This window comes from Erithacus rubecula (assembly GCF_903797595.1).
Source record: "Erithacus rubecula genome assembly, chromosome: 13".
NCBI classification, from domain to species: domain Eukaryota; kingdom Metazoa; phylum Chordata; class Aves; order Passeriformes; family Muscicapidae; genus Erithacus; species Erithacus rubecula.
Genome location: NC_136665.1, coordinates 13,809,502 through 13,949,582, shown reverse-complemented (window position 1 = coordinate 13,949,582; position 140,081 = coordinate 13,809,502). Strand labels below are relative to the sequence as shown.

General features: G+C 44.1%; 2 protein-coding genes and 2 long non-coding RNA genes across 9 annotated transcripts; all 4 read right to left on the bottom strand.

Moving 5' to 3' along the window:
- Positions 1-8,746: 8,746 nt before the first annotated feature.
- On the bottom strand, positions 8,747-11,882 carry LOC306807272. The gene is made up of 3 exons (XR_013775683.1): positions 11,807-11,882; positions 9,985-10,109; positions 8,747-8,990 (listed from the first exon to the last, which is right to left on the bottom strand). It is a non-coding gene; the product is annotated as an uncharacterized lncRNA (long non-coding RNA).
- Positions 11,883-16,566: 4,684 nt separating this feature from the next.
- Positions 16,567-20,063, bottom strand: SNTN (sentan, cilia apical structure protein). Its single transcript, XM_079317391.1, has 4 exons — positions 19,918-20,063; positions 19,285-19,319; positions 18,408-18,547; positions 16,567-17,066 (listed from the first exon to the last, which is right to left on the bottom strand). Exons 1-4 carry the CDS (start codon positions 20,025-20,027, stop codon positions 16,908-16,910), a joined length of 444 nt encoding a protein of 147 aa, XP_079173517.1. The 5' UTR covers positions 20,028-20,063; the 3' UTR covers positions 16,567-16,907.
- Positions 20,064-25,354: 5,291 nt separating this feature from the next.
- SYNPR (synaptoporin) lies at positions 25,355-126,042 on the bottom strand. 6 transcript variants are annotated; one of them, XM_079316661.1, is made up of 7 exons: positions 125,923-126,024; positions 125,751-125,816; positions 110,064-110,136; positions 54,399-54,523; positions 37,398-37,596; positions 28,127-28,318; positions 25,355-27,118 (listed from the first exon to the last, which is right to left on the bottom strand). In XM_079316661.1, the coding sequence occupies exons 3-7, from the start codon at positions 110,064-110,066 to the stop codon at positions 26,852-26,854; spliced, it is 786 nt and encodes a 261-aa protein (XP_079172787.1). In that variant the 5' UTR covers positions 110,067-110,136; positions 125,751-125,816; positions 125,923-126,024; the 3' UTR covers positions 25,355-26,851. The 6 variants fall into 6 exon arrangements, with proteins under 6 accessions (XP_079172787.1, XP_079172786.1, XP_079172784.1 ...); XM_079316660.1 differs by lacking the exon at positions 110,064-110,136 and adding an exon at positions 69,633-69,849 and having other exon boundaries at positions 125,923-125,942; XM_079316658.1 differs by lacking the exon at positions 110,064-110,136 and having other exon boundaries at positions 125,923-126,042.
- Positions 72,539-84,245, bottom strand: LOC306807271. Its single transcript, XR_013775682.1, has 3 exons — positions 84,088-84,245; positions 77,640-77,710; positions 72,539-76,666 (listed from the first exon to the last, which is right to left on the bottom strand). It is a non-coding gene; the product is annotated as an uncharacterized lncRNA (long non-coding RNA).
- Positions 126,043-140,081: the final 14,039 nt, after the last annotated feature.

The following is a 140,081-nucleotide window of genomic DNA, read 5'->3' as shown; positions in this document are numbered from 1 at the left end:
GGCAAAAGGGGATATTTCCTTGGGAGAAGGTTCCTGCAATACTAATTCTTCACAGATTTATTCCAAGGTGTCTCAAAAAGCACCACAGCATCTCTGGGCTCTCCTTATTGCTGGGGAGGTACAAACAAGGGGTAGGGAAAGAAGAAATTTGCTCATTCCCCTTCCCATCAGTATTTTCTGTTGGAGTGAAGGATGCCACTGGGAGCCAGCCTGACCCCATGCCCATCTCCCACTGCAGGGGTAAGATTGGGGCACAAACAATAAAATACTTGTGGTGTCTGTGCACTTGTGCAACATCCTGTGACACCAAGGTACACGAGTCCATCACTCCAGGGTGGGGCAATGTTCCTCTGGATCCAATCCTGAAGAGCCAGAGGAGTCCCAAGAGGACACTTCTCAACATCTAGGGCTGTGTACCTTGTTATTATTTTGTGACCCAGCCTGAACTTCATCCTCCCATGACTTGAGAAAGTCCCTGCAAATGCTTTTGTGGTTTTGTGTCTGGCAACCTGCACTTCCCCAAAACCAGCAACTCCCCCTCTGCTTCTCAGATGTCAGCAATTAAACCCAGAGAGCACTTGCAGCAGCAGTTTCAGCCTGCTGTGCTGGGTGCAGACACCTCCTGCTCCCAGAGCCATCCTTCCTCCATGCAACAAGTGCTGGTGTGAGCGTGCACAGGGCTGGAGGGGGTGGACACAGGCAGGGAGGAGGGAGTTTGTGCAGCTTGACAAGGAATGCCATTAGGGAAAAATAATCGTTTTTGCCTCCAAGAAAACCATGATTCAGCCACTACCTTATGGGGGGGAGGAGTCACACTGAATTTAATTTAAGTATTTTAAGTTGTCACACCAGAAATGTCTTGTCAAGGGAAGAGGAAGAGGGAATGGATCAATTTATCCCAATGAATGCTGGTCCCATGGCTCTGTTCAAGGAGTGTTTGTCATTGCACAGTGCTCTGTCATTGCTAGGGGCTCCTGCCAGAGGAGCAAGGGACAGAGGGACAGTTCCCAGGGCTCAGGGGACCTGCAGAGCTGCCATCCCCCCATCTGAATGGGCCACTGACACACCCAGCTGGGATCAGTGTGGGCTGCTCCCTGGATGATCCAATTAACCACTATTTGCAGACAAAGGATTAATGGAACAGAAGAAACAGGTTTATTGACTGAGAGTTACACCCCTGCCTGTGCTTCTCTGTGGCAGGGAGCTGCAGGGCAGGCAGTGTGACACAAACATTGAAACACCTTCTCCTCCAAAGCACCTTCTCCAAGTCCAGCCTGTTCAGAAACACCTCTGGGGTTTGTGGCAGTTTGGGGAAATCTTGTTGCAAGCCTTTGATCCATAGCCCTAAAAAAATAACTGAGGGCATCCCATGCTCCAGAATTCAGCTTAAAGCCAGTCAAATGCTCCTCCCTGCAACAGCACAGCAAACCTCAGCGTGGCACAGAAAGCCAGGCCTGCAAACAGCTCAGTCTGAATTTATCACCAGCAAGGGGATATAGAAAACAGCTCAGAGAAACAGCTTTCAACCAGGTGTGGAGGCTGGGAGCAGCCAGTTCTCCCTAAGCTGTGCTCTGGGAGAGCTGGGACCTTGCCTTTGTATGGCTGGGAAGTGAGGACAGCCCTGATAACAGCCAGGCAAGAGAGTGATAAAATAATTGGGTTCTTTAGCTGCTTGCATCCTTTTTAAAAAAGGGCTGTAATTTCTCTGCACAATTATGAGAATGAATGCCTTGGCTTCTGTTGTCTAGAAGCAGCAAGAAAAATGAAGCTTAAGGAAGAAGTCTTTTCAAAAGCAAGGCTTTCTTTTAACATTTGCAAGTTATCAGCATTGCCAGGATCCTGGTACTGGGTGAGCCATCCTGCAGGAGATGGATGGGCAATTGCTGAACAAAGGCTCCTGCAGTTTGGCTGAGTTAGTGGAAAGTTGAAAAAAAAAAATAAAATTCAGTCAATACTGAGAGCACCCCTGAAAGTCACAGGTGAGCACCATCCCTCATCCCAAAGGCAGATAACCTTTATGTTCCTCTTTGATATTCAGTCTCTAGCCTTTAGAATTGCTGCTCTTCCAATCCTCCTTGTGTAAATCATCACACTTCCCCTTTTTATGATATTCTAATTAAGAAAACTGTGATAACAGTAACTAATTATGTCCATAACACATTTTGAAGTGCTCTCTCCGCCTGTCAACACTCAGAATGGGAGTCTAAACTTTGGCAAGGGTCCCAGAGCCAAAAAAGGGTCTCGAGCAAGATGCCACTAACCTCCTGTCATTAATCTCAGATAAAGAAGCTCCTATGAACAACCAGCAATTCATTTGCCATCAGACTCTGGGATCCTTGTTCAGCTTTTCTGCTACAGCTCAGTTACATTCTTCTAATCACTCACTCTGAAGCATGCAGTCATGGTCATTTTACTATCTGATTTTTCTGAATAAATGATAGCTGTGTGGAAGGACTGTGAATTAGGATGGACTGCAGAGCAGTATTTTATCTTTAGGGAGATTCTGAGCTGTGCCAACCCTTTAAAAAAAACAACCAAACTACTAATAGAGCAGGGGAATTGAAGAGCTTCCCCAAATACACACAAACCTGTCATGTTTTGTCCCCTCAATGCTTTAGTTCAAAATCTGTCTCCCAGCTCACAGAGCTGCTCAGTGCAGGCACCAGAGGAAGCACAGCCTGAGGAGCCCCTCTTGCTGTGGCCAGAAAGGAGAGATTCCCAGAGCCCCAGGAGAAGTTAAGGATTTTCAAGGTTGAGGGAATACAATTTCATTTTAGGATCATGCAACAGCAAAATTCTTGAGCCATTTAACAGGTTGAGAAAAAAAAAAAAAAACGACACACCTCTAAATTTCAGAAGTTCCAGCAATTAGCAGAGACTCTGACACCTGCTTTGCTGGGACTTTGCCCCCATCACTGACCATCCTTCTCTATCTGCAATTCCTCTGTGTCTTCCTCCACCAGCAACATGCTGGAGCTGTGACTTCAGCCTCTCCCCAACCAGTCCAAACTGGGACATCTGCCCCCGCTCCCCAGTGCCCCCCTTGCCCACCACAAAGCACTGCTGGCAGCTGGAGCCCTGCAGGCATCTCTGCCTCCCCTCTGTGCTCACAGTGATGGCAAACAGACTGCTGGGTGTCAAACAGGGGCTTCAAGTTCCCCTATAGCATCTCTGCCTAAAGATGTTTATACCATTCCTCCCCTTGGTTAAATTCCTGAGAAAATAATTTAACACACTGGATTTCATATGGCTAGAAGAGATGTAAACTGTTTGAATGCCACAGCCCTGGGCTGTACCTGCAACATCAAAGGAAACACACTTTGACAGATAAAGGGTGAAATCTGCAGGTGTCTGGCTGTCTAGATGGTGGGGAGTGCCTCTGTAGGGAGTTTTAATATTTTGGCCATGTCAGACCTGTGAATTACAGCTTTTTGCAGTGAGTAAATTGATTATGTAGATTCATGTGGTCTATAGGATCCATGATGTGCACAGAAGGTGACATAAATACATCTTACAGTGCCAACAGCTTGTTTTATTTCAATGCCTGGCAGGTTACAATTGACATTGAAGAGAACAGTGCTGAGCAGGCACTTTGTGAGCCCTCCTGTAAAAGGCAATTGCATCTGACAGTGGGGCTGGTGGGACAGACCTCCAGAGCTCCCATAATCTGTTATGTTGGGGACTGGAGCAGTTCTGCACTGTGAATTCAGAGAGCAGCTGGTAGTGTACTACTCTCCTGTGCTCACTGCAGTTAGGGATGAGTTATTGGTCATTTCTTTTGGATAAACTTGTCTGTGCAAGTCACAGTCTCTGCTCACAGCAGATTCCTGCCTCCTATTTAGACAGCAAAATGTATTAAAAGGTCTAGGACTGGATAATGAGCTTATCAACCATGCTAATTTCATTTATGTTATCAGGGTTAAAACCCACACAGCTATTGCCAAGCCCATGGGTGCAATTCAGTGCCTGAGAAACAGCAAGTGTGAACTCAGAACAGCCCCTGGGTTGATGAGGGCAGCCCAGCCAGGGGCTGCAGGAGCTCCCCACATCTTCCACAACACATTGCAGAACAGCCCCCTGCACCTCTGTGACATACAAGGCACCAGAAAGAGCTGCAGCTCAGACTCCAAAACAGCCTGGCTGGCCATGCTTGGATGGGGCCAATCCAGACATCTCAATCATCCCCTTACACTGAATTCTGTTCTGTGTCTGCACTCTGAAATCTCTGCCCATGGGCTGCAGCATTTGTGTGTAAAGTGGAGACAGCACTGGCATGGAGGCTGACCAGCATAGGCTTGCAAAGCAACAGTCATCATATATTAGTCATTGCAAAAATCACAGAATCATTCAGGTAGGAAAAAATCCTGAGATCAAGTCCAGCCACTAGCTCAGCACTGCCAAGCCCACCACCAAACCATGTCCCTGAGTGCCATGTCTACATGTCCTTTAAATTCCTTCAGGGATGCTGACCCCACCACTTCCTTGGGGAGCCTGCCCCCACACTCCACCCCTTTTGGTGAAGATCCATTTCCCAATATCCAACCTAAACCTCCCCCAGTATAACCTGAGGCTGTTTCTTCTTGACCAGTCACTTTTCACCTGAGAGAAGATGCTGACTCCCATCAGGCTACAACCTCCTTTCAGGGAGTTTTGGAGAGCAATAATGTTTCCCCTGAGCCTCCTTTTCTCCAGGCTGAACAAGGATTAGTTATTTCCTGTTGATGCTGCTTTGCACACACAGTCATCTGTCATGGGAGGTTTTTTATTTCTCTTATTCTGTTCCATGGCAAAGCAAAAATAAAAATGTTGTCAAACCAGAACAGCAGCCCCATGTGAGTACAGCAGGTTACACTCTGCTCAAGGATTTTATAGCAGCAGTGGTGGTTTCCCCTGGGAAGATGGAAGATTTGGGGGTTAAACCATGGCTGGGCTCACAGGAATGGTTTGGCACATGCTGCAAAGGCTGATTTGTTTCTACACAACACACCCAGAGGGGTTTCACATTCCAATCCCAGCAACAAGAACAGGAAAGACTCTGTGGAATCTCTGTCAGGGTAATTTTGCACTAGAATGCAAGTATCTCTGAAAATAGTGTTGATGGGGGGGCTAGCGGCCTGACTGGGAAAAGTGAAGGAATAATTAAAAGAAAAAAAATAATATAGGCTTCAAAAGAAATTTACTTAGTGATTAAAAGATGCTAAAGAAAAAAAAAATTGTTTTCTTCTACTAAAAAACCAAATAACCAACAAAAAAGTGCTTCAGAACTTTTTCATTTCACAGACAGAAATTATTGTAATACTTCTAGTGTTCTCTGCTTCTTCTGAGGAACTAGAATTTTGTAGAATGAGACAACTCTCACTTAATAGAAAAGCAAAATGTTTGGGGATAATTAATTTCTGGGAGTTTTAACCATACAATGGGACGCAACACAGCATCTGCTCCTTTGGCAAACTACTCCCTCACATTTGTTTTGGTATATCAACAGCTTTATTCATTATTAAGGATTATTCACATGCCAAGGAGAGATTGGCATTTCTGAGAGATGATCACAAAATTTCCCTGAGTTTTAGCACATGCCTCCTTATTCAGTTTACACCAGAAATATGGCATCCACCATCCTCTTGTCCTTAAAAATATTTCTCTCATTCATCAGCGCATGGTTTAGATCAAAACCAGAAGGCAGCAACAATTCCAGTCAATGATCTGTGAGCAGTCCCTTGTCTGAAGCACACACATCCAGAAGTGATAAGTTGTTGATCACTTGGACTAAAAAAAAAAAAAAAAAACAAACCCAAAACAACCAAACAGCCCTGAAAACGCTTTTGAATTAACTGCTAATTGAGAAATAGATGTAATTTGCAGCTCATCACCTGCCTGTGTCAGCTCCTCACCGGTTGCTGCTCCCACCTTGCTGGTGGGTGGCTTTTCTGCCCAGGCTGGTGCTGCTGTGGTGCTCCTGCCCTGGGCCAGGGTGTGCACAGGCTGCAGGGGTTTCCCCAGCTTTGTGCACAGAGGGTCACAGAACAGGCAGAAAGATTATCAAACCATCGATAAAACCACACCTGTCCCTGCTCTGCAATGAACTGTCCTTGAAATACGGGTGTTTCCTGGCACAGGTGCCCTTGGGCTTTTCTGTCACATCCAGAGGAAGTCCAGCTCCTCTGTCACAAGCCTCTGCCTGCTGGCAGGGACAGAGAGGCTTTGCCCAACCACCATCCCCATGCTGGCCAAAAGACAAAACAGCAGCACTTTCCATAGGAAAACTTGGCCAAAACCACAGAGCAGAAGATGTAACCCTTCCCTAGATGATAAACAGCTGAGCTCCATGAAAGACAGAACTGATTCAGAAAAGGCAATGAGAGACCCTGCACGAGCAAAGCACAGGGCTGACCCCTTCCACACAAGGTCCCAGAAGGTGGTAACTGCCTTAATCCTCTCCCAAGAATCCTTTTTAAGCCACAGTTTCACAGATCTTTTAAAACCATATACTTGAATATTTTCATGCATATAAAGGTCTGCTTCACTACCCTTGTAGGATAAACCAGTAACCAATAATCCCTACATGAAAAGTGTATCTGCTGGCTGCAGCATTCCCATTCCCATGGATGCTGTGCTATCTCAGACATCTATTGAGTGGCCACAGCTCCAAACTCAGCAAATTGAGCCAAGTTGCATCAGCTGTGCAATAATGTGCTCATCTGGCCAGTGCAGCAGCTCAGCAGCTGCTGTACAGCCAATTGAGATGTCTCTGCCTCTGGCAGAGGAAAAAAGAAACCCTACAAAGCCACTGTTTGTGAGTTACAGCTCAAGCCCACATTTATGTCAGGCTCCAAGTTAAATCACTGCAGGCAAGGGTAATCTTCTCCCCCTGCACATACATTGCCACATCCTCTCCCTCTACTTACAGGATGCTCTGTTTGCATCCCTCAGCCCCAGGATGTACCTTTTGCTAGGTGTCACCATTCAGCAAGCACAGCACACTCTCCCTTTCATTGGGTCAAGAACATTTATAAGTTTTCTCAGCCTAAAGTATCTTTCCATGGCTGTATAGGGAACCAAAGCCTTCTCCAGTTTGGATCACAGCCAGCTGTACCATGGTGGTTTGTTCATCAGACAGGCTTAAAGTCTGCATTCAACCCTGCAGGCAGGGCTGCCAAGAGCTGGGACCCAGGGCAGTGCAGGAAAGATGCACATGCTGTTAGGGCTCTAGGGGAAATCTCTGTGTTGATAACCACTTACTGCTTTGCCTACCAGCTGTTTGCATAAAGGAGCATTTACTCAGAGAAGGCTCCTTTTTTTGGAGCAGTGCTACAATATTTACACACATGCTTTATGTTATAAGCTGCTTTTGGCATTTTCTACAAGACATCTTAAATGAGTTGCTTGAAGATATAATAATGCAAAGCCAAGGTTATTCATATTTCTACCGGGAATCATTTACCCTTCAAAGGAAAATGTGTTACAAAGTCAAGAAAAAGTCATATATAGGGTGGGGGTAGAATCTGTTGTGCATGAGACACAGATTTCTGCAATGATTTGTCTGCAATGATTTAATTTAGTGAAATATGTTGTACTCAAGTGTTTAAATTAGAAACCTGCTCTGAGCTGAGGAACTTTGATTAGACAAAGAGAACACTAATCACTTGGAGCACTGCTTGCAAGGGGCAAGCAGCCACTCAGAATCCCTAATTTGTAACTTATTTACACCCTGCAGAGCCCACACACCTTAATGATTTTGATGTTCTGCTTCATGCCAAATGACTAAACACTCCTCATGTGAGCAGACTGTCACTCACAGCCAGGTCATTTATCTTTCAAAACAGCAGCAGAGCAATCCTGTCCCCTCTGCTTGGAGGTCTCTTGAGACAGGCATTTCAAGGCGATTCCATTTCAATATGCATCACTTGAGAACCTGCTGTGGACAAGTTCAACCAGGCAGAGAGTTGTAAAGGTGTTTTCCATATGCAAACTGTGATTGTTATTTTATGCTGTGAAAGAATTAAGACATCACCATGCACAGTGACCATGTGAGCTGCTTCTAGAAACACTGTGGGAACCCAACAACAGACCTCTACTTCTATCACAGAATGGTTTGGGTTGGAAAGGATATTGAAGATCATCTCATTCCAGCCCTCCTGCCATGGGCAGGGACACTTCCCACTGAATCCCATTGCTCCAAGCCCCATCCAACCTGGTCCTAAACACTTTCAGGAGTGGGGCATCCACATCTCTGTGCCAGCACCTCATCACAGGAAAGAACTTCTTCCTAATATCCAGCCCAAACCTACTCTCAGTTTAAAGCCATTCCTCCTTGTCCTATCACTACATACCCTTTAAGTAGGTTTTGTAAAATTGTACAAGCTATGTGTGGAAAGCGTGGGCCAATGAGCTGCCTACTCAAATACATCAGGAACAAGGCAGTGTCTCCCTTTGGACACTTTAACTTGGCCTCTTTCCATCACAGTAATGAGAGCATGGGGCTTCTGACTTTCTTCTCTCTCTCCCTGGGGTTGAATTGCAGATGTTAGAGCTGCAAGATTCTTTCCTCAGGCTCCAGCATCAGGCAATCAAAGCAGCAGGACCAGAGCCCTGGCAGCAGGGAGGATGCACTTGGGCAGCCAGTGCAGGAGAATCACAGCCTGCAGGGGCTCCACAGCTTGAAAATAAACCCTCTGGAAGGGAGGTTTGAGTGTCACCATCCAGTGAGAGCACCTCTGTCCAGGGCACTCCAGAGCACAGACCCAGCAACCTGCACTTCTTTCTCAAAGATAATTGCCCACAGTCTTATCTGGGAGGGAGAGGAGAAATGTAAAGCTACAAACACCTTCCTGTGAGGCTGTAGAGATACTGCTGTTATCTTTATGGCAGTTTTTAGTGGCATCAGCAGCACAGCTGAAATCAGTCGTGTCTGGGATCAGCAGACAGATCTTTGCCTGCTGTCTTTGCTGGTACATTAGCACTTCTCACATTAATTCATCAAATTAAGAGCCCTGCAGTAAAGCAAAGAAAACTTGTTGGGCAGAAAGAAAATCTTGTTAAATATTCCCCACAATTTTGTTTCGGATGCTTCAACCAACAGCATCCCAACCCTGTGGTACTGCAGTCACTCAACAGTCTCTGGGACAAAGTCTGTGTGTGGGGAGTCATAGACTAGTTTAGGATGGAAGAGACCTCTACCCTCATTGAATCCAACCTCTAACCCAGCACTGCCAGTTCACCATAAAACCATTTCCCTAAATGCCACATTCACATATTTTTTGAACACTGTTAGGAGTGGAAACTCCACCACTGCCCTGGGGAGCCTGTTCTAATTCCTGACCATCCTTCCAGTGAGAAAACATTTCCTAATATTCCCATCTAAACCTCCTCTGGAACAACTTCAGGCTGTTTCCTCCTGTCCTGTCACTTGTTACCTGGGAGAAGAGACTGAACCCCACTTGAGTACAGCCTCCTTTCAGGGAGCTGTAGAGAGCAAGAAGGTTCCCCCTGAGCTCCTTTTGTCCAGGCTGAGCCCCCCCAGCTTCTCATCATCAAACAGTGCTCCAGACCCATCCCCAACTCCATTCCCTTCTCTGGACACACTCCAGCCCCTTAATGTCCTTTTTGTGGGGAGGGGCCCAAAACTGAAGCCAGGATTTGAGGTGTGCTCTCCCCAGTGCAAGGACAAGGGGACAGTCACTGCCCTGGTCCCACATGGCCAGGTCACTGGGAAGGCTCCCCATGACCAATGATCCTTCAAACCAGGATCACAGGGCACCTTCAGGACACCTGTTCTTGTAAAGATGAACCTTTTGGATCTGTATTTCCAGACAGTCCCAACCTTCCTTACATCCCCAGGGAAGCATTAACTAATGAAATGCAAGATTTTGGAGCAGTGTCTCAGAGCTAACACCATGTGAGCACTTGGCTCCTGCCACATGCAGCTGGGGGAGGTGTGGGGTGTGTGTCTGGAGAAGGAGCTGATGACTTTTCCATGGTAATTACCTTCAATAAGACACAGTCAGAACACAGCAGTGTGTCACAGGCAAAATGGCAAAGCAGCAAGGCTCTGCTATCATCATGGCCCCCCTCCCTCTAAACTAATGGGCTAGATTACACTGGAGGAGCTTCTGAGAAAAAAAAAAAGGGAGCATATTTAAAAAAAAAAAAGGTGGTGTGTACCAGGAAAGCCTCAAACCCTCATGAAATATTTGACACCATCTGGGTTCTAACTAGCAGAAGAGAAGAGAATAAAGCATTAAGTTATGAATAAAAATGGTTTTGTACTCTTTATACCCCCACTGGCAGTAAAGCAGTACTCAGCTCACAGATAGTAAAAAAAAAAAAAAAAAAAAAAAAAAAAAAAAAAAGAGAAAAAAGAAAATAAATATATTTTTCAAGGATCTTCCACCACAGATGCCAGTCACAGCTGCCTGTGGTGGGTGACAACCCTGCTCTCATTACCATCAATACCAGAGACAAGAGAAACAGCAATTGTGAGAATAGGTTTAAGAGAGAGCCTGCTAAAGCTGAGCAGAGCAGTAGCTGCAAGCTGGGGAAAAGCTTTGTCAGAAAGAGCAGCACAGGGAGGGACGGGATGTCTCCCGGCAGAGGAAGGACTGTCACACCAGCAGAACGATTGCCTGCTCCCTTTAGCAGCATGTTAATGCCAAAGGGCTTTTAACAAAGCCTCTCTCCAAGGCACTTAAAGCTGCTAGGATGTCACAGGATGAGAAGGAGGATCTTTTAATGCATTAATAAATAGAGGGATTAAAAAAACCAAACCCCACAAGACTATGAATAAGCCCCGGTTTTTCAACAGAAAAGGAATGTATCCAGTGATTTGTACTGCAGTTATAAGTGGCCTAGAAAGCCATTTAGAAGCAAAACGAAGTTTTTAGGCGAGATAAATCAGGATAGAGAAAACTGGAAGAGATTTTGCATGTGTATATGCACATAGAGATACTTTATATGTAGCATATGTATGATAGTAGTTATATATTGTACATATCTATTATACCTTGTGTATAGATATGTCAAAATATGTTATGTATATTTTATATATATACACAGGTCTACATAAACTAATACCCCACCTCATTTTCTGCCATCTTTCCCTGGGCATCACAAAAAGGAGAACATCAGCAGAAGCATCTTAGCAACAAGTTAAACACATTCCTTGAGAGCAAAGCAATTGCCAAACCAACAGCCTGGGCTCCCAAACCCTCCTGTTCTCTCTCCCTGGGGCAGCCCCAGCACATGAGGCAGGCAGGGACAGCCACCACACTGCCAAAGAGACCCTGAGGACACCACTCACTCCTGAGTCACTGCAGAGATCTGAGAGGTTTCAGCAATCCTTGCACAACTGCTTCCATGCATTCCCTTATTAGCTGAGGTTCAGGCTCTCCCATTACATTAACAAACTGACTGCGAGCTCCAATCGATCTCAAGGCACCTCTTGGTCCCTGTTAGCTCCTGGCACTCAGCAGGATGCACACATCTCACCAGGAATCTTGTTAGGATGTAATTGTCAACAGCAAAATACTCCCAGGCTGCAGCACAGCACACTGACAGTGCAAGTGGCTTCCAGCTCAAGGGGACAGTCCTGCCTTTCCTTTCCTACTGCTGCTTACAAGAAAGAAAGAAAAAAAACCACAAAAATTAAAGAAACAAGACCTGCCTGGACCTTTCTAAGGCTGTTTTGTGTTCAAGAGAGCTGCACAACTGCACTAAGTCATGGACACCAACAATCCCATCTCCAATTAACAGCAGCAGTTATTCTCTGGTATATTAACACATCTCTAGTGCAAGGAGGTATTTCACATACCTGTAAGGCAGGACAAAACAGCTCTCCATCTGCTCAGCCTGGGAAGACCAGACCCTGACATCTCTCCCAAGAGCTCTGTAAAAAAAGGGTGTTTTCCTTTAATCAGAATTTTTGAGTTGATTTAAAATATGTAGCAGCTGAGAGCTTCCAGCTAAACGCCTGAGGAAGAGCTGCTAAATATTTCTCAGGGTTAGAAAAAAAGGGGAGAACCTGAGCCAAAATGTTGTCAGTGAAGGCTGTGGCTGTAACAGGTGGGATGAGGGGCAGCAGATGTGTCCAGAGTGTGGCTGCCACCCATGAAAGCTACAAGCCACTTTCCTTAGGAGTCCTTTGCCACATAAGGAAAATGGTCACTTTAGCAATTTCAAAAATCTCCAGTCTTTCTTATCCTTCTTTCAATTCCAAATCTCACTGTCCTGTTACATCCATGGTCTCTTTAGTCCCACAGAGGAGGTGAATCCCCCCAGACCCTGCAGCAGGAAGCACAAACCTGCCTCTGCTGCAATCCCAGGGCATCAGCACAGCCCAAACACCCCCAGCCCCACCTTGCACCCACACTCTGCCCAGGCTGTGGGGCAGCCTCTCCCTCCTTGGGGGGCAGCTCAGAGCACCACTGCTCCTCCAGCAGAGTCCAGCATTCTGGACACAACATAAGCCTGGGAGCTTCTGCATGAATTTAATTCCATGTTAGAAGAACTTTCCTTTTGACCTTTGTCATCCTCTAGCTGGGATAGAAGTCTGCAATTCTTCTGCAGTCTCAAGGGCTGGAATAGGTATGAGAGAAGAATTAAGGATTTCTCTTTGTTGTGCTTACCCACTCTTTCCTTCACATGTATTTGAGCTCTCCCAGCATTGCTGGCCTCAGGCTGCATTCAGCAGAAGCCTTTAGGTGCTCGTTAATTAATGCTTAATTTGTGTGGGCCTCTGCTTACAATTCTTATGCAAATCCTTATCAAATTGTGTTCTGTTTTCAGCTGAGCTGGATCCAAGCCCTAAAAAGCTAAAATAGGAAAGATAAATTGAGGAGTATATGTGCAGGTAATAAAGCCTTTATTGTCCTCAGAGGATTTGCAGTAACCTTGGGTCATGTGTACTACAAGTATCAATTTAGAGGAGAAATAAAGAGTGTCTTAATGATTGAGTCTTGCAGAATGTACAAGAGCTGTTGTTGGAAAGCAACTACCAATAAACACTTACTGATGTGTTGGTTATTAATGTAATGTTTTTATATAAATTCTTCCTTCCACTAGAAGGAAGATAGATCTTTACCAGAGGAGAAAAAATGAGCTTTTTCTGTATAATTGAATCATTGTGTATGTTGCCTGGTACTAGCACAGCATTTGATAAAGCCACATCTATTATGATCTGTTTTTAATTTGTGGTCTTTATTACAGTTTGTTGTAGCTACCTAATTAAAATTTGTCAGGGAAGTAATCAGCTTTATTTCTGTAGTGAGATCAGTTTAATAAGAAAACAATTTTGCAATTTGGTTTTATTAATTAATTAGGCAAAACCCTATATAACCCATGTAGTGTTGTATAAACCCAGGGATTCCATGACAGCAGTTACAGTGTCCCAGGAAAAAAGGGATATTTACCTGTGGATATTCTATCCCCAGTGTGGCTTTTGCCCCTGCCAGCTTCAGAGAAAAGAAGCTGTCATATAATGCTTAACCTGAACGTGTCTGCTAGTGCACATTTTCTTCAAACAAATCTCAAAAAAGCATTATGTGGATATGGAGGCAGAAGAACTGGATCAAGAAAAATTCACCAGCAAATGCAGGAAATGAGTCAGCATCTGTACATGGACTTCCTCCAGTTGTCCCAGGTGTCAAAGAAAGATGTCAAAGTGAACAAATCTCACACTCCTGGGAAAACAAATCTAAGAAAATAGTGGGAAGATTGTCTGGGCCACCAATGGAGGAGGAGGAAGAGTCTCAGGGTTGGGTTGGAGATTTTTCTGCATTCCAGTGCCCCAGATATGAAGTCTTACTGAAGGTACAGTAACAGCAAGCCAGTTGAAAAATGTACTTTTCTTCTCTGAAAGATTTATGAAAAATTGTACATATGGTGTGTGTGGCCCTGGGCTCCCAGAAGAAAATTCAGCATGCAAAGCCCTGACTCACCTCCTCAGTCAGTGCACTGGGATGGGAGAGTTCCCCTGCAATCTGTGAGAGCCTCTCAGAAATTACACTAAAGACAGATTTTAAAAACTTTCTGAATTCAGCAGGCCAAAAAGATAAGGCCAGATACAAAGTAAGAAGTCGTGGGGAGAAGCTGTAGGTTGTGGATACTGAGAGCTAGGGAAAAAGAAGTTTGAGTCTTTCTCCAGCTCCTCAAAGGAAACCAGAAGGGAAAGAATTAATAACAGAGATTAGCACCTGCAGTTGGCACAGGAGGATATGTGAGAGATGTGATGTTGGGGTGAAAGCATGTTTGCAAGGGGTGTTACCTTCCCTGGACCAATGAAATTAACTTTATCCTCAGTTCTACAATCTAGTCTATAAAAGTGTGATTGCTTTTTTAATAAATTGCTTTTCTTCCCCCTCTGAAGGAAGTCATGTGTTGCTATATTCTTTCACTGCTTCCTAACCGTGTTGTGACAGTAGGTGTGCTAATTAAATTACGAGAATTAACCTGCCTTCCTGAGCTGATATTTGGAAATGGAAGCTGAAGATCTGAGGCTGAAATTCTCCCTGTCCCTCATTTCTCCCCTGGCAGTCACCTGAATGCTGATGTAACTGCAGAGATGATTCAGACTTTTCAGATCACAACTGAAAGCTTAGATCCAAAGGCTATAGAAGCTCCCAAGGTTCACACCTGAGCACTCCCAGGGCACAAATCCCAGCACAGCCCCAGGCACACAGAGGACAGCTCTTGGCTGCCTGCTCTTCATGCCACTTGCACTTCTGAGGGCATCAGACACTGACATGATGCTCCCACTTGCTGAGGCAGAGGAACCTGCAGATTTTATCAACTCAGCTGCTGCTCAGCTCCCAGCACTTGCTGGGCTCTGCTCTGAGGAATCAAAGATCAACTCTCTTTGCTTCCAACAGGAGTAAGCTAGGAACTAAACAAAGCACAACAGCAGCCTTTTAAGCAAGCTTAGAGCCGGCTCTGAGGATCAGCCAGACATGCTGCCTGCACCAGATCAGCTTCAAAGCCAAGAGCTGAGAGTGCTCAGGGCAGCCACAAATAGTCCGAGTTAATCAAAGAGCATTTTCCACAGTCAAGGTGCAAACTTCTAGTAACTAAAAGGAGATGCTGGGGCTTTTCCAAGTATGTCCTTGTGCTTTTGAGCATCAGGTGGGGCTTTCAAGGGCTGAGGCAGATCAAGCCTTGCACATTCCATTCCCTTTGTTCAGAAACCATCACAGTGCCTTGGATTCTGTGTGAGCAGCCCACTGCAGGCTGGAATCCAGCTCCAGCTCTGCTGCATGTGTCACAAGGCACTTGGTTTTTCTGTGCCTCTGATTCCTTCCCTACCATTTGAATATCTTTGCTATTGAGTTGTTCAGAAATTGCTTCTTCGAATTTTCACTGTGCTTAGCACAAGGGGCTTTTGATCCAAGTCAGGGACTGGGGAATGTTGCTCACAAGACACCAAATTGGGATAAAAAGGGTTTGCACATGATAAGATGATAGAGTGAATTGATTTGATAAAAGGCTCTTAAGTCATTAATTCAAGTCATGAAAGATTTAGAAACATTTCAGCAATGGCAAAAATTCTGTTAGAGCCTTAGCAATTTCAAAGAACTTTTTCTTAATTGGCTTCACAATATTTTTTCCATTCAGCTTTTTTTTTATTATTATTATTATTATTATTTTTGTGACAGAGGACTATTAGGAAATTTATGCTTCCAGAATCACCAATGGCTCCCAAACAATCTTTTCAGGACTGTGCTGTGTTATCTTTGCCTGAGTAATGGGAAACCTGCCTAGATTCAGTTCATCTTTCTAACCCAGAAAATGAGCATCAGCTGATATTTTAGGTTTTCACAAATCTACCTGGCCAAAAAAAAGGAGACAGGAAAAGAGACTAACACCAGGGACACAGTACCAGTGTTAAACTGTGATACCAAGGTGGGCACCCATGGGAGCAGCCACCCCCAGAGCACTGGGATGTCCCTGAGCAGACAGACAGACACAAACACTGTGCTGGCTTTGTCACTTACTGCCACAGGCTGGGTGCTGCCTGTTCTTGCAACCCACCATCACAAGAGGCTTTGCTGATTTATTTGTAGTAGGACTAAATGAATATTTGACCTCCAGATGAGGCTGTGTCCTGGCTGAGGTCCAAACCCTGCACCTTACCTGCTGAGCTTCATTTCAAAATCCACCATGTCCATTTGCATTTCTTCTTTCAGCTCCATCCCACTGCAGAGACCTTCCTTTTCACATCAAAATCCATTACAAAACATTGTCTTAGCTCCTGAAAACACTAAGAGCCTTTTTATGTCAAAGAGTTAAATCTCACTCAGCTGGCATTAATTCCTTCTTTTAACACCAGAGAGTTTGATCCCTTCCTGTTAAAAATTAATGCACCAAAGCTGAATCATTATTATCTTCTCCTTTCCAGCTGAGGAAGAAGAAAAAATTTAAAAGGCTCCAAAATTTTTCTGGCTCGTTCATCTTGGTAGAATCTTATTAAATCCTTAGAGAGCTGTTCTGTTCCTGGGGTGTGACTGCTTTTTTGTCCCATAGGGATGCCACAGTGGGACAAATGTTGGCTCTGAGACAGGACTTTGTAGGTTGGAATAAAACCAAATATTAGGATGATGAGCATTTAATACTGAGGCTCTGGCCCTACCCAATATCCCTCAGTTCCAACACAAATAATTTATTGGCCACCCTTTTCCCCCACCATCCCTGGTCTGGACCACCTCTTTTCTAGTTTCACTCCCTCTCCCAAAGCACAAATGTAGTGGACACAGACCCCTGAGCACCAGCTCCATGGAGGGTTTCAAGAGAGGAGTAAGTTCAGCCAGGTTTGGACACAATTTTATTCCATTTACAAGGAGCCAGCACAGGGTATCCAGGCACACAGTGTGTAGCTCACTCACTCATATGGTGCCAGGCCATTTCTTCTTTAAAATCACAGATTATTTTGTGGTTTTCACATTCTTGATCTCTTGTAGCAGGTCAGACATTAGAGTGAGACTGACTAACAAGATCAAGAAATCTTCAAAATTAATTTTGTTCTCTGATTCCTCATCCAAGGAAGAAATTATTTCCTGGTATTTTGGTTTGTTTTCTTGGCCCTATGGAGGATTTTAAATAAAAAAAATGAAAGCATGAGATTCCTTTTTTATTGCATCATTAGAAAAAAGGCATATACATATGTAAATATTAATGTATTTTTTAATTTTCCCATTCAGGTTGTTATATCCACATTCATATTAGTTTTTCAAAAGGTATCCAAAGAAATTCAATCAGAAATATTGCAATCAGACAGGAGAACAACCAGTCCTCAAAGTTTCCATCAGAATCCAGAATATATCTTTTAAAAGACACCTAATCATGACTGAAAATCTGATGATGATGATTTAGCTGGTAACTGCTAGGAAAAAAGGGAGTCCTGTTTCTTGATAAAACTGGGAGGAGGAAACAATCAACTGACCAACCCTCTTAAATTTAATGTTTAAATATATACAAATACATATTGTAAAGGTCTCAGAAATGTTGATTTTTACAGGCATAACTTTAGTACTGCTATTCTTGGTCCTCTTGGGAATTCATATTGGAATAGATTATTAAAACTCTGTAGCATATCTATTATTTATATTTCTTTATGAAAAAAACCTTGCTAGAGTGCCAGAGTAGTTTTTTAGCTTAATTTCCAAACCATCTCAGGATCTCCAGCTTAATTGCTTCCAGTGATATTTTCAATTTTTTTTCAATAAGGTGCCTAGTTTCTAATTTGAATTTCCCCTCCCCAACCAGTCATGTCATTCTGTTATTTTTGGAAGTAAAGGTATTACCTCTCTTGTTTACTTATTTGAGCTCTTTTTTATTAGTTCTATATAGCTTTTCTTACCACTTGGTAATTTTTTTTTTTTTTTTTTTTTTTTTTAATTTAGGGATGGGAAAAAAGCCCTGTAGGAAGTTTACAGCCACAAGTGCTGCTGTGGTGGTTTTTTCACCATACCCAGCCAGGCGGGTGAGGGCTTTCTGCCCCTCTCCCCCAGGAGCCCACCAGTGACTGCAGTGAACACAGGGCTGGCTCTGGCAAACCACCAAACACCTCTTTAAATGCCAAGGGTTTCTTCTCTTCATAAATCCAGCCTCTTGTCATCATCCAAGAGTTTTAATTTGGTTGCTTGTTTGTTTTTTTTTTTTGGGTTTTTTTTTTCAGTTGCCCTGTTTACTTTTAAACAAATTCAAGCAGGCATCAGTTGTGGTTTATTGCTGTCCCCCTCCTTTGCCCTGTGTTAGACACAGGCTCAACATAAAGCAATTAAGTCACAGAATATGTTTGTATCAAGTCCCTAAGGTCTCAGTTGGGAGATGGACTGATGCTTGCCAAGCTGAGCTGCCATTCCTGCACCCAAAATTCTCAGCCAGAGCTGTCCCAGTGCCACCCACTCAGCAGACCCCCTCACCTGCATGAAATGCCCAAACTGGGACTGCAGTAAACTCTTGGTCTCAGCTTTGCTGAGCTTGCTCTCAGGGTCAGCATAGCTGTTGTACACCAAAGCTGCTGTAGCAAAAGCCTTTTCAAGGTCTGAGCCTTTTCTTAGAGCTAGAGGGAGAAAAAGTTTATCCAAAAAAAAGAAAAAAAAAAAGATTTTGAGATATAATTGAAATAAATTGTTAGAACCATCCTGGGTAGGTGGAAATCTGTGTAGTTTCATTAAAGTTAATGAGACTGAAACTGTTTATATCCACAGAGGATCTGGCCCAGATTTTATTTGGAGTGGGCCAGCAACATGCCTCATATCCCATGCAATCACACCCTGAAGGAAGCTTTCCTTTGGAGCTAGGGCTGTGACAGCATGGGCTTGAGACCCATCTGGTCTGCCCTGACCCTGGGCATGCAGTGAGGACCTGCCACACCATGGGACAGGCATGGTGACCATCTCCTGGGTGCATTTGGACTCCCAGAGACCTGCATCAGGGAAAACATGGCCCATGTGGAAGCCTGGCTGCACAGGAACATCCATGTCTGAGCATCAGTGCAGCATCCAGCATTATTCTTGGGATTTGGCTGGATTCATTTCCCCCACTCATGCATGACTCTGCATGCTCACAAGCCCCTGTTAGCAGAGGTTACACAGATGATTTATGTCGGGATTTTTTATGAAAAGGCAAGCACAAGAGATGTGACAACACAGGAGCACATGGCACAGGGACCCATGAGACCCTCCTGACTTGCATCAGCTGAGGATCTGCACAGCCCCTGCAAACCCTGTGACACTGCCAGAACCTTCTGTGTGCATGAAAAACCTGAACCCCTAGTGCAATGAAAGGTCCCCTTACCTTTTATTGATGCCAGCTGCTTGGCTATGGGTACTCTGGTGGTGAGAAAGCAGAGAGGTACAATTATCACTTGGTAAATTCTGTTGGGTATTTAATTTCTCCATGAATGAGCTTGCTCCTTTCTGTTTGATTTAATCACCCAGGAACTCAGGGCTCCCCAAGGGAGGGTGCCTTTCCTTCACTGTGGAAAGGAAAATGGACTCTACAAGCAGCACAAAATCATACAATTTCTAATCCCTCACCTAAGTGAATAGCCTGGAGTTTTACTACAGCTGATTATTAAATTTAAGTGAGGGACATTGCAACACACTTCGTGTAATTTCTTCATGACCATGAAAGATGTCCCAGAGGTTTCCCAGTTTTATATCCATTCCCAGGAAAGCAGAGAGGGGTCTGCCATCCCCTCCTCACCAATGCTCTCACTTTGGAGCAGGCACATAGCTTTTATTTCCAGCAGGACTCACATTTTGAGAAGCACCTCCCTGCTTTCAATCAAAACCCAAAACCTGCTTACCTTGTGCTGAATCGCTAGAAACTAATTACAGAGTGTGTGATAGAGACAAACACACCCAGATAATGAGTTCCAAGACAAATGGCAGATCACCCAGCTGCCATAACAAAGAGATGACTTACCCTTTGGGCATGCCTGCAGCAGCTGTGGGGCTTTTTTTGGTGGAAGCAGGAGCTGGCTGGCTGACTGAGTACTGCTTGGTGCTGGGAACACTTGCTCTGCAGCCACACATCTCCAGGACAGGGTGTTTGTGATCTCCCAGCAACTGGATAATGCAAGCAGGTGGATTGAGGCTCTGCCCCGTGGAAGCAGCCTGCTTGTAGCCATGCCCATCAATAATGTAAACACTGCCTGGGAACCCTGGAGCCAGTTAAATACTCCAGTCTACTGCTGGGCTGGCAAGTGGGGCTTGTATTTTACAGGGGAATTTGACAGAAACAAGCCAAACTCATAATGGAACCTGGATCCTCTTAGATCTGTGGGGATGTAACTGCATCAGGAATAAATTCAACACTGCAGCCATTCATCTATACAAATTATAATTTTAATAAGAAACTTTCCCAGTGTGGGATAATGTAACTTGCCCCGAGCTATAAAGTGAGTTATCCTACATCCAGAGTCAGAATCCAAGCATTTCCTAGTCCCTGATCCAGCATTTACCCTAGGTGAGCACACTCCTACTCCAATATTTATTCTATTTCCCTGTCACAGTGCACAGAGACCTGCTCTGCCTCCAAAGCCCTTCCAAAAGCAGCATCCAGCCTGGAGCCTGTGCTGTGGTTCCCAGCTGAACAGAGGGTGCCTGCTTCCAAAAGCAGCACGGAGCCATATGGCAGAGCAGTCACACATTAGCAGAACTGGAAGGGCTCCAGTGAACTTTGTTATTTATTGGCATGGATATGGCTATTAGAAAACACAGCTTGTCACACTGCCTATCTCCATGCACGGGCTCCTCTCTGTGGATCCTTTGCACAGAGGTGTCTAGACAGGATAACTTCAACTTAAAAGACTAAGCAGCCACTTTAATTCCAGGGTGGTCTGTTAATAGGTACTGACTTCAACTACCTGATCCAGGTCATCCTTCCTGGTGAAAGGAAACAATACTGATGTTAAAACTATCCATGATGAGACTTTATGTAACGGGACACACAAAGGAGACTGCAACAGATGGCCCAGAGAATTAAAATGTTTTCCTCATTTAGTAGAAGCTAAATTACTGAAGGCTAATGAATAAGGATGTTCACCACCTTACCGTTCCTGGATTTTAATTATCTTAAAAAGCATGGGAAAAGAGAACCTTTAATTTTCCATCTAAGAGTGTCATTACTCAAACAATTCAGAGCCTTTTTCTGAGAGGTTTAAGCTGTCTTAGATCTCTAGTGCATTCTTTAGGACTGGCTCATGAATAAAACAGAGCCTGTAATTGCAATGACGAAGCCAAAACACATATAATCAATGCTCATTATTCCATCAATTAACACACTAAAATTAAACAAGAATTCAGGCTTAGTAATCTGCCATCAGTTAAAAAAAAAAATGAAGTCTTGATATCATGTTGAAGTGATAATTCCCTTTCACATCTGTTGAACCATACAAGGAGACACAAAAAGCATTACATCCTGGTTAATATGTGGATGTTTGGTCTTAGAGTCCAAGGTAAAAAATGAGAGTGAGAAACGACTCAGTTGTCTGTTTATCAGTGGCAGGCAGTACTGTGAGTGGGCTGGCAAACCCAGCCCTCTGTGTTTTGGGATCTTTCCACCATAGATCAGATTTCAGCTCACAGTTGTTTTAATCCCACCGACTTTTGAGAGCCTGAACTCTAGAACAGGTGATTTGCTTTGCTGGGGGAGTAGCAAGTTCAAACAAACCTGGGTTCATTATCCCTCTAGAATACACTAATTAGCAGGAGTGTTTGTGCCTGACAGATAAAGGGTAGCATGAGGATAACCCTTCCTTTGCAGATGATCAGCTTTGAAGACAGTGAGATTTTGGCTGGGTGTGTTGCTCGAGTATTCTGGTCAGCAAGGTGTGTGTGGAGCCAGGCCATCTGCTCTGTAGCTATTTTGGTACCCACTATTTATGTTTGAAATATCCAGGTGCCTTTATTGGTCAATTTTTAGCGTGTTTCACACGTCAACAATCCTGTCTGCACAAAATACACAACCTGCCACTTCAAACTGTAAAATCTTTACAGGCAGTTCACTTAAAATAATTGCCACTGCAAAAAGTCACAGCCTCTGCTTCACTTTTGGAATTCTCCCAGAGTTTCCCCCTCTTTTTGTAAGGAAATGCTTTTTGCATTTCAGGAAGGCTGATGTTGTGGAAGGTATGTGTGTGTGACAGAGCCCTGACTCCTTAGAGATGACCCTGGGCAGGGCAGGATCCAGGGGAATACCTGAAACAGGAGATCCACTCAAACCTCTTGGCCTCTCAGGCTTCATTTCACCAGCAAACCCTTGGGGAGCTGCAGGAGAAGAGCTGCTCACTTCACCCAGGCAGGAAATAGCTTGAACTCTTCACCCAGAGAAGCTGTGGCTGTCCCATCCCTGGAAGTTCCATCCCAGGGGGGATGGAACCAGATGATCTTTAATCCTGAAGATACTATTGCCAAATACTATTCCCTCTGAGAAATGTTTTATTATGGGACATTTAGGCTTCAGAAAGGCAGCTATATTCTTAAAAACATAAAATCTCATTAATGGGGGGCACAACAAGAAAAGTATAAGAACAGACACTAAATACAACAAATAGGATGCCTCCCTGCTGAACTACCAAAATTCTGTATCAAAATGCTAAGGTCTTCATAATAAGGATAGATGGCATTGACAAATTATGGGATAATCAGCACCAGATATTAATAGTAAAATAAAAATGATTGCTGATGTTAGAGAATTCCAAAAGTAAAAACGCTTGGGTTTAGCAGAAGTAGGGAATAAAAAGAAACCCCAAAAAAGAATATTTAAGTTAGGAAGAGCATGAGCTAAGTAAACTATCCATTCACATACATAAAGAATTTTGACACAAATTTATCTTAAAACTAGTGGACAAATGACTAAATGCTTGTAACATGAAGTGGCATACTGTGAGAAGAGCTATTTCAGAAAAGGATTAAATAATAAGTGGCAGTTTTTACTCAGTAGTTCTTAATCTGTCTGTCATATTAGCTGTGAAACTGGTGATATTGTGAGGAGCAGACCACAGGGAGGTGCAATACATGTTGGTGCCACTGCCTCTTCCTCTTTCAGCACATCACAGTTTCAGCCAAGATTGATTCAAGGCTACATCCTGGATTCCTCTTTCAATTTCAGAACATATAAAGATTGGAAATAATTAACCTAATCAGGCCAGGAAATTGCAACATGAATTCATGCAACAAGAGCACAAACTTTCTCCAAGTCTTACCCATCACTGAGGCTCTGTTACGTGCAGCTCAATGGCCACACTGAAGGAGATTTGGGTCACCAGGAAAAATTTCACACCAACCCCATGTAGCCAGGGCAGAGCCCTGGGGGCTGTGTTTGCATCTGAACTCATCCTTGATGCATTGGGCAGGAAATGAAGCAGGCTGCAGAGCCAGTGGAACCCAGAATTACCCTCCCTGCCCTCTTCAGCACCTTCCCATGGAGGGCATTGATGCTCCAGCTCTTCAAAGTGCATTCCCTCCCCAGCAAAGAGCAAAGGGGAAAATCCAAAACCTGCAGGTGAAAGTGCCTTGGCCTCTGAGGCACCTGGAGAGAAAGTCCTGTGCTTTTTTCTCCCCACACACTCACCAGATGTACCAGCCTCTCCCCCATAGCTTCACACTTGATAATGCAAACATGCTGCTACCTTGGCTAGCTGAGAAATGGGCTATAAAGAGAAACACATGGGAAAACAGGAGGGACAGCACAGAAGATCAAGGAACATGTTTTTTTCTCTCCCAGGCTGACCTAGTTATTTAACTAACTGGCAGAGGTACTAATGATGAAGAAGGGAAGCAACGAGGCTGCCAGCAGCAGTTTCACAAAGGATGCTTGAGCTTACTTAGATATTTGTCTTAAATCCAGGTAACATCAAATACAGTCTTTTTCATCAGTTGCTCAGCCCTTGGCTATGCAGTCACCATCCCCAGCTGAAATAAATGTTCAATTTCTCCACAATTGCAAAAGGATGTGATAAGACTCAAATCCAGAGGAAGATGGAGGAAACATTCAAATACATTTTGTTACATAACACAGCCAAGTGCATCATCATTTTTGTTTTCACTTTTGCTGCTGCCATACCTTATTAATCTGAAAAGCTATGGATGAAGAGATTTTTCTTCCCTCCTAATTCAGAGTGAAGAAAACAGTTCCCAAAGGGTAACAACCAGTTCAATGCTCTGTACAGCACAAGGAGCTGAGGCACCTGTGAAGATCTGGCCAGCTGGGTAAAGCAAGGGCAAATCTTCCATGAAAACCTGTGCCTCTTACACTACTTTTTGTTAACTCTTCCACCAGTTCTGCCCTTCATGAGAAAGCCTTAGACCTGGAGTTACACAAATAGTGCCCAAAATATGACATAATTCTGTTCCCAGCCTTTTATTTGGAACTGCTCTTTATCCAGGGGTGTGAACTCCAGAAAGCTGCAGTCCTGTGCTCACATGGTTCCACAAGAATTTCATCTGGTTTGAAATGCTGGAATAAACAAAAGCAAAACTCATTTCCATCCTTCAGCATTGGATAGAAAAGTTTAGGAATAGGACCCTTGCTGATTTGAGTGGAAAAGCTCATGAAGAGAAAGCTAGTTGACACAAAAACTATTTCTAGTGGAGAATCTCAGATATGGGAGCCTAGTTTGGGATATTCCTCATGAACTAATAGAAAGGGAATTTAAAAGGACAACAATAATTAAAAAAAGAGCAAAAGCAGGACTATGTGGGAAAGGATATGAGAACCACACATCCCATCACACCCCTTGCCATGCACACAGATTTCACTTTCTCCTGACTTGCCAATGTTTAACTTTTTTCCAAACTTAAAAGAAGAAAACCAACCAACCAAAAAAACCCACTTCCCCAAACCAACAAATAAAACTCAAACAAATAAAACCCCCCAAACCTCAAAAAATCACCCAAACAAAAAAAACCCTAAACAAATTAACCAAGAGCCAAAGTAACATCTTTCATTAACCCAGAAAATTGTATTTTGCCTTCATTTGGAATAGGAGAACATTTAGATATTCCAGTTTGTTTTCTCTACAACTCACACATAGCTTTCCAGCAATACTCAGAACTGGGGTAGTTAGCATAGTACTGGGCTCATCCTACTGACAGTGGGAAGAGAGGTGAAGAGGCAGGCAGGTATTAAACTGCACACTTTTAATTATTTCAAAAAACTTGTGATACTAATCTTTAATGTCAGGTGTTTGCAGAAGTGTTGTACCCCACTGTACATTAAACCAATCCCCACGAAAGTGTTGGAAAACAGTAAGAACATGACCAATAAGGTCAGGCATAGGAATAGTTATTTTTCTTTAATAGTTATCTTCATTATTTGGCAGTGACATTTCAATATTAACATACTCTGAAAACATGCATTGTATGCAATAACTTTATTAGGGTCAAATAGATATCACAATATAGATTCATCCACTGAGTAGCCATAAATTGGTTACAACAATCATAGAAGAGACTAAGCTGTTTTAAGCTAAGATGCTTTCAACATTACAGCTCATACAATAAGATTATATATTGATACACTTTGATCTAGAAATGCAGATGATCAGTTTTGATTAGTACATTGTGCTTCAGGCTTTCCTTTGTGTCAATGCATCCCATATGCTGTAGTGAGGGAGGGCTGAATTTCCCAGGGAGGAATCCAAACAGGCTACAAGTCTGGCTCAGGCTCTTTTAGGATGAGTTCCTCTAAGCCTGCATTATTTGGTCAATCCAGTTACATTCTCCATTAGCACCAAGTAGTGCTCAGAGCAGCAACCTAACAGAGGGATATCTAACAATCTTGAAACAGCACGGACAGAAAGGTTTTCTTCTCATAAGAGGGCATAAAGGAATATTTATGCTTTGTAAGGTCACAATTCGTGCAGTTTTCATGTTGCTGTTATCAAGCAACAGGGAGTTTTCACATGATTTTGTATACTGATATCTGCACCTCTGTTATCTTAGTTAAATAAATACCTTTGTAAACATATAACACAGTTACTTGGTCCTTATTCTCCACAGCTCACGTTAAAAGATTCACAAAACATCCATAGAAATAGTGATTTATAGAAGGAATACTTAGCTGAGTTAAATGGAATAAACATTGGTCAGGTACCATATATACTACTGAATGCCATTTCAAGGAAAAACAGTTTAGTTACAAAGCATTCAGAACTTGGGTAAGCCATATATTCAACTCTGCAAAATATATAAAAGATGCATACTTCTTTTAAACAGACATTTAACAAAATGAAGTGGCAGAAGTCAAGAAGTTCCATTTACACAGTCCAGACATTTGGTATGAAACTGCTTATCCATGCACTAAATTACAGATGGATGACTCAGTTAACTGAAATAATAGTAAGATCTTCTGAAACAAAAAGGTATAACCAAAACAAATGCTCTGAAGAGTCACAGACAGGCAGTTTTGAAAATTTAGGTGCAATGTTACATGCATGTATATACAGAATAATCTGTAGAAATCATAGTAAAACACTTCCGTTTTTCACCAAAATGCAGAAGGAAATGCAATTATATGATGCATATTAAATACTACAGACTTGAGGCTACAAAAAGCTTCTACCATCTTAACACATACAAAACTACCATAAAGTTATCTCTACATTACATACTACAACAGCAACTCCAGCTCACCGGCGAGGAGCACATCCCCTGTGTCTGGCTAGCCAGGGAAAGAAAAGCCAACTCCAGCCCCCTGGCCACCTCCCATCTGCCAAAGGAGGTGGGCTTAGACCTTCACTGGACATTAAACACCGTGTTGTAGTATTAATTTATGTAGAACCCTTAGAAATCTGGCGCCACTGAAACTTGAGACCTGTTAAACTCTCTGCTCGTGAGGGATGCAGGAGCTTGTGCTAAATTTGATTAGCGAAGGAGGTCGGCCCGCTCTGCCCATAGCTCTGGGGCTGGCCATATTCACCCACCTGGCCATAGGAGCCTGGCTGGTTGTAGCCACCAGCTGGCCCATAGCTGTCTTGGTTGTAGCCACCCTGGTTGTAGCCACCAGGCTGCTTCTCCATGGTGTCTGCAGCGTGCCGCTGGCCCGAGGAGTGCCAGCCCGTCTCCTTAAACACAAACCAAATGTTGCCTGCCCACAGGATAAAGTTCAAGTAGCCAAAGACCTGGGGGGGAAGAAGAGGAGCTTGTCACCAGCATAAACTCACAGCTCAACCTAAAGTTACGGACCCTGCAGAAGGCAAAGCTGCTCCCAACCCCTCCTTCCCAAGGACAGGAGGAAATGGCCTCAAGCTGTGCAAGAGGAGGCTCAGATTGGTTATTAGAAAAAAATATCTTCACTGAAACTATTGTTAAGCACTGGAACAGGCTGCCCAGGGAAGTGGTGGGATCACCATCTGTGTGGTAATTGTAGATGTGACACTTGGGAACATGGTTTAGTGTTGGACTTGGCAGTGCTTGAACTGTTTAGTGGTTGGACTCTCTAATCTTAAAGATCTTTTCCAACCTAAATGATTCTATGATTCTCCCAAAACCCACTGGAAAATTTTCTCAGCTTTGGAGCAAATTCCCAAATGCACCTCCCTTAGCTGTAGCTCACAAGGTGGCTGCTTTGCTTTTTGCTTCCAAAAAAAAAGGTGGAGTTTTTAGATCAAAAAATATATTTTTAAAAAATACAATCTAGTTTAAAGAAATTGTAGAAATATAAAACTGAAAGTAACTAATTAAAAAGAGAGATCTTAATTGCTTAGGTGGCCTAGAGGGATTCTTTGTGTTTGTTTTTTTTTTTTTTAACATGCTGAAATCCAATGTCATGTTGTTTTTTTAAGGATTTTTAGATAAATCAGTAAGGCACAAACCTCTCCTTCCTAAAGGAGCACACAGATCCCTTTGCAAAAGAATTGCAGTGAGCAAGTTAAAAGCAAAGGGGCAAGCAGTGCACTTGGACAGACACCTTTCCTTTTCCCCACCCCAACCCTGCACACTCATCCTGCTGCTGCTCCATGGCAGGGCTGCTGTGAGTCACAGCCTGCCTTTCCCTGCAGCAAGACTGCACTTCCAACTAAATCATGTCAGATAACTGCTTTACACCAGTCAATTTAGGTCAATACATGGGTAAAAGATGAAAACACACTGCAAGGTAAGGGTGAACAGCAGCAATCAAAGTCACTTACAACAGAAGTGTTGAGGCTTGACATAACAGGGCTGCGAACAGGCAAGCATTTGTTGGACTGCTGTTTGCAGGCAGACATCAGCAGCAGCACTTCATCAGGGTCAGTTGCAACCTTTACATCTGACAGTCCTTTAGCCCAAGCAGATGAGCTCACTAGCCACAAGAATGAGAAGACCACTGTCACAATGAAATCCTACAAGACAAATTAGTTAGAAGCATTATACTGGTGTGTCTATTGGAAAGGAAAAAAAAAAAACGTTAAAAATCACCAGAAAACTGAAAGCTTGTGTCAGAGGAGAGAAATACCAAGAGCTTGTTACTTAGTGGAAGGTTGTGTTACTGTCATCACCCACAGAGCTCATTTTCAGAGGTCCTTGACATACCTAATGGGGCAGAGCCCCTTGGATGACATTTGCACCTCTGGCCTTGAAGCAAGAGTCCCAGTAACACGTGGTTGGTACCCAGGATGCTGAGCTGCCCTGAAAATGGGGCTGTTCACAGCACCAGGCTGATGCATTGGGATGAATTACAAAATACACCTGCCTGTAGAGAGACTGGGTACTCCTACAGACAGTCAGGGTGGGTTTCCAATAGGAAGTGTTTCTGTCTTAGGGAAAACCTGAAATTGGCTAATCCTCAGGTACCAGATGAGGAGTTTTCTCACCAGCCACAGGTAAGGCCAAATGTCCCTGCTGCATAAGCCATGCAGCCACTAATTACCATGAGTGAGCAAGTAAACAGCAAGACTTGCCAAGCAGAGACTCTTCCCTGGCCTGGTAAAGCACTGGTTCCTAATTCCCATCCACATGAAAAGAGGGGAGAAGGTGTGGTGGTCCCCCCAGGTTCCAGCAGCTCTGCTCTGATCCACTCTGCTCCCTTTTCCCCTTGAAAGACTCTCAGGAGCATGCACAGGCATAAACTTCTCCCTGTCTTAGCCAGAACAAGTGGCCAAGTGACACTGTTGTTGTGTGGGTTTGGGGGGAAAGGAGGGAGGAGGTGTGATTTTTCAAGCTTTCTTGTGTCTTGCTAAAACAGAAGAGCCTTTCTGCTGTCATATTTCATCCCATCTGTCAGCCCACAACAGATGGCAGAGGTGCCAAAGTCTAACATGCCACTGACTGCATCGCTGCGTCTTGATATCCCACCTCCCGTGGGGCTGCTTCCCCTTCCCCCTGCAAAATAAAGGTGTGCATGGAAGGAAGGGAAAACACTCATTAACATCCCAGTGTTCCAGGTTGCTTCTCAAAGAAATAAGCAATCCCTAGGAAGCACCATTGTCATCTACAAGCACACATTTGGGGCAGGAGCCCTTGGTGGCACCACAGGGGTGGAGGGCGCGAGCCTCCGTCACGAGAGGCACCAGGCAGCAAAGCCATGAACAAAGGATGTCTCCACTGACACAGATGGGATTAAATTAACTGTGCTTGGATGCTTTCCCAAAGGATACATCCTTCTCTTTTAACAATTAGTTTTCTGCAGGCCTATGTCTGCCACTGAGCTCGGAGTTCCTCTGACCCTCATGCTGCCCAAATGGGCTCCCTTGGAGAGTGTGAAGCCCAGGAGCTGACAACTCCCTTAACACCCCAAGAGACTCCCTGTGGGCAGAGTAATTCCTCTGCTCAGGGAGATTTCCATTATTGTATCTCATATGTCTTAGCAGTGAATGAGAAACAGATTCCTAGAGGCAACAGTTCAATTGCAAACATTTCCTAAAAATTCCAGCTGGTAGAAACACGAGATGCCTGCTGAGCTGTGGATGGTGATGGGAGATGCTCTTTATTTGCTGTGGGATTTGACATGCTAGCAGCCCAGATGCCAAGCCCCCATTCCATTTCAGACTGACACTAGAGATGGGGACACAGCAGAGGTTTGGGGAATGTCCAAATGACAAGCAACCCTCTCTCAAATGCCACCACACTTGGAGCAAACTAAATCCAGCTCTGTAATCAGTGCACTGGCAGTGCCAATTAAAGAAATGCATGTCAGCAGGTAGAAATTTGATGCAAACAGAGACAAACTGCCTAAAACTAATGCAACACAGGAGATCAAACTTGCAAAAAAAGAGAGACATTTTAAAAGAGAGCAAAGTTTTGAAGCAGGTGACAGCAGCAGGGTACCTGACCCCATGTTGGTGAGGCTCATTGCACAAATTACTGCATCTGCATGAGCCCCTCAGTCTGACTGCTGGTATAGCCCATGCCCTGGGCTGTAAGTCCTTCTAGAACAGCCCATGGCACAGTGTAGCTGAGGGGATGGCCCTAAAGGCACTAAGTATTTCATGTTATTTCTCAGGTCTTGTCTTCCGCATCACACCCCATGCTCCAGCCTTCTCCTGCTCCCCTGTGCCAGGGTGTTCACAAAGTCTAAAACTCTTGTCCTCTCTGCTACAAACCTCCCTATTTCAGAGCAGGTCAGAGCCTTGGGGAAAGGGCTCATGCTCCTGGGGTGCCACAATCAGCTCTTGTATAGAGGAACTCCCCAAAACTGTAAAGTCTGGCTGGGTGCAAGAAACCAAATCAGAAGTGAAAGATGGCACAGTGGGACTCACACAGACTGCCCACCAGCTGGCCAAGGAGACAGGACAGCAAGGCTGATGGAACACTGGGATTTTTTCAGTAGGTACTCAGGCTCTCAATGGACTGTTTGCCTCCTCTGTACAATGCAAGGAGCAAAATGTGTGATTCTGTGACTAGAACCTTGTGTCTTCCTATTTATTTTGAATCTTTACGAACCTTCAGCTTTGGCTGGAACTTGAACCTCTCTTGTTTTCAAGTGGGTTTGCATTTCTGGCTGAACATTTTCACAGCTCTGGGTGGAACAGAGTTACAAGATAATGACATGCTGAAAATAAAAGTGAATTTCAAGCTAAGCTGCTCTGTGGCTTAATGTCTATCTGGGGAATTTCTCCTTGGTAATTAAGGCCAGAGTGCCTGCATACTAAAACAAATCTTACTCTTCACTGTTTAATATCCCTTTAGCATGGGTGAGTCTTTTTTTTTCCTTTGGAACAAAGAAATTTTTTGTAGTTGCCCTCTTAAAGTGGTGTCTACAGATCTCCTCAGTGTATATTGTTGTACGATTACACTACACTCCTAATTGCCAAGTTTCTCTCTCAGATCTCAGCTGAGACACTTTGCTCTGCCTACAGATGCCTTTGGGAAGGAAGGAAAATAGGAACATATAAAGAAAGGCAAAACCCAAAATTTAAAATACTCGGAATATACAAGGAGGGATTTTTTTAGGATCCTGAAGTATGCGCAAAAAAAAAAAAAATTCTTGCTGCCTTTTTCAAGTTGAAACTTGCTATTACTAAATTTGCCAAAAATGCCTACTTGGAACAATTTTATATATTATACATTTTAGAATAGAACTGTGAATGCATTTTCTTTTCAAAATAATTGAAATATTTCTCCTTGCTATCAAGCTTCTTACTGCCTTTAGCAAAAAGCCCCTCTTTGAAAGGGGCAGTCACAGTCACTTAAGCCTCCTGAGCACAGTTTTGGATTGCCCAGTGTGTGGCACAACCTCACCCAGCCAAGAGCCTCAGTAGAAGCTGCTCTTTCACTCAGAAAGGGGATGTGTTTCATCTGCTCCAAGCTGGTCAGGGCTGCACCAGCCCCTGAAGGCTGTGACATGTCCCTGTGTGCCCTCTGTGCCCTGCTCTCCCTCCCAGCCAAGTCTGGCAGCATGACCTTGGGCTGGCATGGCTGGGAACAGGCAAAATCTCAGCTCTGGCCTGGCCACAGACTCCTGGCATCCTTCCTCCCTCACACAGCTGCAAACTGGCTTCTATGCAGGGCTCATGCCCCAACCCTTCCCAAAACCTCTCATGTATCTACAGCCCCCAGGGGAGCAGCTCCTCAAATGCTGATGTCCACAAACCCTCCCAGTCAGAGCCTGTCCAGCACTGCCAACAGCTTTCATGGCCAGCCTGCAGCAGCAGAGGGAGACTGCTTTACCCAGCAGAGGCAAACCACTCAGAGGATCTGCTTTCACAGCCACAACCATCCCAAAATCTCAAGAAGTTCCCCAGGCAGAGGCAGAGCCCTGGTCCCAGCTGGGAAAGCAGCCAGCAGCAGATTGCTGCAGGCAGCAAACGCCTTCCTATGGTGGAATTTCAGCTCTTTTTGGGTTTGAACAAGGGCCCACCCCAGATTTTCTGTCGAATGAAGCTCTGAAAGAATCACATTCTTCTTGCAATAGTGTAAGGCCTTGCAAGCTTGCTGCTGGCAGGGAAGTGCAGAGCCTCTTGGGAGGCACCAGCATGTACAGCGAGGTCACCCTGGCCTGTGCTTCAAAAGGACATGACAAGGGCAGGCTGAAACAGCTCTTTGAAATGCAAAAAAAAATCAGGTTCTTCCTAATTTCATTTTTCACCTGTAAAAGATCTAGTCTTTTTTTTTTTTTATAGATGGCTCTTTATTCTCTTCCTGTCTGTTTTCTAGATAACTGGACACTGGTGAATAAGTACAACATGTTTAATCAAAGAGGTGTCCAAAGAGCAGACCAGGGTGTACTTAACTCACTTGATCTATAACATATGTAAGGAACCAAATGCCTTTCTGCATAATGTGATTATTCATGGGACTCCACATGCAAAGGAAAGACCTCATCTTCTTAAGATATAAGCATCTTTATGCACCACAAGAATGGGATTATCAAGTAATCACTATAAAAATGAAGTATCTCTTTTCAGGGCTATGTCAGTCACCTTTCTTAGCTAAATAATTTTATGCCTTTATATTAATTGACTGGAATATTAATAAAATTATTTACATTTATACATGAATGCATGTGGTTTCTCATGGATAAGCTATAACTTCCCAGAAACAAACCTGAAGGCACATGGGGTTGTTAGCATGTGGATTTTAAATGGAACACATATGGGGTAAAGAAACCATGGGAAAAGTAAGAAGTCTGAGTGATGGGGTCTGATACACATTGACTGTGACTATTCTTTCTTTTCTCAGAGACATATGGAAGCATCCTATCCCTGATCCCCTAAAATTTCAGCACATCTGGGTTGGTTATTCTCTGCTTGCAAGAAGCTCCAGATATATATACCTGAAGAGCATCAACACAGGTGCCTGGGCTGGCAATTCCAGCATGGAGCCCATCTCTGCTCTCATCACAAACCAGCAGTGCCTCCCCAGGTGTGTGGTGTTAAATAAGTGGAAACCAACTTAGGCTGGCTTGGCCTGAGAGATGGGGATGTACTGCAAACTGGTGGTTTAAAATCTAAGTCACCACTTCCAATTAATTTATTGTAAAAGTTTCTGGCTCTTGAGCACTACTCAGTCACTTGAGAAGCTGCCTTGCCCTCGCTGTACCCACCAAGGTGAGACCCCAGCTCCTGACTGCACACACGCACCATGTGGGAGTTCAGAGTGGAATGAAAATCACAGCTGTGGTTTGCAGAGCTCAGAAACACACAGCATGTGTCTATGAGGTACTGAATCCCTGGAAACCTGCTCCTTGCTCCTTCAGAAGATGGGAATCCAAGTTCCTGTCTCAGGTTCATCTATCTGTATGAACCCCCTCAGATGATCCCAGCCAGGGAAGAAGAGGGTGCAAGGACAGGGTGCAGCCCTGTGGGAATGGATGAACAACACAACCAGGGCCCTGTGAGACCAAAAGAAACACTTTTATCCCCAAAACCTGACAGGCAACAGAAATTATTTACTGCAAAGTGAATAAACACACCACTGCCATCCAAACAGACGGGGAAGGAGTTAACTGCTTCTCCCACTGGAAATATTTCCTTGCTATCATGCCTCAATCCACACTGAACGCTAAAATATTTTTCCAGTTAAAGTGATGCTTCACTGAGATCTCAGCACATGCAGTTCATTTCCCTGTATCTGTATAAACTTGTAACATCTGTGACTGAAATATTCCCTGCAAGTTTCTTGTGACTTAATGGTCATTAAATTCCTTTTTATCATATCTTCTGCACCCAGTCAGGCTTCTGCAATTTGGTAATGCATTGATGGTGTTCTGACTGCCTGTGCAGGGGCTTTTTGGAAAAAAAAACTAAAGAATTTCAAGAGAAAGGGGGTTTTTCCTCTCTCAGCTTCTCCTGTCATACTCATTTTTCAAATCCTGAAAATTTGTCAGAAGAAAAGGCAGCTCTGAGAGGGTGCTGCTAAAAGGCAGATGTCATCCCAGACTGAGAAAATATGAAGCCAAGAGGAAATACAAGGCTTAAAACAGAATAGTTTTAACTATGAAATTGTGATCAGGCACTGCAGCAGAAGAAAATATGGGTGAAACTCTCATCTTCAAACTCTTCACTAAGAGAGGAAAAACTGGTGGTCTGGATAAGGTGCCTGATCCTGCCTGGTGATGAAACAGAACAAGAGCTGCCCTGCCTGCTGCAGCAACACGTGCTGCAGCACAGATTTCTGCAGCACTTTTCTTTGGAAGGAGCAGTCTCAGGGATGAGACATACTCACACATCTGATCTGATACACGTCAGTTCAGAGCAGCATCTGCCTGGAGCTGGAGGAGCCATTGCCTGCCTCCTCCAGAGTGTGTGGCATCCCCTAGGTGAGCACTGCAGCTCTGAGAAGCTGGTTTTCACTCCAAGGTTTCTTATTCCTTGACCACTGAATTCCTCCTGGCTACAGCTGCCTGCTGTTTCTCTGTCTGGGGCTCTGCATTTTCCCTACACCTGCACTGCACAGAGGGACTCACACCTGTCCTGAGCCAGGCTGTGGTGCTGCAATCATTGCACTGGACAGTGTCCAGGAACACCAGCAAGGATGTGCTCCAGGCAAAAAAGCTTCTTTTTTTTTCTAAAAATACCAAATACAACAGAGCTTGCAGTGCACAGGAGTTGCAGGAGCATTTGGCTGGGGAAGATGGGACTCTCCTCCTGCCAGGTATAACCTGACCATAACCCTCAGCCATTCCCAGAACCACTCCCCAGCAGGAGCTGCTTTTGCTGTAGGACAAACTCAAAAGCATCTTTATATTCTGCAAAAATAAGGCCATATAGCCTTGGTTTAAGTACTGGGAAATTGCAAACAGAGGCTTTGGTAAGAGACAGTGGTTAAATTTAACCTGTAGATTCAATTACAATCCATTACACAGAACAAATTAAGTCAATGTGACGTTAATGCTGTAGTGGACTGTGCCATGATCCTGTGACAGACACGACTGCAGCAGCTGTTTCAGGAAAGTCCTGGACAAAGGCAAGTGGCCACACCATAATGTGAAATATTAATACTATTGTTTTTCTCCTTTTTCTATTGCTGCAGAAGATGACGTGGTTGGTCAAAAGCAAGAATTATTTTCCGGAAGAAAATTAGGATGGAAGAATTCTGTAACAAATCATTAGATAAGACAGTTTGAAATGAGATCTTACTTGATACCAAGAAGAAGCAAGACACTTTACTGTTTCTGCAGGGACCCATTTATTTTACCTTCTTTGTCTCCTCTGTGAGGATTTCCTTACATTTCCTCACCATGCTTCCAAACTAGAGCAGCCTATCCTTCGAGGACTGCACCCCATGGATGAGTTTTGGGAAGATTATTTGCCTGTGGGAGGGACCCCACAGCATAGCAGAAAAAAGATTCCTCTCCCTGAGTGAACAGAAAAAGATCTCAAGTGACAAACTGACCAAAACTCCTACCCCTGTCTCCCTGTGCTGTCCATGGGAAGGAGGCAGCTGCAGGAAAAAAGCTGCTTTAAGGGCTTATTTTACTTCTTATTTTACTTCTTATTTTAATTATTATCCTCCTCTGACTCTGAAAATAATAAATTTACTTTCTATCTTTAAATTTGAACCCATTTTGCCCTTAGAATGTTTTTCTCCAAGCCCTTATCTCAACTCATTAACCCTTTGTTAATTCCCTTTTTTCCCCTCTCCCCTGCCCTACTGTAGCAGAAGATGGTAAGCAAATGACTTTCATGGGTGCCTGACATTTGGCCAGTGTCAGACCATGACACCCAAGAAGCTCCAAATGAAGAGGATTAAATTCCTTTGATATGGAAGGAGAACTTTTTTGGTTAATGTTCATCAGTTTTGAATTATGCAAACTCAAAAAAACAGCTCACATCTCCCTGCAGCAAGAAAATCTTTCCCTCAAACCCCCAAGATGTTAACTTTACTTTCCTACAGTTTAATCTTTTGCTGGCTGTTATTATAGTTACTTCCTTTAATAGAGTCAGCTTTTCTGCACTGGCAATTTGGTTTTTTTTTTCCAGTTACATATTTCTGATATTATTTACTGCTGGATTTTAGCCACTTAAGTCTCAGCAAAATGTCTGATTTCTGTCAGCCATAAACTTTAGAATTCTTTGAAATCCAGGTAACTTTTTCCTTACATGGGTCCTTCATAAACTCCCCCCACTTTCACACCAAGACTTCAGAGAAGTATTTTCTCTCCCTTAGTCACCTTCCCCTTGCAGTGATGAGGAGAAGGGTTGTCCATGGAAGGGAGACTGTGCTGTAACTCTACAGCTCACAGATGCAGAGACCTGACCCAAATTCAGCTGAGGGTCAGCACCCAGTGCTTGGAAGCCCAGCAGGACCATGGGGTGAACCATGGGCCACAATGCACTGACAGGCAACAGACACTTGGAACAAAACAGCCCTCCCTGACTTTACAGTCTCAGTTTGTGAGAAAATATATGCACAGCAGCACTTTCTTTTTATCACAAGCCTTCAGGAATAAATTAAGAAAAAAGAAAGGCATGAACAGCCACAGCTGGATGGGTGCAGATGATAACTGGAAGGCTCATAAACCAGTGTGGAGACACAAACACTCTGGGAGCTCAGTGTCATGCTAGGAAAACAGCCATATAATTCTCCAAAGCAAAATAATTTGGCTTAACCCTGCAGTAATTAGTAATAAGCAATCTCCTTCTCTAGGCTTTGATCAGGGGCATGTTTTCATCTGTCTGCTAGGACAATGCCGAAATCTCCTCTTCCCTTTTTCCCCTACCAATGAAGCTCTGCTATCACAGACATAGGGCTGAGATCCTAATCCTCCTGCCACTCAGCTACAAGTTCATTATTTGTGTGATCATCATCACTGTGGGCAATGGGAGAGAAGCACAGAATTTCACAAGTACACACAGGACTAAACTCCTCCTGCATACAGCCTCCATTACCTTTGGTGTTAAAACCATTAAATCACCATTCAGGTAAAAAAGCAGGTGAACGCAGAGATGGATCTCCCGGACTGTGCCAAAACCTCAAAAACGAAAACACCAGAAGTGAAGACCTACACCTGAAACCACTGCAAATGCTGTGAACACTTACAATTAAAGGCCCTCTGTTGTTCTCACGGTACTTGTTCTGGAAGAAGATATAAACCACAGTGGCAGCCAGAGAGTAGAGGAAGGCAAAGACCGCAATGGTGACGAAGAACTCGGCCGAGGAGGAGAAGTCCCCGATCAAGGCGAGCGTCTCCCGGCGCTTGCCTTCACAAGTGGGAGCCTCAAAGTTCACTTGATGCAACCTGGAAAACATGCCACAGAGCAGAAGGTGAAGTACAGAAAATGGAAACTTGTCTGAGTAAAGATGAATGCATTTGTTCTGTCTCATTCCTGATGCTCACTGGTCCCTGGGAATAATTGGCAGCCGTGGGTTGGGCTCCTCAGAAGACTGAGTGCCAAGGTGAGACTGAGCACATGAACACATCTTTTAATCAATCCCAGAGAAAAGTTCATGTTCCAGTGGTTTGGTACAGCCTTCTCCATTCTCTCTGGGGTTTTGCCATGGCAACAACTGAAAAAAGATAACACGAGAAACCCTTTGATTCTCAAATTCTTACAATCCAGGCAGCAGAAAACAGGTCTTACCCTCAGTACTAAGCCCATGGGATACCCATGTTTGGACATTCACAAATTCCTTGCATAAAATTGTCTAGTGCAGAGCTACCCGTGGCTGTTAGCCCACAGGGCTGTAAGCCACACAGTGCTTCTACATGAAAGGCTTTTAAAATCAAGCTGCAGCAGAAATACACAACTTGGATCAAAGAAAAAGTCTGCATGCTCTGGTTTAAGCAACCTGAGCCCTAACTTTATACTCAGGCACTGTTTATCAACGACTTAGCTAATAAATTTATAGTTTTGTGTGCAAGCTCCTGTGAGAGCCTTCTTTTTCCTGTAATAATTTATTTTCTGATTCAGAAAAAGGATATATGGAGGGGTCATTTTGGTAGGTCCTGTTGCATGGCCCAGATTCACACTAGTGGGGACGTGGAGCCCAATGAGGGCTCATGTTGTTCTGCCCTGCACAGGGTGAGTGGAGGGGATGAAGCCAGCAGCAATTAAAGAACTGATGATCTGGTGCTGAGAAAGGATTAGGCCTTCTGGGAGACATCCCTCTGCTCAAGGGCAATTAATGTGTGCAACAGCAAGCCAATGGCAGCAGCAGGCATAACTATATTTGGCTAAATAAAAAGTTAATTCCCCAGAGGAAAACAAAGTACCCACAGCAGAAATCACAGAAGACGGATTAATGGACACTGGAGGATTGGATGACTTTTTGCTTTTGCTGATTAAATGTACCCAAACGTAGGCAGGACCTTTTCATCAGTGGTTGATGAATAACGCCAGTTATTTGCCTCAGAGATTTTATTCCCTGTCACTGTAGTAGTGGTGGGATGAAAACAAAAACCAAGTCTCCCCAGATTGCAGAGATGAGCAGTGGCTGAATTGCCTTTCCTGAATAAAGCCAGCAAAGCCTGATGAAATCTGAACACAAGAGAGATCCTAATGCTCAGGATCTGTTTCCTGACTTCACTGTTTCCTGGCATCACTGCACACACACTTTTCATCAGGGCTTATTGTTCTTTTCTCAAATTGGGGGATACTAGGAGAAGTAAGATTTCCTAGTGCCTGTCATGCCAATTTTGCAGTCTGGAGAGAAAGTGGTATTGTTTTAACCATTACCACGACAATGGAAAGATTTGAAATACATGATTTGCATGGTCTCTACTTTCTTCTGTACAGCTGTGTATTGGTGTGACTGTCCACTATCTCAGCCCAGTCTCATCATCAACCACCAGCCTTTACAAAACATGGTAAAAAACTGAGACCATTTTCCTTTTCTATTCTCTGTCTTCCTGACTGTACCTTAGTTCTGAATCATAAGCCAGAAAAAATATTCATATATTAACACCACACTTGTACCTTCCCAGCAGTGCTTTTGTGGCCAGGCACCTGTCAGGGGTACGAGATCACAGAAACCTTCTTCCATCAAGTTATTTTTATTCACATGCTTTTCTTTTTAGATTTCCTTGGTGTCTAAGAGGATGTGCAGTAATTGGTGCCTCTTGTGGCCACCTCACCTCTGTCAAAACAACCAAGATCTCTGTTGTGCAAAGGGCCCCAAAATAGACCGTGATTCAGACCTGGGAAGAGAAGCTGTGACAGGGAAGAGAAGGGAGGGAGCCAAGCCCTGCAGTGGTTAGGGTGGGTGCTGACTTTACATGATACATCTGAAAAGTTTCTTTAAGGCAGGGGAGGATCAGTGACAGAAAATCCAGTTTCCCTAATCAAAACATTTTTGATCTGGAATGGCATCTCCAAGAGAAAACTCTGATTTTTTTCCCCACTGACATTGCTGAGTCAGCCTTTCTGGGGGCAGGATGGTTTGGTAATGACTCACAAAGCATTAATTGCCTCCACCTCCTACTTCTGATAGAATTCTACCTGTTCTGTCTCTCACTTACATCTTCTCTTATCTCTCTTTGCTTATATCCCACCTTTTCCTTCAAGTCATCCTCGGCCAGAGTCTTCCTTCTGCTGCTCTTTCAATTTCCAGCACCACCCCTCCATTCAACCTTTGACTCTCCACTTGCTAAACAAAATCAGGAGCCCCAAGAGTGATCCTTGGCAATTACACCCTTTACACTTTGTTAACATTTGTTAGGCTGCATTAACAGGAATGATTTTCACTGATTGATGGGCAATGCAAATAAGGAACACAATAACGAATTTACTTAATTAAGGAAACCTTTCCCCCTGTAAGTTCCTCCAGGTTTTTTGTTTGTTTGTTTGGTTGGTTGGTTTTTTGCCTTGAACTGCACTGAGTATTGCTATTAATTCAGAAAAAATTTGGAATGGAACCTGACTTTGGAATGTGACCTTGCACCCCACACTCAGCAGACTGCACTAAGGTCATCCTCACTGCCCATCATTGCCACCACCATCCCCTTTGTTAACAGCAACTGCCATGGCCAAGGCATCCAGGCCCAATTCCCTCAAATTCACTTCAGCCTGAACTAAGTCCACCAAAGGCAGTCAAGTTTCACTGATGAAGTCACAGTAATTAAGGGCTTCTGAGGTTTCTTCCACCACTTGGCAAACTTTCCATTGCCGTGGGAAAGAGGATGACAAGAAAGCTGTATTGTCTAGCTTGACAAGATCAAAAGAGGGCAGGAATGTTTTACAGTGGAAAAGGGGATTTTTACATTGTTCCACTATAGAGAAGAGCAGTTACATTTTCAGATGCTAATTACCCTCACTCTGAAAACAATACACGAAGCCAGACACTTTGAACAAAGCTACAGCTGTTATGTGTGCATGGGGGGAGCAAAAGCTGTGCTCCCTCCATGTGAATGTGAAGTTGCCCTTTCTTCCTGAACTTCCTCAGAACAATATTCAAGCCACAGCTTTCTTTTCATCATATTTTTTTTGAGCAGCTTAGTTCTCCTGATGGTCCTTGAGCATGAAAATGGTCAGAGCCAACTGCCCCAAAGACCTGTGTCACTCCACCAGCAGACAGAAGAGCCCAAGCAGGAGGGTGAGTGATCTAATCTTGTCTGATTCACCCCCTTCAACAATGCACACAGGGCTGAGACTTGAAGCCAACAGAACACACAATTAACACAAGAATGTGCTCAAATGTTATTGATGAACCAGCATAGATTTCCTCTCCTGGGGTTTGATCAATGTGTGGATTAATAAATAAGAGATAAAGTTCTGCCTCCAAAAATTCTCAATGGGGGTTAGTGTTTCCTTTACTAGGATCTAGTGAAAAACAGGCAAAATAAAGCACTCTGTTTGGCAGGTTGTCCTATTTTCTGAAAATAGCATCTTGTAATCCACCCTCCAACCTGTCTACAACATGTTGGAACAAAATCTGCAACACCCACACACATGCTTGCAAAAACCCTGAGATCCATTATCTTTTCATTGGGTTGTATTTCCCCCCAATTTGTTTCTGGTAGTCAAACTGTCAATTGTCTTTACTGTCTGCAAATCCCTGGGAGAAATACATTGCTAGAAATGAGTTACTGCAGCAGTGCTTGTGGAGGGGTTTCTTAGGAAATGTTTATCTTGGCTGATAATCTCCAAAATGAGGGGAAAATGAAATTTCAAAATACAGTAGTGAAATGCTGACATGCACAGAGCCCCTCAGCAAGTCAAACTTCTCTGTTGAGGCACAAAAATGTGACAAAGGTTTACATCTTCTTTTCTCTGGGATACAGAGTAAAGGCATTTCTTTTAGGTAGCTCTGAAAACACTGGAGTTCCCTCATTTCACAGGACTATGCTGGTGTGCTTTGACACTGGTGCCTCCAGCCAGCCAGTCCCTGGGCAAATGTACCTTTTTTTGAGGTGCCAAATATGGATTTTCATAGGTTTAGTGGAAGAATAGAAATAAATGGGAGCCTTTCCTCACACAACAGAGCTCATCATTCCAGTAAAACTTCTCTAGAGATATTACCTACCTTAAGAAAAACGCTTTGAAAATAATCTCTAATAGTCAGGTCAAAGCAGAAATCTGCCTGCAAATGAGAAGTCTTTTCTTTAAGGAAACTGGGGTCCACTGACTCTTCCAACACTTCAAGCCCTGCACAACTCTGGGATGAGCAGCTACCATGGGGGTGACTGCTCCCTGGCCTTTATCTCCCTTCAGTCTGTGCTATTCTGGTAAAATCAGAGGTTTCTACTCTTTTGCTAACAATGTTTCTCACCCCAAGCTGCTCTCCAACAGCTCTGTTCCCAAGATGAGGAAATTACTGTTTACTCAAATATTCCCACCCCTCACCTCTTCATTGCCCATCTGCCAGGATGCACATCTCAGTGCTGCACATACCACAGCCTTTCAAAACTGAGATGCTTATCCATCCTTCCTATCTATCCAGCAGTTTGCCATACCTCACTCTAGCAGCTGCCCCAAAAAATAACACCTTTCCAGACTCCCCAGCACCCAAAGGTGCCTTCAGTACCCTCCTCCCCTACAGAGCAGCAGCAGATTTGTTTCCACCACATACCTGCCCTTACAAAGTTGGTTCATTTTTCTCTGAAGACAGAAAGCAAAATTAAAATTCGCTATCTGACTCAGCAATCCAATCCTGGTCTTTAGTTTCTTTCCTTTCTAGAGGAAGAAAGGATAGAGTTGGCTGATCAAAGAGTATTTGAAAATATTTCACTTTGGATTTCTGTCCGCTCAATAAAACCTCTCCATTTATTACAAAAAAATGAATTCCAAAGCCCAGATCACTCTGTAATTATTCAACACTACCAGTCATTGCACACAAATACATATATAATTTCGCAAATACTTATTCCTAGCTCCTATCCCAAAGAACTCTCCTTTGTCACAGCTGACTTTAGTCACCTATCCAAATCCATGTCCAGAGCAGCATGACCAAAAAAAAACCAAAACCAAAAACAAAAAACCCCAGAAGGTGCTGCTGGGAAGCTAACCAGTAAAGCTGTAGCAACATACACTCTTTTCTGGTTTATGTCCAGTTATGTCCCTCCTTATACCTTCAATTTGTTAGCTTGCCATGTTCCCAGCCCTCACTAGCACATAGCTGTGCTGCAGATGTCTGGCCAGCATTATTTTCCTACAGCACTGGTTTATCAGGACAGGCTGCCAGGCACAGCTCTGTCCCAGCACACCACACTGTGAGCTGCACTGGGACAGGGGCAATTCCCCCAGTGCAGGTTCAGCAGGATGCCTTCCCACAGCTGGGCACCACATGGGTCCCTCTGCTCCATCCCTCTCCCCCTCCTTTCATTCCTCTAAGACAGTGAGTCTGAGACCCCCTCAAGCTGCTCAGGCCTCCAGGAAGAGGAGCCACACAACCCTTTTGAGATGGGGTCTGAAGACACTGGAACAGGGACAGCACTGGTGGTGGGGAGAAGGCACCAGTGCAGAGACCCCCCTGCAGGACCCAGTCCCAGGGAATGTGTGCACAAAGCTCCTGGGAACAGCCTGCACAGCACTCCTGGGGAACATCCAGGCTCGTGGCAGCTGTGGGAATGAGCCTGCCCAGGCTGGGCTCCTAGCAGGAATGCAAACCCTACTACTCCATCACTCTACTACTCCATCGTAGCACCAAAACCCACAAAAAGGCTCCTTACAGAACACATGCTGCTGGGAGTGCTCAGAGAGCTGAGTGGGTGATCCCCACCCCACTTCCAAGCCTTTATCCAAGACCCAGATTTATCTCCCAAGATAATTTCACAGCTCTTCTCAGGAACACATGCTGTGCAAGCAGAGCACAGTGCTCAAAGACATGCTCCACCAGATACCAGCCCAGATACCTTCCCAGATTGGGCACTTACATTCTTTGTGGTACAGATTAGTGGCATCATACTCAGATTTCACTGTGCTAGTTTTTTGGGACAAACTGCTTTCTAGTCTCTGGGAAACTTCGCTACTATCTCTGAAGGAAGGTAACCCTTAATTATCTTTAAAAAAAGATCATTGCGTTCATGGAATAAGGTGAATTAAAGGATATGGAAATGCCACTGGCATACATTTACATTACCACATAAATAACTACCCACTGTCACCTGGTCCCATCAGGAGATCCTGGCTGAACCCACAGCTCTCATGTCCCTCCTGCTGCCCTCTGCTCTGGACAGACACAGGAAACAGCTTCCAAACTAAGAAGCTCCTGTCAGAGCCAAAAGCTTCCATTTGGAGAAAGATCTACAGAAATCTAAACATCTACAGATAAAACATCATAAAGACAAGGCCTAAAAAAGTCATTGAGTATAATAAGATAACTTCTGAGAAGTGGATGTATCAAATCCCTGGGCAGTATTTCTGCATGGAGCAATGAGGGGCTGCTGATCCACTGTTCCTGCACCCCAACACATTCTGCAGCTGCTCACACCATCTCCAGTCCACCTTCCCTTCCACCATCAAATGGGCTCTGAACTCCATGTCAATGTATTCTAAATTCTTGGGCATCACCTGGTGCTCAGCCAGAACCACCTGAAAGCACAAATGCTTCATTCTATGATAAGTAATGTCCACATACATTTTCATCCAATCTCCAGACCCTGAAAGCAGAAATTTCAGTCCCTCAGAACAACTGATATAAATACAAGAACAATTACAGAAGATGCAGCAACATTTTCTCCTTTGTGTTGTATTTTAACATTACTTTGTATTTAACTACAATTTTCAAAGTATATTGTCCTAATGTACTTAAAGCAATCAAATTAAGTTCTCTGTAGAGTTTTATGGGATGACTCCAATGAAACTCCCAGTCACAGGATGTACATTTGGAAGGATATGACAAATCCTTTCCTCAGGGAGCTGCTGAGCTCCAGCCCAGGCTGAGCAGTGCACCAGGCACACTTGTGGGTCTGCTGATGGACCTGCAGGTCCTCCTTATTTACAATCCTACTGAATGAAAAATATTGCATTTCTCTCCTGGCAAATAAATTAGAATTCAGGTGTGAGAGGAAAGCAAAGACATCCCATTCCCTATAGTACTGGGGAAATCTTCAGGGTCCCTGCACAGCAAATGCACATTTGGGAGCAGGGAAAAGGGGAAGGGAATGTGTTTGATTGTCCCCCAGCTAGGTCACCATGTGCCATCCAGGGATCAAATGCCAAACAAAGCAAAGCCAAAGGGTGCCTGCTTTGGTTGCTCCTGTACTGACAGCATGAAAATGTGCAAAAAGAAATTTGTAAGGGAAGTTTCCTAAAGTCTGACTTTTAGGAAAAGCCTTTGTGGCAGGCACAGATAAAATACCATCACTGCACAATACTGGCAGAGGCTATTCATGAATATATATTAAAAATTCTAATAGTGAAAAAGCTGCATATATTAACAAATCCAAAATCAACTTCTACTTTAAGAGCAAATTTGGCCTAAAGAATTAATGAAGAATTTTTCTGGCACTAAAACAGTATTAAACATAAAATATAGCTTCTGTGAAGAAAAATCAGCCAGTCTGGATCAACTGGACCATCCAAATTAATGAAAAATCCAATTTTCGAGTGGCAAAAGAAAAAACTCTACAATTTAATAAAGTTTTAAGAAAGTGTTCTCCCTTATCTACAGCAGACACCATCTCCAGAAAGTTGTTATCACTTTCCTTTCCCCCCCAGCTGTGTGTCCATGAGCTCTGTGTTCTTGCAATGTTTGTACATGGGCAAGAAGACAAGAACTGACCAGTCTGAGGAGCTGCAAAGCAAGACAAGCCTCCTCTGTGGCCCCAGTACAGCATTCAAGGATGTGTTTGTTTCGAGTTTTAAGGGATTAAAAACTACAGAGCAGAAGCAGAACACTGATGATAGCAGCAACTGAGTTACCTAAGCACCTGGAGAAGTCATCTTGTCTGCAGAGCTGCTGCCCCATCTCAAAAATACTGCCTGGACCCATCAGCTTGTCCTTGGTTAATAATTGTCCTTGACAATTAACTGGAGAATTCATGGTTTTGTAAATCCTCCTCAAGCACAGAGTCCCTGCTGACAGCCCAACACCACCAGCAGAGACTTTGCCACCCTGGGCTGCAGTTTTTTGGCTGTTCATAAACCAGGAGCCAAGCCATCCAGACCAGCCATGGAACTGTGGGGTGGTGGGTGGTGTCTTGTTCAACAACACCATTTGATGAGGACACATGCACAGGGTCAGCCTCACAGAGAACTGGAGATGTGGTGTTATCAGATTTCTGGTGGTTTCCTATGGATCCTGTGCAGGAACAAAGGGTGACTGGAGGCATCTCTGGTGCCTCACTTGTGAGAAAAGGGCACTTGCCTTTATCCACAGCTCCAAAAGGGCAAACTGGCAGAAATGACCATGCTTTGCCAATCTTGAAGATTTCTACAAAGTGAGTTTTGAAGACTGTGACTGGGGTCAGGAGAAGGCCCTCACAACTAGAGAAGTCACAAAGTCATCCTTTTTTTTTTTTATCTGTCTTAATCAAACCAGCTATAATTCCATCAAACTGTGACCACAGTAGTTCCATTGTGCATTGTACTCATGGACAGCTCTTACTGCAGACCACAGCTGTCCAAGTAAAAAAGCCCATTTTCTCCCATTCTACTGTTCTCTTTGTCTGAAGACTATTTCAGAGTCTTGTGGACATTGGAGAACACTGATTTGCAGTTTTCAATTACTTCAGTGCTCTGCAGCCATGCACAAACAACAAAAATCACATCAGGGCTCTGAACTATGGGATGCCCTCTCTAATCACTAGAGCCAGTTATAAAAATGTGAAATATTCTTTCCTATTACAAACTATATTCATTCAAAGCTGAAAAGAAAACTACTTATTCTGCAGACCTGGATCACCTTTTCCCCAGCCCAGGAGGCAATTTAGGAGCAAACAGCTCTAACAAAACCAAATGCTCATTGATCAGTGCCCAGTTTGGCTTTGCAAGCTCCATGTTCAGGTTGTTTCCAGACCTGTTTCAGTACAGAGACTTGACCAAGGTCTCTGATGAATTCACTGTCAGGGAAGTGCTGGGGCCATACTTTAAATAGCCCACAAAATCCTTGCATTCATGTCAAAATGGCATAAAAATCTTTTAACTGGCTTTCCATTAGTGGGAAAAAAAAAAAAAAAGAATTTGAAAAACTGAGCTGCAGTTTTCTGGATAGCCATATAAATTACCAGATTGTAAAAAATCACAACTGAGAAAAAAAAAGCCTATTTCCTAGTTAAAAATATATCTTAATGCTTCAGTTTGCATCATTAAGCCATATTAAATATGGAGATACTTTGTGAAGGTGTCACAATCAGAGATATTTGTAATCTGAAGGATTTCCTGAATCTTACCCAGCAGGATGCAACATTATCTTCTTCATTCACACAATTTCCTCTTTCCACTAACAGCAGTTAAAACATAGAAGTCCTGGTTAGTAAAATTATTCATTAAGAGGTCAAAATTAGGTAGAAAAAGCACTGCTGAGATCAGAGTTTGAAACAGTTGTAGAAAATAATTAAAGCCATGACTGAGCCCTCAGTGCCCATCCCACAGAGCCAGTTTATGTAACAGGGATATTGGTGAAAATCTCCAGCTTAGCTGATGTATTATTGAACATTTTCCTCATCAGTTCAGCTGCTAACCCCAGATCTGTAGTGCCAGATGAGGCAGTCACAGTTTGGCAAGAAAAGGGATTAAACTAATGCAGTTTCACACACCAGCCTATTGCAGATCCAGAAGGGACCACTGTGACACAGCTTGTGATCTGCTGAACTCCATCCCCTCATCCCTGCAACTCCTGCTTGTGCAAAATCTGCTTCTCAAAAGCCCAAGTTTTGTTCTAAGAAGTTCCAGGGTGGAGATTTATGCCTTCATTAAGCTGGAATGGGTCATGCAAAGTTTAACCAGCACATCTCACCTTCCCAGGAGCTCTGCCAAATCCACCTGGGAACTGGGGCACCCACATTTTGGCACAGGTCACACCTGGAGCCAGTGCACAGACTCTGCTGGTTTGCTTTTGCTCCTGCCTATGCACAGGAGGTTTATGAGGCCACAGCTTGGTTTTGCAGAAGGGGCATCTTCTGGAAGATGAAGACATCCAAAATAAAACACAAACCTTAAGGAGTTTAACTGACTCTGTGACTTTATTCCTTCCTATCTCCAACCTCCCAGGAAGTCTGGGAGCAGAGCCCACCACAGTTGCCTGAAAGGCAGCACTGCAGGCAACTACTTAGTTGAAAGAATTTCTATTTATCAGCAGCTCTCAGTCTCCCAGCCATCACAGGTATTTATAATCTTTCAGCCAGAATGTTTTTCACTGAATTCTGAAGCAAGATTTACTACAAATGGATGACAAAAAAATAGAAGGATAGTACACACTGGCATGGAAATATGTTAACATTAGCAGAGGCCTTTTCCAAAGAAAGATAGATCCAAAGCTCAAAAAGTTAGATGTTTTCTCCTTAATTATCATTTGTAGCTTCTAAGTAGGCAATTTAGATCTGGCTGTCATATTTCAAATGGAAGACTAGACTACCCATGGCATGCAGATGAGGTGAACACTTTCAAGGGTGCTCAATGGGAATGTCTTCATTCAAATGAGATGCTTAAAGTGAATGAAAAGCTCCCATAAAACACAATTTCCTTTTCCTTCAGAAGGGAGAACCACTTGAAGAGACAGCTTTACTAACACACTGAAATGCTACTAATAGATGATCTAGGATAAAATGGAAACCATTTGTTTTGCTCACTGCTGTGATACAAAGATGTGCAAATACATATTTTCATCAGGGTGTCAAGTTAGCACCACCAGGAAATGCTACTTTGTCCTTCTCATAACTCAGTGATCCTAAGACCTCTGCACACAACCACTGGCTTAGGTGAGACTGTTTAAAATTTAACAATGTCAATTTAACAATGCCAATATTTTCCAAGTAGTTTTCAGGATGAAAGCCCCAAGAAGAGACAAGAGATACTCCAAATTAATTGCGATGCAGCATTTAACTTGGGGATATACTATGTGTGTAGGCTTGGTTAAAGCACCTCCAGAAGCTACAGGCAAAGAGATTTTAGTCCAGGGTCTGCCTCAAGACTCAGTTCATTTAAAGAAGGAGCTGAAGAAGCCCAAGTGTTTCAGTGCAGCTCTGCCAGCATCAAGTTTGTGATATGAATAATTCTGTAGTAAAAAATCTTCAGCACAGGCTCAGTAAGTTAAGCAAACAAAAATACTTGCTTTTAGGAGGACTGATGAAAAAGCATCTTAACATAGTGGATACCAGTAAGAAATACGTGCACAGTAGGTGTACTATTCAATCACTTATCATCAAAGTAAACACGAGGAAAAACACAGCACATGATAAAAATGTTGCTGGGATCACAGAAAATAATAAACAAATAGGACCTTCTCTAGGACTCTTATTACAGACAAAACATATTGCTTCAGGGCACTTGGATAAGTGACAAATCCAATCTGAAAGGGTGATGGACTGTGAGAGTAACAAATAATCCCAAGATGCTGAATTTTTTTCCATCCCTCAAAGAATCATTGCCTGGGTGAGGGTCAAGTTAATAAAGATCCTAGTGTGTGCCAAATTTGCAATAGACTCTGTATTAAGCACAGATCTTAATGCTAGAGAAAAACTGCTACTGTAGGGCCAGAGAAATTGATTCAATATTTGAATTTGTAAAACTTTCAAAATGCATATACAGGTATCCAGAAGAATGGCTGATTTGTGCTTTAAAACATGAGGAAGGAAAAAAAATGCTTTGTGATAAAATCAGGCCAAAATGAGAAAAAACCTTAGGTGAATATTTGAAACTTCTTTATAAATATCAGATTAGGCATGGAAGAGTCTGGCAGGATCTGGAGAAGAGTGTGGCAGAGCTCCAGGAAGCACTGTTGGAGGAAATTAAGGTTTAGACTTCAGGTTAATTTCCACATCCCAGGGTGACTACAGGACCATGGATGTGGGCTGCAGGAAGCTTAAATGAATCAGTGTAATTGTGGATGGGAAAGCATCCATCTAATCTCCTGTTCCAGGAGAGGTGGTGGAGCCAGATTTGGGGTCAATTATGTCAGTACTGGGGGGACTTTTCAGTGGTTCCTGCACCCCAGCAGCACAAGCTCAGAGCAGAGCTCAGCTGGGAAAGGCTCAGCCTGCTCACACTCCTGGCACAACCTCCCTGCACAGGCACCACCACATGGGCTTAATTCCCAGGGATCCTGTCTCCCAGCCCTGCAAAATCACCATAACTTTAAAAAAAAAACCACCAAGAAAGAATCAGTATTAGTTTAGAAGTATGTTTCAAAACTCCCCGTCTAACTGTACAAATTATTTCTCTTGGACTCATTTTTATTTCTTGCTGGAGACTTTTTGCAATTTGCAGGCTGGGGTTGAGAAAAATCCCAATAAGCAGGTGTGAAGGTGGTCCTTTGTTTTGGGAGCACCTGGAGCTACCTGCTGTGGAGTGCAGTGCTGCTTCAGTGCATTCAACACTGGCCTGGGGTCACATGAATCACCCCCACACCCCACCAGCACTGATTTTGCCCTCCTGCATCCTCCTTTTCTTTATCTCAGGTGATTGGCCCCAGAAGCATGTGGTCACAAGTAGAAAGCTCCCTCCCCATTCTGATCCTGCTTTAATAAGAATGTTTTCAGGTTCCTTCAACCTCATTTCCAAAACATCCAAGCCTTATTCCTGTCCTGTTCAGCTTCACTACTTTGTTTACCAGCTTAAAGCTCTTGACACTTGTCATCTACTGGCCAAGGTCTAGCAGTTCATCTTTTGGGAGAAGAAAATAAAGCCTCAAATCCACAGCAAGAGAAATGAAAGCAGTTGGTAGCATGGCTTTCTTTGTTTCAAGTCATGCTGGAAGGTGCAGCTCATAAAGAGCAGTGCTCAGGTATTTTGACTGCTTCAGTGTCACTGCTGACAGCCCCAACAGCAGCAGGGTGTCAGATCTCAGCAGCTTCTCTCCTTCCACCTACACCTCCCCCAGCTGACAGCCAATAATCAGGACTGTGAAGGCATTTGAGAGGAAAATGCCATGGGAAGATGGACCTGAATGTGAGACAACGGGTGGGAAATTCATCCTGCCTAACAATGCCCACAAGCCCATGCAGGGAGCTCAGCCTTGGAGCTCAGTTTTGATTAGAGAGCCTCAACTTTTCTGAGCTGTTTTTTCCAAGCATATTCACTGCTCTGAGATGTTACCTTTCCCAGCTAATCTCACTTCTGTTTTTAGAGCATCCCATCTCCATTCTGTGGAAGGAACACTGGAGAAAAGCAAAAATAGCAAACACATGAATAGTCACAGGAAAGTCACAGGAATATTTAGATAAAACACTGAGATGACACCAAGTTCCAAAGGTAGCAGATTTTCCAGGCATACATCTGCTGCCTCATGCAATCTGCACATCTCTGGACATTTTTTGCATATGCCTCAGGTTTGCAAACAAAATCCCAAATTGCACAAAATCTGAGTCTATTCATGCTTCTCCTGTAACAGCAGCTAAGTGTCATCTCCCTTCTCACCTGCACATTTCAGGTATTTTAATACCACAAAAACCAACCACTGTACATGCCACACATCCCATCTGTGCATGCTGAGTTCAAGGGCCAGCCACAGCTTCATCTGGATTCCTCCTGCAAATAAAACCTATTTTGCATCATCTCTGCAACCTGCTGGAATGTTACATTACCCATCAATTACTTCCAGTTTTCTAATAAGTAAAACTGTGGGATATTGCAGATCCAGCCACTTCTTTCTAGAAACAATGGCCAAGGTGCCTGGTGAAACACCAGGAGACACTTGATGGCTACTTCTCTCTGTTCTATTCACTTTTAAAATAAAATACTATTTCATAATCATGCAAACTAAAAGCACTTCACTACAGGGTGTATTTGTAATGAATGTTGGAGAAATGACCTATTTGAAAATGAATCAAATTACATACTCATATAACTAAATTTTCAGGATCTCTCCTATGCATACTAAGCAGAAATGAAAGAAAATATGGACATGTTCAAGGCAAAAAAATAAACATTTGTAATACCAGGAAGTGTGACTTTTTTTTGAATAATAATAATGTCAAGCAAGAACAACATTTCAAGGAATCAAATTTAGCTCCCACTGTTTGGAATTTGCTGTATCTTAGAACATGTTAAAGAAATAGATGCTTTCAAGTCTGGCCTGTGCACAGCAATCATAAGCAAAACAGCATGTGATTTCCCAAGGAAGAAAAATAATTTCAGAGTCATGGTGTACTAGACTTGAGATTGAATTACGCATTCTTTTCTTAATCATCTCAATTCCTTGAAGAAATCACTTATACAAAAGTGAGCAATTTCTGCAGTGGACTTGACTTACCTAAAAACAGAAGACTGTAGATGCTCTTTTGAAGCAGGATTTTAAATGGCATGGTCATTACATATACATAACTACACTACAGTTTTCAGATGTATTTAAAAACATAAAAAACCTACAAAAACTGTTTTCTTAAATCACTAGGTTTAAAGCATTCAGACACCAAGAGATGCAAACAGCCAATTAATAAAATTTTCAAAAAGCACTTCAAAATTATGGTTCAAACTCATTTTGTGTTTTTGCCTCCCTCTCCCTTGGAGTAGCCATTTCAGATCCTTGCTACTGCAGTGGATGGGAAACCTTCCTCATTTCCAGCTGAAGTTAATGGCCACACTATAGTTCATCTTGGGATGATGTTGAGAGAAATGAGGGATTTGTCCTCACAAACAAGGTGTGGGTCTGCTGGTAGATAAGACTAGCACTGAGATAAAAGAAACAATGGGAAGGATTCCACTGATTGATAAATGGAAAAAGATATTTGCCTTTACAAATGAACTGTAGGTTTGCTGATAAATGACATTGGATATTGAAAGATGAAAGAAGCAATGGGGAAAAACCATGAATTCTGTAAGACTTAAAAATTAAAAGGGAGGTTTATACATTAGAGGGGAATCTCAGGTATCAGGTGTTCTGGGAAGTCTGTACTTCTCAAGTACCTCAGCCCATGGAAAAAGAGAGAGGGAAATTAGGATAAAAAGGAGGCTGTGTCCTCTAAAAATTTGAGAGATCTCAGGGGAATGCCCCTTGGCCTCTGCCTTTACTCAAATAAAGTAAAAGGATTCTTCTGTCTCTTTTTTGGACATAAACCTCTGATGTTTGTGGATTAATTTTCTAACAATGTGTTATTTCATTTTTCCTTGCCTGCCAGTTTCCCACTCCCCAAGCTTTCCTGGCCTCTGGAATCTGTCTTGTCCTCTGCTGAGCTGTCACTCCCAGCAGGTACCACGGCCCCACCTGTGGCTGTTACAGGCCCAGGGAGAATCTTAGGATTCTTCCAGTCCAACTTTCTCAGGCTCAGCTAGGGTTTACCCCCAAGCTAGAGACCTTTCTCTGATGTAAATATAAGACCAAAAATTATAACAGAAGATAAACACCTGTTGGATCCATGAGAAATCACCTGAACAAGAGGTGTTTCCTTCTCTGACCAATGACTCCTTTGTATTTTGTTTTGCACAGTCTCTTATTTAAAGCCATGGCTTTCTTCAATAAATTTCTCTTTCTTGCTGCATGCAGGAGGGGGTCATGTCACTGTGTTCTCTCACCACTCTGTAACCCCATACAGCAACACCCATCCACACATCCACATGCATTTTATAAACATATGTCTATCATTTAAAGTATTGCTGATTGTTGTATTGTGTTTTACCTGCAGAAGATTGTGAACTTTGAGTTCATTTTTTTTTTTTTAAGAGGGGGAAACAATAGTATTGTAGATTTTTTGTTAGATAACAGTTTAAAGAAAAATATGAAGTTTAATTATATGTAATGCATACACTCTTGCTTTGCTTGCTTTTAGTAGTACAGATTTGTCAATTAGCCAGCGTAAAGTAAGTGTTTAAATAACTTTAGTTAATGTATTAAGTTTAAGTATCATATGTATTAAGTTTAAGTATCATATGTCTGTCCAACACAACCCTAGAAGAATTCCTTTCCACTTGTGTAGCTATCCTTGTAGTTATCTACGTGTGCTTTGCCATGACAGCCATTTGTTCCACACACCAGGTTCACTCCTCCTCTTGTGGATCAATTTTCCTGACAAAGCCCAGAGCAGAGGAAAGCTCTGGTGCCCAGGCTGTGCTGTGAGTGAGGGGCTGTGCTGCGAGTGAGGGGCTGCGCTGTGAGTGAGGGGCTGTGCTGTCAGTGAGTGAGGGGCTGTGCTGTGCTGTGCTGTGAGTGAGGGGCTGTGCTGTCAGTGAGTGAGGGGCTGTGCTGTGAGTGAGGGGCTGTGCTGTGAGTGAGGGGCTGTGCTGTGCTGTGCTGTGAGTGAGGGGCTGTGCTGTCAGTGAGTGAGGGGCTGTGCTGTGCTGTGCTGTGCTGTCAGTGAGGGGCTGTGCTGTGCTGTGCTGTGCTGTCACTGAGGGGCTGTGCTGTCAGTGAGGGGCTGTGCTGTCAGTGAGTGAGGGGCTGTGCTGTGCTGTGCTGTGCTGTGAGTGAGGGGCTGTGCTGTGCTGTGAGTGAGGGGCTGTGCTGTGAGTGAGGGGCTGTGCTGTCAGTGAGGGGCTGTGCCAGCCCAGCCCCGCTGCCCGCGCTGGTTACCTGAAGGGGTAGGCAAAGGCAATGTCAATGCTGAGGTCACTCTCGGATTTGTTTGCACAGTCCACACTGAGGCGCAGCTCTCCAGAGTACCCGCCGCATGTTGCAAATGCAAAGATTGCAAAAAGCTGTCAAAAACAAACAAACATTGTTTTATTTCGTTTCACCCACCACAAGCAGGTCCATGCAGTAGCTCTGCAGCTCCAGCCCCCTCGGGTCAGGTTATCCATCACTACTTGTACTTCAAGCATTTAAAGCAAGCCATGCATTGTTCCTGCACCCTTCCCCAAAGCAAAGAACCATGACACGTGAAGCTCTGTTGTCACACCAATTTGTCCCTGCCAGGCATCTCAGCTCTTCCCTCCTGTCCTGAACCCCGTTCGGGATTCACAACCCAAGCAGTTGTTTCAATCAGCCCACTGACAGGTGAGAGTGCATATTGACTGAACATAATGAGCAATCCTTAACCCAAACAAAACACTGGCAGAAATATTTAAAAGGTGCAACCAGAAGTAGCAACAGCAGGCCCAGAGAGTTCACACAGCTGCCATCCCGTTATGTGGCACAACACAGAACTGAGCTGCACCTCTCCCAGTTCATGTATGGCTTGGAAAAAGAATTCTGTGTTTTTTTAAATTACTTTTCCTAAATTACTGCCATAATCCAAAGTGGACATAAAGGTGAAGTAAACTGGCTGCAAAACAAAAAGGAATTCTAGACTTTGGCTGGAGTCAGGCAAACTGGAAAGGAAAAAAAAGCTTGGGGGGTTCTGATGCAAACCTATTCCACATCTTCATCTTCCAGGAGAGAAATAATGAAGGAGGGAGTATGAGGGCAGAGACACATGAGTTTTTCTATCAAGGGTTCAAAGAAAAGAATTGGAAGCAGGCATAGGTATCTTCAACCATCATTGACATAGGCTTCCTTGGAAGATCCTGAGTAGAAGTGGGGACAGTTTATTTATACAGTTGTAATTTAAATTAAAGGACAGGTTAGATTTTGTTGATTGTTACTATAGCTCTCCATTAGCTTTAACAGAGTTACTGTGAGATCTGCAGAGGGGCAGATAAGGGAATGGCAAGCAAATGCCCAATCCCAGTCCCAATTAAATAAGCTAAAATCAGCAATCCAGAGAAAACAAAGAGTGCACACATCTGGGAAAGAAACCATGTTTTTGGACAATGAAAAATTATGCAGCAAGCAGATGTAATGGCAAAAGAACAGACTGAAAATACAATAAATAGAAAAACTAGATCTTTTCTTGCTTCATAAGGCTTTGCAAAACATGCCATTAATCTTAGTTCTCCCAATTTGCAGCATAAACAAAGCCCCAAGTTTTATCAGCCTCCTTGGAATTCAGCTTTGCATGTGCACCTTTTCCCCAGAGAGTGACAGATTATAGGGGTGACACTGAGCACTGGGGCAGGGGGACCCTCCCTGGGTGCAGAGTGACGTGCTGAGCACAGGGAGAACAGGGAATAACAGGAGAATGATGCAAGTTTCCACCCTGCCACTCACTTCCAGGGTGATAAGGGCATATCATAGATGGAAGATAGATTTGCAAAGGTATTTAGGCACCTAATGACAACAAAAGTTAACAAAAACTTAGATTGAATCAATTCTTGCTGAGCACATTACAGAAGAGGAAAGCTGAACTTCACTATGAATTGATTTGTTAAATATGAGCCACAAAATAAATGTTTTCACTAGAACTTAAATAGTCTTCCTTCATCTTAAATGAGACACTTGCTCTGTACACAGAAGAAGTTTCTGCCCTTACATGTAGCACAGCACTGAAAATCAGCATTAATCATCTCAGGTTAATTTGTGAGGTGAGGTCAGAAAGCAATATATTAAGGAGAACAGGAGAGAAGGCTGACCTGCTTTCTGGCCTAATTAACAGAGTTGCAAATGCAAATGTTTTGCAGGTACATAGGCACAAAGATCAACAGTGATATATAAAGAGGGAACTCGAAAGCCTGTGGTGTGAGACCTGCCATAAAGAGCCATCACTTCCCAGCCACCACTCTCAGCAAGGGCACAAGCAGAGGAAAGAGGTGCAATTGAGATGCATCTCCTTTCATCATGCATTAGAAATCAGCATAATGGGTATCATCATGTTTTTTCACCAAGGGCACAGAGCCATGTCCAAAACCACAGCTCAGCTATTCCTTCTCAGGAAATATCTCCTCCAGAATTCCCAGTTTTTCCTCTCCCCTGTTCACAGCATCTCTGACAGCAGACTCAAACTGGAGCCTTGCTCCTTCAGATAGTTCAGACCCAGCCTTTACCCACCCTTTAGCCCCACAACCCAGCAGATTTTCAGCAAACCCCTCCAGACACAACCACCAGCTCCCACCCTGACCCAGCAGACACTCTGCAGATGGAAAGGGAAAGGACCAGGCTGCAGCCTTTCCTGCCAAACTGCAGCAGCTCCTCAGGCAGCCCAAGCCTGGCTCCCTGCTGGGGCTGAGCAGATGCTGCTGATGGCTGGGATCACCCAGCTGCAGAAATGCCCAGCCAGTCCCCACAGCTGCATGCTGAGGACCCAAAGCACCTTTAGGATGCAAAACCAGTAAATGGATATTTACAGTTTCCACCAAGGGACTGCAGAGTGAGGGCTGTAAATCAATGCTATTTCCCTAAGGTATTGTGGCCAAGCAGCAGCATAATTATTCTCCTCCTACCTCTGCATTTCCTCTTCCCCCCCACCCCCAAATTGTGCTGCTTTATGTTGTCAGATGAGTGCCCAGAGCAATAAGCCAAGAATTACTAGCTGGTTTTTTGTGCACACAGTAATTCTGTGGCCGTTTCAGGAATACTGTAAACACCACTGTATTTTATTATAGCAGGATTTGTGTAAATGGCAGTTGTAAACCCCATAATGGGAGCTTTATGGGCCAGACCCAATAAAACCTCCATCTGTGAGATAATTTTATTGAATCTGGCTGCTCTGAAATTGAAAAGTTTATGGAGAAAGGGAAAGTGTTTCCCCACGTTCCTATTTACTCTTTGCCTATAAATCCACACTCAGCACTAGGTCTATCTGCAAGTGTGCATGCATCCTGCTTCTTCCCTTCACATGAGATAAATCTCCCCACGTGCAGTTACCCTGCTTATCCCATGGCTGCTGCCTGCCCAGCTCAGGCTGACAGCCAGTGCTGTGCCTGGCTTCCCTGCAGCAGGATTGGGAGAATCCTGGTGCCCTTGAGACAACAAATCCTTGCTGTGCCAGGCTACTCCTGCCCACAGGAGTGGGAAAAGGGCAAACCCTGCTTTTTCCTGTGCTCTCCATCCCTTCTGCAGCTGCAGCTATTGCATTGACACTCTTATACAGTGGGCTGCCTTCACATGTGCCTGGAGCCTTGCAGGGAAATGGAAAATGTCCCCAGCCTGGATCAGTGGGGCACATTCCACGTGGGATGACACAGAAGCACCCCACCAGTTCAGTGTGTGCTATGGAAGCAGTCACCAACACACCCAATGAGGCCACAGACAAAGGCAGGGAGAGGAGGAACATTATTTGTGCTTCTCAGCACAGACTGGAGCAATGCACATCTCACATGTCCAGTCTAGCCTGGCTGGAAAATCATCCTTCTTCCTCATGGTCTCTGACAAAACTGACAAGGCAATGAGTTTCTGTGAAGTGATTAATACCATTCCCACATCCTGTTTTGGTGATATTCCCTCTCTGACCTCCAGCCTTGGCCTGGACTACAGGTATATTTTTGTAAAGAAGTATAATCCCACAGTATAACTTTACTAACAGAAATTATATTTATCCCGGTACTGTGCAACAATAAACCAGCCTTCTCTGTCAAATCAGACAAGCATGTTTTAAAGATCAGTTGGCTCCTTAGCACTTTTGAGAAAAAATAGCAATGTAATACCCAGCAGAGCACAACACTGCTTCTCACACCAGCACAGGGCAGGGAAAGGTTCATCATATGATTTATGGGACCACCCCCCTTCTTCTGATGCCAGGTCACTGGAATGGCAGTGAATCCTGTAATTTGGCTTTCAGGTGCTGTCATTTATCCAGGCTCAAGGCTGGTTCTTTTCTTTCCCAAACAGTGGCCAGGGGCTCAGGGTGTGTGATGCCCTGGAGGAGCCCAAGTCCCAGCTGTGAATTAAACAGTTGGCAGTTCCTCAGCAAGCGACCCTGCACATCACTCATCCCACCATGGAAGGGAAAAACAGGATGATTTCCTATCACTTCTCCCTGTTTGGCTTTGTGACAATTCCCCTCAATGCCTGCTGAGCAACAGGCTGGCTCTGCACACCAGGAGAAGGCAGAACAGCTCCTGACAAGGCGAGTTAAAAGGTTTATGTGGCGCATGCTACAGCTGAAACATCCCGCTAGGAAGACAACACTGTCATTCAAAATTGATGAAACTTCTATATAAACCACTTGCTTTTTCTGGGAGCATGTCTGCCCTGTGCAAAACTACCCTGCTGCAAAAGAGAGGACCTGCTCTGCCTGGAGGGCTCTGCTCTTTCCAAGAGGGCAATATCTTAAAAAGAAAGTGTTAGTCTTGCCTGGAGCTGTGCTGGCCAAAAACAGGCTGAGGGGGATGCAGTTCACTCTGTGGTTTAGTCTCCACTGCTTTCTCTTGGCACCAAGGAAGGAAAATGGGAATGAACCTGCTGGATGCTTTCCCAAAGAGGTCCCCCCAGTCCCCTACTCCTGCCCTAACACTGGAAAGCCACAGGGAACTCCTGACACTTTGAGACAGCAACCTGAAATATTCAAAACGCCTGCACTATTATTAGTCATTTCACATGTTCTGAGAGTTTTAAAAGCAGGCCTGTTTTTTCTGGCATCATTTCTGGATCTGAGACCTCCCTTTCTCCATGCCACCATAACAGAGAGACTGCAAAACCTTTGCCAAATGTTCCATTGCCTGACATTTCCCACTGTGGCCAAGAGCCTGTGTGGAGCTCCAAGGGCTCTGGAGCTGTCCCCCCGCAGAGTGCCTCGTTAAACTGAGATTATTTATTTATAGAGCAGAACCAGTAATTGAACATTATTATTAAGGCTGTAAAGGGAAGGTCTGAAGGCACTAAATGACTGTACGGGAAGCATTTACTGCAGAACTGATGGCCCAAAATGTGTCACCAGTGAAGGATTAGGAAGCTCTCTCTCCTCTGGGTCTCTGCCTGTTTCTTTTTTAAAATCTGGCATTTTTCCTGCACGGATCTGAGCTGCAGGCTTCCTGGAATCACTTCTCCTACATACAAGCCTTTGTGCACTGGAGATTATCAGATTATTGACTTTGGGATTCCTAATTATATCAACTTGACTGGTTGATGAATTGGAGGTGGATAGCATCACAGCCAATGCAGTTCTGGGGGGATGACAACTAGCTGGAGTCATTTTCCTTCAACAACAATACAGGCAGAAAACTGAAATATATTCTGCTCCTGCTGAGAACCAACCCTAAAGCCACAGTTCACTGACTGCTGGGACTTAGTGTCCCCACCTTATAAATAAAAAGCAGCATTGTTAAGAAGGTTCCTGTGCCAGCCCAGCCCTGGTCTGTATGGAGTGAAAACCTCAGGGATAAGGGAGCAACTCAAAGTTTGGGTATGAAGAACCACATATGCCACTGTCCAATCTGCTCCACAACTTCCCCACAGGGCTGTGGGGTCTTCACAAGGCCATCTACAGCAATAAACCTCTGTATGGCATTCTAGAGCACCCACAGAGAGCAGCCCTTGATGCCACCAACTGGATGGAAAGACCTGACCCCAGAGCAGGCAGAAAGCCCACAGCATCCTCTGTGTTTAAAGAACAACACTTCACTTAATGCTTAGCACATTTTTTAATGAAAAAAACCAACTAAAAAGCCAACAACTTGATTTGATTCTTAATGGAAAGATTTATGGAAATGAAATTGGGGTATTTTTAGTGAGTAAAGATCGTTTTATAATAACTTGGTTATACAATACTTTAATCCCAAGGAGACAATTTTCTCTCTTTTGCTTTGAAGAAAACCTTTATCTTTTCCATTCATCTTCCATTGATTATTCTAAAAATCCCATTTAGCTCCACTAAATAATGGTATGGTAGTTTTTCTCATTATATTTTAATAGAATAAAGCCCAACTGTATATGAGAGGATTAGATAGCCATTCGTTGGGGTGAAGAACACTGCTCCTCCAGATGGCCAGACAGAATCTGTGTAATGCCTTTCCTATTTATTAAGTTCAAAATGTAATGCAAGCTGTTTCATCCAGTATTTAATGGGTCAGCCATGAAGTTAAAAGCTAATGCTAAGGTTGGCAGCATGCATGGAAGAGTTAACAGGCAGAAAATAGGGACACACATAGAGCATCTCTTCTTGGAGTCAGTGAAAAGCTGTTGGAGTACAAAGGTACTTACACAAGCTGCCAAGTTCTCTCAGCACCTCTAACCATCAGTCAAAGGTCTGAGGCAAGCATTTACAAGGACCTGAAGGGCTTTAAAATTTATTGTATAAATTGCTTTCAGCACAGAGACATTGACACATTGGTGGCATGTCTGCCATGAAGCAAAAGATGCTGATAGGTGCTGCAAACAGGCTGGGGTAATTACTGGGTGTACATGGCTTCATTTGGGATGTATCACAGACATACCTGCAGCCCTTTTCCCCTCTGGCTGTAGAACAGCCTGGAAGTTATGGCTCTGCCTCTGCAGCTCCACAGCTTCCCATTGGTGCCCTCTTCGTTTAAGGACACAGGAGCACAAGTTGGACAGACATGTTTGGATTTGTACATATAAACCCTGAATGATTCATGCTGTGACATATGTCACTGCAGCAGAGATGTGCTCCTTTTTGGGCCTGAGAGCTTTTCTAGTCCTAGACTTCCAGCCAACAAAAAAACCAACAAACCAACTGTGGCAGTCTCTACCAGGATCCACATTGTGACAGTGCCCAGAGCATCACAAGTGCCCAGAGCTCTGCAGCAGCCACTCCCAGTCTATGTCCCCTTCCTCTTGTCCCATGAGCTGCTTTGGCACCAAACACATGTGGCCATCATAGGTAAAACCATGGAAATCCACAGAGAGACACCTTTTCTAACAGGTCAAGTCAAGTTTCATTTTACTAACAGGTAATGTGCAACAGCCCAGCAAACACAGGTTAATGCATAAACTTAACTCTGTTTCTGCTCCCTCCAGAAAACAACAGGTTTTGTGCAGACTTTGCAGCCTGATTACATGGGATTTATTGTGTAACAAGTGTAAACATTTAATTATAAAATAAAAAATAAAATCGATGGCTGCTCATTTCATGGGTTCAAAAGCATCTGGGCTTAAAATGGCCCATAATGTAATATAAATGCATAAAGAGCATGATCCAAGTTATTACTGAGTAGGATTTTCTCCCTCTAATAATCACAGGGATTTACATTATGGCTGAGTGATATGTACACATGAGAAACACTCTGTGAAGGGAAAGTGCCCCTGAATTTAATGTCCTCAAACCCTGGCTGGGTTTGATACAGGCACAGGGACTCATCCAAAGCAAGGCTACACCACCCTGCAGCACTGGATGGCAGGGAGCACAAACCCAGCTTGCAAAAGCAGCCTTGAACACTGTGCACAGCCCTGGGCTGGGGCTGGGACAAGGCTCCTCTCCCAGCCACAGAGCCCAGCCCCACTGCCAGCATCAGCACCAGGCACCACTGTCCCTTGGCAACACTCCCTGATGGCTCCTGGAACTGCTTCCTCTCCTAATTTGTGCCTTTGTTCTTGCCATTAGCTGCAGCTCCTTTCCCAGCACCACTCCGTGGAGCTGGGCTCCTGGGGAGAATTCCCTGCTCTGGTGACAGATGCACACAGTGGAACTGAGAGGTTGGAGCACTCCTGTGCCCAGAAAATGCTCTCACAGCTGGGTCCCTGCAGCCTGGCACTGAGAGGGGGCTGCAACCAAACCCTCCCTGGGTCAGCACTATGGAAAATGATTATTACAGGAAAGGCTCTTGTCCTTCAATCACGCTGTATTATTTATGACCTAATGATTGCCCATTGACTAGCAGGGATTATACATTCCTGAAGATGTTTCTGGGTGAATGGAAGGGCATTAACCTCATTATTATCACGTCCATGCTCATCAGAGGCCATTAGTAGCTTCCTCTCAGCTCCCTAGGCTCCAGTGGAACTCTCTGGTGTCATCTGCTGCCTGTCACCTGCTGTCCCACACGCCTGCCCTGGCTCTGGCTCCAAACATGGGGCCCACTGCCTCATCTCAAACCAGTTTTGGATGGAAAAATCCACTGGAACTGGCTTTGACCTCAACACCCACATCTGTTCAAAAGGCTGGAATGAGAATTTGCTCCTGGCTAAATATCAGCCCACATGGTAAAAATAATTTATTTTTTAATAATTAAGATGATGGGCTATAAATGAAGGTTTGCTTTGCTGAGCTCTGGGAATTTACAGGGAACATTTTGAGCAAGAAACACTTTTAAAATTAAAACCTCCCTCTCCTTTTCCACCACTCCTCTCATACTCTGTCCCCAGAGATGGTATTGCTCTCCTTCCCACACTGAAATCATAAAAAGCAACACCTAAGCACAACATATTTAGGAAATGCTAACAACATTGTACTTATCTCACTAGCTCTGAAACACTTCATCTGGACAGGTTAAGTTGTCCTGTTCCCCTACATCTTCCCATTCCTGTGCTGCTCCATACCTCTTGCCTGTCTCCTTTTTATTCACACCCCTTAATTCATGTTCTCTGAAATCTATACCCATACCTGCTTCCAAACACAAAGAGAAAAACGTTTCAAAAATCTTGCCTGAATGTTTTCCATTTCCTTCGTGGTTCAAAATATTTAATTCTGAGACAACCAGTCATCCTTGCCTTTCTCTCAGCTGCCAGCAGCTGCTGCAAATCTTCTGTGCCACTTCCCAACGTACTTCAAATCCTCCCAGAGCCCAGAAAGGAAACAGACTCTTGTACAAAACCAATAATGCATCAATATGGTTTTGGCTGTTGCAATCTTTACATCTGCACTGCTGGAGATGAATATCCAGATTTTTTTTTAAATCTATATACTCTGGCCTGTGGGATAAAGGCAGGAGCACTAAAATAAGGAAGCAGAGAAAACACAAGCAGAATGGAAAAAGCAATTGAACATGCTATAAACTTAGAATCAGGTGAAAGCTAATTATGGCCATGCTCACTGAAGAGATAAGGACACAGTAAGGGAGATAGACTTATTAATTATTTGTGTTATGGTGCCACTTAGAAGCCCCAATCCTTTATCTGGGACTAGCTGTACTATACACGGTAAACACTTAGATGTATCTTTGGGTACTGCTACAGAGTTTTAAGGAAAATGTGCAAATGCTCTCCTTCTCCTTCAGCAGTTCCTGGTTTGTTAATGCTTTTAAAGGAACATGAGTCCACCATCAGACTCCTACTGAGCAGCTCACAGGATGGTCAAAGAACAAATAATTCAGCATGAAGGCAGCCTGCACTAAGGGCTGAATTGGGCAAAGCCCAGGAACCCCCCCAAAGTGGGCATGAGCTGCATCCATCCCCATCCCCATTCCCATCCCCATCCCCATTCCCATCCCCATCCCCATCCCCATCCCCATCCCCATCCCCATCCCCATCCCCATCCCCATCCCCATCCCCATCCCCATCCCCATCCCCATCCCCATTCCCATCCCTGCTGTGGGGGACAGAACACTCACTGCTGCCAACAGAGACGTTTCATCCTCATTGACTCTGTGCAATTTTGATTGCTTTTCTAATTAAGATCCATTCCATGGTAATCTACCAAGCCCCTTAGACTAAATCACTCACTTAATCTGTTGTTAGTGCCCATATGTTTACAGCTTTACAGCCTGCTGCAGCATATTTGCTTTGCCACGGCGCCGGGGAGTTTGGGTGACAGATGAGCCACTGCAGAGCCCCTCAGGTGGCACAGGGCTCTGCCACCCAGCCTGTGCACGGACAGACAGACAGCCAGCCAGCCCTGACACACACACAGTGCTTTGGAAAAGAGAGGAGAGGGAAGGCACAGCACTGCAGATACCCCATGCTGATCACCTGTCTCTGTCTCTACAGACGGGCTCAGCGCATCTTTCTCATTTTATTTTCTTTGCTCTTTTTATTTCTTTTTCCTCCAGAATAAGAGGTGGCACATGACAGGAGAAGACTGCTGAAGAGTTTCACTGTACTGTCACATCTCTAGCCCCAGAGTTCAGTTACCAAAGAGTCTCACTGCAGGTGCAAGTGCTCTTTACAACCTTTTGGTCACATCTGCAAACTAAGGACAGAGCCCAAAACAAAATCAGGAAAACACACACTCCAGGCTAGGTTGTCATCTACCATCCCATGTTCACATAAAAATTTCCTGGAAGAAAACGATCATATAACTCTATAGGAACTCCTAATCAAGAGTAACATGAAGAATAAAGTGCCACCTGCCATCACCAGCACTGACAGGCAGCTGCTGCCCAGTATCAATACAAATACCTTTCCCCCTGCAGAGTTTCTATTGATCAGAGCAGGATCAACAGAGGTGAGGAAAGTACTCATTACATCTTCCAAGGACTTGGCTCAAAAAAGTGTATCAGACATTCAGAAGGAGCCAGACATTTAAGAAATTAATTTTTTAAAGGGTTTATGGAATTTCTCTAGGAATTGTTTGAGCTGCTAGAGGAGCAGCCAGGAAGACAGGTCTCAAAGGAAATGAAGCTCCTGGGATCTGAACACCCTAAAATAATGTTTCAAACCCCTTTCAAACCTCCTAGCAGGGAACAATACCTCCTCCACTGGCACAAATCTCCAATTTTCGGTCCCAAGGCTTGCAAAGCACCGTGCTGTGAACCTGTCCCTGCAGTTGCACCAAGCCTATTCTGCACATCAGCCTGAAGTCATCCTGCAGAGTGGGTATCACACTCCTGGGAGGTGATGGAGGCTGCTGCAAGGTCTGAGAGCTGACTGGTGGTTGGTGCTACTGGGCTGGGGAGCAGCTGCCCCCAGACCTGCTACCACCAAGGAGCTGAGATGAGGGATCACCACACATTGCAGCACAAGGATGGGCAAAAGGACAGACACAAAACCCCATGAACACTGAAGACTTCTGTGTGTATGGCATGATGAGCAGGGCAGGCTTGCTGTCCCCCTGAGTTTGTGTCAGCCATACCCTGCAGAGGTGTAGGGCTGCTGGGATCATCTCTGCCCAGCCCAAAGCTCCTCTGCCAAGAGAGAGTCTTGCAGCAATATACTTGACCACATTTTCACTTTGTGCCTTAAGTCCCCTGGCTGCTGGCAACCTGCCCTCAGGGACAGGGATGACTTGCCCCTGCCTGCAGTCAAACCAGCCATTTCAAGCCACTTTTCCTGCTTCAAAGCAATTAGGATGAGACCAACTGCCTTCCTTAATAAACCACAACCTGTTTTCAGGGCAGTCTGGCACCCCTGCTATGATGAGTTATGTGGCACAGAAAAACCAGGCCTTTAGTTTTGCAGGGTAGGAGCAGGAAATGTGCTTTTCAGCCCTTTCCCCTCCTGGGTTACCCAAACACTCACTGACCATTGCTCTGCTCACCTCAAGGACTGCACTGAGCCAGATACCAGGGCTGAGCAAAGTTAGAAATGCCCAGTGCTGCCCTCAAGCAAGCAGCATCATGCTTAGAAAGTGTATGAGATGTGCATTGCTCAGGCACCCATGCCCTCCACACCTGAGGAGCTAAAGGACTGTAAAAAGACAATTATTTTTATGTACTTGTCCTCTAGAATGGTGGCACACAGCACATTTTATGTACCATGTTTTCTGTGCCAAGCTATGCAGCTGCTCTAAATACATATGGTCCTTATGAAACAGCAATCACAGAAACACCAGAAACCCTCTGAACTGAGTGCCCATCAACCACATTTTTAGGAACAAAGCACATGGGCTTGCCTGTGGAATGCCCTGGCTCCCTATGGGATGCTGTGCACCAGCATCAGCTCAGCCCAGCCAGGGCACAGACCCAGCAGAGCCTCTGAGCCACTGCTGAGGGGCACACCAACAAATATTCCCACCAGCTGCTCTTCAAGCAGATGAGAAGGCACATGAACAATTACTTAAAAAATAATAAAAAAAAAAAGGACTGGGGAAATGGACAATTAAAGCTGTCCAAAATCAGCTTAAAATGACTAAGCAGTTATTGCTAATCTGAAATTTCTCTCAGATTTTAGAAGAGTTCATCTTGGGCTTATGCAACATCCTTACCTTCTCCTGTGGGTTTAATAAACTCAGTTACAGCCTTCTAACATCTTATTAAAGTACACTTCATATATCTATTAGCATACCCTGGTATCTTGAGAGTAGCAGACTATTCTAGGTTTAATCTATGATTTTCTGAGCAGATACACACTCAAACATGTTCTCACAGCAGCTCCAACTTGTGCTACAGCTGGAGTTCATAAAGACTTCTGGAGCACATGGATACAGTTCAAGTATGAGAGAATTAAAGGGTCAATAAATTAATCAATATAATGCTGCAAACTCCAGTATTAGGTAGTTTGAAAATATTAAAGGAATACATCTTGTTTTCCTCAGTCTATTATTACAGTCTCTGATTTGTGCAGCCTGGAAAGCTCAGCAGGAGCTGTGATGGGAAGAGAGAAATAACTGCACCTCACTGTTATTCACAGGTAACAAGGAGGTCTCCAAGTTAACCAGGAGGGCTGAGGAATGAGGCTGCTGAGCTGTAAAAGCAAAGGCAGGGAGCAGAAAGTCAGAGCAACAGTCTATTGACCTGTACTAATGATGTTACACTCTGAAAAGTAAGCTATTTTCTTAATTAAAGATTTTCTTTATTTCATTAACATATTTTGATGAGAAGCATGTTGCTGCCAAGCTGTCATACTTTAGATTGATCTAAGGTAACAGGCAGTCAGATTTCGTACTTCAGCTCGATCAATATTAAATAGCTCTTACTGATTTTTTCTATCAAATATTGCAGCATTATTTAGGAGGCACCTTTGATTTAAAATGCCAGAAGGAACACAATAAATAAGAATTCCTATTCCCTTTAATCATCATTGTCCATTTTCTGCAGTAAAATGAAGTGCAAAACAAGTTTTCAAAGCAGGTATCCCTCTCTGCAAAGCCAAATACAAACTGAAAATATTTCAACGTATCTAAAAATCACAGAACAGTTTGGCTCAGCATGAGACTACAAAGAAACCAAGCCTAAACACAATTTTTGTGGGCTTCATGATTCCTGAAAAGCCCCACTTCTCCCCCAGCCAGTACAGTTACACAAATAAACAGAGATGCATATAACTTACCGGAGCAAATATCACCATACACATTTACAAAAAGATTTATAATCCAACTTGCGTCTCCTGAAATAAAGCAAGGTTTGTCTCATACTAAAAATAAAGGCTCCCAAAAGCTTCTCACAGGAGAGAGAGAGAAAGACAGAGAGAGAGAGAGAGGGAGAGAGAGGGAGCAAGCGAGCATCAGCTCCTTGCCTCGCTTTTTATGAAGCAAATAAGGAGAGCAAGAAAATCAATGCTGAGAGAAAGTGAGATGATATACCAATCAGGCAGCAGCCTCAGACTTGTTTGCAGAGGGATGGCAAAATGCTCATATTATTAGGCACTGACTACACACAGCCTGAGTGGAGCAACCCTTTCCCCTTGGTGAGGGCAGATTGCTCTGTGAGGTGCAGGTGCCACCATGGTGGGCTGGGAGAGGCAGCCCCTTCCCACCCACTGCTAATGCAGCGTTGCTTTGGCCCTCCTGTCTGCTCCACACAAAAGAACCAGCTCACAATTTTGGGATGAAGTTGAAAAAAGCCTGAAGATCCTCCAAACTGTCATTGGAGCAGTGCTTCTTTATTGTGGGGTATGGGGGCTGTTTGGACTCTGTTACATTTTGAGATGCCTTTCACTGCCCCTCAGACAGCTGCCCTGCAGCTTCCCCATCCAAAAAGGGGAAAGACTTCTCAAGTCTCCCATACCTTCATGTGTGCTGAGTTCACCCTGTGCTTGCACAGGACCAGACCTCCAAAGCACCCTGGAATTTGAGCTTTGTCCCTTTTTGAATATCAGAGAAAGCCAGAGGGTAAACCCATGGGTTGCCTTGCACCAAGAGGGAAAAATTTTGTGTTATTAATCCACCCAAACAAAACCTTTGCTGTGGCCCATGTGTGTTGGAAGGAGGAGGATGTATCAGGGGATGAGCTCAGGCACCTGTTTGTGAGCCAGACACACCAGTGGCAGCCACACATCACTTCTTTGGGAAGGTGCCACATCTGCTCCCCCCAGCAGCTACACACAGACAAAAACCCCACACCTTGTCACAGCAAACTTCCTCACAGGAGGGGTTTCAGGCCAGTGCCACATTCAGGACATCAGCATGCTAAGAGCAGGAAAGGATCCATGGATCCCTCTTGGAAAGGGGTTTGCTCTGCACTTACCCGTGCCCCAACACCACTCAGTGTAACCAAGACTAAAGCACACTGTGCTGTTTATTGATCAATGCTGAGCTGATCACTGTTTTACCCTCTTTTCTACCCACAGCACCAAACATTTAAAAATACATGTGACATAAGGCAAATTTCCCTTTTATTAGGAGACAGAAGTTACATGCTGGTATACAGATACACCTGTGAAGTGACAATAGCTCTCTGCACGGCAAAATTGGAGCACAATTGCTTCCCCCCAGTGGCTTGGGATTTACAATAAGTGCTGGAATTCACAGGGAAAATCCTGAATACAAAAGCAAGGAGGCTGAATCCATCTGATAATACAGTTTATCTGTTGGGGGCTGGCACTTCTAGCACAATCCAGGCACGGAGGAGGCTCTGACAACCCTTTATGAGCACAGTATTCCAGGCTCCTTTCCCACAAGCAGGAGCTGCACAGCCAGGCTGACAGATGTCACTGCTGTCGATGTGGCCCTGTGTTTCCAGCAGATCCAGCCTGATGCTGCTGATGCTGTAATGAGGGGCTGCTGTGATGCTCAGAGAGTTCTTCAGGCTGAAGCACTGCTCTGCTGCGTGGTGCATTTTAACATACACAGAAACATTCACCAGCCACCTGCACGCTGCCTGAGCCCCAGCCAGGAAGATTAAACACCACAGTGACCCTGGTCTGCAGAGCTGGGCAGCTTTTACCTGCCCCTGCACTGTGAGCAGCCCTTTGATGCCTTACAAACACAGGCAGGAGCTGCACTCTGCAGTCACGTTCACGCTGCACATGGTCAAAGGTGACCAAGGACCAGACAAAACTTACCACCCACTGCATCAGCACCAAGAGTGATGCTGGCTCTCTGCAGCCCTGGGAGCTCTTCTCCAGCCTGTGGGTGCACACTGGTGGAGGATGGCAGGAGGATACTCAGCTTGCCTCAGCTCCCCAGCTGATGCATCTCACTGCTCCTGGCCTTCTTCACTGCACTCAGTTCTCCAGCTGGCACTCAAATGTGCTGTATCTCATGGTGACCAGCCTCTTGCTGCAAGGTGTGAGAGTAAGTGAAATGCAAACACCTCTCCTTTCGTTTTCCAGTGAGAAAATTTATTTTCCCTTCCCACAGCTAACAACTGCTTACTTAAACTCACTGAAGTCTTCTGAAAACTTTGAAAAACCTTTGAAAAACATACATTAGAAGAGTTTTGCTGAGCTGCCATGTCTCAGCCCTTTAAAATATGTGTGCACCTGGGCACCTGTGTGGGATGTAGGGATGCAGCTTTAGCCAGAGCCCAATGGGTTGCAGCAGATGAGGACCTGTCCTGTCACACACCTCCTCCAAATGACATTGTAACACAAACTCCACAGGATATAGAAAACAAGGGCTGCTTTTTTCCCCTAACTAGTAACACACCCTGAGTGCTGTGGGTTAGTTCTAACAACGCTGATAGTGAATGTGCCAGTGCCTGACAAAACACTTGTCAGGCTGCAGCAGACCCTGCAGCACTGCAGCCTGGTCATTTCTCCAGCTTTATTTAACTCATTTTCAAAAATTCATCTGAAATATTGCATGGGGCACCCAGAATCACCAAGTACAAGAAGAGCTGCTGCCAAGACCAGTACTGCTATGCCATGTCCCTGTGCTGTATCAGAGCTTTTTACTTCTGATTTTTGAGTTGGGAGTTTCAAAGCAAACTAAAAACCTTCCTGGGATTTAAGCCCCAAACCACTTTAGGTACTACTGAAAAGCAGTATACATCTAACAGATTTTCATCAACTCTGTGCAAGGTTCATGGCCAGTGCTGTTGAAAGGGATGCAGTGACACCAGTGACAGGATGGGCAGCAGCCTGGGGAGAGACTTACCCCTGGATACAGCAGGACTCAGGGGAGGCATCTGCATGGGACAGCTCAGAATTACAAAAGCTGGAAAAGACCCCTAAGATCACTGAGTCCAGCTTCATGCAGCACTGCCAAGACCACCACTAAACTCATCCCTAAGCAGCACACATATATTGTTTGAACAATTCCAGGGACAGACATTCCACCACCTATTCCAACATCTGGCTGCCCTTTCAGTGAAGAAACTTCTCCAAATATCTGGTTCCCTACCACTCTTTGCTGTTGTTTCCCACCATCCCCCAACCCACCATGGAGTATCCAGCACCCACATAGCAGAAGCCCAAATGCACTCACTACCCTTAGACCCTCTCACTGCTCCATTGCTTTATTCCTAACATGTTTGTTCACATTATCCCAGAGCCCTGTTCATGCCTCTTCCTGTGTCTGTGTGTGCAGATTTACAGACACTGCTGAAATCACACACTGCACTGTGGAGATGGTGCTACTGCATCGGTGGCCACTCCACATTTGGAAAAGTTAATTAATAATATTGAAGGGTCCATCCCACCTGTGCTGCAGAGAAAGCATCAATCAAGGCAGCAGTGGTGTCCAAGAAGGCTGGAGCCTGGCAGAAGGGCTGGAGCCCCAGCTGGGAGAGGGTAATCAGCCTACCTGGAGCTGCTGCTGTGAACAACCCACCAGTACAGGGAATATTAAGATAGGCTGCCTGTTTGCCAACAGAGATTTTCACATTTCCCTCTCAATCTTTATTCAAATCTGGGAAGACGGAAAATTAACGAAGTCTGAGATCTAAAACTGGAAACCATTTGTTTTTCTTGTGGAAATGGAAGGTTTCCTAATGAACTTCCCCTCCCCCTGTGCCACTCAGATCCGGATGCAAACATTGCCGCCAGTTTATCAATCTGCGCCTTGTTTCACGCCGTTTGCAATGCTAATGAGTAAACCAATTTTGACATATTATGTAAGCCAGTTTCTGAAACAGAGATTCTTGGCAGGCCAAATGTAAACACAGACACCCTCTTGCATCCAATTTAAATGAGCATGTTTCTGAAAGCACTAAGGGCTTGATTCTGTTGACTTATTCCTGATTTACTCCAGTGAAAAAAAAAAAAAAAACGGGGTGGGGGGGAAGAGAAAACTAACAAAAATACCCCTTCAATTCAATTACTAGTGCAGCAGGAATTTGCAAAATCTAATTTTGTAACAAGGAAATGTGCTGGAATAAGCCTATACAGGGTGGTGACTCGGGCACTGTGTGAGCATCAGCACAGCACACGCCCGGGAGCACACACGCCATTCCAGATGGAACTGATGGGGGAGATGACAGCTCCCCTCTCCCTCATCCCCCCAAGCCAAAATTAGGTCCAGGTAGTGGCCCACGGGTTGGACCAGCCCCAGAAGGTGACTCCTTCCAGCCTCTTGCTCTTCCACCAGAGCTTTGCAGAAGAACAATGCCTATGGGGGCAGCAGACACAACCCCAGAGCAGCACCAGCTGTTCTGAGCTGCCCCTGTCCCTCACACAAGGGCCAGCAGGAACCCAGAACACGAGGGAATATTTCTTTCAGCACACACTAAAAGTCTGCACTTCACCAGAGCATGTCCAGGTGTCAAGACCCCACGCACTACTCACTGCCTTGTCCACCTGGCTCAAATCTGGCAACACGCCCCAACACAGAAAGCCAGACACTGTGATTAATAAATTATATACACTTTTTGAAGACTAGCACCAAAAAAACACGTTGGAAGGTAGCCACTTTGGATGGCAGACTGCAACAACCAGCAGGACAACTCCCAGTGACACAGGGATGAGCTGAAAGTCCCAGGCTCAGAGGCAGGGGTAGGAAAAAAAAAAAAACAGAGAGAGGGGATACATTTTTAAAAGCCCCTAAAAAGAAAGGTTCTACCAGAGAGATGAGCAGGATTTTATTAAAGTGAGGAAGGGCCGAAAACAAATCTTTCATTTGCACTTTTCCCAGTACCATCTGGAGCATTTGCATCTGCCAAAAACACAGTGCGTTTCTTCCACTACTGGAACCAAATGGGGTAGAGGCAAACCTGGGGCTGGCCTTTGCTCTGCTATCAGCTCTGGGCTCCTCCACAGTGCTTTAAAAATGAAACATGTGTGTGAAGCTGAACTGTGGTGCTCCTGCCATGACAGAATAAAGCAATAAAATCAGAGACATGCTGTGCTGTGAGGTCGGGTGTGCTGCCACAGAATGTATTTATTGTGTGTCAAGATCCCATCAGACACTAGAGCTGCAAAACACCACTTCACATTAAACTCCCTGCACAACATCACAACCAGAATACCATTTATCATACCTGGATCTTTTACATTACAGGGTAAAGGAGAGCAAAAGGAAAAATACTTTTAATCTCCAAGCAAATATCCTATCCTGAGCTTTCAATGGTGAAAGCAAACCTGAGAGTTCTTCCCTTTGTGCTGTGCTGCACTTTCAGGCTATGATCATAAGCAGCCAAATGCCACACATTTGTTGGCTCATTAAGTTTCACCCTGCAAGTTTAACAACTGTATATTTCTAAAGTAATTCACATTTTTATGCTGAAAGAGAAAACTTACTGCTGTCTAGACACAGAGGAAAAAAAATAAAAAGGACAGTGCTTGAAAGGAGGGCAGCAGACAAGGAAGCATCACTTGGGATGTGAACAACAGGGACATGAGATGCCTGTACAGCCCCAGCACTGCAGGGCACAAATCCCAGCACTGCAGGGCTGTGCAAGAGCAGCAAAGGCTGGGAAGAGAAGATGCCCTGTGGATCTGAGGGACCTCACAAATTTTTGTCCTTGTCCAGCGCTTTGCCTGTCAAAAAACACCCCCACTACTCACACTGCTATCCCAGCATGGAGCCCAAGGTGGGAGTGAAGCCCAGAAACACATCACAGCATGGACTCCCATCCCAGCAGGAGATGAGGACAGCAACCTGAGCAGACTGATGTGCCATAGCACCTCCCTCCATCCCTCCTGCTTATCTACACCTGGCACATTACAGTAACAGACAGGTAAATGGGGATTTAATTCCTAACATCTCATTTTTTACTGCAATTTTAAATGATTTGGAATAACTCCTGTGGTTAGAAGCCCAACTGGTATTCAGTCAGTCAATTTGGAAAGCCCTCACTGTCCATTCAAGCATCCCTTGGGTTCCTCATGCTCAGAAGAGTGTTACTGCCATTCCCTCATTCCTAGTGCTTTCTACATTTTTTTTAAACATCGTCCCATTTCTGCATGTCTTAAATATCAGATACTAAAACCATATAAAGAACAATCAGAAGGCCAAACTGGATGATGAAAACAGCATGAAATAAAAAAGAATTAGATTATTTTCTGTTGTAATTTTTACAGCTATTTAACAGGAAGAATGGAAAAATCTAATTACTGTCAACTGTAAGTTTTCAGCTACCCAGCCAGCAGCGTGCTGTTATTAAACTACTGTATAATTGCCTCTTTTACTCTGCTTCCCACAGAAGTTGTGTTATTTCACTCATAGTTAAACTCATAATATTGGCTTCATAACTAATCCTGTCAATCGAAATCCCTGGGGGCTGGTGCAAGGATAAAAATAGCAGGGAGTTGTTTCCTCCCTCAGTTTTCTCCAAAGCCCATTTCTGCAGGCACTGGGGATCAGCTCAGCAGTGCCACACACCTTGGCACCCACCCCTGGGCTGTGACTGCTGCTCCTGCAGCTCAGAGGAGGCACAGAGGGCAGGGACAGGAGATTCACTTCCCTGTGCTGTGTCTATCCCAGGAAAGGCCAGTCCTGCCCTTCTCTCCCTCCTGACCCAGGCAGTTCAATTAAGATATTTCATGTTGCATAGTTGAACCTCACCTCCAAGCCCAGCTGTGACTGCTTGCCAGCCCTGAGGTTGAGGTGACACTCACAAAGTCTGAAGATACATGAAAAACATGGGTTTGTTCCTTCCCCAAACACTGGGACAGAGTTTCACATAAAAAACCCCACCAAGACACCCAGCTACCTGCTCAAGCATCAAATGTGCCCACTGGGATGTTTGTTGGGCTTAAAGGTCTTCTCCAGACTAAATGATTCTGTGCTTCTCCAAGATGAGTACCATTTGTCTGTGCACTTATAGGAAACTGCAAAAAGCAACAGATGTTCAACCATCCAAATAGCCAAGCTCTGTCTGAAGCCTTACTTGTTTCCTGTACATCCAAGATTGATGTCCCTTGCTAATTCATGGCATGGTCCTTTCCCAGAGGTGGCACTGAGTTTGCTGTAGAAGACACAGCCAGGGTCTCCTGCCTCTCTTCTCCAGCATGTCCTTCTTTCCCTGTGGGATATCTCAGGACATAAAGGGTCTAAACTCACTATTCAGCTCAGGTTTGGCATGAGGTGATAGGGCTGGAAGGGGTGAGGGAAGATGGATTTGGCCTCACAATCAGCCCTACAATCTGTCTCTCTGGAGACAACCCTGTGCTGGGGTTGCTCTCTGGTGGGCATGCACAGAAACTGCTGAGAGCTGGCAAGGAAAAGATGGGAAACAACACATTTCCCAAAGTGGTGTCCCAGAGGAAGGTGGCCATGCCAGGAGGGACCCAGTGCCAGGGCTCTGCATGCACCTGGACCAGCTCCAGAGCCATCTCTCCTGCCCTTTGTTGAGGCAGATAGGCACAAACAAGAGCACAGAGCACATCAGCTCCCTCACTGCACCACCAGGTCCATGTAGAAATCATGGGAGACTGCTTCATCTGAGGTGTTTTTCCTCCTGGGAGAACCATCACCTCACCTACTACACTGAGACAGGAGCTACAGCATCCCAACCTTCACTCAGCCTGCTCCTGGATGGACAACAGCAGTGTCCATCAACACAGGAGTGAGAGAAACAGAGCACCAGTTTAAAAAAGTGTAAAAAAGATAATTGCTCATCCTTTCTCCCACCCCACAGCACAGATGGACCAGCTCCAGCACAATGCTCTGCAGCCACATAGGAAACTAAAACTGCTGCTTCCCATGCAAGCCTGAGACAGAAATCCAGAGGGACCCCAGGGCTAAAAATCCCTTGTGTGTGCTGTGAAAGCCCTCTGGGAAGACAGCTCTTTCCTGAGCTGCATTACTCTCTCCTCCCCCATCACTAAACTTGCTTCACTGTTTAAGAAAAAATAGAAAAAACATTTTTGCCATTGCTTGGGCTGCCAAGCAGCTCCAGGGTGACCCCAGACAAACCAGGAGAGCTCCCACCATGTCCAGCCTGGAGACTCCTGGTGTTCCCAAAGGCTGGGGGACTGCCTTGGCTGACAGAGCTCTCAGCAGCCCTGAGATTTAAAATAAACGTGGCCCAACACAGTGTTAGACTTCTCACCCACGGTGTTTGTGCAAATGAACCTTCAGGCTGCCAGACCTCCTGACACTCAGTGAGCTGGCACCTCCCTGCCAGCAAGCAGAGCCCACAGCCTCAGCTGTGCCAGGCATAGCCAGGACAGAGGAGGGAAGCACCAACAATCAGGGCTGAAGCAAACCCACCAGCACGACTGAGAACCATTCCTGTGCCCAAGTACAGGTGGAAAGTAAAAGACAAACAAGGAAAACTGAGGCTGCCAGGCACAGGTGCAGCAAAATCTCCTATTGTTCCCACAAGTGTTGGTGATGGGACAGCACATGGAAGAGCTCACAGCAACAAAACACATCTGGTGGCATGAGCCAGCCTGCCTCAGTGCAGCTGACAGTGTATGTCCTCTCTTTGGATGCTCAGCCAGGTCCTCAAGGAGAACATGGCAAAGCAATCACTCTTATAAACACAGGCCTTAATATCAACATCAACATCCTTGGGGTCTGATTCTTCAAAGTTTGCCAGAGCTCCCAATCTTCCTCCATCTCCTCTTGACTACACTGCTTGTGGTGTGTCCATTTAAAATTGTCATCTCTTCATCCTCAAAGAAGAGGAACGAGAGCCCCAGGGTGTCCTATGCTCCTTGTGAAGTGACACAGTGTTTTCTAAAACAGCAGTAGATCCTTCAGGATGAATCTGGAAGAGGAGAGCACAGGCTGTGTAAGGAGAGGGTAAATCAAGGTCAGCCCAATTTTCCCATTTGCACAGTGGCCCAGGCATGCAAGAAAACGTGCAGGGTCTCTGTATTCCCCAAATTAAAGTACTATGGATGAAAATGTATTTCAATTGACTTATTGGTCAGAGAAAAATGAAAAGGAACTATATTACTACTTCCATAAGTTCTAATTATGAGTGGATTTTAGATGCAAAGAGCAAAGCATTCATCTTGCTACCTATTTTTCATTAAACATAGTTCAATCAAAGAAGCCATCAACTTTCCTAGATGGAAGTAATTAAGGAAAGCACAGGCTGCTGTGTTTGCAGTGGAGACAGGAGCCTTCCCCTTGGCAAATCATATGCTCCCAGATGCATCCAACCCACCAAAAGCTTTCAGCCAGCTGTCAGCCCAAGGCTTGTTCCCAGACGTGGGGCACCCTGCTGCTCCAGCAATCAACCCACCCACTGCTCCAGCTCCATGGGATGTGCAAATCCTTCCCCCCTACAAAACTGTGCCCATTATGGGAACAAAGCACAGCTGCTTTTGAGAAGGGCACACCATGTCACAGACCTGCCCCTGTGGCAGGGTACAGGGGAGAGATGTCTCTGTGTGCCCATCTCATGCTGCAGGACACTTGCACTCAGCTCTGTAAAGGCTGGAGTCTACTCACACCCAAAGAACTCAGTGGTCCCTTGAAACATAACCAGGGACCACTGAAGAAACTCCACATGGAGAACAAAGCTGAAGGAAAGCAAGGGTTGGGCCATGTGGTAAAATGTTACACCTCTCCAACTGATGTCCCCAAAAGTGCAAGTGTAAGATGCTGTGCTGGGGACAATTCCAGTTCTGAGACACACGAGTCATCAGGGAATTGTCCCAGCGCCCAGAAACATCAGTGATGCCCCTCACAGAGAGTAACATGGCCAGTGCAAACACCAGGCAATGTCCTACCTGAATCAGCACCAGCAGGGCTCTTCCAAGCTGCAGCTTCAGGGAGGTCAGGGGCTGAGGTGCTGTTTCCCCTGTGAACGAAGGTGGAGGTGCATTTTTTAAGTCTCACGTTAGGCAGCCACACAAGGGTTTAGGTTGATGCTCCCTGTGGATCGCAGAAGACAGTCCTTGTCCAACCAGCAGAGGCTTTCTGTGCAAAGCAGCTCACTGTCCTTGGCTTTTGCACATTTTGTGTGTCAGATTCAAGTATTTGTTATTATTTCTTGAAATGTGAACCCCCCTTGGAGCAGCACTTGGTTTACATGGAAGACAACATTCTCCCACACCAGTCACTTCCAGTAAAGTATTCCACAAAAGTCTGGGTGTTCAGTATGTGCTTGTTGGCAATTTATGTAAATCTAGTCTACAAATGATCTTGACAAATAATGCTAAGAGTGAATTTGAGCTGAGGCTGTCTGAGATCACAGGTGTTAGTTAGGTTATCAGACACAGTGGGTGGCATGTTAATGTGTTCATGTCTTAACTAGTGGGTATAAGTGAGAGGCTTGATCTACAACTGAAAGAAAAAACTGAAAGAAAAATTGAATATAGAGCACAACAGATATTGCTGAACAGATTCGCATGTGGGCACTTGATTTATCACAATGCCTACATAAATATGTATGGAGCAACTGTTTCAGAGAGGCCCCATGCATGGACAAGCCTGTAAAATTAGTTTTTCTGATCTAAATATTAAAATTGGCCCTTGGCAAGTAATATAAGTAAGAGTCTCTTACAAAATCACTGTTTCAATTAATTTTACTGGCATCACCTTTATTTGTGCAAGGAGGAGAGAGAAGCATCAAACAGGCCTGAAAGCCAGCAAAATAAATTCAGAGTTATTTTCAAGAGGTCTGCTCGTCTCACAATTATGAAAATGCACCATAAGATGGAAAAACAGGTTTAAGTCCTATCTCTGCCAGGGCCTAATTTTCTCTGTAGAAAACTGTGATGTATTTCTTGCAGCCAATACAAAGCATTTTCTCTTACTTCAACGAACCATCATTTTTCTGAGCAGTTACATCAAACAACTTACATTTTTTGCATCTTCCAGTAGCTTTGTTTTACTGTAACTGTCATTGATAAAAATAAAAATTAAAAAAAAGCACCTTCCCCCTTCATTAAACCGATCAGAAACGTCATTCACATTATGCTGTGGAAGTGAATTGAACTATTCCCAACAGCCACTCAAAAAATACATAATCACCATAATTACTGGTGGCATCTAATTAACATTCAGCTTCCTCTCTACAGCAGCTACAGCTGGACAATCCATTTATTTCAACCTAAAACTAAGGCTCTGCTAATTATTTTCCATCTCACTGGGCAGCCCACCTGTGCCTGTTTCCACCGACGGCTCCGTCTGGCACAGCACGAGGGCAGAGCCTGGAACAGCCTTGCTAACAACTGCCCCGTGCAAACACAGGGACCTGCTCCCACTAATTATACAGCTCCTGCCTCTGCAAGCCTGCTTAAACAGGATTCACATAAAAATAAAATTGAAAAAAGGAGCTGCAAAAGGCTGCAGCCACCCCAAGGGATTTGGTGCTCTGAGTTTGACAGGATAGGGCAGAGGATAAATGAGCCCATGAAATGCACATGCCTTGCATGTGTGATGCTGTGGATTATCTTCCAGAAGGGCATGGGGTCAGGGTGGGCACACCAGTGGTCCAAAAGCCTGGCACAGCCTGGTGCTGGTCCCAGGCTGGGGCAAACCTTCTGCTGCCACCTTTGTCCTCCTCTATCCACTCTGTTGCAGCAACAGGAACAAAACTGCTCAACACAAATACTATTTTAAAAATAAAGAGAGCTAGGGATTACACAGATACCCAGTATCAGTCACTCTGAATAAAATTAAGTACATGCAAATCCACGATACCTTAGCTGTTTCAGCCTACTCCTAGCCCTTTCCACCCCCATATTACTAATCAGGCAACTTTTTAATTCACTTTTACTTTCCAGACATGCATCACCTCTTGTTAGGAAAAGTAATTCCTGCTGTTGCCATCTAGATGAGCTCCAACTCATTAGCTCTGTTTCCTTCCAAAACTCACTAAACTTCTTTTTTGCTCACTCCTCTCTCTTTGCTATTATGTTTCTACTTACATTATTTCAGTCTGTAATGATTGTAGCACTCCTAGGAATGATGCAAAATTACCTCGTAATTGCATTCATGTTTGAACTTTCATCATTACAGCTAAATATATAAAGGGGGATGAGAAGGAACCTGACAGCTACTGGGGGAAGCTCTGGCTGAACTTTTCCTGAACTCAGGAATTACTGATGCCTCTTCCTTTCCCTTCACCCCCAATTTAATTTGTCAGCTCTAGGGTAAACCTCTGAAGGCACCAAGAGGCCTCTGCTCAGCCCAGCCAGCTGGGTTCACAAAACCCACATGAACACAGAGTTTACCCCCAGCCAAAGTGAGCAAGACAAGTTAATGATGCTCAGAATCTGTGGGGAGAAGGAAGGAGCTCAGACAGCAGAGTCTTGTAGGTGTCACTTGCTTCAGAGATCAAGGAGGAAAATCCAGCAGGTCAAGACAGGTCATAAGAGCTGTCAGAGATGGCCTGAGTGGCAAGGGGAAAAAATAAATCATTGCATGCATGCTGGAAGGTCATTTATGCAATAGTCAAGTAGTTATGGTTTTGATACCAAGGTAAGAACTCCAAGCACCAGTTAAGATCAGAAATTCACTATCTTCAGGTTCTGTGCACAAACTTTCCCCTCCTCATCACCTTCTGAGCACTAAAATGCCTCCAAATGTAATTATCCAGACTTCCCCAAACAAATTTTCAATTCCACAAAAGATATCTTGGCAGCTGACCTGTAAAACCTTTTAGATATGGCTATAGGCAGAGGACCAAATTTTATGAAAATGCCCTAGCTCTTAGTGCAAATCAAGCTAAAATGGATTTTAGAGAATTGAAGTCCCAGCATTTGCTAAACTCAAGAGCTGCCCATGTGCTCCCCTGGCTGTCCAGTAGCACTCATGTTTGAAGGACTAACTGCAAACCAGTGTATTTTTCTTTGCAATTTTTCCATAAAAGAATTTAACAGAGTTAACACAAAGATCTCCAGCCAGCAGAACATTGCTAGGGTTCCCCAGGTGAACCTGTTGCATCTCATTTACCTTCCTGGTGAAGCCCAGGTTGGCAGATACCTGTTTTTTGGGCTGCTGGATTCCCCACACCAGCCAGGCTCACACTTCCCTGCACATTATCTCTCCTGGAAAGGGCACTCAGAGCATCAGCAAGGAGAGAGCCCTTGTAAACCCCAGAAGTTCACAACTGGCCCAGCAGAGGAGGAGGGATGGGTGGATTCTCTGGAGTCTAGTCACACATACACACCTCTGCAAATACTTTCAGCAGGGGCAGTGTGGGACTAGGGAGGTTCCATTTATTTATTAATTTAATTTTACAAAACTTGCAGAAATGTAGATCCTTTGAAACCCCACTATCCTTCCCCATCAAGCTGAGTCTGTGCAGTGGGTTCACAATGTATTTGTACCCCTTGCCATGTTGCAGGGTGCCAGTCACAACTGAATTGTTTCATCTGATGCTGGAAGACAGGACTTAGAGATGATAAAACAAACATCTTCAAACTAATGGCCTTCTCCAAAAGCCAAGCAGGTAGCAACTTATCACTTCCAACCTCAGCTAGCACTCACTTGCTCTCCTAATTGCTTCTAGGCTCTTCTTGAGCCAATTAACTCCACACCCACCCCCTGACACTTTCTCACTCCAAAAAGCAGTTCCCAGTTTCCAGAGCCCCACAGGGCTCTGCATTTGGATCTCAAGCTTCTGTCTATTCCCTTTTCTCTGCAGGGCTCTGCATGTGTTTGTGTCTGGGCACGTGTTTTCTCACCCTGATGAATTCATTATTTATGGGGCTGAAAGTGCAAAGCTGCTGAAATCATTTAGCTCTTCTGCATGTCTCCCAAAGGCATACCAAAGATAATAGGAAAGCAAATATGAGGCTAAGCAGGGTTGTTTGATGGAGAGCACAGAAATGAGCATGGGGATGCTGTGCAGCAGCTTTGCCAACAGATGCCATGTTTTCCTGCCTGGTGAGAGGCTGAAACCCTCCTGTCCTGGTTCCAGCTGCCCGTGGGATGCCCAGAGCAGCCTGGAGCAGCACAGTCAATGTGCTCCAAGGGATGCTCTGTGTTCCCTGGCTCACTGTGTTCAGCTTTACCAGATCTGGCAAATGGCACTAGAGGGCAGAGCTGTTTACCCTCAGCACATCTGAGACACGGGAAGAAAACACAATTTTCAGGCAGCTTCTGAATTCTCCACAGTCCTGTTCAACATCAGAAGTCTGTTAATACACAAAAGCCACCATTATATTTCCACTCAGAGTGACAAGCACAGGCATTAACGAGCCAACCAAGAGCCTGCAGCTCCCTGCTCTGTCTCTACTAAGACTGAAGAGCTGCAGCTGCGTGACAGCTTCTTGCCAGGGCAGCAGCAGCTCTGCCTGGGCCTGCCCTGGCTCTCTGCATTCCAGGCAATAAAAAAACACAGGTCCCTCCACAGCAGGTAACAGAACCTGTGCTCTTCCCATCACTGATGTGGATGAAAAGGTTTTACTCATCAGGAAGCTTTGATCACAGAGACCAGAAATTATGGACCACACTCACACTCTGCTGCCCAGGCTTGCTGCTAAGCATCTCAACAGATGGAAAATGCTTCCAAGCAGGTGAAACCTTCAAGGTTTTAGCTTTTGTTCTGAGCAGATGACCCGAGGCTGAGAGAACTCCTATAGGTGGGCAAAAGAAATGTTTGAATGCACATCTACCCCATGAACCACAGGATTTACATTCCAGAAAATAAATGTACCTGCAACAGTCACCATTACATCTCCTGGACCTCAGCTCGCTGCACTTGCCTCAGGAGGGGTGGGAGGGACTATAATTCCCAAAATTGACACTCTTGTGCTGTTAAATGAAAATGTTTTTGGATGGTATGCACCTGCAAACCTCAACAGACCTTTCCACAGTGTCCCTGGTACAGAGAGCTCCCTTGGATAAGGATTATGGTCCCAAGAATCCCACTCCAAAACACTCACAAATCCTTTTCTTATTATTTTCCCAGTGCACACAGTGTGCTTTTCTTTATTATTACCAAGATCAGTCATCCTGCAGGCCTGTTTACTGTTAAGGAAACAAAGAAGTCTTGCTCCAGAAAGTCACTGTTCCTTCCAGAGTCTTAGAAACTTGTTCATGAAGTACCACACTGCATCATATCCCAGCCCTGCTGCCAATGAGGACACTTCATAACAAAATCTCACAAGAGGGGAAGGAAAATACCTGTAAAATATAACTCAGAACACAGTGCATTAATGGCTTAGGCAACAGCTTAGAGTAATGTTGGCTATCTTAATAGCATAAAAAAAAAAAGAGTATTAATATTTGAAGAGAAGGAAGGAAATAATACTGGTTTCAGGTCTCAGTCACATTTTGTCCCTTGCCACAGCCATTTGATTCCACATCTCTTCCTCTTGGGCACACCCTGCATCTTCTTTGCAGAGGAAATGCAATGCATTGTCTTATTTTTGTGCATAATTTGATTTCAAAGTCATCAGTGCAAAGAGGGTTGAAAGGACCCTCAGAGCAGAGGCCAGGCAGCTCTATCTTTTCTGGCAGATGTTTATCTAACTTCTGTATCCTAGTGACTGCAACTTCACAACTTCCTGGGGCAAATCTACCCCAGTGCTTCTCCATCTGCTTCTTAGAATTGTGTATCCCTTAATAGCATGTCTTCTCCTCACAACCAGCACAGACAAGAAAATTGCCCATTCCCTTCCTCTCCTCTGCAGCAGCCCAGAGAACTTAAAAATGATCTTACCTCCTTCCAGTCACCTCTTTTTTTCCCCTCACAGTTAATAGCCCAAATCCCACAATTTTTCTCCCCACACCCTCTACTCAGTCCATTTTTAGTATCTCCTTCTTGACTCTGTTTTCCCAACTATCTCCTTCTTTTAGAATGAAGCCCAAAATGTGATGGTGTCCCAGAGTCTAACCAGCACAGAGCAAGGCAGGAAAAATTGCCTCACCTGCCCATCACTCAGCTCTCCCAGTTTGCTGTAGCCCCACTTACAATCTGGCCACTCTGCAGAAAACTTATTTCCAGTCTGTGAAACACCCACTCCTCACCAACCCCCTCCCTCAAAACTCCCCTTCCTGCAGAGTCCCACTCCAGGGAAGTTGTGAAGCTGTTCCTGCACCTTCCCAAAGGATGCTTACATGGAATCAGATGGCTCCAGACATTTTCTCAGCATCAACCTCATCCCTTAACTTACTTTAAGGAGCAGCCCAGCTCTTTTCAATGGCTATACAGGAAAATCAGACTACACAGTACAATTTAGTAAGCCTAAAATCTCTTGATTCCCTTTCTCACTGACTTACCTTGTCCATATTTTCAGTCCTGCTCCACAGATCTGCACAAGAATTGTAGAGAAAGCAACAGGAAGGACCAGCTTACCTGAGCACATCACCTGGTCATCTCACACCTGCACCAGCCACTGTCAAAACTGATGCTCCTTCTCTCTCCCTTCCTTAAAAGCAATGTCTGGATGTGATTCTGTAGTGGTAATTAATGATGGCCTCTTAAATTTTCACTTGGGTTGATGTGAGCTCACCTGCACTGACCCCAGGCATGCTGGGCTGGTGATTTTGCCCAGCTCACAAATCCCAAGTGCACCCCAGGTGTGGCTGGGCTCTTCCTCAGCCCAGAAACTCTGGGGTTATGTAAAACCTGAGCAAAATTTAGATTTGCAGATAAAATATTTTCACTACTTAATAATTTAGCATGCAGTTATTGCATTTAAATACAGCTGGGCAGAGAACTAGGATGGACAGTGTTCCTCTTCTTACAATAGTTACTAACAAATAATAGTAGTATACTAATATTAGAGATATTTTTTTTCTCTAGCTACATGATTATCCTCCAGCTGTGACTGTGGCTGTCATGTACACTGGTATTGGAGCACTGTGTTGGGTTCATTGAATTTACACTTCATCTCTGAGGTCTGCTGCAAAGTCTCATGACCAGCCTGAAAAAAACAATACTTAATTCTTCATAGATGCTGACTCTGAAGTACAGATCACTCAGGGAAAAAAAAGAAAAAGCAGCTTATGAAAATTGAAAGTAATATATAGTACATACATATGAGCAATCATTCAGGAACAATATAAAGCACATAAAAGGACTAGTTCCCTACCAAGGAAAATACAAAATACTAACACCCCTGCATAAAATGAAATTAAGCCAAAGAAGGTTTAAGCAGCATTACAAAATCAACATCCTTTTAATGTCAATGACCAAATCTCAACCTACTTTCAGCCACCCTCCAGGTTTTTAGCATATTTTAGTAATTCTTTAGCCCAAACATACCTGCCAAACCTGCCTGGATGCATTTACAACAACTCAGATGTGGTTGTGCAACAAAATATCTGACTTGCACATGCAAATTCTCATGAAAACCATAAACAGACAATTGACATAGACAATTTTTCAGTGTGTGCTCAGAAGCTGACAATCTAATCATTTTAAGTGTAAACCATCCTTTTTGTTACTGTGAAACACAAGGCCTGTCAAGAGGTTATAAATGAAACACATAAATTGCTATTTGAGGAGTAGGAACCATCAGAGCCAAAAATAGTCAACAAGCTATTTTCTTCTATTGTGAAAGTATTTTTGAGTTCAGGAATACAAGCTTTGATAAACAGCCCATTCTGTACGAAAGAAAAAAGTTGCTTTATTTGTAACCTAACCAAGTGATTCTCTTTTTAAATGTTTGCATAGTTTTGCTTAATTTTGTAGAGAAACCTAAAATTGAGACAGATCAAAGGGATTGATTTCACAAGAGACAATAGCTCTTAAAGAGTTCTGCAAAGTTCTACCATTGCCTGAAGAAATGTTAATTCAGGAAAGACCTTTACATTTCCAGCCTGCCAGTTTCAGTTAAGACAAATAATTACACTTGTAAATGGACTGCTGGCTCTTACCTGAACTGTGATTTTAATACCCAGTTTGGAGGTCACATCTTGCTGTCCATACTGGACAATTTTAGGCTGGGGTTAGAGATGTTTCTATGAGCAAGGTCACCTCCAGGATGTTGTGGTTTGACACTGGCCAAATGCCAGGAACCCAAGAAAGCTGCTTGCTCACCCTCTCTTGCTCTCAGCTGGGCAGAGGAGAGGGAAAAAAATTAACAAAGTGCTCATGGGTTGAGATGAGGAGAAAAAACACTCGAAGGTTCAAAACAGGTTCAAATTTGAAGACATAAAGTAAATTTATTATTAACAGAGTCAGAGAAGGATAATGAGAATAAGCCTTTAAAACATCTTTTTTTCCCCCAGCCCCTTCCTCCTTCCCACTGACAGTACAGGGAGACAGGGCCTGGGAGTTTTAGTCAGTTTGTCACTTTTCCATTGTTTCTAACTAGAGTTTTATGGCTTCTCCATACAGGGACTGTCAGAGACAAAATTCAGTAATATTCTGCAGTATGTGATTTCAAACACACACAGGCTTAAACAAGTGAGTGAGGGGTACCAGAATGATTCCTTTCACCCAGCTTTCAGGGAATCAGCATTGGTTTATGACTAAAAAAAATTGCATTGAAATCAAATGGAAGTCAGATCCTGCCCACAGTTTTACCTGCATTAACTGCTGGGAGGTGATGGGGAAAATGGGACATTATCCACAAGGCACATGACTTCTGAAATAACCACAGCACTGCAAAATTAGGTGATGCTGACCCTGTGGTGAGCAACAGTCTCCTCCAGAGCCTCTTTTGCTCATCACTTGCCTCTTCTGCAGATCCACCTTGTTGCCCCAGGTTTCTCATTAACTCTGGTCCCAGTTTGGGGAGATGGGGCCAGCCTGAGCTTCCCACAGGAAGGTGTGTCAGCTGGTGGAATTTAAAAAAAACAAAAAAGAGCAAAAGCTGCCACTTCCATAGAGCTTACAGCACAAATAACACAACAGTTATTTAGCAATCTTGTCATTGCAGGCAAAGTTACAGCTGAGTCCTGATGGTGCTTTGATTTTAAAGCTCAGTCCTTGTAAACACATTGGCTGAATTAAGGATATGGATAAAGGCAGTGGGAGGCTTTTCCCCTGCAAAGAGCAGAAAACAGTTTGTCTTGAAAAAATTAATCACAAAAAACATGCCTCTGTTTAAACAATTATTTCCAAAATTTTGGAAGGGATTTCATCTCCCCTGGAACTCAACATTACATTTGGGTTAACAAGCACCAGAAGTAAAACCAATTAAAATTTTACAGTCAATGAGGACAGAACCAACAGGGTGTAACAGCCTTCCAGATTTTCATTGATATGGTGATGAAACACAAATATTTATGAGCTGAACACTGTCTCCAATATCATTCAAGAAGAGTCATCTCAGTGCTCCAACTAACCTTTCAGGATCTGGAGAGGAGACTTGCAACAGATAAACTCTTCACCCAGCTCACCCTGGAAGTACTTTATCACCACGTGTATCTCTTCTTTATTACTCTTATGCAAAGGAGAATGAAAATTTGAGAGAGGATAATGTTGCTTATGAAAAAAAAAAATGAAAAATCTGGAGATAATTGGAAGTGATGAATCAAACTCATGCTGCGCTCATTTTTGCCTTTTTCTTTTATATATTCTCTGTATTCTTTACACATGTATTTGTGACCCATTATTGTATTACTGGCCAGTTTTCCCAGTAGTTTTTTCATGCTCTTTCCCTAGGCAGAAAGACAAAACACACTCCTAGGGTCCCTATCCTATCTTGTTCTCCCTAGCTACCAAGGTTGAGAACAGTTCTTCAAGACACTGTTTCATTAACAAAATTCTGTAATTACCAAGGTGGGGGGCTCCAGAAAAGGGTTGAACCAGGAAGGAAATTACCTCATCACTTGTGCTTCTAATTGGGAATTCTTGTCCATTATGCTAATTTGCTAAATTTATATAAACTGTATTCACCCTGTGTGGGTGGGCTTTTGTTGACATTTTCCATATCTGTCCCCTGGAGGCCTCCAATAAAGATCAACCTTTATATTACCTCTTATACTAGTATTATCTTGAAAGTGTGTGTTGTTTCATTTATAAGTTCCTTAAGGCATCAAACTTCTGCACAGAAATATGCAAAAGAAAACCTTATTTACATCATAGCATTGAGGCTGGTGCATTATTAAAAAGAAGAGCCTTGAGCACCTGATAGAAGAACAAAAGATCTTCTCATTCACAGCCAAGGCACAAGAAGGAACTGCTTGCCAGCATCTCAAAAATCTGTGCCCCAGCCAAGAAATGAGCCCAGATTTCTCAGAGGCAATCCAGCATCATCCTCCCTATCAAAGGAAGGCTGGAAGAAATGCCCTGACAGTGCAAATCCATACAAGAAAATTAAATCTACCTAACCAAGGAAACACTCCATGTCTGTGAAATGCATCACTCCAGGTCAAGAGGAATTTGTCTGATCTCATAAATGTCACACACATGCTTCATGCTGCTCAGCAATGTGCTGGAACCTGGAGGGAAATATGACAATGATGGCACAGCACTAAGCACTCCCCCAAGGGCATCTTCCACAGGGCAAATGAGTCTGCCCAAGGCTCCACCTCAATGCTCTCAGAAATGACCTGTGCCAGGTGACACTTTAGGGAAGGGGAGGAGAGAGTGAGAAGCCAGGACTGTTTAATAAACAAATGCAGGATAGGTACAAGGTGTAATAGGTACAAGTGCTGAGATGGTGCAGGACTTGGCTTTTTTGTCCTGCGTTTCCTTCTCCATATGGAAGAAGGTAGTTGCTGCAACCTTTACAAAATACAAACAAGAAACCTCACCTTAAACTAAGGGAAGGAGATTCCAGCTTGACCCAAGGGGAAGAACCAAAGTTTACTTGTGATGCTGAGAAAAAAAATCCTTAACAATAGCTGTACTGCTTTGCCCATTTATCAGTCAGCAGTTTAGTTTGACTTCCATAAATCAGAATTTATTATCAAGCACATTATTTTGTGTATCTATCTGGGTGGCATGTGAATTGAAGACTGAACTGTGTCACACAGCCACACCTCACCTCCGTGGTGGCTGCTCAGTTTAACACCTCCTCAGCCCACAGGTGCCAGACAGCAACAGCAGGATTTCACAGGCAAGGTAAGGAGTGTAGCACCTGGGAGAGGAACAGGACTTTTCTGATCATCAGTAGGGAGAAGGAAACTCATTTGATGCACTCCAGGAGAGCAAGGAGTGCACCTGTAAAATCAGGGAGTTTGTCACAGTTGCTTAAACAAACATAGAACAGAAAACATATTAAGGGACCACAATTTGTGCACTCACTGTGAAAACAGACTAAAATGCTTTTAATAATTATGAAGACTGAAATGAAACTACACAGGACAATGACAAAACATAGGTAACAAGGAACAAATATTTTCAATTATAATTCCCTTAACCTGAATTGATTTAGAATATCCAGGGGCAAGTTTCCCAAAGTGTGAGTGTGGGACTTCTGCAGCACCAGTCTGACTTCAGGGAATATCTCCCCAGGTACTGCTTTGCCAGTCAAGCCATGAAAAGCTGGCAGTGCAGAGAGGCACTTACCATGAAAAGCCCAGGAGAGCAGAGCATTGTGCAGAGCACATCTGCAGCAGCTGGGATGCAGATGGTGTCATGCTACCTGCCAGACCATGGGCATGCTGTACCACCCTGCCTGCACCCCCTTTTACCTGCTGGGAAAAGGAGCACCAAATGAGGAACACAGAATGATGCTTTCCTTGTGATGGACTCCAGATGTTGCTTCTTAAACTCACTTCTGACTTTTCTGACTCTGACAATGTGCACAGCATGAGGTGCTTTTGCACACATAGAAGGCTCGATGTGGGATAATTTGCTACACCCAGAAATGTCACTGTTCACCTCCTGGTGGCAGCTGATTCTGTATCATTCCCCTGGCACTGAAGGCAGGTGGGTAACAGAATAGCTTGGAACACCAAGGAGCACAGAAAGAAAGTCTATTAAAAGCAAGGGAAATCTCCTGAGTTACAAAACTGCAGTCACTGCAGAGCCCATGAAGGACAGATAGTGAAGTTGATTAAAGAGCTCTCAGAAAACATTTCTTGTGTCAATTCCACTCTAGAGTTACCCTCCAGCTTCCATCCATGCTGCCTGCACACTTGGTTCCTCTTGGGTGTTTCCAAGAGGAGCAGCTCTCAGGAAAAGGCATTGCCTGTGTGCTCTGCCCAGCACATCAGACCCCCAAAGCTGGGGACCATGCTGGGGCAGAGCCATTTAGAAGAGTTTGGCTTTCTCTAACCTATCCCCATCTCACAGCAGCAGCCATTCCAACAGCTGAGCTCACTCTGTTACAGCATTTCTCTGAGCAAACAGCATTGGGCTGCACCAGGAAGGGCAGGTTTCTCCTGTTTGCACTCTCCACCCATGAAGACAGACCCCTCTGGGCCAGATTTGAGCATGATCACTCCAATATACACACCTGATAAGGAATGGTGGACCCAATCCTGCTTTTTACCCACAGCTGCTCATTTTCCATCAGTCCTCACTGCTAAAGAAGGTCTGGCTGCCTCCTCACTCACCTCTGAACATCTGCATTGATCCCCTTGTACTTGCCTTTAATTATTAGTGTGGTTGAAGTTCTATAGATAAACATAAATTATCTTCATATGGAACTATCTATCCCCCATGCACAGGACAAGAGGCCTGAAATGAGTCTGAGAGCTGTGCACATTCACTATAAGGCTGAGCTTCTAAACTTCCCCATGTTTCTTTTCTGGTTTTTGTTTTGTTTGGTCAGTTTAGTTTGGGGTTTGGAGGTTTTTTGGAGGTTTTTTTTTCCTTTTCAATATTCTTACACCATGTGCATTGAAGATGGGCAAATAAACTGTGGCAGCAGATAAACAGGAAAAGGAATGGGGACTGAGCCATTTGCCACATTGGATACTACAGGACAAAACCACGCAAAATCTTGGGTTTCTAAAATCTTTATGACTCCACAGCTGCTGCCAAGCACAGGAGATTGATCCCAGCAGGGAGGAAGATCCCATCCCAGAGGAGAGATGATTGGCACCTCAGCATCTCAGTGCCTCCCTGCAGCAACACAGGCCCCTTCCACACTATTTAAAATATCATTAAATACCACTCTGGCCATACAGTACACATAAACATGCACTCATCCATGCACAGGAATACCTTTGGCTGTCTTTGATACTGGAGCTATAACTGATGGCACAGCAAAGGGAGGCCAGTGCTCCTCATAGCAAGTAGCTTTTCCTTGTATTCAACTTCATCCCAAGTAGGCTTTTATATGCTAAATTTATGCAAACAAATGCTATTTTGGCAAATCCTTTTGTCAGCATTTTTATGACAATGGATACACACAGAATATAATGACTCCAGCTCACTGAAGAAAAAAGCCAGCACCTCTGAGAAAATTAGATTTAGGAAACAATATTCTGGCCTGGAATAATTGTCAGTATTTTCATAAAATTATTCATTGTTTCTTTCACTGTGAAAGGTATTGCAAATAAACATAAACAAAACAGAATTCAGGAGTAGCAGATAAGTTTTCTAACAACCTGCAGACATCCCCTTGAACTTTCCCTGCCATTCCCACTCCAAGATATGCAGGGAAAACAGAACTGTGTCACAAGCTTGTGTATTGCATGGCCACCAGCACCAAAGCTGTTTGGAAGCTTTCCAAGGCCCTGATTCACCATCACACACATCTGTAGCACATTAAGCTGTGCATTTGTTATCTTGAAGCTTTGAGATAAATGTTTCCTATCTGACTAAATAAAATCACATTACTGCTTCAAAAGGCATCACTGTAAGGCTCAAGATCCAGGCAGAGGATGCAAGTGGAGCTTCTCATCCCAGTGCCTTGCAAGGGCAGAATCCCTTTGATCAAGGCTTGGTAGACAAGTGCAACCTGTTGCACCTGGAGCCTACTCAGGGCAGAGATATTTGGATGCCCTGAGAGCAGGACATCACTCTGCTTCCATATAAAAATAGCTACTTGCTTGGTTAAAATCGAGGTTATACCAGGTCTCAGACAAAAATGCAACATCTTTCCTTAAAAATATTTTTTAAGTAATTACAATACTGACTTTCATCAACCTGGTGATGCTGCATGAGCTGTTGAAGATGAGAGATGTTTTATGAAAAATGCATCCTGTATTTGGAGTGCTCCATCCATGTGGCATAATCACACAACCTGTAAAATCTCTGCAATTATGATCCCATCACTGTTCCCCCTAATATGTAAGAAAAAACCAGAACTAACACTTTTTGGTTTGTTTTTTTCAAGATTTTATGGGATCCAGCATGAATACAGCTACCTGGGCAAAACCAAGAAACTCCCACTCAAAATAAGATCAATTGCCAAGGTGACTCAGCTGCAGCAATGCACAGTGAAACACAAACCAGGGAAGGAAATAACAGTTCTCCCTCTTCTCCATCTTCCTGACAGGTGTGCCTAAAAGGCCATCTTCCAAACTAAAATTGGGACAAACTACCAATTAAACACGGGCTTTTAGATCTTCATATTCTATCTGAATAATACACTATAGAAATAAGTGGCAGTGATAACAAGCTTCAGTGCTTTATTGAGATGAAGCATTAAAAAGAAATCTCTAATATAGATAAATATATAAGTAATACCCTGGGCTTCACAAAATAATCTTACACCAGGACATGCCTCCCCACTGGCCTCAGCACCACTGTAACTACACAAGATGTTGTACACTTAACAAACATGGTTTCACTGCTGTACAGAAAACAGCAATACACACAAAAATGGACACACATCTATATTCAGCCCACCAGAACAAACAAAAAGATATGTAAAAAACTGGGAAACAGGGAGATAATGAGCTGTCATAGCAAGTAACAGTTTGGCACCAGTGGTGCAGCTCTGAACAGTCACAGTTACCAAATAATAATGTTTACTTCAGCATTTCTGTCAAGATCAACTTGATGCCTCAGGCAGTTTGGGGAATAATCACTTAGCCAACAAGCAAAATCCAAATTCACTTGGAGGAAACTAATTAAACTGAGCATGAAAGTTTTCCAAAATATTAAACTATGTCTGAAAAGACACCTCAGTACAACTGAACTGACAGGATTTTGGAAAAGTCTCTATTTCTCTGATTTTAAAACACTGGGATCTTAGGCTGTCCAAGAAATGTGTTTTATAGTTCATCTCTTGCAATAAAGGCATCACTGGGGAAGGATTGCAGCAACATTACCTTGCTGAGAATCCTTTTGTGTGGTATCTCTGATATAATCCCACTACACTTCTGAGACATGACTGTAAAGGATGAAAAGTCACTTTAAAGAAATCTTCAAGGATCTTTTAATTGGTTTTCATTTTACAGAGTTTTGGGAGTGTACATTTTACTCTTTGAGATGCACAAGGATCCTGACTGCAGCCTGAGTTACTCTTTGTGTCTGCAGGGGTGAACAGTGGTCTCTGCACATCCCAAACCACTGCTCCACATGTGCACCATCCTGGCAGGCTCCATGTGGGTGCAGAAAGGGTCCTGACAACAAAAAGGGACCAAAAATCCCTGAGCCAGGCAAAGGTTTTCTTCCAAGTTAGACTCTGGCAAGTACAGCAGGTATGGGTTAATGCAAACATGCTATTATTATATATTTTTTTTTTTTAATTGGTTCCCTGTCCACATACTCACCAGTGATATAAAACTTAAGAATTCTGATATGTATAAATGGCATTTATTTTCTCCAAAGTATAACAGATAAAAAGCCAGTTGTACTTGACCTCTGTTACAATCTGCTCTTCCCAAAATTTCTCATCCTTTACAGACGACACTCCAGGTGATGTGACACTGCTAAATAGGAGCAGCAAGGCAAACACATGGATGGTGTCAGGGACAGGATCTGCCTGTGCAGACACGGCAGAGCCGGGACGCTCCTGCTGCCGCACACAGAAACCCCAAACGGGTTTGATCCCCGCAAAACCTGGGAGAACAGTCACTCTGATGTGCAGCACTGCCCTGGTCAGAAAGCAGCAGCAACTCTGCAGCAGCCCGTTCCCAGGGCAGGCACAGAATCTGGGTCAGGCGGAGCCGGGTTTGGCCAGCGCCCGCCACCAGGTGTCACCAGCCCCTTGATAACCAGCTCCCATCCCAAATCCAGCTCCGATCCCAAATGCAGCTCCCATCCCAAATGCAGCTCCCATCCCAAATCCAGCTCCCATCCCAAATGCAGCTCCCATCCCAAATCCAGCTCCCATCCCAAATGCAGCTCCCATCCCAAATCCAGCTCCCATCCCATATGCAGCTCCCATCCCAAATCCAGCTCCCATCCCAAATGCAGCTCTGATCCCAAATCCAGCTCCCATCCCAAATGCAGCTCCCATCCCAAATGCAGCTCCCATCCCAAATCCAGCTCCGATCCCAAATGCAGCTCCGATCCCAAATGCAGCTCCCATCCCAAATGCAGCTCCCATCCCAAATGCAGCTCCCATCCCAAATCCAGCTCTGATCCCACATGCAGCTCCGATCCCAAATGCAGCTCCCATCTCAAACGCAGCTCCAATCCCAAATGCAGCTCCCATCCCAAATCCAGCTCCCATCCCAAATGCAGCTCCCATCCCAAATCCAGCTCCGATCCCAAATCCAGCTCCCATCCCAAATCCAGCTCCCATCTCAAAATCCAGCTCCGAACCCAAATGCAGCTCCCATCCCAAATGCAGCTCCGATCCCACATGCAGCTCCCATCCCAAATGCAGCTCCCATCCCAAATGCAGCTCCCATCCCAAATGCAGCTCCCGTCCCAAATGCAGCTCCCGTCCCAAGTGCAGCTCCCGTCCCAAATGCAGCTCCCATCCCAAATGCAGCTCCCATCCCACATGCAGCTCCCATCCCACATGCAGCTCCCAACCCACATGCAGCTCCCATCCCAAATGCAGCTCCCATCCCAAATCCAGCTCTGCCAGCCTGTTTATCACTCCCGGGCACGGCTGGCACACCTACCACCCATACACCCAGACCAGACCCACCCTTTGCCCTCCAAAACCACATGGTGTTGGTGTCTGATCCTGTTCAGGTCCCGGAAGCTCCACTTCTGTCACCTTGCAGAAAAAGGGAACCCAACCCACCCGGGATGTTTAAGCCTTGTTCCTATAAAGGATTTGGGGTTTGAGGTGCCATGTGTTGTCTCTGAACAAGGAGACCCAAGCCTGCCCCAGCCCATAGGAAAACCTACTATTCCAACATTTGCTCTACTATCAAAAAACAACTTGCTGAGCAGTTATGGTCTAGGTTTCCAGAGGGAAAATTCCAGCTAAAGAGCAGGTAGCTCCCAGATGTGTAAAACAAGGTATAAGACATGAAAGTTAAAGAGTATATTGGAAAAAAGGTGACAACTGTAAAAAGCACTGTTACTTATCCTGATGTCCAAGCAAATGGTGCTGCCCAAAAAGCGGAGCAACAGAAAGAAAATCTACTCAGATGGAGAATATCATCTTTCAGTCTCATATCTTTATGAGCATGCATGACATTTGACAATCAATGTAAGAACTAGAGAGAAAACATAAATTACTAATACTTCTGCATCAGTTACAGAACTTGGGAAAAAAAAAAAATTATCACAGGAGATAATCTATGCCAGGCTCCCAGTGAAATGTCATACATGGAGCAGAGATAGACAAAAGCACCACCCAGCACCAGCATTGGGAATGCTGCCACTATACTTGGTGCCTACAGACATTGCCACACTTTGAAGATGATCAACGAGGAAATATTCTTGCAGCATGTGGACACTGCCTCAGCATATGAAAGACATTCCCAGAGGGACTCAAAACTCTCTATTTATTCTGATTTGAGCTGCCATGCTTGCAAATGTCTCTAACTGGGAACAGACCTTCCGAACTGGTCGATAAGCCCCAGGTCCTCTGGCTGTAGCAAGCAAAGCCCTGCTGAGTGAAAAAAATTTAGTGGCTTTGAAACCTTCAGAATCATCTTAAAATCAGGACTTTCTGTTCCTTTTCTCTATCCCTGTGATTATCCATCCCAGTGTCAGAGCCTTGTCAAACACCTCAGAACTCACAGCATCCATCTGGCAGGTCCTCATGTCATCGTATTCTTTCAGATTGTCACTATAATGTCAACTGAAGGCACCATCACAGCACACATTATCTATTGGGGTCAAAGAGGATGTTGTCCTTATCTTCATATAAATAAAAAAATATATAAATTAATCCTGGAATTGCAATTTTTTTTTTTTAATTGCAGATTAGGCCTTGCAGATGCTGGACTCAAGAGACAGATAAAAAAACAGAGAAGGAAAGCAGTAAATAAAAATGCCTCCAATCTGTATTGATTTCAATGAAATTGTGTAAAATCTGCAGACCAATACTGCCTAATACCAATGAAAAATCTCAAGAGTATTGTACAAGTTATCAAAAAAACCCCCTGTAATCTGGGACAGTGGAGATTTTCACAGCCTGAAAAGCAGAGGTGCTACCTGTGGTTTTAGGACAGGCATATGATCTGAACTGTTCTAGTGAGATCTTTGATAGGAAGTGACCTTGGTGTGTTCAGTTGATTTATCACCAGGAGTCACAAATCTCTCCCCTCTCTCTGGTTCTCTGCAGAGTCACACAGCTGCTGTACTCTGCACAAGGATTCTGCTGTGAAAAATGTAAAACACCACAGCAATGCACAGTGAGTGAGGTAGAAATGCCCCAGGTTTGGTCCTGCTCCCATCACAGACCAGGGCAGCAGCTCTGCACAAGCCTGGGATCAGCCCCTCTGCACAGGGAGCCTCAGAAAGGGCTGAGCCATTTTCCCAGGAAAGCTTTTCCTCTGACAGTGCCTGGCTCAAACAGCAAAGAGGGCTTGTGCTCTGCTTTGATTTTGTATCTCATTATCCCACTCTTCTCAGTGAGCAGATGTGAGGAAGCTTTTCACTTTTTGGAACATTGCTGCATCCAGACCAGATAGAAAATGCTGCACAACACCAGAAAGCTGCCCAAATGCATCAAAGTGCTATATGCTCTTATCCCTTGACCTACTGGTTTAACCTAGGAGTAATTCCAGACCTCCTCCTCAGGAACCCTGGATTAAATTCCCAGCTCAGACACCCATTCCTTGCATAGCAAACACCAGCCTCTCCTGCCCCTTGAATTCCTGCATGAAACAGAGGTGGTTTCTATAAAGCAGGGAGGATGCTTGGCAGCCCTTATAACAAGCCACATCTCAATACAGCAAAGAGTGAAGCTAGTGCCTGACTCACACTAAAGGGTTTTAATTGTGTTCTTATCAATGGTGAGGCACTGCAAGTCAAGAGCTGTGACAATATACCCTAAATCATACAGGATTACTACATTGTGTCACACAAACGTATAATTAAGGAGCTTTAATATGTTAACAGTTTGGAATCAGATTAGTGTTGTATTAGGCTAATAGAGTTGGTCCCCATTAATCCAGATCAATTGCTCAACTCTGTTTACTCGGATTTTCTTTTTTCCCCCAGAAATTTAAAAACATAAATCTAATTCTCAGCAGAACGTGCACATGCTGTAGGGTGGGATGAATTCATGAAGAGATCTGGGCACGTGGATAAACCAAGTGCAGCTGAACTGGTTCAACCACACAATGAAAACTAAACAATCTAATACCCTGTGATGAGATTTTTGTACCACAAGAAGAGACCACATATCAGGGCCCTGAGCAAGGTGCTGAGGCCCCTCTGCATCTGCAAAAGGCTCTGAGTGGCTCCACACAGCCCCAGGAGCAGTGCTAGAGCCAGCAGCACTTCACATTGCAGGAACACTCCACAGAGGTAATGCTGCTTTTGCACACAACATGCAGGGATGCAAGGCACAGATGCATGTAAAACCTTCTTAAACCCAAGCTTTAAATACAGAACTTTAGGGATCACACATATAATGACATGCTGGCATGTCTGCACATATCCATGATGCATGGTCCCAAATATAGGGCTCAATGTAGTCAGGTCAGAAAAGCTCTTGGTGATTCCCATTCACAGCTTACTCTTAAGGATGCAAGGAAGCATCCAGGCAAAAATAAATGTGAGTAGAGAGGCATGGGGGGCAACCAAGGCCAACCCATATTGCTCATGATCTGTACAGCACTGATGAGATTTAATCCAGCCTCATCTATGCAGCCAATTATTGGCACATCCACACACCAGCAGCAGAAATCTTGTGACATTAAGGTTTGGTTAAGATTTCAAACTCAGAGATGACACCTCAAAGTCATTCCTACACAGGTGCCCTCTACTTAATTTCTGTATGGGTGCATGCATCTGTATGAGTAAATACATACATTTTCTCCCTATATATATGTAAAAAATATATAATCTATCACAGAATGGCTTGGGTTGAAAGGCAATTTAAAGATCTTCTAGTTCCAACCCCCCTTCCATGGGCAGGGATGTCAGCCACTGGATCTATATATAGATATATGCTATATTGCAGCAGGGCAATGTCAAGATTTTACTTGATATGGCTATGGCAAAAACACACATTAAAGATGCAATTTCTTTTCAGCCAACTCTGTATTGCTTTATAATCACAAAACATGGACTACATTTACACAAAATCAATGTCTACTTGTCTTAAACTGATAAATTGTCACATTTTTCTATATCCATGCAAACAATTCATTTTAACAGTCAATTTATGCTAATAAACAAGGCAGTTTCTATGAAGACAAATTCTGTTACTGTCTACATTCAAGGTACCACTCAACCAGCAAGAGAAATTTGATTTACATTGCATGAGTATTAGGAGTCACCCAAGCACCCATAAAACATCTAAACACAGAGACTGAGTTGCAAACAGTTAATTCATCACACTCATTCCAAGACAAAGCCCGTGGTGCAGAGGGCAGGATGCTGCAGTCACCTGACATGTGAACACCCAGCTTTTATTCAAGGCAAAATGTTATTCTCAGTAGAGAGTACCAGGCCTTGATTTACAACACATAAATCCTAGTTCACTGTGTTTATGCTACTGGGGACAAAACATTTCCTTAGAAATATTGCTGGGGAAATGTCAAGCAATGAGTTATCTGTGATAGAATGACATGGAGACGACAGGTTTTTACTGAGAGTAAAATGGCAAAATACAAAATGCAAAAAGGTTTGGACAGCACTGTTTCTTCTGAAGTCTGAAGCTCAGCACACAACACTAAAATGAAAACCCACTTGCATCTGTTCCATTTATTCCATTCCATGGAGTCATAAGCAGCAGTCAGATACTTCTTGTTAGCCACCAAGCAGTTATTGATGTGTAGCTCAATAAAAAGATATTTTATTACAGTGCAGCATCCTTGTACCACCAGAACACAACATTGTGCCAGAGCAATATGGTTTAACACTTATCACTTACTGATATTTACAACATGCAGCAGTAAATAACACAAAAAAACCCCATGCCCACCAACATTTATCTTCAAGGGCAGCTTCACAAACTCTTCCAGCTCTGCCTCTCCTCCCCACACAGTTTGACCACTCCCTGATGGCCAGGCATGTTCCCTCATTAATAACAGCTCCAACACTAGCACATGTTCCCCCAGGGGACAAGAGGCTCCTCTCCCCTTGGGAACACACCTTTGGTAGGGTGCACTCACTCCTGTCCCTCTGCCCTACAGCTGATGCTGATTTTCTGGAGGAAAACAGCAGCACCCATGAGGAGGCTCTGTGCAAAGTTGTACTCCCCAAGACCTGGCATTCCTTCCAAGATCACCTTGTGAATCCTGTTTCTTCCCAAGAACCAGCCTGACCTGTGCCCCTTCCTTACCTCTCCAGCTGCAATGAGGAACCTGCACGGAGCCGAGGCTGCAGAGCTGCTGGCTTCTCAGTTTTGTCTTTGCATTCAAATGCCTCTACATTTCTTCACTATTCAGCAGATAAAGCCACATGTCTCACTGGGACTGTGACAGTGGTGCCATCAGCCACATCATTCTGACATTCTCCTGTCAGCTGAGTTAGCGGTGGGAGATGTTCCTGAGAATTCCCCCAAACACTTTTGGGACAGCAGAACATCCATCTTCCCCTCCCACCAACAGCAGAGCAGCTGACTGAGCCCCAAGAGGAATTGCCATTGATTCTCAAAATACACAGATCTATACTAGTCCTTTCCTTTTCTATTAAAATTGAAATAATGTAGTAAATGATGCTGCTGGAAAGTCCCAAAGAACTACTGCGCATGTGTGTTTTTCCCTTAAAGCTTTGATTTGTCCCACATAATTGTAGACAGGAAGGATGACATGTTCTCTACAGAAATTTATTACATTGTCAAAATCCTCGCTCTGAGTTTTCAAAATGAACAGTTTTGCTTGAAAAATACTGTGTTACAAAATTTATACACACATGAAAAAGACAGTGTAAGGCATCAAAATCAAAGTACTCCAGTTGACCAGATCTGAGTTTTAGGGTGTTGGTATCTTTTTCAAGGCAAACAGACTTTCAAGATTTAAACATTCCTTCCTGACTCAAAACAGACAAATTTTGGCAGTCTTGCCTTTTTTCAGTGAGACGTGAAGACTGTTTCACACGTGGCTCTGCCAAGCATCACTGAGGCAGAAATTACCCTCATGTGTGAGGGCAGATTTTCCTCTTCCCATGCCCCACACTCTGAGACAGCTCCCTAGAACATGGTGGTGGCCACAGGAGGAAATGCCCAGCTGTGACAACATCCCATCCCATCCCACCCCATCCCATCCCATCCTCCCATCCCATCCCATCCATCCCATCCCATCCCATCCCATCCCATCCCATCCATCCCATCCCATCCCATCCCATCCCATCCCATCCCATCCCATCCCATCCCATCCCATCCCATCCCCTGTGTCCTCCTGGCTCTCAGAGCACTGGAAGCAACACGAGGATCACTGAAGTCTCCTGCTGCTGAGGCAGCACCAGCAGCTCTCATCCATTCCTTCCTTCTCTCACAAAACTGCCTTTGCTTCTGCTCTTCCCTCCATGCTGCCAGAGGAGCTTTGTGCTCCCAAAGGCTGCAGTTCTCTGCAGGGTGCCTGCAGCCACACCAAGCTGGCTCATTAGCTCAAACAGCTGTTCTCTTCATGCATCTAAACAGCAGAGTTATTTTTAAGTGTGCCCATTACACCTGAAAAACCTTTTGTCTCCCTCTTGTACAGCAGGTTCCCATCACACCAGCACTTTTCTGTACCTTTCCCTGCTAGAAAATTTAAAATCCAACACCAGGCAGGACAGTTCTCCCTGGCCACTTTTGCTGTTTTCACAAGGTGTGGCCCAACCATAAATGTGTATTTTCACAAATAGTGCTTAACCTCCACAAATGCAGAATATTTCAGCCTTTTCAGTGTGGCTAACAGATTTATCACCTTCATCTATTACCTACCCCATGACACTTCAGATTAATCCAGTTTGTTGTACATTGAGAAGCAGAGCAGGCTGAAGATGAGTCTTCCCCAGAAATCAGACTTCTAGCAGCATTCAGGAGAAAGGAAATACAAGGACACCTGACAAGCACCCTGCTATCTTGAGAGAGCCAGGCGTGGGTGTCCACCACATCCCAGCATCCAAAATGGCTCAAATTCCCAAGGGGAGACCAAAAGCCCTTACAAAACCCACCACAAGCTTCACAGTCTTCATGCTCAGCCTAGAAAAAATGGTTTGTTTTCCTCATAAGCTTTTTCTTCTGCACTTGAAACATGTAGGAAATACTGTGGTGCCTCTGGAGCCAGAATGCTCCTTACACCAGGATCATGAAACCCACAGAAAAACATTTAATCCTATTTTATTAGAGGCAGAGGCTGTAGCCACCATCCCCAGCCCAACCTCTCCTCTTTGGCACTACTGCTTGAGTATAATGAGACTTTAAATTATTGCTTTTAAGACTCTGCCACTTTAAAAAAAATCAGATGACATCTTGGTTTGGTTCTGTATTTAGGGAAGGAGGAGGGAGGCTCTGATGTTGCCAAAATAAAATAAAAAAAAAATCAACCACATAAATCAACCCATATTTGCTTATCAATATCAGTAGCTTGAACTAGCATTTTATTTGTGTTTGTATACAGTGACAACATTCAGGTGAGACCAATAATAGAGTACTAAGTGTCACAGTTTCAGGAGTAATGTTTTCTAGGTAAAAAGCATTTATGAAGAAAAATCGGCATCACAATTCCATTCATACTCAAATGTGAGGAAATGAGTTGGCACAACCGACTGCTCCATCTTTTTGACATATTTGTACTTTGCTTTTAAAAAGTAATGCAAACACAAAGTAAAAATGTTCAACACAGAGGATAAAGAAACACACGATCAATGTCTCCCACTCCCCACAGCTGGAGGCAACACATTCCCTCAAACATGGTATTTATCTTGGCATTTCTAAATTATTTGCTGTTATTACTATTTTTTTTTTCCTGAATACATGCCAAAGTATTACTTTCCAAATTACTGGCCTCTATTGTTAGTTACCTGCAATTCTTCATCTCCACATACAAGTCATGTGAAACTAAAGTCTGAAGGGTGAGGGAGTGTTTGCCCATTAAACCCATGGCCTTGAGGGTGCCACAGCTCCAGGAATTCTCCAAAAACACACTGAGAGCTGCTGCCCAAGCAAAAGGAGTTGAGATCAAAGGGAGGGGAAGGGAAACCAAGTCATGGGGCTGCTACTTCCCAGGGACTCTCCAGAAGAGGTGGGTGAGCCATTCTGGCTCTCCACTGACCAATTCCCACTACTCCCACCACCCCAAAAGCAGGTTTTATGAGGAATTCACCACCCTGCACACAGCCACAGCCTCTACAGAACATGCAATTTAAACAAGGGACAATTGTTTGCCATTTGTGAAAAATGTGGTCAAGGCCCTCAAGAAAATGCTGTTTGGAATCATGTTGATGCATCATCTTCTTGCCATAGCAATTTTTGAGATATCTGTGATTTCTAGCCCTTTCCAGGGTAGGAAAAAAATCCCACTTTGGCCACCATGGGCATATGTCAAGGAAAAGCAGCCACACAAGGCACCATAATATGATGAATATGTAGCAAGTGCTGGTACCCTTTTGCTGTAAAACAGAGGGAACAGACACACAGAGCATTTGGAACCAGATCTTCTTCCTCCAGGTACTGACTTTAAACACTTTGCAACAGCTAAAGCAGCACAAGGATTCCACATTCAGCTCTGAACTTCTCCCTAACCTTTGTGGTGGCATTAGCATAAGGCAAGGAGACATATTTTGACTCCCATCTGTGCAAATCCTCCCCGTGCTGCAGAATCAACATTCTGTCAACCAATTATTTTATGCTGTATCACAGCACCGGGGTGTGGGGGGGAGAGATGAGGGGGAATCATCACACCTACAATCAAAAGAGCAAGGTTTTGCAACATAGCATGTACTAAAGATGTCTGTCTTAAGTCAAACTAGCAGCCATATTTTATTCAAGAAGCATGTAAACAAATCTGGCACATTCATTATAAAAAAATTGTGTACCTAGCATGTTCATCACATTTCAGATATTCCATTCCTCCCTCCCCACTGAGCTCCATGGAGACAAGTCAATCAGAGTTAACCATCTGGTAATCCTTAGCCCAGGCTGTGCAGCTGCTACCTACCATTTTTAATCAGGGCTATGTCTTCCATTCATGCTAAATAGGAGGCATGAACAGCTGCTTGGCCAACACTTCCAAGCAAGCACTCTCTCTCTCTCTCTCTTTAGTATTCCTGGCTTCTCTTCCTTTCAGCTTTACATTTTGCCCATGTTTTACAAGCATTCACTTTAAAAAAAAAAAAAAAAAAAAAAAGTAATTGTGAAACAAGAGGAAAACGCTTCTGGTCATTAAATCTTTAGAGAGTGTATCTGCTCTAAACAAGTTCCTAGGGGACACAGAGTCCAATCACAGTCTCTGATTTTAGAAAATAAAAATTATTGTGACCATGGAAATACCTTGTTTGGGCTTTTTTAAAATTTACAGATCCCTACAGAATGGTTCTCCATTGCACATTTCAGGTAGAGAAGTTTTAAGCATGTGAGAGGTAAGATAAATTTAAAGGAAGAATATATGGAATAATTTTTAAAATAGGCACAGTAATTCCCTAGCCTACAGGGAAGGTTTCCTGCAGGCTTTCCTGTATCCCAGCACCCAACCAGAAGCCTTTCTGCCTCCAGGAGATGCAGGGGAAGGGCACATGCCAAAATCACCACCAAATCAGGCTGTCTCATGTCCTTTGCTCAGTTTCAGAGGAGATGCTTCCCTGTAAACTATGCCTTAAGCTTCTGCCATCATCCAAAATGCTTTGGGGTTATTTTTGTAGGAAATCCAACTGAACAGCAACCAAATCTCTTCCAGATATCCAAATATTCCAGCACAGCACAGCACAGCAGCATCTCAGCTGGGACTGCTCCAAAAAGCAGTGATGGGTACCAGCCCTGCTCCGTGCTGGGCACACACTCATCCCTCATTCTCTGCCTTGGATACAGGCAGAGCCATGGCTGTAAATCTCTTACCACAGGAACATGAGAAAAATCCACTTCTGCCCACTGCCAATGGCAGATTTGTTGCACAGTCAGGGAGATGGGTGATGACAACCCATGGTGATGCCACCAGAGGAATGACTCTGAGAGAACTGGTACCTGCCCAGCAAGATTCCTATGTGGGTTTTGAGGGTGCAGACACTGAGGTGTCAGCTAAACCTGCTTGTTTAGGCCACCCCTCCAGCATAGGTGCTTCTAGAGAACATGTTTATACATCTTTTTTTTCCTGAAATCTTCCTTCAGCCACAAGATGTTTTACATATACTGGTCTTTCAGAAGAGCAGAATCTTGGGAGCATGGAAATCACCCACTGCCTCTCTACTCCATGCAACAATAGTCACAATTTATATCCCAACTGTGTCAGAGAATGTTTTAACCCTGCAGAATATCATTACTTGCTCCACCTACCAACAGTCAAAACTAACATGAAGATCTTACTGAAAATAATAATAATTTTAAGAACTCACAATGATATAGATATTAGAAATTTATTAATTTCATTTATTAATGACATGTCACTGTGGATGTAAAATCTTGCATGGCTTAATCAATTAGTTTGCCTGAACAGCAAATAAACACAGGACATTTTCAGTATACAACAGTGCAGAAAGGTTAATGCAGTCATGCATTCCTCTGAGCCCACCATGAATTCAGCATTTAACTTCCATGAATTTGCCACAAGTAAAGAAAATAAGGAAATAAGTTAGATGACAGGATGGTGTTTCATCTTGTGGAGGGAAAATTCCCCCAAAACACAAACATGTCGGAGCAAATTTTAAGAGAAAAATAGTCTAGAACTAGTGGTAGAAGGACCCTGTGAAAAAATAGCTCTAGGATAATGAGTGCCATCAAATTGATAAGGTCCACTTCTCCTCATGGCCTTTATGCACACATACACAGAAAATTGCTGCAAACATTCTGCTTTAATGGCATTTTACTTCTTCATCAGAGATAAAAACCAGTCTTTGCTGTATCTAAATGTGCAGATTCACTTCCACTCTTACATCAATCAGAGTGAATTGGAAGAATAAAATATGAATGCTACGTTAGCCATTCTGAGAAGACTTATTTCAACCAAAAAAATCCTTCTCACAAGTGATGGACCAATGCATGTGCATCTCTAGGCAATGATCAGGCTGAAGGCAGTGAAAATGGGACAAGAGAGGTGTGGAAAAGACAGACAGTGAAAAGCACAAGGCAGATCATTTATTGACTGGAAAAATTATGCATAAAGGAGTGGAACAGAATTCTGCCACAAACCAACCCAATTAAAGTGGAACTATGGGCTGTACATATCAAACTGGTTTTTGCTGTTTTCTGCTTGTGGGTCAATATTCCCAGCCTGCAAATCCTGTGTGTTCTCTGATAACCTCTGATGCACCCTCCCCTTGTGCATTCCTTCATGCTACAGAAGTGAATGCAATTTAAATTTAGGATACAAAACACAGTAAAAGCCAGTCACAAATTTGCATACACTAACCAAACTAGAGGAGTGTTAAAAACCATGAGAGACAACTCAGTACATGACACTTGCTCTGATTGTGCCAGCTGCTCTGTGGGCAACACTGAGAACAGCAATACATTTCCAGAGGTCATAATGTGGCAGAAACTCAGGCTCAGCAACTCTTACACAAACTAGCCCATGCTAAAACAGTGCAGAAAACACCTTCTGTGGCTGAAGTGAAGCTCAAGAGATGTCCTCAGTCACTGTAATGCTACAAAGTGGTAAAAAGCCAAGCTTTGCAGCCAAAATACTCTTATGAATTACCCTAAGCAGCAGTGCCCATGCTGTAGCCAGCAGTTGCTGCTTCTGGCAGAAAAGCTGATTATCTGATGACTGCTACACAAAAAAAAGGAAATCTTTTCTGATATAGAACCATTTCCTCCTCCACTCCCTCAATTCCACTGCTACAAAATGAGGCAAGGGATGTTACCCCTTCTCCCAGCTAGGGAAAAGCTCATGGTACTTAAACCCCTTGATAACCAAGTAAAATCAGTGAAATACCATTAATCCTCACAGGAATTATTTCAGTATGGAGCAAGCCCTGGACAGACACACATCCACCACTGCAAAGATTCAGAATGGCTCTGTTCTTTCACACTTGCAGACAATGTGCATACCTACCTCAGATTTTAAAAAGTCCAGTGTGCTAATACAGGATGTGCTGGGATGCTGAGCCCCAAACCCATGCAATGAAGGGTTTAGTTTTAATAGCTGGAAGAGTCTGGATTTAATAATCCAACAGATGGAGGTTTTCATCATAAAGTAACACCTTCTCTTTGAGAAAAATCCAATTTTTACAGAACATGGTCACAATAAAGATTGCATTCTTCCTTAGATTTACTCCCAAAAAACCCCAGCCAATTCACAACCTGCTGGATATGAGCTATAATAATGGTGATGGTGATTTGTTTTCTCCCCTCCCTATCAAGTATACTAGTTATGAAACAGAGACCGAAAGGTAATTTCAGCATCTTCAATTCAGAAAACAGAATGAACCAGAAATCTGGAAAAATAACTTCTGACTAATATGCAGATTTTATCAGCTTGTAGATCGGAAGCCACAGTTTGCTGGAAGTTGTCTCCTTTTCTGCTAATTTGCCTCAGATGAAAAAGGCACTTGTGTTCTGTCTCTAAGTGAATACTTCACCTCAATGCCTTTTGCAGCATATGCTCAAGCTTGCAGTTACTATTGATAGAATGGGAAAGAATGACAATTCTCAAGATTTCATAAAAATTCTCCTTAAGCCAAAATGCTGCAGAATTTAATTTATAATTCAGATATTTACACTCAGATATCAATCCTGAAATCTTCCTTTGCAACACTCCTACCATAAGTGGAATTTAATTTAAAAAAAGGCTGCAATGTTATGTGTTCAGACTGTGGCCTCACCAGAGCCTATCATGAAAGCTGGGGATGACCATAAAGCAGTAAATGTGTTCAGACTATTTTAAGTTAAATGTCCAGTGGGATATCTGAAAACTGTCAGTTTGGAAGAGGACAGACACATGATTTTAGAGTGGGAAGTGTGCTCTGTGGTCATTAGCAGAAATCCTGGGAATATCCACGTGAGGAGCAGAGGAAGCTGGTTTAGCAAGAGGGCAGAGACTGGGGGAGCAAAGCCTCACAAGGGAAGAGTGACCATGCTCCTTCTATCCAGCATCTTTTGAACACACCAGCCCCAGTGCTAAGGAATTATAAGGTAAATCATCAATCATAATCTACAAAAGGGGCAAAACCTGCATCATACTGATTATTCCTGCAGGATCAGAGCCTCAACCACTGCAGCAGTCAAATCCTTGGTTTTCTCCATGCTAAAAACCACACATCTCAGAGGGTCTGTGATGGCTGGGACATGCCCTGACAGACCATTACCCCTACCTCAGGTGTCAGTGCAGCACTGGGGGTTTGGAGGAGAAACCACAGGAGATGGTGCCTGGAACCTGCTCTGCTCCTGCCACTCCTCCCCTCTGAGCCACAGCCACCCCACAGGACATGAGATGTACAACAGGGAAACTGCAGGTGGGGCATGGCACTGCCCATTTCCCTCCTGCTCTCACTGGAGAATTTGTGAAGGCATTTCTAGCAGGAAACAGTAACTGTGCCAAACTTTGATGCCATCAGTATATAACAGAATACAACTCTGATTTCCATGCTCTTAGCCATGCAATAAACTCAAGGCACTAGAGGAGGTGGTACATCCAGAGAGCTATAGGAATCCCTTTGGTACAGTTTTTTTCCTAAAGCACCATGGTATGGATAAAGGCAGGTACAGGAGCTCAGGCAAACTCTTAGACTAAGTGACTAAAGCTATCAAAATATGTATGCCTGGGTAAGCAACTTGATACTTTTATTCAGTTAACAGCACCACAAATGGGAATCTAAGATAGAAAATGTGTCCCTGAGGAGTGTGAAAATACATTAACTAGTTGATGCTCTTCACAATCCATTATCAGCTACAAGAGGCAGGCCATAATATCCAAATACCCAGCATCAAAGATTAAAGTCACAATACACAGCCAGAATCAATTTTAATTATAGCAATCACCCTGTAAACAGGTCAGGAGCTAATTGGATCAATAACTGAATTCACATCAAGTGCAATGAGCTGCACATTCAGCAGCCTAAGTTGTCCCTGCCTATGGCTACAGGAGTCAGTTCTCAGCATTATTGGGACAAGATCACTTTTAAATTGGCTGGGGCTGCAGATCCCAGCACTGCCAGCCCTCTGCATCCCAAAGGCTCACTGCAAAGCACAAGTCTTTTGGAGAGGCTGCAGAGAGCTGTGCACCTACCACAGAGGTCTTGATTATAATCGATATTTGAAGCATAAAACATTCAACAGCAGGATACTTTAACTCCTAAAACCAGTCAATTATGTTTGCTGAATTAGCCTGTGTGACTGAGTTGGTGAGTGCAATGAAGGAATAAGAGTGAAACAAAAGCCCTGTTCAAAATAGGTCGTTCCTTTAGAAAAATTTTGCAATTACACACTACAAATACATTTGCATGTTCAATGAGTAGTACATGTTTCTTGTGATGAGAAAGCCTGGAAGAGCTTAATCAAAGTCTAGCTTATCAGCAAAGGCTAATTGGCTTCCCTAGCACATCATCCATCAGAATCTAGCATTAGAGCAAGCTTCACCAACCATTAGTTGGCAGAAAATCCCAATTTATTTTGATAACAGAGGTCTTACCTCCAGGGGTTTCCATGACCACATAATCAGGTGGTGCATCAGTGGCCCGTCCCATGCCCTCCAGTCAGCATCACCCAGTTAATCAGCTCAACAGCCAGGGAAGATGGGAACTGACCATGATGCAGAGTAATTTGGGAAGAAAGAAAGGTACAAGGGTGATGCATAATGAGTTGGAATATTTTTTCTTTTGAGAAAGAGTGCAAAATAAAAACTAATTAATAAACTGCCATGAGTAATGCAACCCAAAAATGCAAAATAATGATGGACTGAAGTTTTCCCTACAGCAAGCTGTCATCTCAGTTTGTGAACTGTCAGGCTGATTTCCCCAGCGTTATGCAAAGAAACAGCCCTCTTTTCTTTTATTTATTTCTTTTATATCATGCTCATATTTCAGCTAGTGAGTCTTCTTTACACTAAGCTGGGTTTGCAGACAAGGAATAAACCCAAGCCTTCTATTCCTGGGCATGATCTGCCTATGCAAAATCTGGAATTATTTTAGGGAAGCACATCTTAGTACTTCCAGACTTGTATTTCCACCACCACAACGCATGACTACAAATGACAAAATCTAAAGAAAGTCAGACCTTACAGAGGGCAGAGGCTGAAGATTCATTTATTAATGTAACATTTCATCTGAAATCACCTTACATCTGTGTCACACCTAGTAGAAAGCATCACAAGATACTATTGGCTTGGTGCAAGACAACAGCAAGGAGACAGGACCAGAATTTATTGTTATACCAAAGGTAGCACGAAGGAAACATGAAATGGCAATCCAGTGACTAATTCAAGGGTGAAGAATCAGGTCCTGCCAGGATCACCTGTAATCTCTTGTGGCTGCTGGTTGTTTTGGAGTCACACATCAAAAAGGCAATGAGACAGCCCTGTAACCATTATAGATTCCTCAGCAGAGCTGCTATTACTGAGAGCCTGAGCTAATTAGCAGCATCACACTGGGATCCAGCCCATCCCCTCCACATGGCCCTGCCTGTGCTGAGCAGGTCCCTGGGGCTCACCCAGAGCTGGCCAAGGGTGACACAGGGCACATGTCCCAACTGTGCTTGTCACTCAAATCAGCTACAAAACTCAACTACAACGGTTAAATGCAAGCAAAACAATCTAATTTAGTGCTTCAGAAGATCAACCAAGAGTCCTCTCACCATCTATAAATCCAAGAGCCAGACCTGGGCGATTAGGACCGCGTGTTTCCTAGGTGATAAGCCTTTCATTTTTCTGAAAGACATTTGAAATAGAGCATAGGAAGATTAATCCTCCCCAGAGAAGGGAGAGTTCACTGACTAATTTCTCTTGCATTTAGATGTAATAATTAGGCGTATTGATTCTTCTGCTTTGTTCCTTACCATTATAATGAAATAATTAAGACGACTTCAAGGAAATATTTGAAAGCTCATTTCACTTTGTCTTCTCAAACGTGGGCCACATAACACTTAGGTGCACACTCAAAGGGAAAAGCAAAGGTAGTCTCTTGCCTTATTTATCTCTGTAATTCATCAAGCATCAACTTCAGGCAGCAAAGTGCTGCCTCAGGCTCCACTCCATTTGCTGCCTATCACGACTATGAACAGCAACATAAATGAGATCCATCTGGTGTGACCAGGACACACATTGCTCTGCTAAGCTCCCACAGCAGCTTGTTATCAAAGTGGACTGGAGAGAGGCTGACCCCCTCCAAGAGTTATGAAGAAAAAAAAGCAATACTTATAATTCCCCTTGAAGGGCCTCATAGGAGTATTCTTACAAAATATTACGCAAATGTTATTTCCAGTTCAAGTTTTTTTTAAGATTCTTGGAAGATAATGGTAAAGTGTCTACACTGAAGAGCACTCATGATCTCTCCAGTCGCTCAGACTGCAGCACAAGGAGGTTTTTCAAACACCAGAAGGACATTATCCATTAAAGGCTCAATCTTTGCATCCACAGGAGGAAAACGTCAGACAAACGGTTTGGGGGTTTCCTGATGGTCCTCAGGGATGTGAAGCTTGGCTGAATGGATCAGGCCTGAACAGTGTGCATTGTGCACATCTGCATGGATACTCAGAGAGTGCTGGAATTGGAACAATTATGAGAAGGATGAATGAAGATATTAAACATGCAAAAAGTTCCAAGAAAAGCCACTTAAATTGAAAAGGATTTTCTCATTTCTAATTCAACATTACTAATTCAACAGCTGATAAGAGTTCTCTGATCTCTCCAGCATGTCTCAGATTTAAACAATTTTAGGCAGTTTCATATTAAATAACCTTTCAAATATTAATCTTGTAAAAACAGAGGGAAATGAATATGCATTTTAAAACATGCTTCCTTCACACATACCACTAAAGCAAGCTGATATAAAGCCATGGTCTCCCTGCCCCTGGGGAGCAAAGGCAATGACTGAAAAGAAAGAGGTCACTCCCCAAAAAGCACACAGATATGCTGGCCTGGAATATGACACCACACCTGTTAGATGTGGATGAGTGTTTAGGTCCAAGGTGAGCACAGAACTTTCCAGAAGTGAGGCATTTACTGCAGACTGGGATTGAGCACTGAGGTATATTGACTCAAGAAATGGTATCACAGCCTTCTCTACATTTTTCTCTCCATGTAAAGCTCACCCAGACCCTCATGACTGATGTAGCTCTGGCACAGTATGAGCTGTTAATGTTTAATAGGCGTCTCCTGCACCCAGTGGTCACTGGGACAGCAGGGAACCAATGTTTATGATTCAACACTTCAAACGAAAATCATAGATGTGGCTACCTCTCAACAGGAGGAAACATCTGAAGAATGTGTTTTTCTGATATTTTTACTTCCTGAGAAATGAAGGGTGCTTTCTGTATGACTCACATCCATGTTTTTCACTTGTGATATTTTTAAACTCTGAGATCCAGCACTGATTGGAATGCAAAAAGTGTGACTTTCCTCCCGTCCTACCCCAAAGGGCCTTCCAGCCAGGGACAGGTGACAGTAGGAACTGGGAGTGGGTCATCTCCAGGTTTACAGTGGGGGTAGAAACCTTAAAAGAAACAGCTTCAGAATTTATGAATGTCAGCCATATGTGAAAGCAAAAAAGGTTTGATGAAAAAGAGGTACACAGACTTCTTTCCTATGAGAACATAATGTGTATTTGAAAACAAACAGAAAAACCCATCTAAGAATAAAGGCTCCTTTCCCTCCTCTCCAGCTAAAAGTATCTTTACAGTGTAGATGAGAAATACATTTTTTAAAATGCAGTTAATTTAACACATAATTAAAAGAGATATCCTCATGACAAGTGATCCAATGCAGATTGTTTACATGAATTCCCCTCACTGCACATTCCTTCCCAAATTCTGCATGCTCATGTTTGGGCATCATGGAGAAACCCACGCCTGTCCTAGTAGCACTCAGACTAAATTGTCCAGTCCTCAAAGAATCCAAATATGCAAAAAACAAATAGAACAAACAATGATAAAAGAGTTTCAATGCCCTGAAACTGCTCCCCAGAATCCAGCTTCTCTTTCAGCTTGGAGAAGGCTGAAGGGCTCCTTGCTGGACCAAGGCTCACCATAAAACCTCATTGGCTGGGCTAAAATGTCTTTAGCATCAGGCCAATGTAAATGCTGCCTTTCTTTAAGTACAGTTTAGTTCCTTTAAAGCACCATTCAAGAGACCTAAATGCCAGCCTCAAGCTCAGACACAAGTAAGCATTCAAAGGAAATTCACGGGCAAGGTTTTGCTTTGGGCAAAAAGGTTTTACTAATGGTTTCGCAAAACTTTCTGGTTTTCTTCCACAGGAGCAAATAAGCAGAGGAAAGTTGAGGCAGAAGAACTACAGAAGCAGCCAGAACAATAAAAAAACCTGGAAACTCAAAGGTAAGAGAGGGGTTTTTGCCCAGTCAGGGGAAAGGTGGCTGCAGACACTCACAGGATGCAGGAGCACACCAGGCTCCTCTGTACTGCCAGTGTGAATAAACAAGAGTGAATCATTAAAACATCTGAAGCAACCTCTTTTCAAAGAAATAACCTGCAAAGGACTGAACACCTGACTAACAATTAAGATCAAAAGGGGTAACATCAACACAGAAACCTATTCAGTCTGTACAAAAATGTCTCCAGCTCTCCAAGTGACAGAGAACACACTGTTTGCTTTGCAGCAACCCAGAATTGTACAAGATACAGAGTTTAAATACATTTCCATTCAGATAAGTTATCTCTTCCCCTCCCCACCAGCAGCTTTTAAAAGATTCATCTTGAACTTACAGCACTGGAGGGTTTTTTCTTCTCTGATTTTTAATTCACTGGCATCATAAAGACCTTTAGCAATTTACAGTGTGAAGAGCACTTTCTCCTCAGATTGCCTTGCTTTGAGTCAGTTTGTGCATTATGGTTACTTCATTACTTACATTGCATTACACAGGGGCAAATGCAGCAGGCACTGCTCTCTGCAGCAGATGTGCCCCAGGGCCAGCACGAGCCAGATGTTTCCCAGGGCCCCACATCTGGAGCAGGGGCTGGGCTGCTTCACCCCAACTGCCCCTCTGCAGTGCTGAGCCTGGCACAGACCTCCTGCCTTCCTTCTAGTCTGAAAGGGGGTAAATCAGAGAAATTGCAGAGGACACTGCCACATCACCAGGCTGCACTAATCAGAGTGTTACAATTAGCAAAAAAAACAAACCAACAAAACCCCAAAAAAACCTAAACAAAAAAAACCAAAACAAACAAAAAAACCACCACAACAAACCACCAAGCCAACAAAGCAAAAACCCCCAAACCTATGTGAGACACCCAAATTCTGCTGAACTGCAGAAGGAGCACTAGAGGAATCAGAATGTATTTCATCCTGCCTCTTGTCATGATTGCCCTCCTGCAAGTCAGTGGGATGCAATCCAGACTCCTCAAACCCTCAGGCCATGCTCCCCCATGCAGTTTTGGTGATAGCTGCACCAGGGTAGAGTCAAAAATTACAGGTTTAGCAACTGTGACCAACCAATGCACAACATTTTCACCCTGCCACTCAGTTACTGTCTAACAAAATGGCACCTGGGCCAGATAATCCCATGGGTTTTCTTCAGACATGTTCCAAGCAGAGCATTCCCACACCTTGTTGCCTGACTACTGCTTCTGTGACATGTCTCTTTTTCAAAAGCACTTCCCATCTCTACATGCTACATGTTGGCTTTAAACATCACAGACAAATAGAGGTGATAAAAAATAGAACAGAGTGCAAGAATCTCACCTTCCTCTTTGAAGGCACCTGAATTTTCTTGGTGGGGTGGTGAGCTGCTGCAATGCCAGGAGGCCAGTCCATAGGAATATGTGACCACTATACGTGGAGTGTTGAATCTCATTTTTCTGTGTACCACCATATGGAACAGAATCTCAGCAGTATCAAACGTTTACCTAAACTCCATTAATGTCTTCTGCAAGCCAATATTTATAGCATACACACCAGTAGCTGCTGTCAGAGTGTGTATAAATGTTAAACTGAACTGTTAAAGAAACATAATGACAGATGTAGAGATGCTGAAGAGTGCAATCTATTCTAATTTATGATAATTTATTTCCATCATCTGGAGCCCTATTCAGAAGGGAAAGCTGAATGCATCCCAAAGCGCATCATGGGGTGGAGCGTAAAAATCCCCAGAAAAAATATAAATTCTCTTTTAAAGGAAGCAAGAGTACTCTTGTCCTAACACCCAGGACATGCTTAGCAATCTCTCTGTGCAGAAGCAATACAGATGTGGGGTACTCGAGCCCTGCCTCTTGGCAGCCCAGTGACACATGGGTTTCAGTGCAATTTAGGAATAGCTGGGAACTATTTGTCCCATGAGAGATGTCTGATCACTGCTGAGTCACTACTTTTGGGGGATTAAGCTGCACAATGAACATTTATGAGCTCTGTCAGAGCCCCTCCAGCTGCATGAACAAACAAGCTGCACCCATGGGTGGCCAGCACTAATGAGCACACAAATTAGAAGAGGGAAATCCATTTTTAGAAATGAGTTAACTATGCCATGGTGAGATGTATGGCAGAAAGAGCTTTTTCATTTGATTTCTCACCAACAGAAGCTGTGCTGGATGAGTTCTGCCATGAGACCCGAATCCCATCTCTCCCTCTCCTCTTTCTGCTGTGAAAGCCATGGTGGAGAGGATGAAAAAGAGAAGGGGGGAAAAAGTGGTGACAGCATTTGTCTCTGCAGTGGGGACCACCACTGGTCTGCAGAGCACCACGGGCAAGGAGCTGATTTCCATGATTGCCATGGCATCATCCCTGCCTGGGAAGCAGCAATGGCAGGAGGCTCATACCCTGTGGCACAGCCAGCATCCCCTGCATATGTCAGCCCACCGTGGAGCCAGCTCCTGCTGCCTGCCAGGGCCTCACAATCTGGACAGGCACAGATTTTGTGCTGGAACAGGCGCCCTCTCTGCAGAGCTGCCTGCCACGAGCCACAGGGACTGTGCACAGCCATGGAGCCAACGCTGCAAAACAGGCTGAGGAATGCTGACTCTCTGCTGAGTGGACTGCACCACCCCTGCACAGCTCTGAAAAACTCCACACTTGGCCAGAAAAGGGCTTGGCACACAATGTATGCATAGACTACAACACCAATGTGCACCCCTGCACTTAGTGTCAGATGACAATTCTCTACCCAAACCATTTCCTGCATTTTAGACTCTCTTGGCTTTTTCCAAAAGAGTCGTCATCTCTCAAAAAAATCTTGACTTTTCTAAGTGCCAGTGCTAAGGGCTTGCTTACCCCAGGAACACCTTTGCTGTGCCCCTCACGCTGCCCCTGCTCTGGAAATCAGGTGCCAGTCAGACTACACTGTTCCAATGGGCAGAAGGGTCCCATCACTGGCTCCTCCAGAAGGAGTGAGGCTGAGGAATCTTAGGATGTGCACAGGAGGAGAATACAACCATTTATGTAGAGAATAGCTCTTTACAGAAATATTTTGTGTTGAAATATTGTCGTTTCTGTCACAAATATTCTTCCATTCATTATCTCACAAAAGTGCCAGTTTTCAAAGGAAACTGAGATTAAGAATTAAATTTCTTTTCCCAAAGCAGCTCTACCAATGACTCCTTTTGATGCAGCAATGACAGTTTCTTCCCTGATATCTTAGGTACAGCCCAAACCACTAAGGAAAAGTACTCCACATGATCCTCAATCACCTGCTCCGGCCTATAATCCAAAAGGAAATTCTTTCCAATACCTTTCCTGCTGCTCTGTGCCTGGCTGCAAGGAAAGCCAGCTGCCTGCCAAATGCTCCCAAACTGGGCACTTGGCTGGGATTAATCGATGGATGTGCCCATCCAACAACATACAGCATTGCTTCTGCTCTCTGACTCAAGAATCAAAGTTTATTAATTATTCCACTTGAAATTAAATCCCTTTCGCAGTAAAATCTCCACTCTTGGCCTCAACCCTCTCAATGAGTAATTCCATCAAGGAAACTCTTCTGGCAGATCATTCACAGAAGATTAATAAAAAGGAGTGGATATGTTTAGAGAGAAACTCTACTGAGCCACACTTGTGAGTAATCCCTCTGTCCACATGCCCATGGGTGACCAGTTGGAAAAGGCAGCTTGCAATGCAGTCAGTACTTGGCAGTGAGCAGCTTTTGCACTTTCATCCATCCTCAAATGCATCCTTGCATCCGAGTGAAAGATTAGAACAAAACGCTGCAACGACACAACAGCACACACCACGTGTATCAGCTCACCAAGATCAAAGGCACACAGCAGCAAAGAATTTAATTAAAATGTTAAAATGAAACAGGAAGGCATCCATTGTTTAATTTTTTGGCAGGCATCTTCTTTCAGACCGGGTCCTAATTCCATTCCAGCACGCTGACTGCCCTTGGAGATGGCAATCAGGAGAGCTCTGCTGGGCTTATCAGCTGCTGCATTTGGCACTGGGGGAATCCCACACTTGCTTTGGCTTTCAAAAAACACTAAGAGAAACTGCTCAGCTTTGAAGGATAATTATTGCTATATACATATTCTGCAGTAATAAGCCAATTTCCAGTATCAAACTTAAGCCCCTTGGGCTGGGCACAAGATACACCCAAGAGCATCATTCCCCCTTACAGTCCCAACAGCGAGGTGGGACCTTGCCATGTTCTACCACATCAAGACACCCTTCCCTCCATGCAAAGGCAGTTTGAAATGGGGTAAAAAACTGATGCAAAGGAGTGGTGTTTTGTGTGCAACACGGCCTCTGTGTGGGGAGGAGCAGGGGTACACAACAATGTGGTTTTGGACTTGCATGCAGATGCAAAACCAAACAAAACTTGTCTTGTTTGATTTTGCTTTGAGCATACCTCCAGCACACTGCCAGAGAGAAGATTATTCTGAAAACAGTTCAAATAATGCTCAAGTTTGCTTGTTCAATAACTGTAAGATATTTCCTGGCTTCCTGGGGTACTTTGGGCTGAATGTTTAAGGCAGCCATAGACCATACAGCCCACCTCAGGGAGGCTGAACCAAGAAGCCAGATGTCTCCTTGGTTTTTGGGAACCTAGAAAGGAAGATTTTGCTACTTCTTTAATACTGTTTGGGGATGCCACAGAGGCTTTTCACCTGATATGAAAATTGTCAAATGCAGTGTCAAACATGGGGCCCCAATACAAGCACCCAATATGCATGTGACAAAGGATTTGAGCTGGGGTTTATAACTTCAAGGCAAAGATACTTTGGATTTGCATCAACTGAGGAATTACACAGGAGAGCAGGGCAATAACATCAGGAAAAGAGAAGACTGAGGACAAACACAATAAACTTCTCTTTGAAATTCAAAGAGCTACTGTAGAGCTGTTACTATAAATTACTTTCTGATGTATCAATGATCTTGCTGATGTTGGGTAGCATTTCATTTTGAAATCATCTGGGCAGAATTTCACCCTCAATACTTCAGACTTTTGAGTACTTCTAGTGACTATTCAGTCAGGCTGTTCACAGCAGGCTCTGATATTTCTCATAGAATAAAGATCAAGTTGACAGGTTGGGACTTTTGCAAGGGAGTCAAATCAGATTTATTTCTGACAGCAGGTCTGGGACTGTACACCTCTCCTCTGAAAATATATAACATTTCATTGAAATCTTCCTGCTGCCTTAACACTACCTCCCTCCTGCACATTTCAATTACTAGGATGGGGTCTTCTTGTTAAAGAGGCTTCTCCAAAAGCCCCTTGTGTCATGATCTGATCACTGAAAACATCCTCACTCACTTCTGCCTTTGCCATGGCCCTGCCAAACTGGGCTGGAACATCTGCACCAGCCCTTCCCCAGGACCTGGAGCCCTCACAAACCCACACAAGGATTATCCCAAGCCTCAGGCTGCAGCACTTTCTGCTCCCCACAGTGTTAGCTCACAGCTCCCACAGGCTCTAACACAGCCTTCTCCCAGATGCTAAGGCATTCTGCAAAAGGCACAGACAGAACAGCTTGCTCAGAGAAACACATTTATCTGTCTATTAGAACATCAGAAAAAAGGAAAGGTAAAACAATAAAGGACAAGGAGCACATTGCTTTCAGCCTGAGCCTTTTCCTGGGTCATGCACCCACCCTGCTGCTTTAAGGGCCAAAGCTGACATTCATCCTGGGAGACCTTTCTGCTTTGCTCTTAACACTGAGCTCCATAACATTTGCTTCGTGCCACAGATGGCTGCTCATCTGGAAAACCCTCTCTCCTCAGGGGCCACACCAGTCTAATCCTCTGCTGATCCTTCTCCCCTGGCAGCATAATGAAAATACTTCACCACACCAAGCTGTCCAACACGAGATTCTGTTCCCCCCCAGCACAACCAACCTCTGAGCCTGACCCACAGGAGTTCTCCCCACACCACCCATTCCAGCTTAGGTTTGAGCACTTGCAAAAATGTGCAAATATCCCATCCAAAAACCTGGAGCATGCACTCATGGATGTGCCTGCATCCATAGGCTGCTAATGACACAACATTTAATACTTTTGTTAACATAAAATATTCTTAGAGAATACTTCCTTACTTAAATAAATGTTCTATATCAAAGCCTTTCAATGACATAAATAATAGCTACAATTACAATAATTTGAATCATTTAATGCGATTTAGGATTTTCCATAAGAATGGGAAGCACTATTAGATTTTTTAACTGAGTGAACTATTCAGAATGGGCAAACACTGCTTCCAAACACACACCTGAGATGTCTCTACAATGGCCAGAAGATAAAACTGTGCAAATTAAAGCAAAAGCTTACAGTTTGCCTATATTCAGTATTCTTTTGCTTTTGCCAGAAAGCAAGCAAGCTGTCACCTTAGCAACAATGTCACACTTTGCAGCACATATGCCACTTCGAAGAAACACCTTAAACAGTATCTCCACACTGTATGTTCCTTTCTTTAATGTTCTTTACAGCACTCTGTAGATCCCCCCACCAGGAGTAAAATCCATGAAGACCCTCTGGCAGCTGCTGGGCTGGACAGACAGACATACAGGCAGCCAAGTGCTGTTTTCCATGCACCCCAGGCCCATATTTAGAAGCATTTTTATTCAGTGGGAAAGCTGGGCTTGCAGAGGTGCAGGTTTGTGTTCCACCATCAGCCCTGTGCAGTGTTTGCTGCTCCCTGCCTCTTCTCTCTCCCTGCTCAGGACAAGGTTCCCTCTCCCCTGGAGCAGAGTGGAGAACTTCACCAAGCAACATCTCCTGCCCCTTGGGATCACACCTGCCATGAATGCAGGTTAACCCAGGGACCTGAGCATCCAAATGATAAAAAGGGTTTTATCAGAAGCATCTCCAAGCCTGTCCTCTCCCAACTGCAACATTTGAATCCAGAGATGTCAACATGCAGGGCTTTTACCCGGAGCTCCAATTATGCAGATGCTGATTTACAGGAGTGATGACTGAAACATCGCCCTCATAAAAATTGTCAAGGAGACTTTAACTGTGTTTGTCTAATAGCAGAACCCTCTATCTCCACTCATCTTATTGCTAGTTTGAAAGTCAGATCATTTTTGTTCTTCTTTTCATAGAAACCTGGTTTGCATATATAATCAAATTTAGCATTAATGAGTCTCTTTCCTCATTTTCTATTCCTAATGCTTCAAACAGCCACACTCGGATAAGAGCAGCCATTGAAATGTCTCACCATGAGATTTTACCAGTTTCTCCCAGACACTTCCACAGCAGCAGCATGCAACTCCAAAAAGTCCTGTTCCTGGAGCCCTGTCTCTCAACTATATGTGCTAACCCTACAAAACTGTTTTATACCTGGTCACATTCTGGCTTGAGAAACATCAGGATTTAAATGAATTATTAGGCGACCTTTTAAAATCAGCTCTTCCATGATCACAACATGGTCCTAAAATGGAAAATGGTAGGCATTTTCCAGATGAAAGATGTCATTTATTTGCAGTGTGGTCAGGCACTGCTGACCTTTTCTCTTCCCCTGTATCAGCATTTGTACCATTTTAACAGCAACTTGCTGATAAGCAGAGTTCTCAGTTTCCAACCAGATATGCATGCAGATAATCACAGATGTGAACAGCACAGCAGCCAGCTCTCTACAGACTGCATAAAACATGGGGCCACAGCACAGATTTTCTGTTCTTTCACTTGTGTTCTGGGTTTAGAGCTCCCATCTTTCTTCTGCTACCTTGATCTAAAACCGTATTTTTTATCAAAGCCAGAGAATCATGAGACTCACAGAAGTTGAGAATGTAAGACCACAAGGTAAAACACCATGTAGGCACTGCTAGTGCTTCTGCTGCCTTTGGGCCAGTCCCACTGGCAGAGTGACATAGAGCTTCAGTCAGACTACAGAAACTTTTCAGGTCCTTCCTATTGCACACCACAGAGCCTGATGTCTAATGGCAAAATCATCTTCCTAATAAAAATAACTTGTCTGACAGAGTTGCCTGCAGATTACCCCAATAAGTGCTGAGAAGTTGCAGGCCCAAAGCCAAGGACAAATGAAGCCTGTTCCCAGGGCTCAGGTCTCTTGGATGTTCACATCTTGTTGGTTCATCATGGCAATTTTTGCCTGCCCAGAGCTGCAGAGTATTTTGCATGCATTATGCTAGGCTGCCTATAAGAAATCATCCAATTAATGACAGCTTACAGAGAAGGGTTAGTTACACGGTAATTACCTTTCTAATATTAAAATAACATAGAAATGGATTTACATTTTCTGATTTAGTGGCACATGTTTTACTGACCTGACATTACACATACAAGACCGTGGAGGTAGCAGCTGGGACCCAGTTTACAACAGCTAAGTACCTACATCCCCAGGCAGACATCAAAAGACTTGACAACACATTTTTAACATGTGTATGTGTTTCTTACACATCAAGATGGATGGGCCCAGCATGCAGCATCTGATCCTGGCATTGCATAAGCAAAATCATCAGGCAGTAAGAAATATTACTTTTTTTGAAGGCTTTTCTTTCAATATGCAGGTAGAGAAGATCAAACACCCAATCCTTCCTCCCTGCATCCATGAAGAGCATTAAGCTTCAGCAAGCTAACTCTGCTCCATCAACTAAGTCTCTGCCCATACCAGAGTAGCCAGCAGCCTTCTGGTTAAGCAAAAGCCAAACAAATATATGCAAATGTGATGAAGAGTCTCAAGCAACTACAAACATCTCAAGCCTATAATACACTAGACAGAGCAAACTACTAATCACTCATGCTTCATGCAAGCATTACCTTCTTATTTCTTTCCCATTTATTTTCAGCATCTCAAGATATCTAGGCTTTTCTAGGGCACACTTGAAAGCACGCAGCTACTTATGTCCATTCATTGCATGCAAATATAATCCAACAAAAGCTCTCCACGGCCAGATGAGCAATCAGCACTAGGACAAAAGACAAGACTTATTATCAGTCTTTCAAGATTCAGATTCCCTTTGCCTTCTGAACACACATCTGTGTGCAAGGCAAGAGGTGCTAACCCTTTCAGAATCTATACCATCAAAGCAAGCTTGACTCTTGCCAGGCAGGCAACAGCCTGGCTTTTTTCCTGGCTCACCAGTCAAGTGATCACTGTGTGAAGGCAAGGAAGCAAAGCAAGGTTAGCTTGGTCCACATGCACCACACACAGATTTTTCAAACCATCTTCACCCAATTTCCCCCAGAGATTTGTTGTCCAAATGCTCTGCAATACTTTGGAACTCTTTGGTACATCCCATGAAGATGCTTATGAGCAGTGATGAAAGCCAGTCATGTAAGGCCTACAATATTTGGGGTTTTTGCATAAGGCAAGAAATAAAACAACTAAGAGACACTTGAATTCTCTGACCATCCTAAAATTCACTTCCAAGTCATCCTGTTAAGAAAAAACATTGTGTCCACAAGATTTGTCCTGCAACATAAATGATTCACAGGTGCCCTGATGAATCTGCACTGGCTTACACAATGTTCAGAGTGGCTTTTGTGCCAAAAATACCCCTGGCCATAGCAGCCCAGACACAGCTGCAAGCTGGTGGAGATGGGAGCTCACTGCAAGGTATTTTAAAACAGCAACCTACAGATAACCATCAAGGCAACCCCAGCATCTCCTGACTGGCACAACGGTGGAGCTTCTGCATCCCTGCTATTTATGGAGGAATAAACACATTATGGACTGCACAGCAGTTTACAGAAACTGGGCAAGTATCAAATTGCTTTGGGTTTGCAGAAGTTGTTTGTGGCAATTCACAAAGTAATTAAACACACACCCCACCACCCCTACCACCCATTCCCCTCCCTTGCAGCCTAGGGATACAAAGTTCTCATTTTTACAAAAATATTTTTGCCAGTAACAGCCTCAGTACAGCAGGTAGTTCCTACACCCTTGACATTGCATGGGGAGAGCCTTGTTTTTCACTTAATTTCCTCTTCTAGGGCTCCAGAGAGGCAGCAAGTACAAACAAATAGACTGAAAGTGACAAACTTGTTTGTCTTGCTTGCTTTTTGCAGACCCCATTAAAAGCAGTCTAAACACATGCTTCATGCAAGAGAGTCACAAGACTGAAATTAATCCAGGGAGACGAATGAACATATTTCTTCTCTTTCATCTTTCCTTATTCATTATTGTCAGGTGCATGTATAAGAGAGCTATTTTTTCAGATGAAGTTGTAAGAGTGTTTGTGACATTGCTACTGGTTGTAGTGCCACAGTGGATTATCTGAGAAATAAGCTTCACAAGAACATTCTTCTCATGCAAAGATCTGTGGAGTCACAGCCAAGGGACTAAAGAGGAGCAAGAATAAATACAGCTTTTAAACAGCTCTTCCCTGCCCCCAGCATATGCCATGAGTTGACTCAAAGCTGCAAACACCCAGGCCTCACCCAGTACAGCTGTGTGCATTTTTCCAAGCTCAGATGTGTGATCCATGTGCTCTATTGCCAAAGTAGAGTTCAAAAAAGGCAATTCTTGCATAATTGCTACAAGTCAATTTCTTGGTTTCTTTTCTTTCTTGTAACCTTTCCCAGGCCTGAGCCAATGTTGTCTCTTAATAGCTTCTAAACACAATTTCTTGTCTGCAAATAAGATTACAATGAAAATGGGAAATACAAATGTAAACATATAACAGTGCTATGAATATTCAGAAGAATCAGCATCTTCTCACTGGGTGTTGGGTGACCACCAAAGTAGGAAATTGAGAAGGCCAGATAAGGTCCCTGCTCCTCAAGGTCCACGTCTGAGCCAGAGTACAGGTAAACTGGATCTGCACACCTGAAGAAGAATTCTGCAACAGTTAAGAAACCCACAGCCACTTCAGTTGCTTCCAGACCCACAAATGTGTGCACCCACAAACACACGAATTTCAGCAGCAGAGGTTCACAAATAAAGACGTGCTGACCCCAGAGTCACCATGAGCCAGCCCAAACAACCAGAGAGAAAATTCAAGGCTGGACTGCATGGACAAGCTGAGGACATTTTCAGCCTGCACCACCTCCACCCTAGCAGCCTTTCAGAGGAACTCCCACAGCTCTGCCATCTGTGCTGCAACACCACAGAGCCTCCCCCCAGGCACGAGAGCCACCCAACGCCCAGAATCCTGCGTCACCAGCTGGGCTATGAACTTTATTTCCTTGCAGATGCAATCTAGGACTCCAGTGGGAGGTGTTAAGGGGTGTAATTTGACTGTTCTGATCAAGTGCAACAAGGTCTGTGAGGCTGCCGGGGGACATGGAAGTGGACACAGAATTGACAGGAGCATTTGGTCTTCTTTTAATGTTTAAAATTATGATTAGGCTGATAAAAGGAGTCTAAGGGAGAGATGGACAATTAGTTGAGACTGGAAATGGTAGAGAGAGGTGGACAGCAGTTTGGAGGCATGGTGAGAAGAGAAGGAAGATGGGAGTAATAAGATGAATCGAATAAAGATGGAATTTCAGCAATCCAAAGAGCCTGTCAAGTATATTAAAAAATAAGGTCTTTCACACTCTGAAGTATCATAAACTAAACTGTGCTTAATTTTACTTTCACATACATGTCAAATGGAGAGAAAGTGATTTCTTAGATCATCTTAAATGCTAACACACTCTGCACCCTTCCCCTACTCCCCCTTCTTGCCAAGGGCTGTCCCACTCGGGCCGTGCCAGAAGAGCTCTGTCTGCAGCCAGCCGCGTGTGCACGTATGTGTACACACACAGCAACGTGCACTCGCAGCAGCCACAAGAGCTCTACTTGTGCCTTCCAACCATGACAAAGGCAGCTTTTATATCTGAATGTTGGAAGAAGTTACAGACCCAGGGAAGTGCCAAGAGAAGAGTTCCCACTCGCTGTCCCGAGGATGCCAACGCACAGAATGGGGCGGGAACAATTTTCTGGATGGCACAGCCCATGCCCATCAGCTCAGAGTCCTTCCCAGAAGGGCTCACTTCCCAAGCTCCATCAGACATAGCCTCATCAGGCAGGCAGCCAAGAGACCACGCTCCCAGTGGCTATTTGCCATAGGAACAGCTTTTCCCCGTCCTTCTGCCCCGCAGTGAGCGCTGCAGAGGGGCTGAAGCACCCCCAGACCAGCGCCTGGGGCTCAGCCCCTGCATGTCCTGACTTCTCCTTGAGGCAGAGCAGCAGTGCTGGGTGGGTTTGCAGAGCTCTGGGCAAAGAACACAAGAGACCTTGTCCATCCACTGCCACATGCAGGCGACCCCATTGCGGGGCCAACCTGTCCCAGGCCATGGCACCACCACATCCCCATCACCCAACTCCACAGGACCTGATGCTTCAAGGTGCCCAGCAGGGAACAGGAGCCGCTTCTGGTGAGCAGGGACAGAGTCTGGGGCCAGCAGCTGCCCCCAGCACACCAAAACACCCCCTCAGAGAGACCCTGCACGTTGCGGGTGCCAACATGTGGATAAACACACCCGCACAGGGATGCGCCCCCCAAAATACACGCCTTACATAATTCCCCAGCCAGTCGGCGTTAGGGGAATGTGATTAATCCTCCATGACATGTTCTGAACTTTCCGTTCAGAGAGGCTCTCTGCTCCCGCAGACCTACTGGCGATGGATGTCATTTGACCTGCAGACTTCACTACGAATGAGCATCAGAGCAACACACAGTGACATTGCTCCGCACACCAATTATCCGCCTCCTTTCCCGCTCGGCCCAGAGACAAGTTTGCTAAATGCATAACGAGGATTTTATTTTCCTCGGTGTCGTTTTTTTTAGTGTTGTTTTGTTTTTTTTTAATTCACAGCCAGCACAAGGATGGGGGGGTCACCCACAAACCCAGCCCGCCCCGGCGGCCACAGCGCTGCAGGACGCGAGTCCCCGGCCCCGAGCCCCGTGTCCCTGTCCCCGAGCCCGGCCCAGCTCCCACCTGTTCCGCCGGGCGCGCACTTTGGCGACAGCCCCCCCGCAACCCCCCCGAGCCCGGGACTCACCCACTCGAGCACCCTGAGGAAGGCCAGCGGCTCCTTCACCACGCGGAAAGTGCCCGCGGAGGCGAGCTGCGGGCAGAGACAGGGGTCAGCACCGCGCCCGCTCCGCGCGCCCCGCAGCGCAGCCCGGCCCGCCGCAGCCCGGCCCGGCACAGCCCCCGCGGGCTCCGCGTACCTGGTCCACCGCCTCCATGGCGCCGCAGCCCCGCGGAGCGGAGCCTCGGTCGGTCGCTGCCGCCCCGCAGCCGGGATGCGCGGCGCTGCCCCCGCGCAGGCCGGGCGGAGCAGCCGGGCGGGGCCCGCGCCCCCCGCGCCGCCCCGCGGAGCCGCCCCGCGCTCCGCTGCCCTGCCTGCGATTACTGCGCTTTGCTTGCTTTCATTTCCTTTTTATTTTTATTTATTTTATTTATGGTAGAAAGGAGAAGGAGGACATCGGGGAAAATAAAATTAGAAAGAAAAAAAAAAAAAGAAAGCAGAGTGCCTCCTCCCCGCGCGCACAGCCGGTGTTAATGTTTTTAGGGGATGGCACCCGCTGCCCTGCGCTCTGCCGTCCCCTCTCCTCCTCCGGGATGAACTCGCTCGCCTCCCCCGCGGCCCCAGGGCTGCAGCTCTGCTCTCATCGCTCCCTCCTGCTTTTCGAGCATTTCCTTGACAGCAGAACAGCGTTTTCTGCCTTGCTGTTGTCCTGGCCTCGTTTCCCAGCAGAGCCTTTACAATTCTCAAGCATCCCGGGTGGCACAGCCCGGCAGGAGCGGAGGCTCCCGTGTCCATCCACGCTCCCCGACAGCATTCCCAGCTCCTCGTGACAGCAGAACAGCGCTGGGAGGATTTTGCGATGGAGCAAATCTCTGCCCCAGTAAAGACTCAGGACGCAAATCCATCATCCCGTTTAAGAGCACAACAGCCTCTAGATTGAGAGCCCGAGACTGCAAACATTTGCATATTCAACTTCCCTGCCACCCTGATAACCGGTTGTGCCACCAGAAGGACACCAGTGCTCAAATAGGATTTCGGCCATAAGTAGGTCAGAGATGTGCCTAAAAAATACCTGAAGCTTTTATTCCCTGTAAGGAGTCAGCCATCTGCAAAAGTTAAATGAGTCAATTAGTTTTGCTCAAACTAAATGGCTATTATAAAAACCCCAAGCAATAATCTAAATGCACTCTTGGAGTAAATAAGATGGGGAGAGGGGGAGGGAGAGTCAGAAGAAGATGAATTTATGAAGTTTTCACTGGAATTCATGGCAGGCGATTTTGTGTCAAAATCACAGGTCTGGAACAAATTTTTTTCAATTAAAAATTCTTGTATTTTCTGTGCTCTAGGAGAAAAAACAGGAAAGGAAAACGGATAATTTTCCTCACAAAATATTATCAAGTATGCTTTTATTTATTTATATAACATTCTCTAGGAAACACTAAACACTTCTCAGCAATTCTAGGAACTGCCTGCTGGTGGCCCAGTGCTGTGGGAGGCAGAGTCCCCTCACAGAGACAGAAGGACAGAGCATTCATCTATCTCCAAGATGCACAAGCAGGCAGGGATGCACAATCATCCATCTGATTTTCAGCCAGAGCTTCTCCCCCTGGTACAGAGATGCAGAGCCAGGTCACTGCAAACCACCTGCCTTCAGTTCTCATGCCTGAAGAAGAAATTATCATGGAAGATCCCTCACTGGAAATGACCCACAAGGATCACTGAGTGTGAATTATTCTGGTCCCCAGGAGCAGCAGGGTGACCATTCTCCCTCCTGCAGAGATTTCCAGCTCTGGTGTCTGGTATTCCCACCAACAAAGCCCTTGGCTGTGGGAAGTTTCATCACTTGCTGTTTACTGTGACTCTCATGTGCTGTTTCCTTTAATAGGTTTCTTTCATGGAGAGACTTACAGCTGTGGATGTATTGAAGCAGTTCAAAAATCTCCTGAGAGATTCAAAAAATTGCTGAAACATTTAGTAAAGCCATAGCTTAGCAGTAGACTGGGGAGGATATGGAGAATATTTTTTCCTTAATTTTATCAGTAGTGTATTCTGGAAAAGAACATCTTCCCCATCTCCATTGACTGCCACAGACAACTGGAAACTTAATTCACTAACCCTTTATTAAAATTATCTCCAAGCCTGAGATTTTAGTAGCACTTGAACTTCAGCTTTCAAAAATTGTCAAAGAAAGGAAAACAAAAGCAAATATTCCTAAATCGTTTATCACTGGCAGGTTGCACACTGGGGTGATTTACCCCACTGCTCTCTAGGCCAGGACACTTGAGTTTTCAGCAGAAACAGGAGCTCCCTCATGCTGTTTTTGAGGTTTTTCCCCCATTGCCTCTCCACCATACCAGCTGTGTTTCATCGTGGTGCTCCTCAATGTTTGGCCACCTCAGTTCCCCCACTGACTGGAAATCCTTGCAGAATTTTGGCAGAAACTTGGATTTATAGCCAGTGTTCAATACCTCTTCTTGCCATTATTAACTCTTCCAGACAGCTATTAGGATTTTTTCTTAGATATGGCAGAGTGACTTTGACTTTCACAGCTGCTCTTTGTAAATACTATCCCAGTCAGCTCAGAAGAAAGAGTGCCTCCATCCCAGGTCTTGAGTGTCCTAGTACAAACCTTGTTCTGAAAATTACATTAAAGCTCCACACTTTTTTGTGTGATAATACACACTCTGAAATGAATGTTCAGGTTAGCAGACATGGTAAGTCTGCCATTACTGGTGAAATAGCAAGAAGTTTTACCCCAGGACTCTACATTACATTCACTCTCCTCACACCTGGATGGCTGGGCTTGACATGCATGAATCAATAAAAGCCAGAGAGATGCAGTTACAAATCTCCATGCTGAAAGAAAAATAGGCTGGAAACACTCAGAGTATTTCATAGGCACAGAATTTCATACACAGGAGGCTCTTGCCCTTTCCTTTCATTGGAAAGGGTCCAGCAGTGCTGTAAGGGGAAGCAGCCATGCCTGTCCTACATCACTGCTGGGGGCCAAAGTTTTCCACAGGACACTAGTGGAGCTTTAGTGCTCATCAAAAGAATAAATTTAATTGGCCCAAGTCCTAATAGGGCAGGTTTAAAAGCTAGAGTCCTAATTTCAGGATTAGCATTTTATCCAGCTACAGGCAGTGATTTCTTTCCTGTTTCTAGGAAGCACATACCTTGATTTTTCATTTGGCTAGAAGGTGGGAAGCTTTCCTGATTAATGGCAAGTGTTAGAACTGCATCTGTTAGATGTTATGTGTCAGTAGGAAAAGCATCAATATGTGCCTACCCCTCATTTCTACCTCGGAAAGGTTTTCTCAAAGGGCTTTGCCAAGAGATGTGTGTTAGGCTTCTCCCAGGCTGCCTGAACTTGTGTTCTCAGAAATAATTTCCTACAGTGTGGTCTCAGCCCCAGATCAAGTGAATTTAGGCTTTTGCTGCACACCCATGCAGACCACACAGAGCTGGGAAGCAGCAGATCCCTGGAAGCAGAACTGTGCCAGCACCACTCATCAGCACATGGCTCTGGATCAAATTTTCCCTGTGGGAATGGAGAAATATCCACTGCAAGGTGGGAATAGTAATTTAAGGGATGGTAGTGCTCCTGCCCCTGCCCAGGACTGCAGCAGTGAGAGCCATGCCAGCCTGGAGGGGCTGAAAAGGGCACTGAGGCTTTGTTTTCTCTTGGGATGTCTTTGATTTAATTCTTACTTCCACCTGCTGATGAGGAAAGGGTAAGGATAATCTCTTGTTCTGCTAGGCTGGACATTAAATGTATCTGCACACAGGTGTGTGCACAAAAGGTGAAAAGTAGAAAAAAATATCTTTCCATGCATGTGGCAGAGCACAAAGCCTAAGACCCATGGGTCATCCAAGCTGCAGGAGCCAGGGCCAGATGGTGGGGTCACCCAGTCTGAAGGAAATTTAAGGCAACTGGTGATAGCACCAGTGCAGTTTTTTGTGAGCAGTTGGGTGTGGAAATGAGGTCTCACACACGTGCTAGGAGGAACCATATGGCACTTAGCACACCAGATTTCCCAGCTCCAGCCAGGCCTCAGTCTCACACTCTACCTGTCACTCTTCTCCAGATCCACACTGTCGAGGGTCACTTCATCCTCTCGAGGTCTCCATCAAATTTGTTTGCAATACATTATCTCCCAGAAAGGAGAGCTTGGTGTCATCTCTTGGATCTTTCAGTTGTTTTTAAATCTCCCAGTCATTTTGATTAGGTTTCAATATTTTCCCCTGGGGCTGTATTCTGCACCAGGGAGCTTTTTCACCTTTTCCTGGCACAGAGTTCACTCACCCATCCCAAAGCCAATTGCCAGTCATTTAATGGCTTGGCTTCACTTTTTTTGGTGTGTTCACTCTAAAATTTAATAGCAGAATAGCAACAAAAGATGAGGCCTTAGGATAGCCAAGAATTGCCTTCCATGTGGCCAGGAATCACATATGGAGATCCATGGGAGAGACCAGACTTAGGTCCCAGCCAGGTTCCAACACCCTTATGCTCCCTCCCCCATTGCATTTTCAAATCCTAGGTGTACACCACTGGCTATAAATAATCCTTATTAAACCTAATTTCCCAGGGAATCTCATTTCTCAGTTTTCCCTGTGTGCAGATGATAGGGCCAAGCATGGACATAAATCCCCCCTCACTGTATGCTAAGGTAAATAACTTAAAATACCACTGGACTGCAGAATATTCCCTTTTCAGAAGCTGAATAAAGTCTGCATACAGAAACCCACATATGCTTGTTTTAGAGCAAAATTGCTTGGAAAAAAACTGCACATCTCAGTGTGTTGCCAGACAATAAAAAGTTTTCAGGATTCAAATCAGCAGAGCAATGAGGCTATTGCTCATTATTAAGCTAAAGGTACAAAAGTATTTTTGAAAGGAGCTTTGTTGAATCAGCATTTGTTTTTCTAGCAACATGCATAATTTCTTTAAACAGGGTTATTTTCAGAGTAAGCCTGAAAATAATTATGGAGTAGTTTCTAAAGGTTCAGTGATTAAGGCAGGAGCAGCCAGCTGCTTGGCTGCACAGCTGATGTTGACCAAAAGTATCATATCTGTAAGTCAAACTATCTTAGCAAGATTTCTATATCTCACACAAGACTGGCAACAATTTGTCTCCTGATCTCTAAGAATAGATGCAGAAATAATCTTTAGTTTTTCTCTTTGGGTTTCAGTTATATGCCTGTGAAATAAAATTAAAAATTATATTATTGAAAGTCAATTCTCCTTAGTCCAAAAGGTTTGCTTGACTTGGCTGCAAGCTTTGTTCCATGTACAAAAAGTGATCCTGATTTGATTTTAAAAACTAATCAGTCATTTTTCTTTTCCTTCCTAATCTTTCACTGCCATCCTGTCTTGTCATTTTTGATCCTGGCTTCCAGAGCACATTGTCTGGCTTTAATCAAAAGCATTCTGAAATTAGGCTCCAGCTAATTTAACTTAGACTATTTAAAAGCAAAAAACTCACCTTGCTTCATGGTAAAACCCAGCTAAGTTTCAAAGGAGCTGAACAGGGGTAACTTCATTTCATAAATGTATCACTGGCAACCCAATTCATGCCTTAAAATCATGGGAATATAATTTGTCCTGGGCATTTTGAGGGTGATTTTATACACAGGAACATGAAGAGCACAAATCAGCACGAGAAGCACTGCTGCAGTCATGTTCAGTCTCTCCCCAAAATCCTGGGTCTGGAGCTCTAGAAGGGACACTGTCAGGGCTAGGATCCTTCAAATCTGACCTACTTTTCCATTTCATCCTTTACCAGAGCAAATGTTTAAATGCTAGATTTTTTTTTTTTTTTCTTTAAGGAAGAGGGGAAAATGTCAATGCACTGGCTCCAAGGAAGAGCTGCAGAAACCAGAGCTGCTGTGGGTTAAGCACAGAGGAAGGGGTTTGTACCACACCCTGCATGAGATGATGCCCCCAGCTGTCCCAGCCCCATGAGGGAGATGTCCCAATGCCTGTTTAGGGCACAAGAACAACAATAAAACCCACCTTGTTGCTGGCTTGCATGAGAAAAATATCTTTTCAGGGAATTAGAGGGTCAGGGTTAGCCAAGTGGTATGGAAGGCTCACCTTGTCAGCTCCAGGGTTGAAGGAGAAATACTACAAACCCAAAATTTGTTTCTCAATACTGGTTTAAAGCACATTCACACCACTTATATCCTTAAGGAAGGAGGGGGTAGGTATACTGCATACACATCTCTGTATCCCAAGAGATATCTCACCAGTACTTTTCTTGCTAGGAGAGCATTTATTTACCTTCTTCAGCCTGGATCAAAGCTTTTACAGCATGGTAGGTGCAAAGAAAACAAAAATCCACCAAAAATCCCCAAATTCACACCAGCACAGCCCTGTGACTTGGAAGGTGTTTTTGACAGCTGGCTGTGTAAGACAGCTAATAAAAAAAGCTCAGGGAAACATCACAAACACCATCACTCTCCAGGAAATACCCATCCAACTCCCCATGCACCCACAGCCTGGAGTGAGGAGCTGGTGCCCCATCACTTCAGAGAACAGCAGCTCCTCCTCCTCCTCCTCCTTAAAACTGTTTCTTGTTAGTTTGAACTCTCGCACAAACCATGAGAGGAAAATTCAGCCTCTTCTCCAGCCAGGGAAAACTCAAGTGAACATCATCCTTTCCAGTGGTGCCCCAAGCACAGGGCTGCAGATGAAGCCAGGCTGAGAGGCAAAGCATCATCTGGTGTGCAGCCCAGGCAAGGTCACAGCAGCAAGGGGAGATGCTCCAAACCAGATCAAAACATTCAGCAGTTCCACTGGTGAGAGTCTGGGCATGTGAGGCATTAAAGACTGCTTGGACAGCACAGTACCAGTTCCTGGCATCTGCAATAAAATTTCAAGAAACTTTTAGGAAATGAGCAGCTCTCTGCATCCTGCTTTTGGGGATCAGAAATACAAAATGAACTACACAAGTGGAAATTATGGGAAAGTAAGAATTGACAGACCTCAAAAAACTGTCTATAACATCCCTGAACATCAGCCCCCACTCTTGCCCTCCTTGCAGGCAATTCACACATTATCTTTGCTTTCCTCACACTGACTGCAGTTTTCACAAGTGCTTTCCCAGGCTCTGGGGTTGAGCAAGAAACAGTGCTGTAAATTTTTAGGTTTTAATAAAGTGGTCTCTGCATCTAATTGGAAATTTTGCTAACCATTTGTCAGCATGTGCTGAAGTTGTTATTGGTAACACCTCAAACTTTCTATAAAGATAGAGAATTTTAAAAATTATCTGGGAACCTTCCTTCCCATAACAATGATTATAACAACCCTTTCTCATGCTAAATATTATCTGCATTTCCTTCAGATTTGCAATCTGGCTAAAGCTGTTGTACAAGTCATGCTGGTTGCTGATGTACTATTTATAGCAATGTTGAGAACACTGAAATCCATTCTCTGCTCCCAGGATGTTGTGTATTTAAAATTGGGTTTTACCAAACTGGAACTAATAAACAAAATAAATTTAAAAATTAAGGTGTTTTTTAGGCTTGGTGGAAAGATAAAAAAAAAGCCTGAAAAAAGTGCACACTTTATCCTGGTTATTTCAACAGCCTTTTGAATTCACTTTACCTTGCAAGGCACTCACAGGGATGGGTGCAGCTCACCCAGCACAGAACCAGCTCTTCCCAGCCCAGTGTTCTGCACTGAAGTCTAAATCCCCACCAAGGACTTCACAACAGCTTCACAGGTGCCCTCACAAATGGAGCTGGATCCTCACCATTATTCAAACCTGGGTCAGGCTCTTCTGTGCCCCAGAGAAAGTGTGAAAGGGGAAAAATTCTGCTCTCAATTTGTTTCTGAATCTGTACTTTTAAAATTATTTTTAAGGGCTGTAAAACAGAGAGCCAGCCAGTATGTTATTCTTATTTACCAAGCCACACCTAGTTTTCATGAGGATAAATTAGTCTTCCCATCTAACCCATAAAAAGGTTGGAGATACCCTTTTAGAGTTGTCCAACTACCCATCAGTCCCTGATGCTACAGAGAAGGTGATTGTTGGGTTTGTTTTGAAGAACTCAGACTCCAGCACTTTGTTGGAAAGAGAAACATCAGGAGACCCTGCAGGACAGAGAGCAGGCAGGGACTGCTGACACAAAACCCACAGTGAGAGGGTGTTACCAAACAGAAGAAGCAGCATGAAATATGAAGTGAAAAATATGGATGGAAAAAATCCATATTTAAATTTAAAACTCAGAGTTATAAGCAAAACAATAATTAAAAAGAAAGCAGACACAGCCCATCACAAAAATCCCAAGTAGCTGCAGCTGAGCAGAGGTAGAGAGAGCTGTGCTGGAGAGAGAGATCATACTGAGTTTGCTCCTCCCAAAATCTTGTTAAGTCAATCAGCAAGGGGTAGGGAAAGCTCTGGATAGTCCCCAGCAGGACTATTGCCTATTTTTTGGAGGGGAGATAAGAGTGGTAGATAGAGCTTTGTGTAAGGCAGAACTGTTCCTAAGTCTGGGTACAAGTGCTGGGTATTTCCTAGTTTGGTCACCTTTTTAGCTATGTGCCTCCCAAGAGACATAAATTTTTCCTTTCTTGCTGAAGGTCATTTTCTTAGAAATGGCAAAAATCTTGAGTTTTGAGACCTTAAAAAGTAGTAACAGAAGGGAATTATGCAGCATTTTCTTTCTCTTCTCCTGCTTGTATGTTATCACCCCTTGTGTCTCTTCCTCAGACTCTAGCTTTTGACTAAATTTCCTCCTTCAGTTTCCATAAGCATTTAAAGTCCTTCAAGGACATGTCTTCAGGTGCAGAAGGAGCTGGGGGCTATGGCAGCTCTCACAGAGTCATTCTGGGGGATGGAAAACAAAGACTTGAGCCTGTGAAATAACTTATCTGGGGGAAATGATAAGCTCAGGCTGTCTGAGAGCATTTGCTAGGCCTATACAGAAGAATGGAAGGCTGGAGAAGGAAATAAAAAAAGTTCTTTTATCCTGAGGCTGTTGTCAACAAAAGGTGGTGTAGTGATATTGCACTGCTCTTCTCCAAATCTGCCTTGGCAGGAGCACCTTCAAAACAGTCTGATTTTTATGAAGGCCATAGAGTTTATTTCAATGACTTCTGTATACCAGAACTTCTTGTAGAGGCTGGAGATCTGTAGAGAATCTCCATGTATGCAGAGAGAATCACAGAATGGTTTGGGTTGCAAATGACCTTAAAGACAATCCAGTTCCATGGGCAGGGACACCTTCCACTGGACCAGGCTGCTCAAAGGGGCCTTGGACACTTCTAAGCATGGGGAAGTGTATATTAAAAAAAATTTATAATATATATATTTACACACAGAGATGTGTATTTGTACCCCATACTTTAGTGAGTGACAGTCTTAGCATTTAAAAGGAGCAGTGACTTTACTGGCAGTGTTTCCCCATAGCACTGTAAGCAATAAAAGGGCTGCGTGTGGCCAAATCACCAAATCCAGCTGTTGTAGTCCTAAGCAGGGAGCTCAGCAAGTGTGACTGGAAGGGCAGGGTCTGGCTGTTCATGTGTCAGCTCTGAGTCAGATATTGCCATGAAAAGGAACAAGTCTCCAGCTCAGTCTCTCTGGCCAGGAACAGCAATTCCCACATATCTGCTGCCCAAGAATCCCTACACAGCCCTGGGTGGGTACTGTGGTGTGGCAGTATACAAAAAATCTGGGCAAATCCAGGTTTCAATGGGCAGATGTTGGTGCTTTCAGTTGGAGTTTGCTGTGTGGTTCTCCTCTCTTTTTCTCCTGCCTCTGCTGCAGCTGTCACTGGTGTGAGACCCTTGGGAGTGGTGGCTGTGCAGTGAGAGTTTAGTGCTGGGGTTTTGGTTTGAACCTGAATCCAAGTCTGGCTGAATGGGCTCCTGGTACAGAGGGGCTCTTAGGAGAGTGTTGAGATCCTTTACTGAAATGCAGTCTTATGGTTTCTCTCTGAGCTGGATCTGAGTGCTGGTAGTGTTTAGACTGAAAGCTCAGTTGTGTTTTGACATCTTTTCCTGGTGTGATGGAGAGGAGCATATCCCAAAATCTGTCTTGTTGTGGCCAGACTTATTCCTCAGCAGTATTTAATATTCTAGGTTTGGATGCTCTATAAATAAAGCAAAAGCCTCGTGAGTGTCTGTGGGACAATCTCTTTCCTCTCCTCCTGATTTTAACACAGGAACCCTGGAAATTCAAAATCCAAATATGTGCATGAGAAAACTGGAGTGTGGCATCCAGCATGTTCTACTCCCCAGTCCTGCTGTTGCCCTGAGGAGGATCAGATTAGGGAGAGGCAGGGACTGATATCTCCAGGCTCTTTTTGTCTCATGTGATGGAGGCATGAGACATCACAGGAAATGAAGGAAAATAAGAATAAATGCTGAAGAATTTGTTAAAACTTTTAATCTTAAAATATTAATGAGGACTTAACCAGAGTGGATGAAAATATGCATGTGTAAAAGTACCTGATCCAGTCCTCTTGTGCTGAAAGAAAGGATTTTAAAAAATCAGTCATGGGCAGATAACAGATTGAAGGAACAAAGGGCAGGACTTCCCCAGCTGATCTCCCCCACAAATTTTTCTCACTGTTTGAGCCCTCAGGACCAGGACCAGCTACATCTCAGAAGAAAAAAATAATTATATTTACTGCAAAAAAGTTGATATTAAATGTCTTATTTTGATTTACTGATTTAAAACCAGGGTCATATCTACAGTGTCATATGAAACACTCTATCAACTCAAACAATTGTATTAATTCAAAAATATAAGGTCAGGTGATTTAAATGCTTTTCAAAAAGTATTTTATAACACATTTTTTTCTCCTTTGATGAGAAAGCAGGGAGAAATCTCTTTTTATCTTCCTGTAAAAATCTCTATTGTCACAAACAACCATATCACCAAATAAAGAATGCCATTAAGCCACTGAATGAACAAAAATAGAAAAACATTCTTTTGTTTTTAAAGGGCATTTTCTCTTTGTTACAAGCCTTACCAGTAATGAAAATTATGTGCACATAAAAACAGGACGAAAATAGATTCTAAGGATGATTTTCACAGGTCCCAAGCAGGAAATCTAGTGCAAAATCTGCTCCATGTGAATATGAGATGTGCAGGGTTTGGAGTGGTTTAGTTGTTGTTCATCTAATTCTTTTACACCAGTTCACTTTGTTGTGAGAAAATCCATGTTTGTCTTGTAAAACCAAAACATTTAGGTCATGGAGGGAGGCATAAATTGACAACTATTGATAAGCAATAAACATTTCAGTAATAGACGTTAAAATTAATGACTTTTGTGTTTTAATGTGGTAGTTCTCTTGTATTTGAGCTATTTTTTTTTCTATCTTTTGTAATCCAGGTGAAATATAATTCTAATTCACAAAACAATAGTTCATTCTCAACCCTCATCTATACAAAAGCCTTTTTACACCTTTTGAGTAAAGCTAAAAGGGACAAAACTAAGATTATTTTCCTGGCACAACATGAAGAATGCATTATGAGTAAGAATCAGACCCCTTACCTAAAATATTTCAAAAAGGGAATCCTGCCTGTTTTCCATGGTGACAGGATAATTTTTGCCTGTAATGGCCTAATTATATATATATTTACATATTAATGTAAGTTTTCAAGAAAGAAGCTCAAAGTAAAAATCAGGGAAGCCTAAAAAATTTACAAACATTAATATTTTGGGTTTGCTTTGCTGGGCAATTTGTCACAGAGGATATTATTTAGTCAAACTAACTCCATGTTGCCATCACAATGCCTTGGCATGCCTGGCTACACATACAAGTCACCATCTCCATTCCTTGTGGCAGAGCTAGAGGGCAAGAGGGGACTTTCCTCCACCTCTGGTTTTGAAATTCTTAATGGGTTTGGGATAGCAATGGGCAAATTAAAAAAAAAAAAAAAAAAAAAAAAGAGAGAGAGAAAAAGGAGCAGTGTCCAGATATTGATAAAGGGATTGTAGTGAGAAAACTGTAACCCAAAGGCTTTAAATCAGTGGTGCAAGTTTTGGAACAGAGCCACAGGTGTGGGGTTAACCTGCTCCCTTCTCACAGACCATTCCAGTGGGATTTTCTGCGGGGTGTGATGTGTGTCAGGAGGTTGGGGCAAGCCCCATTTCTGCTGGGGATCAGTAATTCCTCTGCCCTGTGCATCCCTTCCAGCACAGGGAGGCACTGAGGCCGTGCCAGGTGTGACCCTGTCCTGGGGCATCCCGGGGATGTTCCAGCGCCCGCCTGGGGCTGCTCCATCCTGCAGGGCCTGGAGCAGCTGCAGCCAGTCTCCTCCTGATCCCACACAGAGCTAAATCTGGAACAAGTCCTCTGAGATCAGTGGTGCTTCCCTCACATAAAGCCAGTGCAGGAAAGGCAGATTATCCCAGACCAGATGTCACTTTCTGCGGCCGCTGCGGCGCCGGCACGGAGCGCGTTTCACTGTCTGCACCTTCCAAGCTGTCCTTGGGTTCTTGCCTTCCCCTCGGCTTCAGCACGAGGATCCAGGGCAGCCAGCTAGCTTTTATTGATTGTCTGCTTTATTTTTTCAGGAGCTCAGTTTTGTTGTTCCTAAGCATGGGTCTGGCGCCTTTAAAAATGTTTTGCTAAAATAAAGCTTAGAATTGTCACAGTCAAATTTAGCATACACAGGGATCAATAGTTGATACAATCCTAGGAGTGAAATATTTCATAAAAAAAAAAACAAAACTGGAACTGTTCCTCAAATGACCACAACTCTAAAATATCCCTAAGTATTTCAAAGCTCATGATTAAATAATGAGATCTGTCAGCACCAGAGCGTGCAGAGCAGCCGTTTTAATCTCTCATCCAAATGTGATCATTGTTTTTCATCTCCCATTCCTTGCTCTAGTGCTGGACATACAATAAACTATTTTCTCCTACTGAAAAGACTTTTCAACAGCACCAAACCACCCTGAAGTCCAAGTTTCCTTCCTGTCATGTCTCTGCCTCTCCCAGAGGATGTGAGTAAACAAGATTCACACTGTCCAAAGCTGCTATCTGGGAAATTCATCTTTTCTTCCAGAATGAAGAAAAATCTTGCCTGGTTCTGAGGAACATATGATTTCCAAAGCTGGTTGCCTTTAACTCAGAGTGAAGCAGAGACAGGGTTTATTACTTGCATTGGAGAGTAATTTACCCTCTTGGTCATGTGTTGGAGGCTGTGGGAATGGAGAAAAAACCACTTTGTTTGAAAGCTTTCCAAGAAAACCAGATTCATAATGGATGCTTAGCAGATTTGACATTTGATTTTCTTTGTAGGTAATTGTGTTGTTGCTGAGGGAGAAGAAATGGTTCTGTAAGGACTTCAGTATAGACCAGAATACACTTGCTTGTGCTGGAGCCCTTGAACTTGATAAAAGCTTCTTCCTAAATGTCTGTGCACTCAGACCCTGTCACACACATTATTGTGAAGGAAGTGAAAGAGAGAAGGTGATCCAAAAATAACTAGATTTGGAGATTGCAAATAATTTGCACACCATTGGTCCCACTCTAATCTGCAGCAGATCATCTGGACCTCTGTTTTTTGGAGGTTTAGAAGTGCAAAGCACCTGTATATTCCTATTAACCCCTTTTGCTTTGGAAGCATAGAAAGAGATCTAAATAACACCAAGGGTAGCAAGTGGCTAAAATATACATATTTTTTCATTGTATGGGATCCTAAATGACACTATTTTGTCACCTGAGAGGGGAAACTTTTGCCTATGTTTCTCCAAGCCTTGCTGTACCCTGATCATGTGTAACCTCATAGGGAAAGGAGCAGGAGTATCTGACATTCTCCTCCAGCATGTGTTGTATTTCACAGCAGGAGTTTAATGCCTTGCCATAATATTTTTCTATAACACAGCATGCAAGTCAAAATTCCCAGTACTTTCAATTACTGGACACCTGAGTGGGGAAACTGCTGCTGATAGGATTAGCAGTGGTGCAGGGTAAGTGGCACGCAGTGACCAGTGAGACCTTGGAGCAGCTCCAGGAGCTGGTTTCTGCACAGGAGCAGGGCTGTGCAGTGACTGAGGGGTGGCCAGAGGCCTGCTGGTCATTCCTGAGTGAGCTGGGCAGCTGTGCAAGCTGTTTGCAGCAGACATGGAGTACTGGATGCTATAGGAGAGCAGAAACTATTGCTGGTGGAAATAATGCCATGAATTTCCTGGTGGCAGGGCTGATTCCCAGCATATTTCAAGCCAGATATTTCATCTTCCAGCTGCCACTGAAGGAGACAACCTATGTTGTCTCTTTTGCTTAAAGATACAGCAGCATGAGATCTCATCTGATGTGATAATATGCTGCTGGTTCTGGGAGCTGCAGCAGGTCTCCATCCATGAGTGAGCAGCTCATAAATGTCAGGCTGCACC

What these genes read in the sequence shown, in the direction of transcription:
- SNTN (XM_079317391.1), bottom strand. Translation starts at nt 20,027, where the DNA reads ATGTGTGGCTGCAGAGCAAGTGTTCCCAGCACCAAGCAGTACTCAGTC. An exon ending in GCTGCAGGCATGCCCAAAGG is followed by an intron (nt 19,320 to 19,917) that starts GTAAGTCATCTC and finishes TCTCACCACCAG; the next exon opens with AGTACCCATAGCCAAGCAGC. An exon ending in AGTTTGGGCATTTCATGCAG is followed by an intron (nt 17,067 to 18,407) that starts GTGAGGGGGTCT and finishes AATCCTCCATAG; the next exon opens with GGCCAAGAAAACAAACCAAA.
- SYNPR (XM_079316658.1), bottom strand. An exon ending in GCCTTTGCCTACCCCTTCAG is followed by an intron (nt 37,597 to 54,398) that starts GTAACCAGCGCG and finishes CATGTTTTCCAG; the next exon opens with GTTGCATCAAGTGAACTTTG. An exon ending in ACAACAGAGGGCCTTTAATT is followed by an intron (nt 28,319 to 37,397) that starts GTAAGTGTTCAC and finishes TTTGTCTTGTAG; the next exon opens with GATTTCATTGTGACAGTGGT.